This window comes from Gobio gobio (assembly GCF_949357685.1).
Source record: "Gobio gobio genome assembly, chromosome: 16".
Classification (NCBI taxonomy): Eukaryota; Metazoa; Chordata; class Actinopteri; order Cypriniformes; family Gobionidae; genus Gobio; species Gobio gobio.
In genome coordinates, this window is record NC_137109.1 from 20,948,401 (window position 1) to 21,092,579 (window position 144,179).

The window sequence follows — 144,179 nt, forward strand, 5'->3', positions numbered from 1 at the left end:
TCATTTTTGTTACACAAAAACAAAACCCAAAGGAAAAATGATTATTTTCTGACCCTCAGTCTGAAATGATTCGTTTTTAAGTGGTGGCTCCTTAAAGGCTTGTCAGCAAACGCCCACTGTTATGATTGGCTAACGTCATTGCATAAGAGACAATATCAACTCCCACTTGCTATTGCACGTGAGTAAGTGTTACATGTAAACATTATCCATGTAAAACGAACATACAAAGCGAACATTCTTTCTATATATCGTATCCAGTGTAGACAGCATCAGTGATTATAATGGCTTCTATATGATTTTAACGTGATACTCACATCCAGTGTAGGCAAATGTCAGCCATTAAGAGACTGAGTCTTATTGGGCAGGGCCTATGTTGCGATGATTCGTTAGTGTCTTGCTTTGGAGGCAGTCATATGCAAATGTTTTGCCCATGTGATGTCACAGATCTCGCTATATCAAAACGAGCTGTTTTTTGGTGCTTGATTAAATAAATGATTTGTTTATAACGAGGAAGACATGAAACTTGTAGGATATTTTAATGATACAAAGACCTCTTATATGTCAAAAGATCAAGGCAAATTTGATTTCTCATGACCCCTTTTTAAAAATAACAGAATAGAACATTTGGAATAGAGTGCAACAGTCGGGTTCCGGAACGAGAATTCCATAAGGAAATAGATTTTGAACAATAACTTCTGAACCTTTAAAGCATGCATTTTTAAACTTATTTTTAAAATAATTGTGTTTAACAGACGAATTGGTGCTGTAAAACTACATTACCCATGATGCTGTACAGAAAATGACACCAATCAGTCGAAACAAGCGAAACACTTCAGAAGATCGTGTTAGCTCCGCCCACTCCCATGAAGCCCTGTGAATGGCGTAATCGAGTCGATCTCTCTCTACGCTATATATGCATATTTTGCAATAAACTTAAAATATATTGTTTATATATATTTTTTTGCCTCAAAAGTTGTAGTGTTGGGATTTACCTCATAGCTGGTTGTCTTGGTTCATGGCTTATAACTCTTTAATGAAGGCTCCCAGTGGGAAATATGAGTGGAAAAAATACTTTTCACTATAAGCCTACATAGCATCTAAAAAATGTGTCCGTTCGGGATATGGTTACAGACTAACATAATTAATAAATACACTTTAGTGCAGATGGATGAAACAGCACCTAAATTTGTACAGAATCCTTTTTGCATCCCTTGTTAGGTGCATTGCACTGGAAAATTTGTTAAGGTTTTGATAAACATAAAAATAAATACAATTAAGTTGCTGGTGACTATACAGTGACTACGTCAAATGTCTCTCTTGCTCTCTGCACTCTTTCTTGCCTCTCTACATCCCTCTCTCTCTCTCTCTCTCTCTCTCCCCCCATCTTTCAGTGAGCTGTGTCGTGGTGCAGGCTCGCTTGAATTTGTGTTTCACTTCATCTGTGTTTCGAAACCCCATGGGAATTTTTGACCTAGAAATAAAATTTGTGTGGGAGATTTTTTTTCCTTCTTTTGAAGAGCTGCACAATGTCTTGCATCCAACGCATTGTGTGCGTTTTGACGAGATCCTCATCATTGTGTTGCATCAGAGGAGTAGACGGAGAGGCATCGTTTAGATCTATTTTAAAACCACTGAATAGCTGGTGGGAAAAAATGAGTAATTCACCACACTTGAGAGGTGGAAGGACTGAGAGACTAGGGGTTAGAGGGAGGGAGGGAGAGAGAGATTTCGCAGCAGTCACAGGTACACCCTGAGATATATTTTTACTTCCAAAAGAGATTCCAAATCCATCACTTATTGCCATGGTTACTTAGTCTCTTTCATTTTATTTTGAGCTAAGCCGCTGCTCCATTTTGTGATTCCCGGAGTGTTTCCATACGGGGGAGCCCAGGTGGCCCATGCAGTAGCAGCACAGGGGCAGGAACTAGCTCGGGTCAGTCGAAACTCAAACTGTCCTGACGTGCCTGCCATGCCCAGAGGGGATGTTAGAAAAAGACCCCTTTTGCCATTTCTATTATTCACAATATGTGCTTTGCTGTTATGTCTGAGTTCCGGACAGCTGGGTTATATTATATTTAGATGTAACAGGCCACATGAAATCTAAATGTATTTATTTATTGACTTCAGTGCATGTTATTCCAAAGAAGGTCTTCGAATGTGTTGTCATGTCAGTAAAACGGAGTGGCATACAGTGGATGTAGCCTACTTTGTGGCTTAAATATAAGTTGCAATTTAAACAGATGCAGGTACATAATATATCCAGATTCGTACACTGAAAAATGGTAACCTAACTGGTTTTATTCAAGTCAAAATATAATTTAACATCACTGACTCAACCTAAATGCATTATTTATACTAAACAAACTAGTTTTTGATGGTTCAAATCTTGTATAAGTGGCTCTTTAAGGTAACAACTGTAATCCCTCCTCGTTTACAGTGTAAGTGGAGGAATTCGGAATTTGGACAGTCTTACAGTAAGTGATGTTGTGGAAGGTATTATTGTGTGTGGAATGCTGAATGTTCAGGCCTTACTTTGAGATCGTAGTTAATACTTTTTGAGGCAGGGAGCACAATACCGTATTCCAACTTCCCCTGCTGATCTGTGGAGTTTCCATACCACTGTGTGATTGAAAAAGTTAATGCGCTTTCTATCGCTGCTCTATAGAACTGAAGTCTTTCAGTCTTTGATACCTCAAAACTTTTTGAGTTGCCGTGGGAAGAAGAGCCTTTGGTGAGCTTTTTTGATGATGTAAGTTCATTTTAGCACAAGGTTGTTAGCAGAGCACCATTCAGTAGAGATGAGACCTCATTCCTGCAACCCTATCTGTGATCAGATCAACAAATGTAGCATTTTAGAATGGTATTAAATGCTATATGAGGTACAGATAATGCCTGGAGAGCAGTTTCTTCCAGCTGTTGAAAATTCTGTTTTAGAATGTGAAATTTTTCAAGTTATTTTTCCATGTGAATGTAGGCCATTCCCTTCGGATGCATTACCCGCTATAGGTAGTGATGGGCGCTTTTGAAGCATTGCTTTGTGAAGCTTCGTAGTTCCAGTACTTCAGAGCTAATGTCACATGATGTCAGTAAATGAAGCTTCATTACGTCCAGTGTTGGGGAGTAACTAGTTACATGTAATGGAGCTACGTAATCTAATTACAAAATAAATGTAACTGTAATCCATTACAGTTACTGAGAAAAAATGTGAAATTAAATTACAGTTACTTATGAAAATATTAACAATTACAAAGGGGGGTTACATCGGAATATTTTCTGTAAAAACTAGGATATGTTGAACAATATTAATTTGTTGCTTTACCTTTTTTTGATGTGCACGATGCCTCCTGCCATTTAAAGGCTGTTTAGAAAAACGATGCTATTCTGATGCTCTTGATTGGCTCTCTTTTTTGAATTTGTAGCATCCGCCAACTACATCCATCCACATTGCCGCTGAAAGCTTTAGGCTACAACCATAGACTGTAAAACATATGGACATAGTGTCCTTGACGTCACCCAAAGGTTTCTGAAGAGAGTTTTTGAAGCCTCAAACCCGGCCGTTGCCATCTTGGCAGCTCATCAGCGCGTGTGTGTCACACCGGGAAAATGGGCAAAGAGGCGGAACGTGGCTGGAGCTGAGGTGACGTGATGACTAACAGACAGCAGACAAACGGCAATCCACCTGTTACTCAAAGTGGCCACGCCCTTAATTATGCAGAACTTTAAGGCTTTATAAAATGTAAACAAATGAGTTATAAATAAATTCACCCCCCTCACAGTTGTCATGAGGGGCAAAATTAGCCGTATAGACCAAAACCACAATTTGTACCAGGCTGTAAACATGTTCTTTTCTGCTGTAAAGTTGGGCATTTTAACATTGAGCTCAATGAGATTCTGCTCCCTTTTGGAGCCTGTCCCTAGTGGCCAGTCGATGAATTGTAGTTTAATTCACTTCCGTATCGGCTTCAAAAGAAACTGGGGGAGTTTGCCGTTTGGTTACAACCTGTCTGAGAGTTACCACCATGGCGAGTGATAAAAATGTGTTCCAGTGCTGGAAAATTAAAAATCGTTTCATCCAGAAATTTGAAAAGGGTGCAAATATAACAGTTCAGTGCAAAATATGTTTGCCAACTATTAAAATGCTATCGGCATCGAAGGTTTCAATGTCGAACCTGAGGAAGCATCTCCTATGATGAATGTTAACCTGAAGCGCCACCTAGTGGACACAAATCTTTTTATTAGTTTGTCCCGTTTTGAACGGCAAAATAGAGCTATTAAAGGGATAGTTCACCCAAAAATGAAAATTAGCCCATTATTTACTCACCCTCAAGTCATGCTACACTGTAAAAAAAATTCAGGTCTCCAATTGAAAATTTTCTAGTGACCGATCACATCTAAATTTTTCAGTTGACCAAATTGAATTTCTGTTAATTGATGCAATTTAATTCACAGAAATTCAATTTTGCCAACTAAAAAATGTAGGTGTGATCAGTCACTTAAAAATGTTCAATTGGAGACCTGATTTTTTTTTACAGTGTGTGTATATGACTTTCTTCTTTCAGACGAATACAATCAGAGTTACATTAAAAAATATCCATATTTAAAACTTTAGAAACTGTTATCTCTAACTTCTGTTAATTATCAAACACGTGTTCACGAGAGAAGGCCTTTTCGCTTCAGAAGGCCTTTATTAACCCCCGGAGCCATGTGGAGCAGTTTTATGATGGATAGATTAACTTTTATGGACTTCAAAACAGAAACAGCCATTCACTGCCATTATAAATTATATTTTTTAATATAACTCCGATTGTATTCGTCTGAAAGAAGAATGTCATATACACAGATATAGGACGATTTGAGTAAATCATGGGCTAATTTTCATTTTTGGGTGAACTATCCCTTAAACTACACAACGATTGGTCATTAAGTCTAATTAAAGAATATTTTAGGTGAAATATAACTTTATTTAAAATAAAACTAAAAATAAAAAAATGTACATAAAAAAAACAGTAGCATGCATGTTATGACAGCTACTGTTGGGTCTGTTTGGGTTGCCAGTGAGTGTGAAACTAGAATCTATTCTTGCTTCTGTTAGTGAGAAATCAATATAAGGCATTATATGGTATAATGCTTTCCCTTCACAGACCCATGGCCCTATTATACACCCGGCGCAATGCGATGCAATGCAAGTGTTTTTTGCTAGTTTCAGCCCGGTACAAACCAGTGTGTTTATGATTAAGGTAATACATTAAAATAATAACACCAGTTTGCAATATCTTGATTTTCAGTCACTTTTAATGTTATGCCAGTAGGTGATGTCAAGTCTTGATGAGTGAATCATTATTTACTTAACTGATTCGTTAAAAAATTCTGATTCATATGAGTGAGTCATTGAATAATTTACTCAACTCGTTCATTCACCGATTTGTTCAGGAACAGAATACCAGTACTATGTGTTGCTTACAGCTTCAGTTGATTCTGCTGTGGCTTTGCTCTGAAGTGTTTTCATTGGCAGGGTAAAAACAGACAAAGTATGTGTAAAACAGTGATAGCTCAATATTAAGTTCTTGTTTATTGAATTGTTTATTGAATTGTTATGCTATAAAAGCAATATTAACTGCACAATAATGTGATATTGCTTAAGTACGCCACTTTTCGTAAGGAAAATGCATTGTTTAGTCTTGCATGTGATTTTTTTGAAGAGAATAAATGTACAGGCAATATCTATTGTGCTCATGCACCATGATGCACGACCACCAGTAGCGATGCTTTCATTCAGTTTCTTTGCAAGGGCTGCTTTCTCTTTATGACATTGTTTTATCATGCTGGAGTTTCATACCCTTAAATAAACAATTCAATTTCAAACGGTTCCCAGCAGTCAGACAATCCCTCGTTCCACCGGCTCCACAAGGGAACCGTCCGTCTGAAAGCAGCAAAATCATTACGCTAATCTAATACTTCAGACGGTTTTACACTGTACAGTGTTGCTAATGCTTGTAATGTGCACGTTTCCCTCCCATATTCGAACTGAATGAACCGTGGTGCTTTCCTCCAGCGGTTATGATTGATTGGTTCCTATTCTAACCCAAAGGGAGAGAGTTTTATGATATTGTTCACACACATAGTCAAACCCCCTTTCATTAAAACAGCTCAGGGCAGAAAAAGTGATGCTTATTCCGTCTTGGCTGTTTAATTCTCTCCTGCTGAGAATTTTAACTGCTGTGGAATATTTAAAAAAAATACGCAGCTAGTCCTCACATTCATTTAGTAAACAGGATTTTTACAGAGTCATGCTTATACATGCAAAACTAACCACCATGATGTATTGTGTTGTGGATGGTTGCCAGGGTGTTTCTATGCAGTTACTAAGATGTTCTGGGTGGTCGCTTGGGCGTTGCTAGAGTGTGCTGGATGGTTGTTGTCTAGATATGGTTTGGGTTACTCAATGAAGTGTAATAGGCCTATTTAGAGTGTTTTTTCTTCAACCACTAATACTTAGTAGCAATAATCAGCGGCATCATGCACCTTGTTTTTTTTTTTGGGACAGTCCTGGCACATCTTCCTAAGAGTGTGAGTCATGATAGTCTAGTGTTGTAATGTTTGTAGTATGCATAGAGGCTGCTGGAGTCAAATCCTGAAATATTATCAATTTCTATAATGCATCAAGCAAATTTGAACTTGGCTGACTGAACTGATCTCTACTTGATCGCCCCGCCCGCTGTTTGCATGTATGGAATTTACTTTCGGTTACACTTTATTTGAAGGTGACGTAGTTACTTACTCAAATAAGTACTAAGTAATATTAATTAACAATATTTCACATTTAGCTTGGTTTGGTTTGAGTTTGGTTTAGGGTTAGTTACTTGTAATTATGTATAATTTATAGTAAGTACATTAGAGCAACGTACATGTTTTATGTTGTGCTGATATATATATATATATATATATTTATATATATTATATTTATTTTTTTTGTATAGTGATTTTATTTGATAAAACTTAATTTTACAGTGTCCTTGTTACATTACTATGTAACAACTTTAAATTATGCATAGTTACAAGCAAACAACCCTAAAGGCCTGTACACGCCGGGACGAATATCGCACTCGCTTATCGCCAGCGTTTTTCGTGACGTTTTTCGGCGCGTCTTGAGTGTTCACACCCAAACGATTTTCACTGCCGATGCGCTGAGTGAACGTGCACATTCAGTAGATGGCGCTCCCGGTACACAAGGTGGTGCTGCGGCACTTTACGCTTCTGACACTCGCTTGTCACACAGAAGAAGAGGAGAGACAGTATTTACGTGCTTGCCAAAACCACAGATATATTATGTCTATGGCAAAACCATTCACACTTTTTGCTAACTGGCAAGCAGCATTAGCAGCCCATCTTCTTCTTTGTCTACTTACTTCTTCTTTGTCGTATCAGTGTGTGCTCGGCAAGACCGATTTTGTGCTTGAGCGCCACCAAGTCGTGTTTTACTGTCACTTCAGCAGCTCCAGGCACGTGAACAAAAGCGGCGATCTCATTGGTCGGCCAGTTTTTAACGCGCCGCGTCAAAATAAAAAAATGAACCCGAGGCATTTTTTTTTAAATGACGCTTTTACGCCTGGCGTTTTACGCGTCGGTGTGCACACTCACATTGGTGCCCTTTGTTTAGTCACGAGGCGTTAAACGTCGGCGATAAACGCGCGTGAAAATCGTCCCAGTGTGAACAGGCCTTAATCATAATTAAATACAATATGTACGATTTTTGAAATATAAAAAAAAACACTAGAACAATATTATATATTTTGTTGACTTGTGTACTTACATTATCCCAAATGTTTCCAAGAATGTTTAAATCCAGAGAAATAAGCAATTTTAACCAGTCCGTGCGTCGCCTATCAATGACATCATACCCGCGTTACCCTCGATTTCTATTTTATTTTGTAGAAACCATGGAAACACCAAGGACGCTTTAATATGTTGTGTTTTATTAGACAGGTGAGCAACTGTTTGGATACATTCATCGCCAGAAAACGAATCATTGTTATACAGTTCAACACAGTTAATGATGTTTTATTAACAAAGTTCGGGAGGAACACATTCAAATGATCTATCCAATCATCATGTCATTCTAACTAGCAGTCAGCAATTAGCATGTCTACCCAATCAACACAAGTGAAGGACTATATAAATACCCAGTCAACTCACCTATGTGCATTGACAGTTTTTCAGCATCCCTCCACCACCCCGTCTTCCTCACACTAACCTGGTTACTTTCCTAACCAGAGATAAGGGCGGAGTAGGCCTACTCTGGGTTCGGGCCAAATACCTCAGAGCTCGGAGCCCTCTCCTCAGACAGCACGCCAAATACGCATACTACTACACATAATATTTATTATATGATTATTTGTAAATGTGAACTTGTGAAGTCTTATTGTTTAAATCTGGTTTTCTTGATTTACCGTGAGTACCATGTTTTACCATGCCTATCGATCAAGCTCACTGCAGTGAGCATCTAGTGTCTCATACTAGCGCTGAGCGAACGCACAGAGTAGCATTATAACACATAACATTCAACACACTCAAATGTATGTAATATGATAAAACAGCACTGCGTTACACCACATACGCATGAGTGGAAGAATCGGAAGCGCTCGTCTGTGGCATAATAAAAGCTCTATTGCTCTCGAGCCGTGTGTCGTGCTCGTCTCTCATTAGCAATCGCTCCAGCGGCCTCGTTCCGCTCCAACCCTGCTTCATACTACAGTAACATGCATAAATCTTTAATACATTAGCTCATCCATGAGTATGATTTCTGCCCGAGTCCCGGCGGGTTCTTTTCCACCGGCTGTAGAGGTGAAGACAACAACTCATGATTCCACGAAATCAAGGCGTCATCGAGCTACGCCTTTGTTTTGAATAAATGACCTCTAGCAGCGAAAATTACATATTGTGCCTTTAAAATAAAGTGTAACCTTTTATTTTTGTAAAATCACTCCTTGATTTTGCACAAATCACTAAATTAATTATTTTGTACTTACAATGATCTGGAATGCAATTGTGAAACTTAAAAAAGTTGAAATCTTGAGGGGGCACTTGCTCCCAACAATAACAGTGATGCATGCTTTACCAAACACCCCTAATACCTAAAAAAGGCAGGTTTGGGCTTGCAATCTTAATCAGGCTCCTGGACATATGTGTGGAGAGGAGAGGGGCAGTTGGTGTGGAGGAGGGATGCTGGAAGAATTGTCAGGAGTGTTGCAGGTAGTTATTTATAGATCCCTTTCCTTGTGATAGTCAGAAAATACTCCCCCCAAACTTTCATTAAGAAATACATCTGCCGCAAACAATGGCAAACTTTAACAAATAGTCGCCAGGTTGGCCGACTTTAAGTAGGATGCATGAGGTTTGACATTTGACATGGCATGCTTTTGTATCAGAAAAATGTGAGTAGGATGCAGTGTAAGTAATGCCTCCCTTCCTGTTGAGTCATGCCGACCTTGTGCAAATGGTTAAGCTTCAGCATAGTACATGCATGCACCTTTCCCACATACTGTATAGGTCGTCACGCTTCTGCTAGAGCAAACATGGCCTAATGAGTTGTATGCATTTCTTTGCTCTGATGCCCGTCATGTGAACCAGAAGAAATGATGGTCTCTCCCCTGCCATTTAACTGAGAGGAATGCAGATATATTGGTGGATTAGATTGAAAAAGGATGCTTTGAAATGCTCACAAAAGCTTGTCAATTCACCTACTCGTTCATAGAGAACATGTGCCGTGAATATCAAACCAGAGACACTTGAATTCAAAATATATATCTCATAATATGATGAGGACTTTCTCTGTTAGAGAGTAGAACCGGTGATTATGATTGATTATGATGAAATGATAATGATTATGATGAAATTGCCTGCCATGCACGATCATATTTTATCTTCAGCCACTGTAGTTTTTCACTTTAAAGACGCTGTGTGAACGTCACGAAATGAGTTTAAATTCAGCGTGCAGTGGAATGCTGTGAAATGTTATAAGGTGTTGTCTCTCGTTCAAAGATAGAGTATTCAAAAGCAGGTGTTTGTCTCACACATCATCATTTTTTCACACTCACACATTTTGACTGACAGTTAAATCCCAGAAATAGACATCTCGCTAATCACACATTGCAAACAGTGAGTCCTTCTGGAGGAGCGCTTTATCTCACGCCACTATCTGAAACAGACATCAGCCACTTCATTCAGAGAAATGCTTGCTTGGCACAAAACAGCAGTAGTCTTGCCTGATTCGAGGAACTAATATTCTTTTGTCAGCCATTTTATTAGTAAAAACATCATAATTCATTCATTTTCTTCACTTGGTGGTGTAATTGAAATGGATTTAAGTTTGTATGAAGTGAAAGAAGTTGTTTTGTGGGCAATATTTGCCTAGCAGTGGGGATTGTAGTGGCAGATTGTACATTAAGTTTGACAGCAGCAAGTTCTGTCATATTGTACCTCAAAATCAAAAGAAAAAATCTGAAAATAAATGTTTCATATTTTCCCCACCAATGCTCATTATTGTAATGAAAAAATCTCTTGTTTCTGTAATTTGAAAAATGATCCTAAACATTATTTTATTTAATAGAGTAAAAATACTATATTGCATTAATGTGAATGTTATATCCTTAACTGTGTTTAACTGTTATAAAAAATGTCATAATGCAAACAAAATCTCTTATTACTGTAATGTGAAAAATATATATTTATATTATTATTTTTGTAATACAGTAAAAATTATATAGTGCATTCATTTTAATATACAGTGGGGAGAACAAGTATTTGATACACTGCCGATTTTGCAGGTTTGCCCACTTACAAAGCATGTAGAATGTAATTTGTAATTTTGTAGTTTGTAATTTTTATCATAGGTACTCTTGAACTGCGAGTGACGGAATCTAAAACAAAAATCTTGAAAAATCTCATTGTATGATTTTTAAGTAATTCATTTACATTTTATTGCATGACATAAGTATTTGATACATCAGAAAAGCAGAACTTAATATTTGGTACAGAAACCTTTGTTTGCAAAGATTACAGAGATCATACGTTTCCTGTAGTTCTTGGCCAGGTTTGCACACACTGCAGCAGGGATTTTGGCCCACTCCTCCATACAGACCTTCTCCAGATCCGTCAGGTTTCGGGCCTGCGTGGGCAATACGGACTTTCAGCTCCCTCCAACGATTTTCTATTGGGTTCAGGTCTGGAGACTGGCTAGGCCACTCCAGGACCTTGAGATGCTTCTTACAGAGCCACTCAGTTGCCCTGTCTGTGTGTTTCGGGTCGTTGTCATGCTGGAAGACCCAGCCACGACCCATCTTCAATGCTCTTACTGAGGGAAGGAGGTTGTTCCATCCATCCTCCCCTCAATACAGTGCAATTGTCCTGTCCCCTTTGCAGAAAAGCATCCCCAAAGATTGATGTTTTCACCTCCATAATTCACGGTTGGGATGGTGTTCTTGGGGTTGTACTCATCCTTCTTCTTCCTCCTCCAAACACGGCGAGTGGAGTTTAGACCAAAAAGCTCTATTTTTGTCTCATCAGACCACATGACCTTCTCCCATTCCTCCTCTGGATCATCCAGATGGTCTTGGCAAACTTCAGTCGGGCCTGGACATGCGCTGGCTTGAGCAGGGGGACCTTGCGTGCGCTGCAGTATTTTAATCCATGACGGCGTAGTGTGTTACAAATGGTTTTTGTTTGAGACTGTGGTCCCAGCTCTCTTCAGGTCATTGACCAGGTCCTGCCGTGTAGTTCTGGGCTGATCCCTCACCTTCCTAATGATCATTGATGCCCCACGAGGTGAGATCTTGCATGGTGCCCCAGACCAAAGGAGATTGACCGTCATCTTGAACTTCTTCCATTTTCTAATAATTGCGCCAACAGTTGTTGCCTTCTCACCAAGCTGCTTGCCTATTGTCCTGTAGCCCATCCCAGCCTTGTGCAGGTCTACAATTTTATCCCTGATGTCCTTACACAGCTCTCTGATCTTGGCCATTGTGGAGAGGTTGGAGTCTGTTTGATTGAGTGTGTGGACAGGTGTCTTTTATACAGGTAACAAGTTCAAACAGGTGCAGTTAATACAGGTAATGACTAATGAGTGGAGAACAGGAGGGCTTCTTAAAGAAAAACAGGTCTGTGAGACCCAGGATTGTTACTGGTTGGTAGGTGATCAAATACTTATGTCATGCAATAAAATGCAAAAAATTATTTAAAAATCATACAATATTTTTAGATTCCGTCTCTCAAAGTTGAAGTGTACCTATGATAAAAATTACAGACCTCTACATGCTTTGTAAGTAGGAAAACCTGCAAAATCAGCAGTGTATCAAATTATTGTTCTACCCCACTTTAATCTCATATTACTGTAATGTGAAAAATATATTATTTTATGTAATACAGTAAAAAAAAATATATTAATATGAATCTAATGTCCTTAATTGAGCTTAATGTTTATAAAAAATCTCACAATGCAAAAAAATTATACTAATATTACTGTAATGTATAATTTTTTATAATACAGTAAACATACGATATTCCATTAATTAATGGTAATAATGTGCTTAATTGTTATAAAAATAATGTCATAATTCAAAATAATCTCATATATATATACAGTATATATATATATATATATATATATATATATATATATATATATATATATATATATATATATATATATATATATATATATATATATATATATATATATATATATATATATATTATATAAACTTGACAGCTATGTTAAGAGAGCATGGGAGCTGCACACTTAAGTACTGTTTAAGTACATCAGGCTTTGTGTGTGAGGTGTGACCATGACGTTTCTCAAGAGGGCTGTCAGTCAGTGAAGAACTCAACCAACCCAGTTGAGCGTGTAGAGCAGCATACCTGACGTTCACATCGTGACTGCTGTATTATTTTAATGTGTGCTCTTTGTTGACAGCTGGCATTGAGACATATTAGAAGATGCAAACTCATCCAGTTTTATTGTTTTAGGTTGTGCATAGTTTTAAAAAAAACCCTGCGGATTGAGATGCTTGGCAGAGTATAGCATGCTCAATTAGCTATAAATGTGTCCTGGATTGCTTTCCATCAAATAATTAAATTTTCATACATATTACGCTGTCTACATGTATATTCTTACCCATATTAATAGTGTCCAAGTGTCTGTGCATTTATATGCACTGCCTAGACACTGAAACCACACAAAGCATTGGAAAAGGTCCGTGTGATAAGATGACCAGACGTCCCTGTTTTCCAGGGAAATCCCCGGTTTTTGGTGGAGCTATCTCCGGAAATGTCCCTGCTTTACAGCTTGTTCAAAACAACCCACAAATACATTGCAAAAAGCAAGATCAACAAACAGTAGCCTGCTGGGAAATGTAATAGGTTACAGATTACAAGTTACCCTATTTGTAATGTATTAAGTAGTGTATTTCAATGACTTTATTAAAGTAATGTAACTGATTACATTTGATTACTTTTCTAATTTCCAGCACTGGAACACATTTTTATCACTCGCCATGGTGGCAACGCTCAGGCAGGTTGTAGCTCAAAGCTTTCAGTGGCAATGTGGATTGATGTAATAGAGCTCCGGAGGTCACGTGACCCATTCTGTTTATGACGCCATTTTGGCAGGCAGGAACAGCCGGCACCAGCATGAGTTTCAAGGCAGTTCGCTGCGCACTTTAATTCAAAAGACATTAACTTGTACATAGCTAAACTTAATAGACTAAACATAACAGATCCCTATAATGCCCCTGGGGTGCTTTTCACGTGTATCGATAAAGATTTCCTGTCAGGACACCTGTTAAACCAGCTGTGCGCAAATTACAACTAGCCTAGTTTTGATGTAAATGGACACTAAATTACAATTTATGCACTACTAAATATTTTTGCGTTGCACCATTAAACTTAGTTGAAGCCTAAATCTACGTATAACTAAATATTTACGGAAGCCTCCGATCAGGAGTAACAACATAGAATAGCAGGCATCAATACACTCTTGTTTTACATGACAGACTTTGATTCTTTACACGTATATGATAATGCTGACATATAGGCCTACATGCACTTACATTTTAAGAGAGAAAACATGTGAATAGATTAACGTTATATGTTAGCGGTTAACACGAACGCGCCACTGTGTGCATCCGTCCCATAGGTCCGTGTTGTGCATGTCAAATAAAATCAGTAATAATCAATAAATATAATTTCTTATTTTTTGTTTTAGTATTTATTTATTGATCCTTAATTTCGTTTGAAATAGCCTACAGTTTCTGAATGTTATTTAAATATATAAGATGTTATTCAAGCCCAATTAAGGAATGGTATAGTTGTTTTCAAATACAAACATAATAAAACATTTGAAGTTTAAAATGTATGTAAACAATTAGCTTGTGAAAATGAAAATATTAAATAATTATAATTATAAAATGTTAAAATATTTATTAAATGGTTTCATTTATCATATTTATTTAAGTCTTTTTGTTATAATATTGCAATATAATATAATACAGACCAAAAATCCTAATAATCATTATTAATGTTAATAATATAGGGAACCCACAACAATTAAAATAACCAAAATATATAAAAAAATGACAATAACAAATGAGATTTCAGTGATATTTTGACCAAATGGTTTTTTGAAATACCAAATACCTGAAATTTAGGAAAAAGTCCCTGGTTTCCATTTCAGAAATCTGGTCACCTTACCTTGTGAGGCATTAATTCTCGTCTTCTCACAGGAAGCAGATGCGTTTCGTGAAGAGGAGATGGAAGGATGTACGGGTGGGGGATTTCGTGAGAGTGCTCTCTAACGAGATCATCCCAGCTGACATCCTGCTCCTGCACACGTCCGACCCTAATGGAGTGTGCCACATGGAAACAGCCAATCTGGATGGAGAGACCAACCTCAAACAGAGGAGAGTGGTGCCAGGCTTTTCTACTCAGGTAAGTGTGCTGCCTATCTCAAAATACCTGTCTAAATCTTACAGCTACAGTCAGCCCATTAGGACACTTACTGTGTGCCACATTTAAATATTCAGAAATGTCAGTACCTAGTTTCCATCCAAAATTGGAATATTGCATAAAACGTGAATAAAGCACAAAAGTCGAAGAGAACAAAAACGTCACTTCTTGCGTCTGAGAGCGTGCAGACGAAACACAATAAACCTGTTATCTTGCTTTTACAGTTCTGAGAGGTAATTATAACGAATCACTTTGACGACAGACTTTGTACAAGCATTTCAGAACAACCAAAACAGAGGCTGCATCCTTCGAAGGCCGCAAAGGTCAGACTGAGCGTTGTTAAATGGGACGTTCTAGCCTACAGAGGATTGTTCTTGTCGCCTAGCAAACTGTGACAGCTGCCGTTGATGAGTGACATGTTTGTACTGGACTTTTTGGAAAGTTATTTTAAACTCTCTCAAAACAAACAGGGTTCACAAACTGTCTAAATATGTTCACCATCGTTCATTTCTGTTATAATACATAGTTTATCTATATTAATGAAACAGTTAGTTCCAGTCCTTGATTCTGATAGCTATAGCTGTGGTCAATAGCTGTGTTTAATTCACGATAAGAACACGGCTATGACGGCTAAAATGAGAGAGAGAGAGATCGAGTGAGCGAGTGTATTACCTGCATTTAGATATAGCATTTTCCTTCAGGTCAGTCCTATCAAAAATCTGTTTGTCCTGCGATATCTTTAAGGGGTTTTCTATGTCCAGCAAGTTTCAGTCCTTTCAATATAAAAGTCTTCGCTACTGACTGACTCACTCACTCATTAAGACAGTCTTTGCCGCCATCTAATGGTGTAATAATGTTACTTCTGTTGCTGTTCACGGTCAGGGACTATTTTTTCTGGCGGAACGAAGGCTTTTAGTGATTTTACTTCATGAAAGTTGCATTGATACATATTTTTTTGGCTTTAATATTTGTATAGTGTTAACCGTTTTATAAAAGCAATAGGTACTTGAGGCTAGTGCTGTATTGTGAATAAGTCACGGCTGCAGGCACTTTGTGTCGTGCCTAACAACGCCCTTCAGCCATGATTTATTCAGCCGTAATCCATCTGTTGTATCCTTCATTTCACTGGAAACAAAGGACGCATTTGAAGGAGCCTTCGAAATGGGACAGCCTTTGTCACGCAGCGGTGCAGGGATGCAGCCTCTGAATTGGGACGCAGCTAGCATTTCAGATGCTGTGCAACTAGATTGGTCCGCTGGTTAGTCCGTCCCAGAGCCATAGAGAGAGAGAGTTGCGACAACGGAAGTTCAAAACGCTTGATAGTCACGTGATTCATGTAGACCTCGAATAGTTCCAGGAAGTGCTTTGACGGGCAATTCAAATTGATAGTCACAGTGACAGAACTGCGCTTTTTGGTAATTAATAGTCAATAAATGCATTGATTTTCAATAATTTTATTACACATCGACATGTGTATGTAGCATGAGTATGTAGTTACAGCGATGTTGTTTTTAAAATATATATTTTTTTAATGATGAATAATCTACACAAGCAGGCTTTAATGTACAAGTTATTTTGATTAAAATGTGCTGATCATTTAAAATCTTACTGATTAAACATCTTACCTTTTAAAAGTGCATCACAAACGGTCTGTTCTGCTGTAACTCTATGGCGCGGCTGCTACTTCCGGGAACTATTGAGAGTCTCCGCGAGCCGCCATTGCTGTAAAAAAAAACGTTCCATTGGAGTCTATGGAGTTGTCGCAACTCTCTCTCTCTATGGCTCTGGTCCGTCCCATCACGCAAAGTCACATGTCTTTTTTGATGTGCATCAAGGAATTTATTCAGTAAATGTGTTTCCATCGTAATTTATGAACGTGTTTTCTTATCGGATAAAAAAATGTCTCTTTTTATGCACATTTGTAGAATTTATGCACATCTTGGTGTCTCCATCCAGCCGTTTTTGATGCGATATCCCAAAATGCGCATAAAAAATAGGTGGAGGATGGAAACTTAGCTATTGATAAAGTATTAAATCAAGTGGAATATATATCATTTTATAATATAACTACAGAATTATAACTATAATTATTAACAAAAACTGGGACTGTTGGTATAGCCAACGGAAGTATATTCCAGAAGTTTCCAGAATAAAATTATGTTAATAAAACAGTTGTGCTGCTTAATAATATTTTAGTAGAAAGAAACCATGCAGGCCCGTCGCGACAAGGCAGGCAAACCAAGCAATTGCTTGGGGCCCCAAGACAACGACAGGTTAAGAATAAAATGAAACGACAAACTGTGTGAGCGCCCCTTTGATAGTCAATGCAGCAATGACACTGTTATCGGGATCCCCCTTAAAGGGTTAGTTCACCCAAAAATGAAAATTCTGTCATTAATGTCGTTCGAGACCCGTAAGACCTCCGTTCATATTCAGAACACAAATGAAGATATTTTTGTTGAAAGCTGATGGCTGAGAAAGGCTTCAGATAGGCCTCCATTGGCTTTCAGTACACTTATACTCCCAAGACCGATAAAAGGCACTTAAAACATCGTTACAAAGTCCATCTCACCACAGTGACTCTACAATAATCTTACGATGCGACAACAATAGTTTTTGTGCGCAAAAAAAATCAAAATAACACCTTTTTCCAACTTGTTACTGCCTTCCGTGTGTGCCTCCACGACGCATGTGCGAGAATATGACGCAGATCCGGCGTTCGGACAGATGACCCAGAAGTGATTTGTTTACAAGCAGAGGAAGACGCGCGTGTCTAAGCTGTTGGATTCTACATTGATCGTGCTTTAGGTCTCGGCGTAGTGCTCAAAATGGGGCTTAAGTGTGCATTTCACGGATTCCCGAACCCCGGCACTACGTCATATTCTCGCGCATGCGTCGTGGAGGCACACGCGGAAGGCAATAACAAGCTGGATTAAGGTGTTATTTTGATTTTTTTTTGCGCACAAAAACTATTGTCGTCGCATCGTAAGATTATTGTAGAGCCACTGTGGTGAGATGGACTTTGTAATGACATTTTAAGTGCCTTTTATCGGTCTTGGGAGTATAAGTGTACTGAATGCCAATGGAGGCCTATCTGAGGCCTTTCTCAGCCATCAGCTTTCAACAAAAATATCTTCATTTGTGTTCCGAATATGAACGGAGGTCTTACGGGTGTCGAACGACATAAGGGTGAGTAATTAATGACAGAATTGTCATTTTTGGGTGAACTAACCCTTTAAGGGGGCCCCTCTCAGTAGTCGCTGACAGCAGCCAGCCAACTACGCGATCTCTGCTGCCGGCAAAATACAAAACCTCCTCGGCAGTTATCATGAAGCGGAATTTTATGCTTCAGGAAGCCAGAAAAGAAAAAAGAGAAAGGAAGAGGAGGATAAGAAAAAACAAGATAGTGGTAAGTGATAAATTACACTGGATAAAAAAGCTCTACTTGTCTTGTACAAAAATGGTGTAAGTTTGCAGCAGGTAACATTAGGCTAGCAAAAATATGTTTATGTTAGCTATCGTTACCTGCCTGACGGCAAATGCTGCTTGTAACGAACAGTTAGTGCAACTTTTTTTCCCGAACAGACGGAATATGGTTACATACTGTAAAAAAATTTTTAACGGGATAAGGAAGACGCAGATCTGTTCCAGAATCACTGTTTATCGTATTTAATGACATGACATTGCTATAGCTTTGTAATAGGTTTTGATGAAAGTGGCTTAGCATGCTATACTAACTATTATTTATGCTATGCATAAATAACCTGGAATAGTTAATAATATAGCATGCTATATTAACTATTATTATAAACATTATTTAACCAGAAAGAGGCAGAGGAACATGCTTTTTTCTTAGCTTATCTTAATGTGCTAGTGTCTAGTGCAAATAATGTCATATTTGCAAACTAATATGACATTATTTTTATAAGTTACCAATGGATCTTGAACAATTACTTTATTCTGTGGCAATTTTTACACTGTTACATTTTGAAGTACAGTATCAGGACAACCCACATGTTTTACTGGTACTGTTTATTAAAGGGTTAGTTCACCCAAAAATGAAAATTCTGTCATTAATTACTTACCCTCATGTCGTTCGACACCTGTAAGACCTCCGTTCATCTTCGGAACAGAAATGAAGATATTTTAGTTGAAATCTGATGGCTCTGAAAGGCCTCCATTGGCACAATGCACGGTTCACTCTCAAGACCCTTAAAAGGTACTAAAGACGTCGTTACAAAGTCCATCTCACTATAGTAGTTCTAAAATAACTTTATGAATCTGCGAGAATAGTTTTTGTGCGCAAAAAAACCCTAAATAACGACTTACATAGTATGAATCAATGAGCCGAATCATGATTCGGATCGCGTGTCAAACCGCCAAACTGCTGAAATTTGGCGATTCAAACTGCTCATTCGACTCACTGATTCATAACGCTTCGAAGCTTCATGATGCCGTGTTTTGAAATCGTCATCACTATGTAAGTCGTTATTTAGGGTTTTTTTGCGCACAAAAACTATTCTCGCCGATTCATAAAGTTATTTTAGAACCACTGTAGTGAGATGGACTTTGTAACGACGTCTTTAGTACCTTTTAAGGGTCTTGAGAGTGTAAAGTGCCATTGAGCCAATGGAGGCCTTTCAGAGCCATCAGATTTCAACTAAAATATCTTCATTTCTGTTCCGAAGATGAACGGAGGTCTTACGGGTGTCGAACGACATGAGGGTAAGTAATTAATGAAATAATTTTCATTTTTGGGTGAACTAACCCTTTAACTATTTAACAAAGTAACTATTTTACAAACATTTTTTAATGATACAGTGGTGTTTTTTGCAAATGTTTTCAAATTTTATGCACAGTATATGCAACAACAGTATTTGCACTGTAAACCTTTTTATTTATATAAAGTGTGGGTGAACTTAAACTGTATGGCTTTGCTGTGGTTCCTGTAGGCTTTGCATGCGTGCCGGTGGGGTGGGTTTGGGTATTGGGGGGGCCTCCATGTCCATTTTTCTTGGGGCCGCCAAATTTCTTCAAACGGCCCTGAGTGTCTATTTGAAATAGAAATATTTTGTAACATTATAAATGTCTTTATTGTCACTTTCTATCAATTTAATGCATCCTTTCTGAATAAAAGTATTCATTTATATAATTATTCATTTGTATAATTTGTGTTTTTAAATATATGTCTTTAGTCTTTGACAGACAGCTTCTGAAGTTTCATTATACACATCAGATTACAAAGTTTATAAAGCATAACTCTTCATTATGAGTCAGTCAGATGTCTGAGAACAGTAAATAGTGTGATGTTGTAATAGATAGCAAACAACTCCCAAACACTCCCACATACCTGTCATACAAGTCTGAGTGACACAAAACACTGCTCTCTGTCTTTGAACATGTACAGGTATGACATGTTGATGTTTATTTTGGCCATGTGTTCATGACTGCTCAGTTTGCCACGTGTAGTTTCACTGCCAGTAGGACTTGTTGGACAGCCCTTGTTAGTCAGTTCCAATGTAATTTAAAAAATGAGGATACAGAAGGAGGAAATCATGCATGGCATCTCTCTCATGTGTTTTAGGGGGAACCATTCCAACCTCAAATATTTGACAGTACTGTAGTGTGTGAAAACCCCAACAACAACCTCAACCTGTTCAAAGGTTACGTGTGAGTATCTGAAATCAATTTCACTCAATTTCATGCACGATTAACTACATCACGACTCCATCGTGACTGCCTCTTTTGTCAGATTCACACCAATGAGCAGCATTTGTCTGGCCTTCACATTTGTCATTTCCTAATCAGGGAAACTGCTTAAACCCTTTGATGCATCACAAAGGAAAACATGTTGTCTCCTTTTTAACAAAAATTACATAACCATAAGCAGTTTTCTTGTGAGAAATACACATCTGTCCACTATTGAACCCATTTCTGCCACATATGAAAATAGTGCTGGGCAATTGATTAATCGCATCCAAAATAATATATATAATATATGTGTGTGTACTGTGAATAATTATCATGTATATATAAATACACACGCCAAATATTTGAATATATATATTGTATATATATTTATATAACTTATCTTATATATAAATATAAAGTCCCTGTAAAGGCAATTCTGAGAGTATAAATGCTAGACATGTATTGCATGTATTAACATGACTGTGGTATGAAGCAGGGCGCGATTACTAATAATAGACAGATATAAGCGCCACTCGCGAGTCCCGGGGGATATAAAGAAATGACGATTTAATTCTACCGAATACCAGCAAGTGCTGAATTACTACGCATACAGGTCAGTTTATTTGACCAGTTAAAATTGTGAGGAAACGCAATGCTGTTTGATTTGATCTACACTATCTAAACTGCATTTGAGTGTGTCGAAAGTTATAATGTTATTCTGTGTGTTGGTTTGTTGGCTATGAGTTTGTATGAGACTTGCAGTATAAGTTACATCAACATTACAACATCATACTGATGATATTCTATTTCATCGTGTTGAGCTACATAACATTGATTCATTTTATGTACATTTGCTCACCTGTCTAATAAAGCACATGCAAGAACGGCTTCTCTGTTGCGAAACAGTAAAAGCGAAAACCGAGGGAAACGCGGATATGACGCCATTGACAGGTGACTCCCTCACACGTCCCAGGTCCTGAGTTAAAATCAAGGGGGTAATCCAGCACCCGGAAAGCGTACCTTCCATCGGGGCAGCCATTGCTAACCAAGCCATCACCTGCGCTGTTAGCATCTCATTGACTCCCATTCATTTTGGCGTCACTTTGACAGCGAATAACTTTTCATCTGAGGCGTTTAAAGACTCCATTTGACCATTGTTTATTTCTAAAGAAACACGACAATGTATAAAAGGCTCCATTACCTTGTATCTTACACTATCGCCCCGTAGAAGCCGTTTTTGTAAAAAATAGGCTAACGTTTGCGTCATAACCACGCGACTCTGTCGCACAGTAGAGACATTACCGCATAGACAGGAGGAGAAGCTCGCAGGCAATCTTTTGCTGTCTATGAGGCAATCGGGGGGACGTGGAGGCATAAAGTCCGATAAAGTCAAGGGAGAAGCATGTGGAGAAGCCCATAGAGAGCCAAAAGCAACGGGACAAAATATTTCAACAACGTGATTCAGATTTCACTTTGCACAACTACTAGAAGACATACAACTGTCAGACTGGTTGCTCACGTCACATCTACGTCCTCAAGCTCAGTCTGAGGCTGCGCAGTACGCTCAGCCATCAGGAAGTGAGTGCTTCTAATTGACTTATCTTTTCCCTGTAGAACAATTTTTCACCATCATGTTCAGGATTTTTTGGGCGGGGCAAAAAACGCGGCTCGATGACACACTGGAGCCAGCCGAACCACTGAGCCTGGCTCCTCCCCTAACTCTATCAACTAGAACACATTCGCATTAGTTCGCCCGCTCGATGTCGAATTAATGTCAGTACCGTCAGTTACTACAGCCTACAAAACAATGATTATATCAAGAAGAGGTGGATTCATTTCGTGAACAGTTACCTTGATGGAGAGCTGAGGATCACCACCAACACCTGCCTCTGCAGTGACTTTACACCGGATCATTTTACAAACTTTCTTCGGAGACAACTGGGATTCACTGATAATCCGCTGCAGAATGGGGCCGACTATCTCCCGCCCCGTCCTTCACCCTCCCGTCCCGACAGCGGACACGCCCCCCAGCATTTGAGAGCATTTTGCTTATTTTTACAAGATTTTAATTAGCTATTTTATTTACTTTTTAGCATTCAAATTTGGCTGGGTGGTTTATAACACATTTTTCTGTGGTGCCACAAACTCACAACACATATTTAATTTCGACTTAACAGGGACTTATATAAGTATATACAAGTATTTTTTTTTACAGTCTATGGTAGGCTATCCATACATGTGTGTGTATTTATATACACATAATTTTACACAGTATACACATATATTATGTAAACACAAACTTTTATTTTGGATGAGATTAATCGCGATTAATCAATTTTAATCGCAAATTAAGAAAAAAATACTTTTGTAAATCATAATTATGACATAAAAAGTCAAATCATGTCATGCTGTCATAATTATGAGATGAAAAGTTGTCATAATTTTAAATCATCATTTTGGCTTTTTATCATAATCTTGACTTTATAATGACATAAATATGATTGGTCTTAGCCATAATTTCATTTTTTTTAAATCTTATAATTATTACTTAGTATGTCATAATTTCAACTTTATTTTATAATTTAGACTTTTTATGTGAGAATTATGACATAAAAAGTGAGAATTATGTCATTATTATATGGCCTAATTATGAGATTATTTTTTTTTTTAATTATGAGATAACGTCAAAATTATGACATACTAAGTATTATTAATTATGAGATTTAATCAAAAATTGAAATTATGACACATACTTAAGTATGTAAACATTTTGATTTTATCTCATAATTTAAATTTAGTCATAATTCAGATTTTTTTCTCTCATAATTATGACTTAGTATGCCATTATTGTGATTTACCAAAGCATGAAATGGGCTTCCAAAGACCACTGCAATATATTTCAGAAGTTGTTGCATCAGCAATTGCCATGTCATCTGCCATGTTGAATTCATATTGTTATAAATTATAAATACGACATATAAAGAGAACATTCATGTACAATAAAGGGTAAGGTTGAAAGGTCATGGATGTAACATCTACCTACACCACCATCAGACGGTTAAATTACTGCTGCAAAGTTTTCCCACACAGCATGATATAAGGTAGGCTGACAAACAGATTTTGGCCCTTTTTTTGGTCCCGTTGCAGCCATATTAACTGGGTTATCATGCTGAGAGATGATTCTGATGTTCCCAAGCATTATAAAGCTCTTATCCTCCTCTTCCATTCAAAGTCGGGCCCGTTACTCACGTGGCACGCGCTGAGGTAATTAGTCTGGGTGACTAAGGAAGATGCTGTGTTTGATGTCACAGGGAAAGGCCTGATAAGAGGAGAACAGGCTTCGGCATCGATAGTCTTCTGCTGCGCGGGTGCACAGTGAAAAATACTGATGACGCAGCTGGAATAGTGGTGTACGCAGGTACATTTCATCATCACACTACCCTCCATAGTACTGTGTGTTCACATGGGATACATTAAAATACACTAATACAGCCTACTTCCATACACAATTATTAAGTGGAGATGCACATTAGAACATATTTATTGTTTTTAATAAAGTAATGAATCATAGTAACAGTAAAATCCCTTTAAAAAAAGGGCTGCGGATGTACCATACCAAGATACTTTGATATTAGTCATGGTGCTTAATGATTACCATGGCATTAATAATCCCAAAAACCTTGGCATTACTATTGTACATTTGTTTGTAAAACTTCAATGTAGAATGCATACTACAGTTCAAAGATTTTATAGTAAGGATGCATTAAATTGATCAAAAGTGACATTAAAGATATTTATACCATGGTCTGTCTGAATAATTGATTCTGATTGGCTGGAATGTGTGCAATAAGTAAGGAATAACTGATGACTGGCCGTTAAATTTTCATAAAAATAATGCCACGACATGAAGCTGATAGCATTATTTTTCAGTAATTCAGTCAATTATTCTGCTTATACTACGGTTACCAAACCTCAAAACATTGTTCAGATGATTTATTTCAAGACATTTGTCAGGTTTTGTCCTTAAAACGCTTTTGTGTGCAGGACTAATTTCTTACGCATCTAAACCCAAGCCTCCGTTGCTAATTCCAAAAAGCTAGTATAGTAAGGTGACCAGATTTCTGAAATGGAAACCGGGGACATTTCCTATTTGAGTGGTCAAAATATCACTCATTTGTTATTATCTTTTAATTAAAAAAACAGGGACAATAGTTTTTGTGTTGTTGTTGTAGTTGTGGGCTCCCTATATTATTATTAACATTAGTGATTATTATGATTTAGTTTGATAATAAGGATTTTTGGTCTGGATTTAATACAATTCAACGCACCCGCAAAAACAACACAAAAACAATGAAAACTATGACTATAAACACATTACAAAAATAAAACAACATAAATATGATAAATAATACTATTTAACACATTTTAACATTTTATAATTGTATTTAATATTTATATTTTCACAAGTATACTAGGTTATATAAATTACTTATTTTTACTTCAAATGTTTCGTTACGTTTGTGCTTGAAAATAACTCTTACTATCCTTAATTGGTCTTGTTGTTTTGCATTTTAGGCTTATTTTAAGCAGAACGTATGTGTATTCTGCACATGTATTTGTTGCAAGTGTAATTGTTTAGGTTATTTATAGTTAAGATGGTAATCACTGCTTTGTGACTGCGGAACTTTTGGGGACAAAACAATCTCGCACACCGTTGAGGCTCTGTTATAAAGCACATACAAAATGTATTACTTAAATTTAACATGAATAGTTAGTATGTTACTACCTTTAAAGCGATAACGATGTTTCTTTTGATATTTGACGATAATGGCGCTCTGCTCTCGTTTACGTTCTTCACGAAGTAGTAGCGGCGTGTACGCGACCAAGTAGAGTCAGCGTATCTCACAGCGCCATCTGCTGGTGGAAATAATCACTACACGATTGCTCCTATAACAAGCAGCTGCTGTATGTTGGTTGGGTGTTTTTCTTGCAATATATCTGCGGGTTGTTTTGAACAAGCTGTAAAACGGGGACATTTCCGGGAACAGAACACCAAAAACCGGGACTGTGCCCAGAACCTTTGAAATAACTGAAATAATTTGGCAAAGTGATATGGAACTGTAATGCGGTCAAGACCTGCCTGGAACTACTTTAGCCGTGCGTTTCCCTGACAATAATTGCACACCTTAGGAACGTTCATCAGCCAATCAGATTCAAGCATTCAACAGCCCAGCCGCACAGGAAGTTCCAAGTCAGTTTAATCACTGTTCTATATTAATGCGCTGTTTCCATTGAAGCACACACAGACACATTCAGGAGGAGCACAGAAACTAGTGCTGCCCTGTGACTTTTAGTCATAAAATAGCTTCACTACTAAATCGCTACATTATATTTCTCAGCAACGAGGGGGTTACATTGCTATTTTTAAGTAATTAAACATTGTTAATAGAGAGACGCTGAACATACTCAGGTACGAATCTCTCTCTCTTTCGATAATTAATTCAAATAAATGCTATTATTCATTCATTCAAATAAATGTAATCTTGCACACTACTTTATCTCAGCGTTGAGCCGTAACTCAATTTTCCCCTTCCGGTCAAACATCAATAACAGCTTTAAGTTGTCAATGCTGGCAAATGACCATGGGATAAGCGGGATCGTCCACAGCTAGCTGTGCATTAATATATTGTATCATTAAAATCGTTAAATACACAGCTAGTCGTGGGTTATCCCTACTTATAATGTTACAAAAAACTTTTATTTCTAATAAATGCTTTTTTTCCCTTTCTATTCAACAAATAATCCTGAAAAATGTATCATGGTTTCCCACAAAAATATTAAGCAGCACTGCTGTTTTCAACAATAATAATTATTATAAATTATAAAATAAAAATAAATATATAAATGTTTCTTGAACATCAGATCAGCATATTAGAATGATTTCTGAAGGATCATGTGACAATGAAGACTGGAGTAATGATGCTTTGAACACAGGAATAAATGACATTTTAAAATATATTAGCATAGAAAACAGTTCTTTTAAATTATAATAATAATATTACTGTTTTTACTGCATTTTTGTTGAAATAAATGCAGCTTTGGTGAGAATAAGAGACTTCTTTCAAAAACTTTTTTCAAAAAATATTACCAAGCCCAAACTTTTCTTTAGTTTTCCCATATCTCATGTGTAAGCTGTTTTGTTTTTATAAATCACATTTCCATTCATCATCATCCATCCTCATTTGTAGCGATAAAGCCTAATATACTGTGACTCTAACATCTAATAGTGCAATAAGCCCATGCTATACAGCCAGACTCTTTTTTTAAGTCTTTAACATCCCATTTACGCTGGCAGTGACGCAGCAAACTAGAACACTCTCCCATTATAATCAATGAAGCCGTCTATAATGCAAACGCGTGCAACAGCTTAGTTTATTATAATGAGGCATTATAGTTCGCTGTACTTGTGACTTAAAAATGGCATTTTCTGTAGCCCACTATTTGTGTCTTGATAAATTATACACATGGCATGGCTTGTAAATGGGTGTTGCTATTTTACAAATGTCCTTGTTTTTCAAATGTGATTTATTCATTACAGGACAAGAGACCAAATCCATGTTAAACAACAGCGGGCCCAGGTACAAACGCAGCAAGATTGAGAGGAAGATGAATACGGATGTTCTCTTCTGTGTGGTTCTTCTATTTTTCATGTGTCTCATCGGAGCCCTGGGTACAGTACGGGGAACATCCCCCTCGATAATTCACAACGCACTACACCCTGCAGAGAACACATTACTTCAACATACAAGCTCCAAAATGACACTTTGATTCTGAACTCGAAAAATGAGGCCGTGTCTGTTCTTCTGAGCCGCTTCAGCATGCGGCTGATCTCACAACAGTCCACAGAGATAAAGAATAAAGTGCTGTTACGACCTCAAACACAACCCTCACTCTCTCTTTTCCTTCTGTAAGGCATGAGCCAAAGAAGGACACTACGGATACCCAGAATAGCTCACTCATACACCGGCCTCTTTTGAAAGCAATGATTATTCTCGCTCATTTCTCTGTGGTTCAAGTTCAATGACGCTTTATTGGAATATCTGTGAAATACAGTACTGTCAGAAGCAATGACATTAATGAATGTGTATGTCTCTGTCTCTCAGGCCATTCTATCTGGTTGGAAACTTTTACCACCATGCCCTCATACGTCGTCCCTGACCGTGATGGCAACCATACCCCTTCAGTGCTAGCGGGATTTTACATGTTCTTCACAATGATAATCTTACTACAGGTACACAATCTGTCACTTACACTGCGTTTTGTAAAAAAAGTAATGGCCACTTTCCACTAATAGGGTACACTGACATAAATTTACCATAAAAGGTTCTTTATTGGCATTGATGGTTCCATAAAGAAAGATGATTTTGACTTTGATGTTCAATTCGTTGCAGTAAAGCATAATTTTTAATGATCAACTCATTTTAATTCCCAAAACACTGTCCCATATTTTGTGCAAATCCATCTTACCGCATGTTTTTCTCCATCACAAACATTTAACGTTTCTTAACATTTTGACACCCAAGAAACATAATATGGACAATTTCTGTAGCATGGTGGAAACACAAGTAAATAAATAATTTCATTTTTTCCATTGTGAATTTGTTTAATTTGTTGTAGTGGTGCTCACGTTACTATAATAAAAAAATATATAAAAAAATTCTAATTTTAAAGGTGGTGTAAGTGCTTTCTGGTAACCGATGTTTATTTCAAATCTCCAAAACAAACACACCCCTATTTTGATAGCTCCGTCCCACACATACGTAACCCAGGCAACGACTGTTCAGTGAAAAAAGTCATCCCTTACATCCCAAAAACACAAACAGTTCTCCTGAACAACTCGACAACACGAGCACGACAGTCCAACTAACGAACATATTACAATTATGACGAGATTAGAGGGTCATATCGATCACGAAAAGAGGAACCAAAGGAAACAAAATATATTAGGAGCATATTATCTTACTTTTCGTACACACTCTGGGAGCTGACGCTTGAAACAGACAGTGAGGAGGTTCAGACACTCCAGGATTATACAGTGTGGAAATGAATGGGTCTTTATCATCACTAAAGTGAACGACAATACGATCGCAAATGGACAAGCAAGCAAACATGACACATGAGCATATTCAAGCGAAAGCCAGCATATATTAGTTCTGTGAAACAAAACAAAATCAATGTTACTCGCCTATCGAGAAGAAATAAAGCAACCTCGGCCTTTGCTCCTTGAGTTCTCTCCAGCAGTGGAAAGCTGATCCGATATTTACACGGGTGGTACTTCTTGCCTGATCATAAGTAAGTGTGACTCAGTTAATGTCCGTCCTGTGTCGTGTCTTTTGAATAATGACGTGCACTGAGCGCTCTCTTTTCCCAGTCATTTGTAGACACGCCCCTTACTGCTGATTGGCTATAAGTTTGTTTTGGTCCTCGGCTGAGACACTTTTCTAAAGCAGTTTTGAAATACCACTTACCCCACCTTTAATTTATGAAAATATAGGTTGATCAGTCCCAAACTAGCTGCTCCCTACTAAGTGACAGCTTAATTTAGGCCAGGTTGCAACCCTCTTAATAATGAATTTTTCATTGTATTTATCTATTTAAATAAATTTTGATATTTATTTGCTGTTTATTGCAGCCATGTTTTAAATACAATTTATATTTACATTTATGATCAGTGTTGGGTGTAATTAATTACTAAGAAATCTAATTACTCTAATTTAATTTAATTTTTTTCTTGAAAAAGTAAAGTATGGGATTACTCTTAATTTTTATGTAATGTAGTTACTTAAAATTAAGTTATTAAGTATAAAAGTTAAATTATTAGTTACTTCTGGTGTAATTGCATTAAATACTGTATAAAGTATAGACTATAGAACAACTCTATAAAAAACAATAATGGATTTAACATAAAACTGTAACATCTAATGTTAAAATGTATGTTTGTTTTTAAGGTAACCGTCTCCTTTTAAATACTTTGTTCAGTTCAAGAATAATTTCTGCAATTTTATATTGTTTATTTGAAAGGATTAATAGTGTCTATGCTTTATTATGATTGTTCAACTGGTCGAGGTTGATATGCTATTTAGAAAGTAATTAGTAATAAGCAATGCATTACTTTTTAGTGAGAGTAATTAGTACAGCAATCTAATTACACTGTTGAAGATGTACTGTAATTAGTAGCTCTAGTTTTAGAGTAACTTACCCAACACGGTTTATGATTTTAAACTGTATTTAGACGTCCTTGAGTTTGACATTAAGGCCAGTGTTTGCTGAAGGTTAAGCATTTTCTTTCAGCTAATAATTTGTTTTTATTAAGCTTTATATTGTACCTTATTCATGAAAATTGGCAAAGATTGAGATTGTGGGTCTTAACACTAATTTTTCCAGGACTTTCTCTCTAGGTGATGATTCCTGTGTCATTGTACGTGTCCATTGAGCTGGTGAAGATGGGGCAGATCTACTTCATCACTCAGGACGTGGAGCTTTACGATGAGGAGCTGGACAGTCGGGTCCAGTGCCGTGCTCTGAACATCACAGAAGACTTGGGACAGATCCAATATGTCTTCTCAGATAAGACAGGGACGCTTACAGAAAACAAGATGGTATTCAGGCGCTGCACAATCATGGGGATTGAATACTGTCACGAAGAGAATGGTGCGTTTGGAGAGTTTATCTCTGTGCTTCTGCTAGCTTCCTTCTTTTTTATATATTTTATACGTTTTTATATATTTTAAAGGGGTCGTGAACTGCATTGTTTTATAATGTTCCCTGTGGTGCACTTATAATGTTAGTATGATTTTTACATCAAAAATTATTATTTAGAAATAAAAGCCATTTTTCTACCCTGAATCTGAATGCTCTGATTTAAGAGGCATGTCTGCCGTGAGACTTCAGTGTAAACGCCCACTGCTGTGATTGGCTGCTGTGAGACTTCAGTGTAAACGCCCACTGCTGTGATTGGCTGCTGTGAGACTTCACTGTAAACACCCACTGCTGTGATTGGCTGCTGTGAGACTTCAGTGTAAACGGCCACTGCTTTGATTGGCTGCTGTGAGACTTCAGTGTAAACGCCCACTGCTGTGATTGGCTGACATCTTTGGATTTTAAATAGCTAGTATTACATATGAAACTCCCAAAAACTTTTTTTTTTTACTATTACAGCTCTCAAGGTTAATCGTGAAAAGTGTTGATTATATCATTATATTTAGATCGTGAAAGGTTGCAGTGATGACATTGTAGCCGATCACAGACATGTTGAGCGCATGAATGCTGTGATCTCGTCATTGTAACTCAATTTCTGCACTCTAACAAATGCTTTCATCATAACCAACAGTGTAAACACAATGTAAAGAAGAGATTCGTATAACAGGAGTTTTGGCGAGAGTCCAGAACTCAGTGACCGATAAACTTGCGCTGTTTGACTGACAACTCAAGCGATTGTAAAGGGAGCGTTCTTTTATCACTTTCTATATATCATTTAATCACAGTTTAAATAACAGATTATTTTCATCAGATTTCATTTCATCAAGACGAACAATGTGAAGTTGACCGTTTAGTCACTGGTTTGATTTACTGACACAGACAAAGAACATCTGACTGTACATGAATCATATCAGAAATCACTGGTCACAGATCAGGCATTAAAATAAACACAGTTACTTACATGTTGTGTCATTACTGTCGAGTTTATATCGTAAAAGTCTGTTTGCGCCAAAATTGTGACTGATTTACCAAAGAATCCACAGTGAAATGTACCGAATAAAAAATAAATAATGCTCAACTGAGACATTCACATTGATGAAAATAAATAAACACCTTCCTAGCATTAGGATTCTTTGGAAGGTAATGTTATTTAGTCCAGTAATCCTGTATCGTTCTTCTCTCCTCGTCATCTCACTAACACACCACTGGGCGGGGCCAAAGTTGCAATGATGAAGTAGGGGTTGATCATCTTCTGCAGAGGCGGTCTTTCACCTGTCATAGACAGGCACATTCTCTGGACTTGTTTCAATAAAAGCTGTTTTTGGACTAACAAGGAAGTTTTCAGTTCTGAAACCTACAGGATATTCTTATAGTATGATGACCTCTGATATGTCAAAAGCTCAAGGAAATTTTGATTTCTCAGTTCATGACCTCTTTAAACTGCTCCACAATATTTATCTTTTCTATTTAGATTTTTTTATGACCATTTTGCTATATTTTGTATTATTATTTTTGTGTTTTAGTTAAATGTGTTGTTCTGTTTGCTGTTAATTATAAATTGGAATAATAAAGACAGGTTTTATTGTTGGCATTCCTCAGCTGCTCGCTTGGCGGTTGTTGGTGGTGCAAATGAAGAGGAGGAGGTCACCCTCTACCAACAGACAAAGCTTCCTCCTCTCTTCCCTCTGGAAGAATTACAGGATGGCCACACGGGAGACAAAAATCAAGCCAACACTCAAGTCACAGCTGCCAATCGACGCAGATCAAAAGTGGCAGCGGGAGCCCAAAGTGACATGGCCTTCAGCAGTCCTCTGGTGAGATCATAGATCAGAAGATGCTGATATCTGTGTTTCACGGTGAAGATTGGGAATTCAGGATGACTTGTTTTGAAAGAAACGTCTCTTTCATGTTTTGACAATTTAGGGTACGTTTACACGACAAAGATGTGCTAAAAATAGCTAAAAAAGCTTTTCCTTTGCATTTTTCACATACAGTCCTGTTTACACAGATCAGTGAAAACGATGTCATGCCAGTAGGTGGTGATGTCACTTTGTAAAGAAACACTATGCGCCTATAGACTGAATGCGCATGGCGTCATTGTTTTTTTTACAAATTTGTGTTTTTGTAGTTTATATGGAGATGATAACTGACAAGCCAGACCTACATCAAGATGTTGGGTCTGGGAACACACCGTTGGCAGGGCTCAATCCGAGGTGCGGGATAAACGGTTGTCTTTCAAATTCCCTCTGCACGCAATAGGATAGCGCTACAACCAACCAGAGCAACGAAGAAAGTGAAGCGGAGCTAGTTGATAGATTAAACTTTAGATTAAACTGCAAAGCTCCTAAAACATCTTTCTTTTTTTAAGAATGACTTCAGTACCGTTCTTTGTTCTTTTCTCAAAGAAAAGCTTAACTCCGAGTCGCGGCTAAAGCCGATTCGAAAGACTGCTGTTCGCCAGCTTCTTTGTTTTCAAGTAGCACGTGGAACCGCCACAACTCTGCCGTCATTATGTTAAAGGGATAGTTCACCCAAAGATGAAAATTGTGTCATCATTTACTCACCCTCAAGTTGTTCCAAACCTGTATGAGTTTATTTGTTCAGCTGAACACAAAAGAAGATATTTAGAAGAATGTTTGTAACAAAGCAGAGGGAGCAACCATTGACTACCATAGTATTTTTTTCCACTAGGCTTGTTTTGTTTATGCTTGGGAAGGCTGCTTCACAGAGTTTGCTCTTGAAGTTTTGCCTTGTCTTATTATAAATGTGACAAAAAGCGACCCATTTTATGGAGATATTGAAGGAGAGACTGCTCAATGCAGCCCCAGTGGTTGGAACCTGACATCCAGCTCCCCCTCTCTGGACAGAAGCTTAAGGTCCAGGCACACCTCCAAAAACCCTATCCATAAACATAATTAGGTCAAGCTCCACCCATTACGTCCCGAGAGGGGGGACTGGACGTCACTTGACATTGCAGTGAGCACCTGTTCAATGTTTTTATATTTTTCAATGTGCATTTGGATTTATTTAGGCTTATTATGGGCTTGTTCTTTTTTGCAGTTTTTTCTTGCAAGATCTGGAAAAAACAAACGAGTCTAGGCTCGTTTTTCTTGTGCATACAAAAAAGACACATCCCTGATGGGCATTAACAACTAGTTCTTCAGTTTGGTTCTGTACACACAGATACCCATTAAATGATCAATTAATGGAAATGACAGATGGTAATCGTGGTTTAAATCATTTTAATAGAGCTGAAGTGTGTAATTTCTGACGTCTCGTCCCTGACCCATCTTCCTTCCATTCTCCTGCATGCTCACGGTCTGCCCTGCAGATGGCCGAGCAGTTTGGTGTCAGTTATGAGCACAGCAATGCTGGCTCTGATCCGCTATGTTTCGATCTGTTGACATATGGGGCTGCTGGGGTGCATTAAACATGGGCTACTGATACTGTACAGATTGTCTCGCGTCCCGCTGCCTCTTCGTATGACGTTGCGTCTTTTGTCGTTGTATGATCGTGTCATTTTCCGTCTATGGAAACATACCACATGGTCTGGCTGTGCATGATGTAATCGGGTATGCGCCTAACCGTCCGTATATCCTCAAACAGGAAACAGTGGTGGTTCCAGACAGGAAGCTGATGCTGGAGGTGGACCGTCAGATGGCGAGCATCCAGAGTGGGCCCTACCTGGACTTTTTTCTGGCTTTGGCTATATGTAACACCGTGGTGGTTTCCACAGTGACGGCCCAGAGACAGAGGGTGAGAGCGTGCGACGGCACTGACCTTGCTGGAGCAGAGAGGGTTGGGGACATGCGTAGCGCTCTGACTCACGACACAAAAACTGCCCTCATGTCAAAACAATAACAATAATAGCCCACCATGTAAATTATGTAAATTAGTACCTGTGGCCGCAGACTCGTTGCCCAGAGATATTTTATTACTGCCCCTGCATGACTAATTCTTCTTTGGCTAGTGCTTCGCAGCCCAGTGGTATGTTTTATAATTACTACATTTTAATTCTCAAGCAAGCGCCAATGGCTCACTTGGTGGAGGCAATTAGATTTTTCATCAGTCGAGCGGATGGTGTCCCCCAAGTCCACCCCACAAGTCTGTAATGAGTTGAGTCTGAGAGAGAAGTTTAGCGTAGCTGAGTATCCTTCACTGCTGGTCAGTGCTAATTTCCCAAATTGCACTTGAGGACCCCGAGCAAAGCACTTTGTCTAGGGTAGAAATTATATTTGGCCTCAGACCTGTAGCACTGAGACGTTCAAAGACATTGGGTCAACGTTAATTAAGTTGATTACCAATGGAGCATGATTGTATCACCCTGGGTCCATCACAACTTAAGAGGCAGTCACAATGTATGCAGATCCACAGTACCTGAAGAACTAGATTATTAGAGCGTTGTGTGGGAACATGGGCTCAGTTTCAATATTTGCAATATTTCAGTTTTATCATAATTAACAGAACACACAGTCAGAAATTTAAAATAAAGGTGCAAGTAAAAACTACTACTTCTACCATTATAATTACAGAAAATCAATTTGTAATTTTACAGATAATCAATATGTACACTCCCATTCATAGATCTGGGGTTAGTACAATTTTTGGCTGCATTTATTTGATCGAAAGTACTGTAAAAACAGTGATATTGTGAAATATTACCATTTAAAATACCTTTTCTGTTAATATATTTTAAAACATAATTTACTCCTGTGATCAAATCTGAATTTTTAGCACCAATGCTCCAGTCTTCAGTGTCACACGATCCTTCAAAAATCATTCTAATATGCTGATATTATCAATGTTGAAAATTGCTTAATATTTTTGTGGAAATTATACATTTTTTTCAGAATTCAAAAGAACAGCGTTTATTTGAAATATTGGTAACACGTTACTGAAAGCCTTTATACATAATGCATTATAAAAGTATTTTTAATGCAGCAATAATGCCTTGTAATGCACTGTATAATGCATTGTATGGTCTCATGAATAATTGTTAAGCACAGTTATAATACATTATAACTTATCTATTCATTGAACACAGATAGTATTTAGATGTAATGTGTGTAATGCATTAAAACACAAGAAAAACAATCAATTTCAGAATCTGCAAATATTATAAGGCATTTTAACTTTGGTTACAATTACTTATATAAAAATATATATATTATGAATACCTTTATAATGTATTATACATAAGGGCTTTCAGTAAAGGGTTATATGAACAGTAGTCTAAAACACAGCTTCCTTTCACTGCACATGCAATTTGCACATGCATTGAAAGAACAAGGCTGTGTTCAAAAAGCATGCTATTTCTGTATGTATACTGAGCACAGAATAAAAATAGCCTCTGCATTTGTCAAAAAGTGTTGTGCACAACAGATCCCAATGCACTGCATGGATACTGTATACCACAATGCAGTGCACATGTGAAATAATATTAGCCATAGTTTTTTAATTTCTTCCTTGATTCATAATCTGAACAGACTGCCAAAAATGACTTCATAAAAAGACTTAATTAAGCACTCTCGAAATTAAAAAAAAAATTGTGTCAGTGTTACAGTGTAATTATACATCTAAAGCTGCAGTCCGTAAATTTATTTGATCCAAAATGATCCAAAATCAATTTTTGAGCGAATAAATAACCAGCCAGTGACTATCTCCTTACCTTAGCCCGATTCACAACGGTAAGCTTGTAATAATGTGTTATAATTTAAGTGGTACTGGTAGCTTTCCGTGGGAAATTCGAGCATGGCACAGTTCGTCTTTGCGTCATTACGTCATGTCTGTATACAAGGAGTCTGGCTAGTATCGCATGTGAGGATGCTGCAGGTGGTGGATCATTTATAGCCTTTTCTCTCAGCAGCTGGAATAATTAAACTTAAGCAAATGTCAGTGACAACTGGAGATTCACCTGTAGTCAAAATCAAAAGATTAGACTGTACAGAAATTGAAATCTACAGGTAACGCTAATACACACTGAATACACGTAGTCACGCAATGCTAATGCTGTTAAAATTAACAATTTGAGAACAAATGCTGCGTCCCAATTTGCATACTATCCGTACTAAATAGTATTCGAAAATAGAATTAGTATGTCCCAAATCGTAGTATGTTGACAAGAGTATTCCAAAGATACCCGGATAGTCTACTATTTCCAGTCAGAATTCGAGGTGCAGATCGACGCACACTCTAGCGGCTGATATTGCCCCCAACCCATTGCGAGTTGGACCGAGGATTTGATTAGAACTACAAACGCGGATAAAAAGTGTTGAAAAACTACAAACATGACGGATGTGCGAGTCCGACGGTTAAGTAGAGAAGTTTAGATAAAAGGGTTTGAGTGATCAATTATGAGTATTTAACCTGACGAAAAGATATTTATTCAATATTATCCACATTCTATTTCACCTGCAGCAGCATTGAACTTTTGTAATGATACGTTTGGCCATTAACACATGAGGAGAGTCTCTGCATTAAAGACCCACGAATGGCAGATCAAAGTGCGTCTACACTTCTCTCCGATACGGTAGGGAATTAAATTGAATGTGGAGGATTTGAACTGTGACGATGATTGACAGGGCAGTTTAAACGGTGACGGGACGCACGTAACTAAGCGACAGAGTCCGTTGAAGATGACGAAGTAGTATGTCCAGTAGTATTGCATACTCTTCTGCTACACACTCAAAAGTATGTACTTTTTCTTCACAAAAAGAGTACATACTTTTAGGTCGTAGAATAAGTAGGCGAATTGGGACGCAGCAAAAGTATAACAATAATAATAATTTGCACAGTTTTTATGTGATATGAGCACTCTGTAGATTTAATCACCGCTGCTAGCACAATTTATTGTAATGCTTTTTTTCTCAGTTGGTCAGAACAAAAGTGGCAGGTATGTTACTTAAAATTCTTATTTTGGTCATAATTCCAAGATGTAGAATCTGTAATTCCAAAGTACAGTATTCACCGAATGAATGACAGCCATACACACTCCTCAAAACATTAGATTTATCCGCGCTGAGGAGCCGTGCACAACCCACGTAAAGATGATAATTCCACAAAAAACTGCAATTGCAGGTTTCAAACAAAGATGGCGACAAAGAGGCAAAACTTACAGACTGCAGCTTTAAGTACTGAGTAATAATAATTAACATGTACTTACTATAGGGTTAGGTTTAGGATTAGGGTTTGGTTTAGGGTTAATTCTATGTAATAATGCATAATTTGTAGTTATTAATACAATATTAATAAAGTGTTACTAAAATAGCCGTATTTATTTCAGATGTGATAACTCTACTCGCTAAATTTGCATGCAACTTGGCAAGGTCTCACATGCTCTTTTTAAAAGACAAAACTTAATAATGCAGTATGCTAGTATTCCACAGAGCATCTGTCAAGCTAATAAACTTGTACTTTTCCAGGTCAAAGGGCGTCATAACACTGCATACTCAGGTGGTTCATTTCATAATATGGGACAGTGGTTCAGAAAGGGTTCTCTACGGAAAGTTTTAAGCTCCATGAAGTTCTTCAAGAGAGGCGGCGAGACACTCGCAGATCCTTTCGCCAAAGACGTAGACGAGCCTGACATGTTTCACAGCTCTGATGTCTCAGACTCGACCACAGGGCAGAAGGTCATTTCAGGTGAAAGCGAGGTTAAACGCGGTCTGTCTGGGTCAGAGGAGGTGTGTTATGAGGCCCACAGCCCAGATGAGGCTGCTCTGATACATGCAGCAAAAGCTTATGGGTTCACCATGGTGGAACGCACTCCTCATTACGTGACTGTCAAGCTGCCTGATGATACGCTGCTGAAGTTTGAGGTGTTGGACGTCCTGACCTTCGACTCAACACGGAGGAGGATGTCCATAATAGTACGACACCCACACACCAATGAAATCATCATGTATACTAAAGGAGCTGATTCGGGCATCATGGAGAGACTGGGCAATGTTTTTTCAGGTGAGCATTCAGATTGGACTATTTCTGATCAAAAACATGAGCCAACATACATTATTTAAAAGTTTGGGGTCGGTAAGGCTGTATATATTTGACCACAAATCAAGCGGCAACCTGCCGCATTTTCTCTTGAAGCCAATACAGAAGTGACTTAAGCTGCAATTCATCGACTGGCCGCTAGGGACAGGCTCCAGAAGGGAGCAGAATCTCATTGAGCCCCTTGTCAAAATGCCCAACTTTACAGCAGAATAAAACATGTTTACAGCCTGGTACAAATTGTGGCTTTGGTCTATACGGCTAATTTCGCCCTTCATGACAACTGTGAGGGGGGTGAATTTTTTTTATAACTCATTTGTTTACATTATATATAGCTTTAAAGTCCTGCATCATTAAGGGCGTGGCCACTTTGAGTGACAGGTGGATAGCCATTTATCTGCTGTCTGTTAGTCATCGCATCACCTCAGCTCCAGTCACGTCCCGCCTCTTTGCCCATTCTCTATTATCCGGGAATGATGCCTGCTGCTGAAATGCTGACAAGATGGCAACGACCAGCTCGTCCCTACTTTGCGCTTCAAAACGGCTCTTCAGAATCCTATGGGTGACGTCACGGACACTACGTCCATATTTTTTTTTACAGTCTATGTCACAAATACAGTAAATAACGTAATATTGTGAAATCAGTAATACTTTAGTATGGGGAACACATTCACTATTAACTACAACTTTTGCCTCAATAAACTTCTAATTACAGCTTATTAATAGTTATTAGCAGTGTTGGGGAAAGTTACTTTGAAAAGTAATGCATTACAATATTGCGTTACTCCCTTAAAAAATAACTAATTGAGTTACTTAGTTACTTTTTAAGAAAAGTAATGCGTTACATTACTTTTGCGTTACTTTTTCTAACCTGGGCTGGGCTTGTTTTTGTTTTTGTTTTTTTTACAACAAAAAAAGTTATATTTTTGTGCAAGGGTAAAGACCTCTTCATACCAAAATTGAAATAAGCCCCAGGCTGAGGTAAAAATGCAAATTCACGCATGAACAGTAGAGGGCGCAGCTCTGCTGTGCTGCCATTCTGGATAATGGTAGAATAGGATGCAGGAGAAAAAAGTTTTACCAGTAAAAACAAAAAATCTAGTAATTTTCATCATCAAAGGTCAGCAGCAAGACATTGGTAAATTATATATAAAGGTAGATTAAATGCATAAAAATAGTTGTTTTGTTTAACATTTAATTATTGGAGGTTTGCATAGCTACTCTGATTTTGCATTTGACTGATTTTTTTTCATTTTGAGGAGTACAGAATCTTTATTGTGCAAGTGAGATAAATAAATGCTCACATTTAGTCTAGAACTACAATAACCCTCATGTTTACACAACGCCTCTGCACTTATTTTTCTTAACATGGGGCAGTAGAGCTGTAAGTCAAATTAATGTGAAAAAGTAACTCAGATATATTGTTCTAAATTTGAAAAGTAATGCGTTACTTTACTAGTTACTTGGAAAAAGTAATATTATTACGTAACTCAAGTTACTTGTAATGCGTTACCCCCAACACTGGTTATTAGGGTAGTTGTTAATTTTAGGTATTGGGTAGGATTAAGGGATATAGAATAAAGCATTAATATGTGCTTTATAAGTACTAATAAACAGTCAATATCCTAGTAATATGCATGCTATAATAGGCAACTAGTTAATAGTGAGAATTGAACCCTATAATAAAGTGTGAAATATTATTACAATAAATATACAATAACTGGTTTCCATTTTTTCAGCATCATTACTCCAGTCTTCAGTGTCACATGATCCTTCAGAAATCATTCTAATATGAGGATTTGTTACTCAAAAAACATTTCTCAATATCATCAATGTTCAAAAGAACAGCATTTATTTTAAATTGATGTTTATGTAACATTATAAATTGTAATGTTGAATTTGTCCTTGTTGGATAAAGGACAAATATAAAAAATGACCCCAAACTTTCAAATGGTAGTGTATATTGTGCTAAATTATATTTTATCATGTCCTCATTTTTTTTGGTCTTCTTTCAACTTTAGTCTTTTCCTGTTGAATAAGGGAAATAGCTTAATTATAGAAAATGTTTTTAAAAAAAAAAATTATCATTATTTGCTTGAACTCGTTTTATTTGGAAATATTGGGCCTTATTAGGAGTGTCTATTCACACCAAGTGCAAATAGCGTGCCTTGTTGGCAAGTGCTATTCGCACTAGCTCCGCTTAACAATGCCTGGTTGGGCCAAACTAAATTTTAAACAGTGCCTGGATTCCAATGTCTTCAGTGGTGCAATCAATAAAGTGTATGGCTGAAGGATCTTGATTTTTAGCGCGATTGACAAGGGTTCGAATCCGCCTTTTGCACTTTTCTCATCACAAATCACACCAGAAATGCATTTAATAAAAATTAAGAAAATGTTCTAAATTTGGAAATAAAGTACCTAACGAAATGTTTAAGAATAATAAAAGCATTTATTGGGTAGGGTTAGGGGTAGGTGTAGGGAGGGCTTTTATTGTCCCATTAAGGCGGCATCCATTTAATCATTTTTAATAAATACTCTAAGTTATTATTGTATCCCGTTAATGTACAACAATACTGAGGTGCAAATAGTATGTATCTGTCAACATAAAGTATAAATTACATGTAATTACTATTTACACATATTGCAAAGAACTGCTACTTTTATATGGTGTAAATAGAATATATCAACTTTGTATGCTATTTCACTTAAATAGCATCTACAGTGTAAATAGCAATTATCACTAAGAAAATATGCAATTTTCACTGAGTGTAAATAGAATCTAGTTGCGATTAACACTTGGTGTAAATGGCCGCTGCCTTTTTTTTATTAATGGAACACAAATAGAAATACTTAAAAGATACTAATAGAGCATGACAATCTCCAAAAACCACACAAAAGTATAATAACAATGGCCCATATGACTTATGTGCACTATATTCCAAGTCTTCTGTTCATAATATGATAGTATGATAGTGAACTACATGCTACATTTTTTTCATGAAAATCCTCCAGCATCGAAATATGCTGTAACTGAAATGTTGTCAATGTGGCAGATTTGAATGTGAGCAAGCGTGTCGTTTGTTTTCCACAGATATGTCACAAGTGGATAGTGTGGCGAAGCAAATTGCTGTAAGAACTCAAAAAGACCTTGACATGTACGCCAGGGATGGATTACGAACGCTGTGCTTGGCCAAAAAGGTAGAAGTTTTGCAGAATCGATGTAGTAAGGCTAAATCTATCAGAAAACAGCTTGACAGTCTTGCTCATGAAGATCTCTGTTTTTCTCTGAAGGTTATCAGTGAAAAGGAGTTCAAGGCCTGGTTTGCTAGCAGACAGGAGGCTTTGTCAGCCATTGATGACAAAGAAGAGCGTCTTATGGACACTGCAACCTGCATAGAGAACAACTTCACTCTGCTGGGTACAGTCATTTACCACTAATGATTGCCATCCTAAACTTCCAAATAACATTCAAAGTCATAGTGTTATTGAAAACATTAAAGTATTGACAGTTTAGTGACATGAAATTAATTTTAATTCATCTAACTAACTCGTATGCCCACAGGGGCCACTGGCATTGAGGACCGTCTCCAAGAAAATGTCCCGGAAACCATCCAGGCTCTGAGACGGGCTGGCATGCAGGTGTGGGTGCTGACAGGGGACAAACCGGAGACGGCTATCAACATCGCATACTCCTGCAAGCTGCTAGACCAAGAAGACCTGGTGTTCACCTTCAGCACAAACAGGAAGGTAGTTGATCTGGCACTGTGTCAGTCGGTGCCAACTAACTAATGCTTTTATAACTGAGCAGAGAGACAATCCTTACAATGATTTGACCTCCCTTAGTCAACCAGCTTAATCAGAAAGATTATACTTAACATCGCATTAAAGTCCCCCTGTGGTGAAAATCAGGTTTTTAATGTTGTTTAAATGTCTATGTGGAGTTTTTAATATGCTTTTAGACAAACCATGTGCAAATTCATAAGTCAACACCATTGCTGAGTATTTTCTCCTTAAAACTGCAGTGAACTAGACTGGGTAAACCCAGCCTGATCTGCCGGCGATTTGATTTCGCCCTGCAGCTCAGTCTGGAAACCTGTACATTCATTTCTACTGCTTCTGTCACACTTTTGCGGGAACCAATCACAGACTGGCTTATCCACCTGGCGCGCTATTGTGTTTAACACGATGACGGATAGAGAAGCGATGGGTCGTTGCCCATTGATCACGCCTCTTGTGGTCTGATTGGTTGAAGGACTATCCAATTGCGTTCAGAGTCATTTGAATTATGCTAATTTATCACGCCTCTTGTGCAGTAGAAAATACATAGAAAACTCCCCAGACCAATATTCAATCATAAATTGAGCTTGGTCTGGTGATAGACAAGCAGTGAACCAAAAACGCGGTTTGAAATCGCTGGTGATTCTGACGCCACAAATTACCTTGTAACCAATCACATCAAAGTGTGGGCGGGCTTTAGCATATCATTCTGAAGCAAGGGAGTCTCAAGAGAAGCGAATTATGTATATGATGTATATTACAATGTTATGATGAACTATATGCCTTTCTCCGCTGATGTTCAAAGCGTTTCTAAGACTGATATTGAGATGGCAAACAAAAACATGGTTTGTGTAACATTAGCAACACATTATTAGCTGTTTGATAGCGTAGTTAAGCAAAAGGCTAATCATATGAATTATCGTTATGTGTCCGACGATGTAAAGAGCGATGCATTTGTGCAGTGTTTACTACAGTAACTTGAGTAAAAGCTGAGCCAGTGGATCTCTGGGCTGGTGTGAGTGAGCAGAGGCGGGGCTCATTTGTATATTCATAGATCAGCGTATACTAAATGAAGCAAGGGTGTAGAGTTACATTCAAGCTATTTTAAAGGGTACATAACACACACAGTTTCTGCCAGTCTCATGTTAATCATGAGTACCTATAGAGCATAGGCATAATTTGCATGTCCCTACCACTTTTTGCCAGGGTCTATATTGTCCCCACCACTTTTTGAAATATCTTGCAGCACCGATGTACCAAATAGAAATAAACATCTCCATTTGATTAGCAATTTGTTTGTTTGTGTTAAATAAGAGGTGAAGTGTTGCTTTTGCGAGAGTTCGTTGATGCTGTTATCAGTTCTCTCTCTGCGTTCATGCACTTTAATCTATAACTTAACGCCGTTGCGGAGACTATTCATTCTGGTGAAATCACAAAACAAAATCACATCACTTATATTAGGCTATAGGAGATGTAAGGATGAAACTCGCGTTAAACATGACTTCTGTGTCGATAAATTAAACTTGTGTACTATTGAAATGGATTTCTGTACATTGTAATGTTATTTTTTCTGCAATTGTTATTGTACATATCATTGTATTAAAACCCCTACCCCCATTCCGGTCCCACCCACTTTCCCAAAGTTACGCCACTACTATAGAGTAGTATTGCATCCTTTATATCTCAGAAGAGTCTTTAGTTTTATAATATTTATAAAAGACAGATATGCTGTACCGATTCTTTCCGAAAACAGTTGAGCTCGTGCAAGCGTGCAGTGGGCGGGGCTAAAGAGTCACGAGCACACACACATACAAAATACGTCATGGCATTATCCCTGGATAACTTTCGATTCACTTACAAAACACAGACATTTGATGCAGTTTCACTCACCGTCTGTGGCTTCGACTCATGACCGGGAACAAACAAACACACTCTCAGAACTCTGTTGCTGCTCCGGAAAAACAAAAACTGCATCCACTGTTTCCTTAACACTGGGTTAATTTGTGAAGCTGAACTAGGTTATCTTTCCCTCACAACCAGAAACACTTTTTTAGTGACATTGCTGATGTTGTGGTCTAAAAAAACAAAATGACAGCACTGTTCTTGTGCTCCCGCTCTGGTTGATGTGCACACGCGCTCATCCGGGAGAAGTGCCCATACAAGGAATTCCGCCCGTCATACAGGGCCATACTCAAAAAAAACTTTCCGAAACTTGTTCAAATCCCTAAGTAGAGTATTTGGCACAGAAATATTCTGTCATACGTCCAACTCGTTTTTTTTATATACTTTGGCCATGTTTAGCATGAGAATCCAACTCTTTAACAGTGTGAATAAGTCAGAATGCATGAAACAGCATTAGACTGTTTAAGCCAACTTTTAAGCCCCCCTTTAAGCCAACTTTTTTTCACAGGAAAAAACTTTTAAATATATAATTTAGGTGATCAAATATTAGTTTTAAAGGATAAAATTATTGATTACATGCAGGGGACATTAATATTCTTAAATTGAGTTTTTTCAACAGGATCAACCATATCTCAATATGAGTTGAGTGTTTTTCATGTGTTTGGGATTTAAAACACTGAACCCGCACAAAAGGAAAAGGGTTAATTGGTTTATCTGGGACAACGGAGGCTTCAGTGCTACACGGTTTCATCCCCTCAAGAGTGAAGTTCTACATAGCGTGTTCAAACACATAAATGCGCTTGCAATAATTTGTCAGATATGCTGTTTTTCATTTTATGTCTGCCTGAGAAAAAGTGCATTCACCATTCTGAATGGCTCATATTGCTGCTCTGTAATCCCATTTTCACACTTCTAAGGAGGGCAGGAAACCGTTCTAGTTTCATTTCAACATTAAATCCCTTACTGAAGACTTCCACATATTGTTTTACACACATTTTTATAAAATGCCTCATCTTATGCATCTAAAACCTCCTCTTTCTGTTGTCCAAGGAGTATTTTTTTAAGGTACAAGATTATATGTCATCTTAGTTTATTCCCTAAATAGAAATATGTGTGGAAAATCTGAGACTCATAAGCCATTTATGTAACATAGTGAAATGGGCAGCACTGAAATTCAATTTAGACATAACCTTAACCTAGATATATTCTCAAACCAGTCACGTTGAAACATACAGCAGTGAAGTATGGGGCGCTTCATGACATTGTGATGTCACAACTCATGAATATTAAATAGGTCATGCTGTCATTGCAAGATAACCTGTCCATTCACATAATCTCATTTAAGATAAGATTTGAAATGCAGCCCAACTTGATGTGACGTCATGCTAACGTGTTCCACAATAATCTTGCGATAACAAGACAGCTGCAGTTTTCAGAGTCAGATGCTGCAGTTGATCTTCACTGCAAATTGAAGGCATGATGGGATATGACTTACTAACATCACAGCTTATGGCTTGTCTAAAATGTTAGTGTTTTTTTTTTTTTTTTACTCTTATTTCATTTAGACTAAAAATGTATGTAAAACGAATACAATACAATAGTAGGTAAAGTACCTTACCATTCAAAAGTTTGGGGTCTTTTAAAGAAATGTATATTTTTATTCAGTAAGGATGCATTGAATTGATTAAATGGGGCAGTAAAGATTTAATTTTTATTTTTTATCTAATGTTACAAAAGAAGGTAAAAAGCTCTCCTGGGCGAAAGACAATAATACACATGATAATAAACAGCAGCTGACTTTTCCATTTGTTGACATGATATGGTTAGTTCAGATGATAAATATCATATTTTAAGTTGGGTGTCCATCTTAGAGATAATACCCATATTTATAATGAAACCATCATATTTAAAAAAAATATGATAATAATCATTTCATATAATAAAATATAATTTATTGTTATTACTGTAAATCTTAACTTTTTAAAATATTTTTTTTCTGTATTTTTTAAATATATATTTTATATTAATATATTTTAATGACTATATTTATTGAACAAAAAGGAATTATTTTATTTATCAAAATAAACAGAAAATAGTTCAAACGTTGCCATGTCAGTGATTGTTTTGAATGAGTATAAACTTAGACATTATTAAAGACATGTTATTTTAGCTAACGTATTTGTATACTGTGTCTTTTGTCCCATGCTGGTTTTACCTGGTTTTACCCCTACACCCCCCCACTCCAAACATTTATACGATTTTTAAACAAAATAAACCACTTTTCTGATTTATTTTCACACAAAATCTGTTGCCCCATCAATGTTCAATACAAACATATATATTTTTTTCTGAAATCATACACTATGGTAGTAGTGAAAAGCACATTTATTTGTGCCTTTTGCCCCATTGTACCCTACACTTGATTGCCTGTTTATCATATACATCATCAGGTATATGTTTTGCAACCGCATCCATTTTCCACTGCAATAAATAATATGAATGTAGTTGTTTTTGTGAGTAAAATACTAACACAATCCTTATATTGCAGTCTGTGTGTAAAATGAGGTTAGAAGACACACTGGGAGAGCTGCGTCGGAGTTCATCTGGAGCGGAAGCCCAGTTTAGGGGTTGTAACTCAGCGTTTACGCTGATGGAGCACAGTATCGGGCTGGTGATAGATGGGCCGACTCTGAGCATGGCCATGTCAGACGACCTGGTGGAGCAGTTTGTGGAGCTTTGCAAACACTGTCGTGCGGTGCTTTGCTGCAGAGTGACGCCGCTGCAGAAGAGCAGTGTGGTCAAACTCATACGGCAGAAACTGAGGGTCATGACCCTCGCTGTAGGTAATGAAACCTTTGATTAGAGGTGGAAGGGTGTATAAAATCCTTTATAAGATTACTTTTGTGCAGGTTTGTGAAGTACATTGGTTTTCTGTTGTGATACATTATGGTTTGTGTCGATTTAGGTGACGGCGCCAATGATGTGAACATGATTCAAGCTGCAGATGTTGGCATTGGGGTTTCTGGACAAGAGGGAATGCAGGTTTGTATTTTTTTATTTTGTAACCCACTCCCAAGTTAAGGCACTTAAATCTATCAGTCAAGAAGACCTTTATTTTAAAGAGGGCTTTTCTGGATCAGGTGTGTTTTAAGTCGCCATTGTGAGCGTTGTTTCTTCCCTATTGTGACGAATGACTGAGTGAAACGGCTTCTGAAAAGAAAAGAAAAATAGGCTAGACTTGATTTTGTCCATCGGGAATTAATGAAGGGACATGATAATGTTTTTAATTAAACATTACCTACATTTTTGACGGAAATGTCTGGCTTTCTGTGTTTTCACTGTTATGTGAAAACTGTTAAATATTCTGAAAGATTACTGAATCTTCAGATCAAAACATGCAAAAAAGAAGCAGAAACAAGTGATAAAAACATTTGGCCCCACTTTATATTAGGTGGCCTTAAGTACTATGTACTTACATAAAAAAATAAGTACAATGTACTTACTGTGTTCAAATTGTATTGCAAAACACCTTTGCTGATATTGAGGTGGGATACGGGTAGGGTTAGGGACAGGTGTGGTGGTATGGGTAAGTTTAAGGGTAGGGTTAGGTGTAAGGGAAGTGTCAACTGTGTAATTACAAATGTAACTGCAGAAATTAATTACAGACGTAATTACATGCAGATATTTTTTTTTTATGTAAGTGCAATGTAAAAACATGTATGTACACAATAAGTGCATTGTATCAAATGATTAATTAAAATGTTAGTACATAGTAGTTAAGGCCACTTAATATAAAGTGGGTCCAAATTTCTTATGCACGTTGTAGTCTTAGGGGGAAAAACTTAGGGGATTTTCTCAGCTTTTTGTTCAAAATGTTGCTTTTTTAATGAACCATACCCACATTCAGCTGTTGATAAAAAAAAGAATGCATGAAGCTTGAATAACATTATTTTCTTTATTTTGATATACTGCATGTTCAGATATTCATACAACAAAATACTCTGGGGGTCATGAAAACATTTGCACAAAAATAATGCTGACCGTGGCTGGCAACTTTTTCAAAAAATGCTGCTGAGGAAAGAGTTAAAAAAAATACTAATAATGATGTGCACAAATAAACCATTTTCGGTAAAAAGGAATTGTCGGTTTAGATTTCATGGTGGCAAAGTGCTGTGGTAAGTGCTGTGTTTGTGTCTTACAGGCTGTCATGGCCAGTGATTTTGCCATCACACGTTTTAAACACCTGCAAAGACTGTTGCTGGTTCACGGACACTGGTGCTACTCAAGACTGGCCAACATGGTCATCTATTTCTTCTACAAGAATGTGGTAATTATCACCATGGCAACAAATTTTGCTACATTTAATATAAACTGTTTAAGAAATGAGTGGTGCTTGACTTGAGCGATTATGAAACAATTTAGCAACAACCTAGTAACCACCCAAAATAGCAACATGCTAAAAACTCTCAGAACACCATAGCAAACTTAATGTCCTGGCAACATCCTAACATTGTTTGAGATTTTAACAAACAAGCACCACTCATGTATGTATCTTTAGAACATCCGTTGTTGAGCATAAAAAATAACCTACACTACTATTGAAAAGTTTGGAGTCAGTACGTTTTTTTATTATTTATTAATTGTATGATGTTAATATCTGTATATTGTTTGTGTAGACAACATCAGTGATTATAATGGGTTATTTTTGCTTCTGACGCGACGCTCACATCCAGTGCAGGCAAATGTCAGCCGTTAAGCGACTGAATACCAGTGGGCGGACCCTATGTTGCGATGATGTATAACTATTCGTCGATGTCTCTGTGTAATGTGTATATATTGTTATGTTCTGTTTGGGTTTAGTTTTCACTCTGCTTGTTCTGTTCGTGTTTGCCTGTGTAACCAGTTCTACTCAACCCGCTCTGAGCGGGATTCGAACTGGGGTCTCCGGCATGGGAGGCGGGCGCTCTAACAAGGAGGCTAAAGACCGCAGCCTATAATGTCAGTAACTAGAGTGCCTCCTGAGGTTTACACGCACAGCTCTTACTGGCCTACGACAGTTACACTCACCCCCGTAAACCTCACTCCCATTCGGGTCACGGCACCAAATGTAAGCGGTCCCACTCAACCCGCTCCAAGTGGGATTTAAACCTGGGTCTCCGGCATGGGAGGCGGGCGCTCTAACAAGGAGGCTAAAGACCGCTGCCTCTAGCGTCAGTCACTACAGCACCTCCTGAGATCAGGGGAGTGAGGTTTACATGCACAGCTCTTACTGGCCTACGTCAGTTACAGTCACCCCCCTTAACCTCACTCCCATCCGGGTCACGGCACCAAATGTAAGCGGTCCTACTCAACCCGCTCCGTTCGGGATTTAAACCTGGGTCTCCGGCATGGGAGGTGGGCACTCTAACAAGGAGGCTAAAGACCACAGCCTCTAGCGTCAGTCACTACACCGCCTCTTGAGATCAGGGGAGTGAGATTTACACGCACAGCTCTTACTGGCCTACGACAGTTACACTCAATCCCATAAACCTCACTCCCATCAGGGTCATGGCACCAAATGTAACCGGTCCCACTCAACCTGCGCACACAGCTCTTGCTGGCCTACGACAGCTACACAAGTTCCTAGTTAGTTTCCCTGGTGTACCGTCAATATTAGCGTCGTTGTGTTTACAATTAGCTCCTGCGATCTCCGAAGTGTTCCATTGTTGGTTTAATAAAGACAGTTTTTTTTTTCTCTCTACTCCTTCGTATCATTACAGGCACCGTGACACTCTGGAGGCAGTCATATACAAATATATTTGCCCGTGTGACGTCACAGATCCCCGCAATATCAAAACTAGCCATTTTTGGAATTTGATTAAATAAATGATTTGTTTATGATGAGAAAGATGTTTTAAGCTATGAAACTTGCAGGATGTTTTTAATGTTACAAATACCTCTTATATGTAAAATAAAATCAAGGGAAAATTGATTGGGAAGGGGAAAAATGACCCCTTTAATATATTCAAACAGAAAAGTTATTTTAGCTTGTCACAATATTTCACAATATCCCTGTTTTTACTATATATTTGATCAAATAAATGTAGCCATGGTGAGCAAAAGAGACTTCTTTCAAAAACGTAAAAAAAAATCTTACAGACCCCAAACTTTTGAATGGTAGTGTACATCACATTCAATAATTTTCTGTTACATCAGTTATAACTTTCTTAAAAACACTTAGCATGAGTGATTAGCACCAACACTCACTAACTAACCTGTGTCATCTCACTCAGGCGTATGTGAATCTGCTGTTCTGGTATCAGTTCTACTGTGGCTTCTCTGCCACAGCCATGATCGACTACTGGCTCATGATATTTTTTAACCTGTTCTTCACCTCGGCTCCTCCCATCATGTTTGGGATAATGGACAAGGAGGTGTCAGACTCCACTTTACTGAGCCTGCCCGAGCTCTATAAGAGAGGACAGCACTCAGAGGTGTGGAATCACTTATGACAATATATAATTACTCTATACCACTATATTAACTCAGTAAGGTATTTTTTGTTCGAAAATTCAGTGACGCTTTTTTAGATTTAGACATTCTGTTAACTATAAGTAACTTTGCAACTACATTTCAACTTATTCTACTAACCCTAACCCTAACCTAACAGTCTACTAATACTCTAATGAGAGTTAGCTGACATGTAGTTGCAAAGTTACTTATAGTTAGTAGTGTCTAAAGTGGACCATTGAAATAAAGTGTTACTGAAAATTCATATTAAAAATGAATAAAGAGTGTTGGACATGGCAGTTATAGTTTTATTTTCTAAATGCATTCAGCTATTATTTTCATAACAAATTCCATAGTTTGTTTTATAAGTACCTAACCATGGTAATGCATTGCATTTAAATGTTTGATTACAGGGCTACAGGCGTTCAACGTTTTGGATCGCAATTCTAGATGCTTTCTATCAGAGTCTAGTGTGCTTCTTTATTCCTTACTGGGTAAGAACATCTGTTCAGTCTCTGTATCGTGCGTTTGGGAGTAACATGTTATCTGATCGCTGCTTGTACTTTCTTAAGACATACAACGGTTCAGACATCGGCATATTCTCGTTCGGCACTCCCATGAACACGGTCTCTCTGTTCACCATCATCCTGCATCTGGCCATTGAGATCAAGTGCTGGGTGAGTTTACGCTCCACTTCATCACTGCAGAACACCATCACACGGCATCTATCATCTCACATTCACTTTGTATAGACCGTGCTCAGGGTACCGCCATATTTAATCCTTGACAGGAATGAAAACGAGGCTGAGGGATAGAATACAGTGCGTTCAGTGGATTGTAATGTTTAACAACAATACGATTGTTCAGTCATTCAGAAAAAGAAACTTTCAGTATACAAAAATGTGATCTTTAAATTCTGTAGATGAAAATAAATAAAATGTGTTAAATTAAATAAGGTCTATTAGTGCAAACTTTTCTTTACTGATTAACGTTTAAAATATATATTCTTATAACAAGAATGATTGTGAATGATCAATGTTTCTAAAAGGCTCAGTTATTTTATCACTTTTTTTTGTTCCCTGGTGCCAACTTATATTGTTAGTCAAGGTCTCAGTGATTGTTTTTGCTACTGTACCTTTAAGACTATGTAAACAGTCTTGGTTATGAATGGCTAGCCTTTTTTGTATGTAGTATGAGTAAGAGCATTTACTTACAGGTCGTGGGTTTGTTGTCGGGTTCAATAAAGTTGTCCTTCAGCCACAACACAATGTTTGCTTTGCCTGCATCTTACTCTTATTGTTTGTTACATACACTACCATTCAAAAGATTGGAGTCGATAAGATTTATTAAGAAATTATAACTTTTATTCTGCAAGGACACGTTAAACTGATCAAAAGTGAGAGTAAAGACATTTATACATTTAAATGCTGTTCTTTTGAACTTTCCATTCATCAAAGAATCCAGAATTTTTTTTAATCGGTTTCCATGATAATAATAAGCAGAAAATCATCATATTAGAATGATTTCTGAAGGATCATGTGACATTGAAGTAATGATGAATTGAATAAATAATGTAAAAATATATTAATGTAGAAAATTCATGTTTTTTGAATTGCATTAATATTTCACAATATTACTGTTGTTACTGTATTTTTTTTTGGTTAAATAAATGCAGCCTTGGTGAGCAAAAGAGGCTTCTTTCAAAAACATAAAACATCTTACAGACCCCAAGCATATGAATGATTGTGTATACAACCAGAATATAAGTATGTTCTTCTTGTGTTTAACAATAACCTACTTCTTACTTTCTGTAATCTAAATGATTCTCCATGTAAAAGTATTTTTAATGAAATTACCCCTTTTTGTTTGACTTGCAGACGGTGGTGCATTGGGTGATCATGATCGGCAGTGTGCTGGTGTACTTCATCGTGACTCTGGCCTACAGTGCCATCTGTATCAGCTGCAACCCTCCCTCCGACCCCTACTGGATCATGCACAAACAAATGGCCGATCCCATGTTTTACCTCGTCTGCATTTTAACAACTGTTGTTGCTTTACTACCAAGGTAACCAAAGATTAGCATTACCATTTATATGTGTATAATAGCATCATATCAGTGACGTTGTTTAGATGCCGTACATGAACACTAGGGGCCCTATTTTAACGATGGTCTGGAGCAGTGGTTCCCAACCACGTTCCTGGAGGACCCCCAACAGTGCACATTTTGGATGTGTCCTTTGTCTGACACACCCACATCAGGTCTTGGAGTAGCTACTAATGAGCTGATGACCTGAATCAGGTGTGTTTGATTGAGGAGACATGCAAAATGTGCACTGTTGGGGGTCCTCCAGGAACGTGGTTGGGAACCACTGGTCTGGAGCACAGGTGCACTGCACAGGGCGTGTCTGAATCCACTTTTGCTAGTTAATGATGGAAAAACAGTCATCACGCCCTGGCGCATGGTCCAAAAGGGTTGTACCTAGTCTCTTTGGCGTAACGTGCAATAAACCAATCAGAGTCTCATCTCCCATTCCCTTTAAAAGCCAGTTACGGAATGGCGGAATTTGCAAGCATAAAGACTGAATGCCTTTCCAGAGAGGAATTCTTTTATTTTTAAAGTGCCCCTATTATTATTTATTATGGATGTTTGAAAATTACCTTTCATGTAGGATGTAACATATCATTAGCGTCATAGCATTATTGCCCAGATCATATTTGGCCAAAAAATGACTTTTAGCCTCATAGCAATTATGCTATGAGGCTAACGATATCTCTAGGTGAATGAAAACATCCAGCAAAGTTTTAAATCTGAAAGGGCACCATACATAAGGATTGTCTCTCAAAAGTAAGAGTCGTCTCTGAGTCAATTAAACGAATCGTTTTAAAACGAATCCCAAGCCGAAACATTAGCATATTGACCGCATTTTCAGCTTCTCTTGGCATTTTGATACAGTTCCCACACGTGCACCTAAATGTAAAAATAAATGCATATTGTAAGACAATGAAAGTGTTTTTTTGACCTTGCATGCATGTAAACCTGTTGTTGGGGGCTCCCAAAACAAAAATAGGAACCTTTCAAATGCCATAATATGGGCACTTTAATATTTAAACAGGTTTGTGTGCTGCTGTGCCTCCCTGTGTGTGTTATGAGCAGAGTTTACGCACGTTGTGCATTCACCTAAAGGTGCATATTACTAACATGCCCTTTAATTAACACAAAAAAAATACTCTCCCGGTTTCAGTTGCCTCAAAATAGCAACGCGCCAACAATGCGCCTGAACACACCTCGTTTTCAGACCAGCACCCCCATGGGCGAACAGATGGGCGCGAGTGCATTTGCTATTTAAACAACGTGAAAATGATAACTGCGTTGGGCTGAAACTTGCAAAAAACACTTGTGTCGTGCCTGACGACGCATTGCGCCGGGTGTATGATAGGGCCCTAGGAGTGTAAATCAGATGTTACAACATCATGCAATCTAACATCGATTCTCTTAGCCAGCAATACATATTTGCAATACCTCAAAACCTGCCTTATGATTATGATTTGATTGATTCGGGGGCCTGCACCTGTCGATATTAAAGTCACCATGAAATCAAAATTGACATAGGTCTTATTTTTTTATGGAATATTGCAGTATTTATTATGATTGATTTATCCTTGCACATATTTTAAATTCATTAATGTCAAAATGAATGCATGCAATTATTTTTTTCTGCTAAACGTGTTAAAAATATTTAACACAGTTAATGCAGCATCCGTTTTTTTCTAGCGTTACATTATATGATCACACTCTTATTCATGCTAATGCTTTTAAACCATTCACACGCTATAAGACGCAAACAAGAAGGCAGTACAGTACTGGCACACATCTGTGAATCTCCTGTGTGTGTGACACACACAACACTGTGTGACACACACACACACACACACAGAAAGCCTCTTCAGACAGCACTTGAATGGACAAAAACACAAAATTATGTCAAAATGCCTGTTTTGTCAAGTATCCTTGCAGGCACAGTCTTAAATGAGTTGAATGAAGTCTTCTATCCGCATCATGTGCGTCAGCTCTTAAAGCTACACTGTGTGATATTTTCCCCCATCTAGCGGTTGAAAGGTATGACCATCCAGTGAATATTAGTTTCTCTTCCTCTCAATTCCGATTTCGTTTTAACTCCTACGGTGGCCGATTTAGTCCAAGATTAACATGGCTTCCAGTTCGACCTCGTCCACATTCGACACGGTGCCATCGAGTGTTAAAATGCGAAAGGCGAAGCTTGAATTTACGGGTATGTCCCTCTTTGGCTAATGTACTTTCAAGATGGAGGGGCAACATGGCGACCCGCATTCGAACCCCTTACCCGTATGTATTTTCAATGGCATATTATAAACTTACGAGAATACTTTATTACTTGAAAGAAGTAAATATACATTAATGAGCACATATATTTTTGAAAGAACTAAGTGTTTTTAGCTAATAATAACTTTAAAGTGACAGCCTAATAAACCTGTCATTAAGGATAGTCAAAGAACTGTTTAAATTGTTACATGGGTCAAAAACAACGAAAACAATAACTTTTTGTGCATTTTGAAAGGGCAAGTAAAAATCTGAACCAGTCTGACTGGGCCAAGAGAAAAAAGCCCTGATATATTGAAGGGCAGGTAAATGTGACATTTATTATAATGGGCTTATGTGAAGACTGATTTAAGTTCACTTAAATTAAAAGTTGTTATATTTTTAAAGCCTAATAAATGTTCAAATTGATAGCTTTCAATTATACTGTAATGTTGAATGCCTATAATTAATGGCTAATGGCTTCTGTCATCATTTACTCACCCTCAAGTTGTTCCAAACCTGTATGAGTTTCTTTCTTCTGCTGAACACAAAAGAATATATTTTGAAGAATATTGGTTATCAAACCGTTGACGGCCATTGACTTCCTAGTAGGAAAACACATACTATGGAAGTCAATGGCTACCATCAACTGTCTGGTTACCAACATGCTTTAAAATATCTTCTTTTGTGTTCAGCAGAAGAAAGAAATTCATAGAGGTTTGGAACAACATGAGTGTGAGTAAATCATGACAGAATTGACATTTTGGGTGAACTATCCCTTTAAACAAATATTAAAATGTTAGCCTACTGTCTTTATGTTGTTTCTACATTAATTTAGATATTAAATGCGGAAAAACTTTAATATTAGGTGTGATAAACTACAGAAAAATGTCTGATTAGTTCATTTTTTTAATCGATTGACAGCACTAAAATTTGTGTGTCCTCGTAATCTTTAATCAAAATAACTTCTCCCTCTTGAAGCAACATCTTTTCTCTGATGAGGGCGGGACAACCTGTCACTCACATGAGATCCACCAATAGCAAACCACAACCATCCAATCAATTCCCCATGAACAAACTCAAGCTCTGCCCTAAATTTGTTCTTGTTCGAGAGGCCGTTTCACTTGGAAATACGTCAAAATAGGGAAGAAATACTGTCGCAACTTCCGTTTCATGCCGACTTTAAGGGACGGTCTAGCCTACAGAGGACTGTTCTTGTCGCCTAGCAACTGTGACAGCTGCCGTTGACGAGTGGCACGTTGACGAGTGACAAACTGTCTCAATATGTTCACCATGGTTCATTTCTGTATATAATAGAGTATAAACTATATATAATCGCACCGTAGTAAGATGTAAGTAAACGTTTGAACCGATTTAAAGTTTTTTGTATCTTTAGATATTTAAGTTGAAACCCAGTACTTACATTTAAAAGTGTAATTTGGCAATTTCTCTAAGAAAATCCTGTCGTCACTGGTGGGCAATGAATTCTGGGGTAGGCAAGGCCGTGAAGGATCCATCTGTTGTATCCTTCATGTCACGGGAAACAAAGGAGCCTTCAAATTGGGACAGCCTTCGTTGTGCAGTGGTGACAAAATCTGCCTTCAAAAGATGCAGCCTCTAAATTAGGACGCAGCTATAGTGCGGTTGAACTTTGGGCGACTTCTGAATCCTGACCCCGGCCAGCTGTAAAAAGCCTTCAATTACACCTTATAAACTCTAAATTTTCTGAGAGCCACGACCGCTGTACCACCTGACCACTGCAGATTTAAGAGGTGTGTTTGACTTGAAGCGGTGCTGCGCAGACCAAGCTCCGCCCTACATTTGTTCTTGTTCGAGAAGCAATTTCACAAAGATATACGTCACAATAGAGAAGAAAAGACTAGTGCAACTTCCGTTTCATGCCGACTTTAAGATTTTATTTTACACAACCAGTTACATTTTTACAAACTCACAAATGCAACCAAAATATAACACAAAAATGTAATTGAACTCTCTGAAAATTACAAATCCTGTATCGATGCAAAAATCAATTTTTAACAATGAATCATTACACCCCTAATGAACACAGGATTTCAAACGCAATATCCTCCTTTTTCTGTCTTTCCTCTCAACATGCCCCTTATTTACCACTGTTTTTTTCTAGGTACACCTGGCATGTCCTGAGGGGAACTCTGGCACCCTCCCCTCACCTCCGCGCACGGCAGCTAGAGCGGCTCCCCCCCTCCCATCAGGAGCAGAGGATCAGAGAGTGGCGTGGTCTCCGAGACACGTGTATTTCTCCTTCTCTCAGATCCCGGGAACACAGCTCCTCTCCCTGCCCCATTGCATAAAGTACACACCTCAGTCCGGTGCGCCACACAGAGAATGACAATGCCGCAAAGCTTGAATTTTTCAATACAGAAAATAGCCAACGGGCAAAACCGAAACCGATATTTATGTTTTGCACACATGGATGCGCTGCAGAGGGAGCATCCAGCTGCATTTGATGCCAAGTTTACAGTGCTCAAGCACTCCAAGGAATGAAGCTCTGCTTTTCAATATCGAATGTGATCTTTGGTCTCGCAAACCATTTGCATGAATTTCACATGTTTCTGGGCGGCTGTTATGAACTCAGTCCACACTTGATCAATACTTGCACATCATTTCTCGAAGGCGTGAATGTAATCTGTTCTGTGGATGCAGCTGAGCCTTTTCCCTTCTGCGGAACCAACTTCCTGTTGTCGTGTGGACCACATTGGTATGCATTTGCGCTTTGAGCTGCTCATGTAATAATTGAGGTTTGCAGATGTTACATAATATCATATATTCAGAGCATTCTGTGCATGCTGACAGAAATACAAGCACCACAGTGAGATTAAGGAGGCTGGATCTTCTTCTTCTTGATTCCTAATGGTTCATAAGGCGTGTTGATGATATCTGTGTATGTATGCGTGTAATACACTAGATCACACAGTCCTGCGCCGACATTTGAATATTTAATTGCACTGCTGACGTCTGGCTGACGTTCTTCACTCATGACGGGGTCAGTGATGACCTCACGCTCAGACAGATCATAGCGGAGTGAGCGTGTCTCTTTTGCCCATCCTTCCAGCATGTGTGTAACATACACCACAGTCAAGGCTCAGTACAAAAAAAAAGTGTCCATGGCTGCTTCTATTTGCAGAAACCCAGGGTGGTTTTATGTAATGATGTCAGACGATGTTTCTGATGGACCGCTTCTGCTCTCTGGTGGCAGTCTGATGAACCGCAAACACAATCATTCATTTGTTAAAGCCATGTGACCGTTTCATGTCACTTACTGAAGGATTTCTTTAAGGGCAGGAATGTGAATAGGCTTTAATCAAAATTAAACTGATAAATTAAACATTAAAAAAATTATATTGTGATTTTTAAACTTTTAATATATACAAATTTAGGTAGTTTTATATCAAACAATTGTTTTGTGAAAAAGGGTCATTTAAAATAATATTTAATAAAACACCTGTATGTAATATTTATGTATGTAATGACAATTGTGTGATGACATTTGTAATGAAATGTTTGAAAAATGAATCATTTTGATACAGTTCAAGAAGTAATATTTAAAAGTATGGGTTTCTATATCTGTTTTGAAATATGAGATTTACATTATGATTCATGTTTATAATATGTTCTTTTTAGGGGTCATGAATTGAGAAATGAGAAATCAAATTTCCCTTGAGCTTTTGACATATAAGAGGTCGCCATACTAGAAGAATATCCTGTAACTTCCTTGTTGGTTCAAAACAGCTTTTATTGAAACCAAGTCCATTTATGATGTCATAGGTGAAAGACCGCCTCTGCAGAAGAAAATCAATTGTTACCACTGTAGCCCCGCCCACTGATTCACACATGCCAAGTAGTAGGTAAATAACACACATGAGGCTAACACAACTTCACATTGTTTCCCTTAGTAGGATGAAAATAATCTGTTATGTAAATTGTGATTAAATTATATATAGAAAGCGATCAAAGAACACTCCCTTTACATTTGCTGGAGCTGTCAATCAAACATCGCAAGTTTATCAGGCACTGAGTTCTGGACTCCCATTTATTAGTTATATTCAACAAATCTCTTATTTACATTGTGTTTGCACTGCTAGTTATGATGAAAGCATTCGTTAGTTTGCAGAAATCCAGTTACAATGACAAGATCACAGCATTCATGTGCTCAACATGTCTGTGATCGGCTATAAAGCTCATTACCGCAACCTTTCATGCCATTATCTAAATGTAATACTAGCTATTTCAGATGCAAAGATGTCAGCCAATCACAGCAGTGGGCATTTACACTGAACACAAGCCCCTTCAAACAGCGTTCAAATCAGAGACTAAAATCAGGGTAGGAAAATGCTTTTTATTTCTAAATAAATCATACTAACATAAGTGCACCACAGGAAACATTATAAAATAATGCAGTTCATGACCCCTTTAAGGGATGCTATTTGATTCTGTAATAGGTGAATGAAATATAAAACTATAAAAATTACATTTTATTCATTTCAATTGTGTATGTTTTAAAATAGTTTGATCTATTGTGGAAAGTCATTATTGTTAAGTCCAACCATCGACCCTATCTGTAAAACCTCCCCTACATAAACTCAAGAGAAATCAAGCATTGCGTCAGTTCAGGCAGGCCACATCAGTCCAGCTCGCATCAACTGATAGCCAGCTGTTCCTGACGTGTGCCAATCCAGTTTCAACACCTATCACCGCGGCCATTTAAATTCCCATTCTTCAACATCTCTTATATCGCATCGCTGCTCGCAAATCAAAACTCCCTCCTCCAACCCCAACTCCACCGTAACCTGTATTTAATCTGCCTTTGTTTCTTTCCGTACACGTCTCTACATGGCAAGCATTTTTTTTCCTCATGTATTTTGTTTGTCTACACTCATGTAATTGTGAATTGTAATTACGGATGCATATACTGGTTCCGCTCTGTACCCCAAGGGGGTTGACTTGCTGCTCTCCCCGCTCTGTCCAGGCATGGCTGCATGGACAGGCGTGGGGAGTTTTTGCCCAGAACAGAACCATACCGCCAACACTTAACTGTATGCTATCATTGTAATAAACAATATATTTGACGAAGTGGTCCTGACTGAAATACAAACAAAACAACAAATAACAAACAGTTTGTCATGAGTTGACTCCTAATATTGACCTTCCTTTGAAATTTACATATTATTTAATATTGAGTATTCTACATACCAAACATATCACTCTAAAACTGTTCGGTTAAAGGTTGGGTTTGTCCATATTTGACCCAAATTTGACAACAACCCAAACATTTTTAGAGTGAAAAAAAAAAACACTTTCCAGTAAAGCTAAAGTTTATATTGTGACTTACAGTGAATGACATATCAGTTGCACTGGTTTGTTATTTATGAGTCGAGATACAACTACACCAAATCCTAGATAAGAGACACAGTATGATTTCAATGATCAGAGTAACACACGAGGACAGTGTAAATGCATATTATACTTTGAATGTTTATAAATCTAAAAATAAACAATGACACGGGTTTTATAGGTGCCAGAATGTTCTGTACACAATTGTCATGGAAACATTGGCATTGACAAGTACAAAAAGGAAATGAGAATTTCATTAATTAATTTATAATATATATATAGTGTACAAATAAAATAAGTTATGTGCAAAGTTATTCTATTGCCAGAGAATGATTGTTTTTAATGTAGTGAAATATACTTAATAAATTAGCCTGTTTATACTATTTCTGTAAATATTACTGGTATCACTTTACAATAAGGTCAGCATCCACTTACAGCATCCACTCGGTAGAAATATTGTTTATTGTTGGTTTATGTAATGTAGTTAACTAATGTTAACCATTGAAACCTTAGTGTTACCAAATTGCTTGTTAGGATTTTTCATTATTTTAATAGACTGAGGTCTTCCTTTCTTCCTACAACTAGTAGCTTAAAATATTCTGGTTAGGCAATAGAAGAAAGGTTAGGCCATAAAATATGATCTATTTAACAAGTCCCAGAGGGCCAATGAATTTTACATAAAGAACTGATTTTATGTGTGTGTGCACTTGTGTGGAACTGTAAACACTTTGCATTCAAATCCCATCTCTGAGCTCCAATCACAAATCATGTTTCCACTACAGCAGCTCTTCCACACTAATGATCCAGATGTGTAGTCAGATGTTCCGTTTCCCATACTAAATTTTAATTACCCAGTTCTGTCTAATGGCTTCCGTGTATGCCAAATGCAGACTGCTTGTTCACATTGGTAGACTAGAGTGGATCTCTAAATGCTTTGATGCATCTACCATGTGGGTATCATATAAGGATACCAAATCCGGCCCACATGTTTGGAGACCTCGCTGTGGATTTGGTCGATGTTGTATGTGTTGTCAGGGATGAGCACCTCCTCCATGATGGACAGCTGGCTCAAGTGGCCGCCACTCGTATTCACAAACCCCATGAAGCCGCTACAGATGACCCCGCTCTCGCCCAGGCCGATGGCTGTCAGGCTTTGCAATGCTCTGCGATACGGATCAGCTCTTTTTCCAGTGGCTCAAGCACATTGGTGCACACTACCAGCTCCACGAGAGGTTCAGCTCAATGCGGCCCAGCATGTCTTTACTGACCACCTGACCGAAGTACAGATGCGTGACGGGCGTCTCCTCGCAAAAGAAGGGCTCGAACTCCTCCTCGTACAGGAAAAAGTACATGACGATGTTGACCTGGGGCCAGTGGCAGATGAGGGCGTCCCAGCTGCTCTTCTTGATGCTGTGAAACTGGGTTCGGCCCGGGTTCTCGCTCACCACATCAATGTACTTCTTGGAGGAGAGGGCCAGCAGAAGCTTGTCGCTCAGCAGGTGGTAGTTAAGAGCCAGTTTGCGCAGGCCGTATTGCGCAACATAACTGGGTGAGCAAGAAGCAATGAGGTGAACAAGGGTACATACAGTAATTTTCATTATGGCCCTGTCCCAAACAACGCACTTGACCATGGCTCTTTCATATGCACGTCAGTAAAACCCACAAGTATGCAGGGTTTCCTGTTTGCCGAATATGAATGGAAACGTTCTGCAAAGTTGTAAAGTCAAAAGTCCACGTTAAATAAAGTTATTGTCTCAAAAGAAAGAATCGACTCTGAACCGCCTAAACGAGTCGTTTGTATTTTGAATCTCACGAGAAGGCATTTGCATAATGAACAACCATGTTATATGTTGTCCGCCAGCGAACAACTTGTCCTGCCCTCAAACACGTAATTTTACTGTTTCTCAAATTTCAACACAGGATTCGCAAAACGCTTTCTCTTGATAGATGGGTCAGTACTGGGTCAGTTTATTTGGACCAGCTTGCTCCCCAGAATCACAACCTGTAAGTATGAATAATTATTGATGTATATATTTTCTCCTGGGTGTTCAGATTATGTAGTTTTGTGTTTTATATTGTGTAAGTTTCCGGCTAACTCACGTCATTACTGTCTTGAAATACTTTTGCTATCAGCTGTGGGCCACTAAAAACTGTCTATTAATGCAGATTGTCTATCGTTCTTTCTTTCAGTAAAGATAAAGGATGGAGCAAGATTTGTTTTACAAACGTTTATGTTACAACAGCCATTCACGTTAGTGCTGGGCTGTTATTGATACAGTACCCGCATGTGCACCGCACTAAATTAGAAATATCCACTTGGGTTTGTGGATGGACATACACTTGTTAATGCGGATGGTGAGGAATTACAGCTGTAACATCTCATAATGTACCTCAAAATGAGAACGTCCTGCTCAAGTCGTCCTTGCAATGGAGCTTCAGGTTGAACAACTAGTTCTCCCAATGTTTCATCATCTGACTCGCGTTTGGATTGATTTGGTAAAGACAATGTCATTGTTACTGTCTTTACAGTGTGTACAGCCGTTGAGCTTTAGGAAGCCTTAGTTCAGACGGAGCTTAAGTTCAGTTATGGTAATGGGCGTTTAGCTTCCGAAACGCGCTGTATGCGGTAGACCAATCACAACAGACTGGGCCATTTGGCCAATCAGAGCAGAAAAGACAAATAACAACAGAATGGGCCGTCTGACCAATCAGAGCAGAGTAGCTCGCAGAAAGGAGGGATTTAGAGAAACTGATTCGTCAGACGAGTCATTTGAGAATCATGGAAAAATGTGATGTGCAATGTATAGCTATTATGAGAAAATGAAAGATGCTTTGATGCATGTAAACCTGTTGCAGGAGACCTCAAAACTAAATTAGGAAACTTTAAAATAGCATATTAGGGGCACTTTAAGCAATAATAAAGGTTTTGCCCAGTGAAAAAGCTGTTTAAAATAACAATGGTGCGTACAGTCCACATCAGGACATGCTTGGCAAATGAGTGCATTGATGGTCCATAGCAACTGCAAAGTTGGCATTCATGACCAGTCTTCATAAAATTACAAATTCATGGTTTCAAACAGCGGCAACCATTGTAAAGGCACATCAAAGCAACAGGTGGCCTTCAGCCAATGTCGGGCCATTGTTGAACGCCTGTCGGCCTAGATTTTGCAGTGTGTTCTGCATCATTGATGTCTGTGTGTTTTTTGGCCAGCTAAACATGTTGAATCAGTGTTGGAGCCCATCGTTAAAAGAGCGATCTGATTGGCTGTTCAGCTTAGTGAACCAATGCACAAGAAAACCGAAATGACAAAAACAAGCAAACAGCGTAGTCAAGCCTTCTTGCCCTACAGAAGGCTCTTCTCATTTGCAACTTATCAGACAAATTCGGAAGAGCTATATTATGAATCCGTCTGCAGGGAACAAGATTGGTGTGAAAATATTAAAGGATTAGTTCACCCAAAAATGAAAATTCTGTCATTAATTTCTTACCCTCATGTCGTTCGACACCCGTAAGACCGTTCATCTTCGGAGCAAAAATTACGATATTTTAGTTGAAATCCGATTGCTCAGAAAGGCCTCCATTGGCACGATGTACTCAATGGCCCTCATTTATCAAAAGTGCGTACACCAAATTTCCAGCGTACACCTAGCGTACACCCAAAACCACGGTGACTTTGAGATTTATCAATTTGGACGTTGGCGTACGGCACGCTCAAATCCTACGCCAGCTCAGGAGGTGGTGTACGCACGTTTTGAGTTAGTGCGAAAATGCGCAGAAAAACAATTCCTAACACCACAAAACGCACTGACAAAGATATGCTATATTATGACCCACTGTAAAACAACAACAACAACAACTAAAGCCCTATTCGCAAGGGATAAGTAGGCTATTATCTGGGGACCTCGTGTGATTTAGAAATTACTCCCCCACATCTGAATTTTGCGTGGCGCATTCGCACGGGATAAGCTGTGATTTTACTCGAATTTACAGACTTATCTCCCGGATATGATGTAAAGACTTGAAAATGTTTTTTCGTTATAGATATAGCTGTATGAAATTATAAACAGTCGTATCGATATCATTTTGATTGTTTTATAGTAATAAAAATAATTTCGTTCAGTTAGAGAACAGATGCAATTAAAAACGTAACTGAGCAATAGGCTATAATAACAATATACGACGGAAGATTCAGTTTCAAAGCTAAATGTAAAAGTGCCCATTTAAGCGAGTTGTCATTGTACTGTTCTGTTTTTGTGTTTTTCATTAAGAATAATATTAAACACACCATTCAAGCAATTTACTCCCAAATTGGTGCTCATTCTAAAGTGAAAGTAATCCGCCCGGCCGCACGGGAATTCAACTAGTTGGTATGGAGAGTTGGCCATTGGCTGTCATCAACCTTTTGCACCAGATGCAGGCGACACCACAATCGGCTTTGGTTGGCACTAGTTTTTTGATGTCAGTTTGGTGTGTCTGGTCCTTAAGTACACATCAAGTGTGCCACATTAGGGCTAGTGCGTTATTGCAGGCTCACAGTGGTTTACTAGCCAACAATCTATGCAACATATTCTCTTGACCAATCACAGCAGACAAACATCAAGTGTGGATGTAATATTGAAAAAAAAAAAAGTTTTGGCTAAACTTTCATTCAAAAAGGTTTCAAAGAGAGAAGGGAGTGTTTTCTGGCACATTGCCGTAACTAACAAAATTCCTTTTTTTTCATTCAAACAACGTTCAGTTTTACAATTATATCATATATGCCTAAAGAAGAACTGTTGCAACAATAAAATTAATAGGCTTATTTGGGATTTTGCAAGCTATGGTGTAATAATTTATAGAATCATTTGGATGATATATATATATATATATATATATATAGGCCTATATATATTCAAAGTATGCATCTTGTAAATGGCTTATATTAGTTTGCATGTAAGGGAATTAGATTAATAAACTCACACACAATAAGATCAGCAACGGGTCAATTTGGATTTCTTGTTGTCTTGGAACGAAGTTCATATTCAGTCTATATCCAACCCATTAGATTTGCCATGACTCAGATGGTGATGCACTGACCTGCAGGAGATACATGAGGACAGCTACTCATCTTCAGCAGCTTGAGCGTGTCACTGTTGTTGGCGACCAGTACCTTCAGGGAAGGGTCATCAACCGGTGTGTCATCAATTTTTATAGAGGATATAGAGACTTGGAATTCACAAATACCACCGTCAGAGCTGAGACAAAGTGTGACTGAGAACAGACCAGACAAGACAGGCAAAGTCAGTGCCGCTGGCTTCTCATGCCCTTTACATGAAGCATTATTTCATTATTTCATGAGGTCACCCCACTATGGTGCTATTTATATTGCAGGCTGGTTCATTTTATATTTATAACCTTTATTTAACAAGGGAAAAAAACTCTTGAGGGTCCTTGGCAAGACAGGCAGCACACATGAAAAAACATTTAAACATGAAAACAAATACATTAATTGCATATACGAAAAATTTATACAATATCAGTGAAAACAATTACAATTGGGTAAATCCGTAACCAAATCATTTAAAATACTCTTAAATTCACAATCTTTTAAGCATAATTTATCTTGTAACTGATTCCAATTAGATGGAGCAGCACGTTCAGGATGTTTAAAAGATAATACTCTTGTGAAGGAAGACCATAAATCTTTACAGCTTTTTAAATGGTATACTGCTGTAAATAAGAGGGAAGCAAACCCAAGACACTTTTAAAGGGGTGGTTGATTATGAATTCACTTTTTAAACTTTAGTTAGTGTGTAATGTTGCTGTTTGAGCATAAACAACATCTGCAAAGTCACGACGCTTAAAGTTCAAAGCAAAGGGATACATTTTCTTTTAAAGAAATCGCTTGACTACAAACGGCTGGTAGGGACTACAACAAGCTTATTTGGTTAGTGACATCACTAACCCTAAAATTTACATAAACCCCACCCCCGGGAACACGCAACAAAGGCCATGAAAACTAAATACTAAAATGGCCCCAACAGTCACCAGATCTCAACCCAATAGAGCATCTTTGGGATGTGGTGGAACGGGAGCTTCATGCCCTGGATGTGCATCCCACAAATCTCCATCAACTGCAAGATGCTATCCTATCAATATGGGCCAACATTTCTAAAGAATGCTTTCAGCACCTTGTTGAATCAATGTCACGTAGAATTAAGGCAGTTCTGAAGGCGAAACACAGTCAAACACAGTATTAGTATGGTGTTCCTAATAATCCTTTAGGTGAGTGTATTCTCTGGCTCTGTGCATCTTACAACAGTTCCCAAATGAGCGATTTATAGATTATCATGACAGAATATGCTAATCAATAACTTGAAGATAGTTAACTACACATCAGCTACATCAATTCATCAGCTAACTATTCAGAAACGTCCTGTTGCATTCTACATGTTGTCACTTCTTCTTGAGTCTCTCCATCATTGTCCGACTCCGGTTTGAACATAAAAGGCTGAACAGTTTCTAACCTTTTCATTGCGTGTCTGCACAGAGCTGCTAACACCAGCTCTTGAAGCTCCGCCTTCTTCTGGAAAGGGGGCCGGGAGCAGCAGCTCATTTGTATTTGAAGGGACACACACAAACGGGGTGTTTTTGCTCACCCTCAAAAGGTGACAATTTTAACATGCTATAAAAAATAAAAAAACAAAAGTTTTAGATGCTCAAAAGCACAATCATCTTCATTAAAATTAATGAGACTAAATGCTCTTACCAGTGTTTAGGTCGCTCGTTCTCATAATGCGGTCTTTGATGTTGAAAAGAGCTGATGAATAAAATACTCATATCGGTTGATTTCGTTGACATGAACTCCGTTAAATGTGCATATAGCACGGGAATTGAAGATCGGATATATATTCATTTCGCGGAGAGGTGTAGCCTAAGGTAAGACAACCAGCATGTTTTTTATTTTTAATTATTTGTTTAGATTGTGTAGCCCGTTTTGTTTGCGCGCGCCGTTGCGATCTGCCTGCCTCATCTTGTCAAAAATGCCTTTTTACTGTGATAGTGGTGATAATAGGCTAAACGTTTAAACGATGCTTTAAGTGTTTTTTATGGATTTAATAAGCAAGAAAAGTCAAGTGTTGATTTCAGAGGCTAAAGTGTTGGGTTAACTCACTGTCGGCCGCTGGCCGCTTGGTCGTCACTTTAAAAAGCAAAAACTTTAGTTTAACAAACATTAAATGCTTTAAACATTTTTCTAAATTAACTTAATAAAGAAACAAAACGAAATATATCTACTTTGACATTAAAAACAAAACTGAACTATTTTAATGGCTGTAACTAATGTGTAATAGGGAGGATAAAAAAAACACGGGCTCCAGTGGGACTCTGATAATGAAGTGGTAAAAAAATAGCAAAAATTAAAAATATTAAAGAATTCGCGGGGCGCTTTCGTCGGCATGAGTAAGATAGGCTATAAGACCCGCAATATGTCTCTCATCTGACATTTTTATTTATTTACATTAGTAAGCTGCAGGACATAGTCTTTCAAAACATGACCTGCGCGAAAGAGAAAAAAAAATTTACCCAGCACTTCTGAAAATGCACTTCTGAATGCGTCTCTGTCCCCAGCACATTTCAAACCAAACTGACGCCCATGACTCTGGGGACATCAGAGACTTATTTTATCTTGTAAAAAGGGGTATTATAGGACCTTTAATATAAAGATGTACCAGTGCTTGAGTCTACAGTTTGAAAGCGCAGGCCTTCCAACCTGAGAGTACAGTAAACAATGAAGGGTAAGGGCTTTTGAATTGGTATACACTGAATCCAATACTTGTAAACAATGTTTAGGTGCCTGCAGACATAATATCACAATAATCTAACACTGACAAGAAAGAAGCAGCTACCAATCTCCTCCTTGCTTCAAACGAAAGACATGACTTAACCCTAAAGAAAAATCCCAATTTCAATTTTAGTTTATTTACAAGATGTTGAACATAGGGCCCAAATGAGAGAGTCATCAATTAAAAATCACATCATTAGTTTAGATTTTTCTGCATATAAAGCAAATATATTGAGTTTCAAAAAGTCAATGTATGCTGAACTATGTTAAAATTGGATTGAAGATCCTTTAGGGCCAGATTTAGAATTGTTGTGGAGGAATAAATCACCATAATGTTGTTCAAAAACTTGAACTTAGAAACCCGTTTTCAAAAGTTTGCATTTTCAGGACCTCAAAACGCCATTGTCGTGTAAATAAACGGCCAAAAAGCATAAAATGCTTTATGTTTTGAGTGGAAAATGGTATTGTGTAAATGGCCCCTAAAAGCAGCCTCGTTCAAACATCTTGGGCCCTATTTTAACGATCTGAGCGCATGTCTGAAGCGCATGGCGCAGATGCACTTAGGACGTGAAAGTGATAACTGTGTCGGGCTGAAACTAGAAAAAACAATTGTGTTGCGCCTGCCGTCACATTGTGCCGGGTGTATAATAGGGCCCTTGTGTTTAAAGTAATTTCAAGCTCATTTTGATTAGTTAAAGTAATTAACTAATTATTCCATCCTTTTCCACCAGTTTGACCCAATCAGGCCAATAGATGCTGCCTACTTCTGGAACTTTATCCACTGGTGTAACTATTGGACAGTGTTACTAATATTTGCTTTGTTTTATAGAGTGCATTAGTCTCTGACTCCACCCACATTTTCAGTGGCATTTGTTCTGGAAGTATTAGTTCCATACATTTTTTCCATAGGAAATTCTTCTTAAAAGTGTTTAAGCCATGAACTAATTCAGCCACGAGGTGAATCACAACATTACAAACTTTTATTTGAAGCAAAAAAGTAAAAAATCCCATGAAATATTGCTAATTGAAAACCGATGGAATAAAATATGCATACACACACACACACACACACACACACACACACACACAAACACAGTATATATATATATATATATATATATATATATATATATATATATATATATATATATATATATATATATATATATATATATATATATATATATATATATATATATATATATATATATATATATATATATATATATATATATATATATACTATTATTATTTTTTGACATTATATTAGTGAGACTCAACAACTCGATTACATCATTCGCAGTGCTTCATGTTTCCTTTAGAGCTATTTTGGCACAATTTGCTCACTGCAACTTTCTGATTGGTGGAGTTTCCTGTACAGCATCATGGGTAATGCAGTTTTCTCACCACACCTCAACTGTTAAACATAACTATTTAATAAATAATTTGACATAATGCAAACAGATGGCCTCAAAAGAAGCATATATTAACAATCGCAGGGCTCACATTAGGTCTGTCTTTAATGGTTTATGAGTTATCGTTAAAAATCCATTTCCCTATGGAGAAAATTAATTGGTTTTTACTTCTGGATCCTCACTTTTGCACTGTTTTTGTACCTCCTCTCTTGCCTCCATGGCCCTGACTTCAACAGAGAGCACTAGACGGAGTGAAATGACGACAGAAGGATAATCCAGCCTCCAGGTGAGGGCACTGACTCATCCAGATCTTTCTGGATGTTGTATTGTGTGACGACAATAAAGACACAAACAACAGAGCCATCTGGAAGCCATCACATTGATGTGTGATAAATCTTGTGAATCCCCTTCATCAAATTGGTACTTTTGAGTGCTGTGCAGTTAAAAAAAAAGAAGTACAGCTTTCTTTTTTTTTTAAATCTTTTGTGACTAAGTAAGCCACGACGAGCCTCAACTTGTCACTTTCAATACTGGTTATGCAGTGTTTCAAACTGTCAGGATTTTGTGGAGGGTGAAATTACATGGTACAGAATTTTGACAGTGGGACATTCTAGTAGCTTTCAACTAGTGACAGGTTTTAAAACAGATGTTTGATGTCATGTTCAGCTGGTAGATGTCGTATGGCAATGGTGAACAAGTTTCTGTTGTACCTGAGACACGTCCATGAAGCTTGGTCATGCTGTGGAAATCAGACCCCGTGTCTTAATGGTGCAGTTCACCAGCTGTGAGAGAATGTCGCAGGCTGCTTCCGCAGATTCTGCACCGCTGTCAACCTGGGAAAATACATATTTCAGATTTTTTGTTTATTTTGTAACCTTAGTTTTATCAATTTCAAAATGACAATTTTGATCTTTTTCTTAACCAGAGTTTTTGCGCGACGGTCAAAAAAAATGTATTTCAATGAAATGATTGTACTGTATTTTAGTTAAATATTATTTTTTTATTCAATATTTTGTACTTTAAGGGGATTTTATGGTACTAAATTATATTTATGCAGTAGTTCCATTTATTCACTTTTTGAGGATGGACTTCATCAACATCATAAATCTTTAATGCACAAGACTTAAGTTTGGTCTCTTATTAAAGACGACACTTGGAAACATGTTTTACTATAAAACTATGAGAAAATCAAAACCATACATCTAAAAAGGCTGTGTTTCAAATTTGAGCTTGATATCTCAAAAAATGAGTTCCGCTGGGACAGTTTATTCAGAGTTTTTCTTCAGTATGCATTCAGGTATCAATTTAGACATAATAAAATAGTTTTTGGTGAAGGTTTAGCATTTTTAGTTGTAATTTTGACCATAAAAAAATAAATTAAAAAAAATAATAATAATATATATACTGAATTGTAATAATTCAAGTTATAGCAGAAAAAAAAATCAAATAAAAGTAAAACCTTGAAGAATATTTATTTGAAAATGCTGATTTTGCCACTGGGCAGTACCCTTCAAATTACATCTTTTTTTACTCCTAAAAGGTACATTACACACACCATAAAACCTATGGTGTGTGTAATGTACAGTGTTGAAAATAGTTTAGATAAATTTCTATCTAAAAGATAAAAGATATCCATTTGATCTGGGTGTTTAAAGAAAATGTTATGCATGTGCGGTATATAGTTATAGTGCTGTTTGTCATTTTTGTAAATACCAAAAAAAAGTAATGGACGTGATTCGAAAAGGTTAAAGAACACTTATTTATAGTATTTAGTAGTATTTTTATCAGTTTGATCAGTTTATCAGTCAAAACTTACATACAGCACCTTTAAATGATCATGAAAAAAAAATGGAAATGAATGGGATGTACATGCAGGAAATGTCTGGTATTATGCCCAAACACTGGAAAAGCTTTTACTGAAACAGCTCATTTGCTCCATATAGACTATAAGGCCATCTAGTGGCAAGAGTCATGAAATATCATGTTATATTAAAAAATCTAAATTAAATAAAAAAAATAAAAAAAAATCTTGTTTTTGATCCACGAGGAAGGATTTGTTACAAAGTGCGAAATGTTGTAGATTTAAGTAGCAAAGGAGAATCGCTAAAATTAATGTTTATATTTTAAGACAAAGGTCTTGTTAATGTCTTGTTTTTCAGTTTTGTTCAAGGTAAATAAAGAAACAGTTTTCAATAACGGAAGAATGTGTAAAAGTATGACATTTGGGGTTAAAAGCTCCTCTGCAGTCGGGGCGAAAGGCACAATAATAAACATGATAATATATATCTGGCTGACATGATATGGTTAGATTCAGATGATAAATATCATAATTAAGTTGGGTAAAAAATGTGATATTAATCATATAATATAATAAAATATAATTTATTGTAATTATTGTAAGTCTATATTCCATTTTGGGATCTCATTCAATGCTTTCATACGGTGACATCATTTTGTTTCTGTATATTTTTTATTGAATGACAGCATATTTATTGAATCAAAAATAATTATTTTATTTATCAAAATAAACAGAAAATAGTACAAACTTTGCTAAAGTGATTGTTTTGAACAATGATTAACTTAGACATTATTAAAAACATATTATTTTGGCTAAAGTATTTGTATCAATGTGAGTCTTTTGCCCCGTGAGCCTTTTTCCTGTGTGTGGGTTAAAAGGCCCATTTTTTCACACAAAATCTATTGTTCCATAAATATTCATGGGACTATAGCCAAGAGGGATGCCCAACGTCGGTCCAGAAGAGCCACAGTCCTGCAGAGTTTAGCTCAAACCCTAATCAAACACATCTGAACAAGCTAATGTCTTACGTGTTTATCAGGGTTGGAGCTAAACTCTGTGGCTCTCCTGGACCAAAGTTGTGCACCCCTGGTCTAGATATTGTTTCGAATTATATTTTTTTAGGGTATTGTGAGTTTTCCTGGGTTACCTGCATGAGTTAATATATCATCTTTAGTGGACGTGCACACACACACACACACACACAGCTCAGCGAAAGTAGGTCAGTGTGTCAAAGAGAAACGTCACACTGCGTTAAGCCTCTCACACAAGCTCAGTGTAATGAGAATCTGGCACAGTTGACAAGATAAATAAGCCCTCTCAACTTTATTTTCTAACTGTGTTGACGAATATCTGTTCTCTAAAATTGTTCTTTTATTTCAAGGTTTGTTGGCTGACAACATTGGGAACTATTTAGTTGGTTCTACATATAATATGGACATAAGCTACGCCAGGGTTCCTCAAACTCGGTCCTGGAGGGCTACTGTCCTGCAGATTTTAGCTCCAAGCCTGATCAAACTCACCCGAGCAAGCTAATCAAGGTATTCAGGATCATTAGAAAATCACAGGAAGGTGTTTGATCAGGGTTGGAGCTAAAATCTGCAGGATTGCGGCCATCCAGGACCGAGTTTGAGGAACCCTGCTATACGTTATGTTTTTTTTTTCTTTTTTCTGAAAACTCTGATATTTTTTTACAGGATTCTTTAATGAATAGAAAGTTCAAACTAATAGCATTTATATTTAAAAATTATATATTTTAAATAGAAATGGTGAAGATGCCTCATAATGAAAAAACATAAGATCTAACAAAAATTAAGATCAGTTAATTGTTCATTAGTTTATCAGTTCATTACTTTAAAAGGGAAGTATGATGGTACTGTTGATACAACCTGGGGAGACAAGGATTTTTGAACAAATTTTTGATAGATTTCATAAAATAAACAACTTTTACTGTTTATGGTACAGGATATCCTGCTAATGAGCCATTATGTTCATTATACAGGTCTACGAAAACACACTGCATGTACTAAAGCACCGTGACTGTATACAACAAATACACAATATGCACAAAGAGTAGAGAAACACATGAAAAACAGAATGTGGCATTAACGTGTCTTCACAGGAAAGAAATGCAGCCTGTCATTATGAAATTGAACCAACAAAAGTCAATCTAGGGCTAGTTATTTTTGAGTTGACAAAACCAAACCAATCCAATCAGGCTTTGTTGATGACGTTGATCATCAACTTTCTCTGTAAACTCAGGCTTTGATCCGGAGTTTAGGTGTGACATCAGTAGTGAACAGCCAATCACATGCAGGAACAGTGAAACTGAGATTCACTTCTCTCTTATGCAGAATTGTATGAGTTGTGCAGTTAGTTTAATTGAACAATAAAGCTACATGGAGTCATTTTTATAGCTTTATCTATTGATTCTAAAGCTTACACTCTAAAAAAAGGTGCTATATACCACTAAAAGTGGTTCTTTGGCTCGTAATCATAGGGGAACCACTTTAAGTGCTCTAGCACCAAATCTGGGTGCATCAGTGGTTCTTTAAATGAATGAGGGCTATATATCACTGCTATACAGAACCTGTTAAGATATGGTGCTAGCACCAAAAGTGGTTCCCCTCTGATTACGACCCAAAAACCACTTTTAGTGCCATATTGCACCATTTTATTTTAGAGTTATAGGCATTAATATAACCTTAGTGCTAAATAATAATTGATCAACTAAAACTGTACATGTGTAAGGGATTAGATAATTACATAAATGTCTAAATCATACAAAATTATTATTATAAATAGGCTTTCCTAAAATCCAGACAATATTGGCTTTTAATCATTTTCTATGTAGCTAGTGACCTTTAATTTGGAGTAAACTCGGGGAGTGACTTTATTTCTTCAGAGGTGTCACTTGTCCAGTGTCCAGTGACTGGTCTAATTTCAGTTTGAGATCTCTTATCCAGAACATAACCTGCCACGGTGCAGGTTAGCCGTGGAGTGTAAGTTACTATATGGCGATGAACACTGCTAAAATCCAAATCACTTTCATGGTCCCTAAAACCCAGGGTTGGTGCAAACTAAACTGAAACATACCTGGCTAGCCAAAACCGTGTTCATGGTATAGGCCCCTGATCATTATAGACCCTTATCACATTTCCAGGTTTCTCAGAGCGGAAGTCGTCACAGTTGGGTTAAATATTATAGCTGTGAATGAGAAAATACGTTAAATATTTTTGTGTGTGCCCATTCGCTCAAATAGCAAAAGAAAATCGGCATAGTGATTTCACATCTTTCAAAAAGAGGGAAAAAATGGAGTGAGATTGATAATGGCAGTCAAAAGAGAGAAATATGTGCTGTGTACTGTGAATTCGGAAACTTTTGTCACAGCCTACCGAATTTCACTTGTATGTGATTTTGGACGCAGTTATATACAATAGTTTCGGTTTAGTTGGACTCGTCTAAGGGCAAGCTCACACGACATGACTGTACCTGAATTGATGTGGTGCTCACACTACGCAACAAGTTTTCTTGTTGTCTTTCAGCGTCTTGTCATAGCATGCATTTGGTCAAGAGGCAGTCCTGGCCAACAGCAGGGAAAAGTTTTTCTCTCATGAATTCATGTGAGAAATTCACACAACTAATTACATGTGTGTTGAATTTATCCCTCTGATAAATTAATTTACCCATTGAAGTGTGGCAATGAATGCCAGAATGAAATAATATAACTTAATTTGTGCTGTCAAAATTTACAGCACTAAATGTAATATGATGTAACAGAAGAATATACACATATTGGCTATGACTAACAGAATACGGCAAGTATTTTGCTTGAAATATTTATATTCTTCACTTATTATGACCACTGACAGGTGAAGTAAATAACACTGCTAATCTCTTCATCACGGCACCTGTTAGTGGGTGGGATATATTAGGCAGCAAGTGAACATTTTGTCCTCAAAGTTGATGTGTTAGAAGCAGGAAAAATGGATTTGAGTGAATTTGACATGGGCCAAATTGTGATGGCTAAACAACTGGGTCAGAGAATCTCCAAAACTGCAGCTCTTGTGGGGTGTTCCTGGTCTGCAGTGATCAGTCTCTATCAAAAGGGGTCCAAGGAAGGAACAGTGGTGAACCGGTGACAGGGTCATGTGCGGCCAAGGCTCATTGATGCACGTGGCTGAGGGCTGGGCCGTGTGGTCCGATCAAACAGACGAGCTACTGTAGCTCAAATTGCTCAAGAAGTTAATGCTGGTTCTGATAGAAAGGTGTCAGAATACACAGTGCATCGCAGTTTGTTGCGTATGGAGCTGCATAGCCACACACCAGTCAGGGTGCCCATGCTGACCCCTGTCCACCGCCGAAAGCACCAACAGTGGCCACATGAGCATCAGAACTGGACCATGGAGCAATGGAAGAAGGTGGACTGGTCTGATGAATTAGCTACGTTTTCTTTTACATCACGTGGATGGCCGGGTGCTTGTGCGTTGCTTACCTGGGGAACACACACCAAGATGCACTATGGGAAGAAGGCAAGCCGGCGGAGGCAGTGTGATGCTTTGGGCAATGTTCTGCTGGGAAACCTTGGGTCCTGCCATCCATGCAGATGTTGCTTTGACGCGTACCAACTACCTAAGCATTGTTGCAGACCATGTACACCCTTTCATGGAAACGGTATTCCCTGGTGGCCGTGGCCTCTTTCAGCAGGATAATGCATCCTGCCAAAAATACAAAAATGATTCAGGAATGGTTTGAGGAGCACGAGTTTGAGGTAAAAATTCCCCAGATCTCAATTCAATCGAGCATCTGTGGGATGTGCTGAACAAACAAGTCCAATCCATGGAAGCCCCACCTTGCAACTTACAGGACTTAAAGGATCTGCTGCTAACATCTTGGTGCCTGATACAGCACACCTTCAGGGGTCACGACGGGTCAGGGCTGTTTTGGCAGTAAAAGGGGGACCAACACAATTTTAGGAAGGTGGGCATGATGTTATGCCTGATCGGTGTATTCTGTATATTCTATGTGATACATATGTTCAGTCCCTGGGGATCGAACATTCCAGCACGCTAAGCGAATTGCTCACGTTACTGGACAGAGTCTGTCGTCCATCAAGTGACTGTGAAGACGCCTCGATGTGGCCAGGGCTTCACTGGGGAATGTGCAGCGACGAGGTACCTCGAAGCTTCAGTTTCATACTTAACAATATAATTAGGTTTTGTCGCAGACCTTGGAAATCTGTCTGCTACAGCAAGATTCAGCCAAAAGTCGTGTAACTAACGTGGACACAAACCAAACACTACAAACTTCTCACGCGTGCTGTAGCTCCATGACTACGCATTACTGAAGCCCTTGAATCTGCCACGACGTCATTAGCTTCTGCGCAGTTCGCAGCGGCTGTTGATGTCCTCGAACACACCGGGAAAGATTCTCGTTGTGGTCCCCTCGCGTCCGTGCGAAAGCCCAACATTTCGCATGGATTTAACAATCTCCAGTGTGACATCTGGAAGGACACACTCCCCTGCTGTGTGTAGTCACCACACACACACGTTTGGTTTGTGTTCTGTTCGATGTGGGCAGGTTATGAGGGCGTGAGGTGTTTAAAGGCTGCTAGAGTCTAGGGAAAGTATATGTTAGCCAGCTAACTAAGTTAACTGCTGTCAGTGTGAAAGTGACAGTAAAACTTCCCTATTAAGTGACTGCAACGGCCTGTGAGGATTAAACCTGTTGTTCCTGTGACTCTGGATCATCACTTCGCATGAAAGGTAAGGAAATTATGCTGTTTTGTGCTCTTCGCGTCTGTTGTTTATGTTAGCTGCGGGACAGAGAGCTCAAACGAGTAACGTTACGTTAATACTTCTCCCTAATTCTGCCTGACATCTCTTACCTCATTTACTAGTGCGAAGATTCATGAAAGTTTGTAAATAACGCGTCGAAGCTTGTTTTTATGAATTACTTGCAGTATTTTACATGTAACTTGGTCAAGTGTTGTTGATAATGTCGCTTGAAACGGAAGTTTAATAATGCATTTGAAAAATAAATGCTTCTTCTTGATAGCTCATGTTGACTAATGTAGTTAACTAAGGTTATTGTAAAATCTTACCGTTAATGATACTTCTTATGTTATCAAGTGAGCTAAAATATCCACTTTGAGTTTGTTTTGGATTTTTTTTTACGATTTAAGTCTTGTTTTAAATTAAAGAAACTCATGCTTGTGAAAGAAGAATTGTGTAAATATTGATTTATTCTACTTTACGTTGCCGTAGTCACGTTCACACATTGTGTCACCTGGAAGTGAGCCTTTAATTTAAATGTTGTCAGTAACATTCAGAGTGGATTTGTTCTTTATTAAGAAATCCAAGTCTGTTTCATAAGACTGTTATTATTAAAATCTTTGTTTATGTTTAGCGTACAAGTACTATTTTTTGGGGTCATACATCTGGGTAACACCATGCATGGTACCTTGAAAATATCATGCTTTATATATTTATTTTTCATAGTTTGCATTCCAAACATCCAGCAAAACTGCCCAGAATCACCTAAGTTTAGTCGTGTATGCTTTCACTGTTTGTTGTCTAAAGTGGTTGCATGAATGGATGTTTGCTCTGTGTCCAGTGCTTGACACTTGCATGCTAGTTTTACATACACATTTGGACATGCCCTGTATTCTTGTTCCAGAGGAGGAATGGCGTTGAGCGCTAAACTGTGTCGTGTGACTCTGGGGGTCGAGGGTATGACCTGCGGCTCCTGTGTTCAGTCCATCGAGGGCCGGATTGGGGGCCTGCCTGGTGTCATTCATATACAGGTGAGAGTGACTTTAATGCCATCACGTCAAATCAGTGCAATAAATGAGTGAGTGTAAATGTGATGATTACCTCTGTTATTATCTTTAAATATTTTTTTTAATAAATATAAGTATTGCAAATATAACCGTGCCTGCTTGGCTGATTAACAAAAGAGTTAACTCACAAAAAGAAGAGTTTCAAAATATACCAACAGCCTATAAATCTTTTCTTTTAGTGAATTAACATTGTGTAAAACCTCGGGCTGCTTGATTATGGTAAAAATCATAATCAAATATGGTCATATGAAATAGTCTTATTTCATGAAATGAGTAATTTTAAATGTCTGTGAAATGTCATTATCAATACTTAAGCAAAAAATAATTCTAGGTTAATTAATGTCCTCAAAACAGTTACAGAAGACAAATAAACAGTGAGCAATACAATAAGAACAATATACTAAATTACAAACAAAACCAACAAAAAATATACAGCAGAACAAAAATACAAATGAATTAAACAGTGCTTTAGTTTTTTCAGCCAGATGTACTAACAGTCGTATTCAGATAAATAATACATTTAATATAGTAATCAAATGTAAAATTGATTTTATTCAAATTTAAAAGTTTATTCATTCAAGAGCAGTGAGTGATTTTATATTTGTCTTTTGTTGTTTGATTAATGTCTGCAGCAGATTTATTAGGCTGCTGTCACTTTAAGTGCAATATACTGTTACACAGTACACACATGCTCTCCCTCAGTGTTTACATTCACTTGAGACATAACTGACTGTGTTTATGAGGATAATTACCATAACGGCATTTAGGCATATTTGTTTGTAGACTATCTGATCGTTTAGGCGCATATCTGAAGCCCATAGTATACTAATGCGTGTTCCTCAATACTCCCCGTCTCTGAGCGGGCGCACAGAAGGCCGTCTAGGGAACAGCATCTCTTTTGTGGGTTAATGTGCTTTCAATAACACTGTTTAATCTGTTCAAACCGTCCCACAGTCTGCATTTTACAACACTCACTTATTCGGCTGATTTGGATGTCAAGTTTGGGCTTTTAGGAAGGAACGAAAGCGCACCGCTGTGAAGGAAAGGAAGGTGCGAGGGACCGAATGCAGCAGCGGCACAATAAACGTTTTACGTCAATTATCTTGTTTTCATAATCGTTGGAAGCCAAAATCAAAATTGAAAAAGGAATTACCATTTATCGCACAGCCCTAGTGTTAGTGTCAAATTGTGTGTGTGTGTGTGTGTGTGTGTGTATTTGATCAAAAATATAGTAAAAACTATATTATTACATAATTGTATAATTTAAAATGAATGTTTACAAATTACAATGATTTCTTTAAATTAAAATTGCGTCACAGCACAGGAATAAATTACATTTTAAATATACTAAAATGATAATCCATTGTAATTATTTCTAATATTTTACTGTTTTGACTTCTATCATTTTATGGTTATTAGCCACCCTGACAACTTTTCATAAACAATTTTGATAGATCACTATTATCATTTCCAACTTCATTGATTGTTTTAATCTCTCTGAGCTAATAACGGGTCTAACGATACAGTATGATCAGTTTCTTTATTTTTATTATGAACACATTTTATATGTACCTTTCCAGCTTAGGCATTTCCACAATGATAATTAGTGTAAATTTCATCCTTTATCCCTAAACAAACACATATAAACCTAGCTAAGCCCCAGATTAAATTTCCAGGTGTCCTTTTTCCATGAATCATTGTCTTTCTGGGTGGCTGACAGAGCAATCTGACAGCAATATATGGTGGTAATAATATTTACCAGAGCCTTCCCTCCAGCGACTTCCACGTAATTGAAGAAAGCCACTCGTATGTTGAACTTAGAGACACAGCCTAATTGTTGTAATTCGTCCTGCCCTTTCCCTTAAAACACAGTTACCCTGCAGACATGGGTCAAACAAGCAGATAATTGAATCATTTGTTTGTCTAAGATGCCATTTTAACCTTTGAAAAGCAAACTGGTGGTATTACTATTGACCAATACTGTCAAATGCCAAATACTATAAATGTCTTTTATTAGATGGCTTTGTCTAAGCGAGCAGTCAATATACTGAGCACCAAAAAGCAACTCGTTCAAAAATTGTGCTTATTGTGCGAAACAAACTTCCTGTTGTCTCCTCGTGAGGATTTCAGGGTTTAAGGGTCATATGATGATATGAGTGAATCACCAGTGTGAGCTGCCTGAGGAATCACATTGGCTTCATCGTCACACACACACTGTATGCGATGATCGAGCCACATCAGCACATGCTTAAAGAAAATTAGCTATTTTTTCCATTTAAAACTACATATAACAGCAGCTCATACTCTGGAATGTTTCATAATAACAAGTTTATCAGGAACATTAACTAGCATTCCTTATGCTTTTTTAAATTGTTTTTGAAAGAAGTCTCATGTTCACCAAGGCTTCATTTATTTGATCAGTAATATTGTGAAATATTATTGCAATTGAAAATAGTTTTCTATTGTAATATATTTCAACCTCCTAAGACCCAGTAAAACAAAGTCTTTTGAATTTGGTAGTTTTTCATGTCATTACATTGTTTAGAGCATAAGAAACAAATGGATTTTTTTGTTGGTTTTTGAAAAAATATTTTTGTATTCAGCTAATTAGCATATTAATGTGTTCTTGGAGCAACATGTAATGGAAAAAAAAGTGTATAGTAATAGTTGGTAACATTTTCATAATAATATAATAATATTTTATAGGAACATTGATATATAATTTCTTTCCCTATTCACTTATTGTGTCTCCCAAAATGCCTGATAAATATGTTTTGTAACAGTCATATTTTGATTAGAAACATTTTCCTGAGCTGTTGATTTATAAAACACAATTTGAAAATTACTAAGATTTAAATGATACTTACAAAATATTATTTTCAGCATCATTACTCACATGATCCTTCAGAAATCATTCTAATATGATGATTTTCTGCTCAAGAAACATTTCTGATTATTATCAATGTTGAAAACAGTTATGCTGCATAATATATATTTTTTGTGGGCTACACTGTGATACATTTTTAGGATTCTTTATAAAATTTCTTTAAAAAAAATCTTATTAAACCCAAGCTTTTTAATAGTGTAATTACAATTAAAATTTCCCAACATGCCAAAGTAACCCAACATGGGCACTACCACCTAGGGTTTGGCAAAATTCAGATATGAAGAATTATAACTGCTGTATTTACGCCCCACATCAATTTGAAATGGAGTGATAGGAAGAAATTTAGGGGGCATGAATCAAGTGACCTTCCCTGTTCCATAAATGTTCTGCTTGTCTGAATGTAAGGCGTATTAAATACGTAATAATTTTTATAACTTTTAAACAAGGCTCTCAAGACAATGGTTTATCATGATAAAATTAAAAAAGTTAACAGCAGTTACTCTAATTGTTGTGTCTTTGAATTTCAATTAATTGTAATTCTACTTCTTTTAATTTGCATGTTAGTTCTGTATACCATTTGCCTCTTGAATTCAAATTCAGGAATTGAATTGGCATTCTCAATTCTGTTATGAATGATGCACAACTTACTTATACCATTGTGATTATTTTGAGCCATATCTTGCAAGTATTTCAATTCACATTTATTTGTATAGCACTTTTCAGCTTTACAGGAAATGCACGTGTTAGCAGCTGTTATCAGAGGTGACTGTGTCCAAGTAATGCATTTCAGAAACATGTATATACATATCACACAGTTAGCTAACAATGTATTAATTTAAGGCAGACACAATGAGCTCATTGAAGTAATTATTACAAGTTGTCAACATAATGCTTACAATATATAGGAAATTTAACATTGGTGCATAAAGATTCAGAGTTTGCATCATCTGAAGTCCTTGCAGGAGTTGGAGTCGTCTCTTAACTTGTGTGGTCATCTAAAGTCCACAAAAGAGGCTGGATCCAGACTGGATCTGACATTAGTTACCCCGGTGTGGTCATCCTGAGATAAAACAGAAAAGCAATTGGAAAATAATTAGCGTAGCTGCTGTTCAAAACATTAAAGCTGCAGTCTGTAACTTTTTTTGGGGTTAATAATTATCCAAAATCAATTTGAGCAAGTTCACAAGCCAGTATTCAAAATGATCTCTTTACCAGCCCCATTCAGCCCCATTGACTTTAATTTAGATTTAAACTGGGAGAGTGAGTCAGGGCCCTGAACAAGGGATAGTTCACGCTCTACATTGACGTTCACATTTCAGCTTCCTAGCTGGCTGGAAAGGTTCTCAAGAAAGTTATTTTTATTAAGAGTGCTGTCCAGTGCTACACATGCATATCATGTAATTCAGTACAGCTGGAATGCAAACAATCAGCATCCAGGAAATATCTGCTGGTTAATGAGGTGTTGTGCAACCACGGGCACGTATGCCATTTCCAGTTACTGGAACAATGCTGTTCTACGAGTAACTGTATGGCTTTTATTGGGCAATTTGACTGTGAAGTGTTCTGTAATAGAGCACAGATTATCACATTATGACCTTTTTTGTACCACAGGTGTCTCTGGAGCTGAGCAACGCAACTGTGACATATGACCACACTCGCCATAGTCCAGAATCCTTAGCAGAGGCCATTGAAGATATGGGGTTTGAGTCCAGCCTAACAAATGCTACGTCAACACCAGTGCAAACAGAAACCAAAGTATTCAGCAAAGCAGGATGTAGCACAGACTCTGTCCTACGGGCACGGAGCGCACTGGCCCAGATGAAAGGGGTGCTTGAGACGCAAGAGAGTGCTGATAACCAAAGCCTTGCTGTCAAGTTTGTCCCGTGTCTGGTCAGTGTGGAGCAGCTCAGGGAAGTGATGCGCTTCCTGGCTCCTGATGCTGCAGGCAGCCCAGCGCTCAGTCCACAGGAAGGGCCGACTTCTCGCAGCTCGAGCGGGGTAGTGGCGGTGAAAATGCGTATTGAAGGAATGGTTTGTCTGTCCTGCACCACAACCATCGAGGGCAAGATTGGGAAGTTAAAAGGGGTTGAGAAGATTAAAGGTACCTGACATTTACCTTTGCTTGAGTAAAACCATCTCCAGTGTTGTCATATTGAACTTTTAACATTTATTGGTGAATCGTGTTGTGAAGTTTACATGGTATAATGAAGTTTATACTCATTGACCTTTTGCTGCCAGTAACTATAGATAAGAAATGAGATCTTACACAATTTATACATTTAGGTTGACGTAATGAAGATGACCTTCACTTTCTCATATCTTGCTCAAAGTTGCACACGTTTCTTTTCCACTGAAAATGTTTTATCCCTACATAAATGATAGCACTTTAAAAAATAATGAGAGATCGTGACAGTGTACAGTGCTCTAGAAGTTTATTCTATATAAAGTGGGTCGCCCCCTGTATTACATTGTCCCGTTTATGGTTAGTCTGCCATGTTGAGATCACGTGACCAGCTGAGTAGACCTCGATTTATAGTCCCTTAACACCACTATCAGACAAAATAAATATGCCATAAGTGACAAGTATGATTGCTATTGGACATTTTTCAATGTCACCAGTAACCATAAAGTTACTTTGTGATGCTACATTAATGTTGTCATGAGACTGGAATTTCTAATGTCCGACAATACCTTGAAAATAATGATGTTCAAAGGCTTTGTTGATGCCACAGGTAAAAATTGCCACAACATTAAAGGCATACAATTTGACCAATTTCTAAATTAATTTACTGTTTTGACTAGACCGTGTTATTAACTAAAACTCGGCTTTTTGAGATTCCTCAGGCCTTATAGCTCTAAGAGGGATTATATAACAATATTGATGATAAAATAGTATTATTATTATTTCTTAAAGAGCACCTATCATGGCATTTAAAATGTTCCAAATATTGTTTTAGAAGTCCCCAACAACAGTTTTGCATGCATGCAATGACAAAAAAGACTTTAGTTTTCTTATAATATGCATTTATTTTTACCTGTTTTGACAGCGATTGTCAAATGATTCCTTTAGTGATTCACTTTTCAAAACCCCCCCTTTACGTGACGCTAATCTGCGGTGATTGGTCCGATGACCCAGTCAGTTGTGATTGGTATAGTCTGTGCAGATATTTTCGGAAACGGAACACCCATCAAAGTCTTATAGTGACAGTAATTTGTTAATATGTGTCAGGAGTTATGAATATGAAAACCGCGTCTGTACCGTTTGATTGTAATATGAGCCTCAGCTGATCTCATTCATAAAAAAAACTCCTCTATTCTCCTCACGAAGACTTGCGACAAATCAACATCCCTCAGGGCTTTTAGTTCAAAAGTGTGCAGATGAGGAGACATATTGATAGATTCTCATATGTCTGTGTCAAATTTCTAAACAGAGGAGTATTTTTTTTATTCAATACTTCCTCAAAATGCGCAGATATAGCCTAATCATGAGCGATTGAGTATGTGTTGTTTTCAATTCATACTGGCAGCCTGAGGGTACTCTGTGCACATGTAGTCCATGTACAGACAGACGAAGAAGATACCATGTGCCATAATAGAAGTCCATAATAAAAGCTTCCTGAGATCGCAAAACATACATTTGACGACTAATAAACACTCAATCGCGACGATGTATTGTTTGTCTTCAAGCCACTTAGTCTTCAAATGCTCATCCTTGGGCAGATGAAAAAAGTTTGCTTTTGAGTCACACTTCAGAACACAGCGTCTCGTCGCCATGATGTTTTCTAGTTTTCACTGGCGTCTTGGAGCGCAATAAGTGGGCGTATCGTATTCAAATAACTTGACAAGTTGACGTCATCTAGTCAGAGAAAAAGCTTCGGTCTTCTAACGATTCTTAAAAATGACTCAGAGTCGACTCTTACTTTTGAAAGAAAATAACTATATATACGGTGCACTGTCATATTTCAAATTATGCAGGATGTTTTTGTTCACTTAGATCTATGTTACACACTACATGAAAGGTACATTTCAAAATTCCATGATAGGTGCTCTTTAATTTAAATTTAAACCATTTCAAATAATCCATTTTTATCAACCCTATGCTGTATCCAAACCAACAGGTGTCAGTATAAAGTTCAAGGCCATTGTTGTCAATCAGCAATAATGACTTAAAGGTGCAGTAAGCGATTTCTGGGAATTATTGTTGAACACTGATATTTCAAATCAACCCAAACAAACACAATCCTCCCTTCATTTTGCCGTCCCCCAAATGAATAAACAAACTATGCAAGCATGCATGTCTCTTTATCATCGCTGAAGTGAAGCAAAATAAAGGTTTGCAAAAAATAAAGAGAAGATGACAAACAGACGACAAGGAAGAACAAAAAATGAACATGCAGTACACAAGACTATATACAAGCAAGAGTTTGGTTTTAGTCGTCAGCAGCACACATTCAAAACCAATGTTCCTCACTTTTGGAGCAGAAACAACGCAACCTCAGCGTCCGTTTTCAGGCCTTCCTGCTCTCGTCTCTCCAGCATTGAAAAGCTTTTCTCATATTAACACGGGTCCTAAAGGCCCCGATATACTCACAACAAAGTTATTTTTCGTTCTTTGCTTAGGAGTAAAACAAAGTTCGAAGTACCTGAGCAGCCATCTACTGTAAGCGAACATGCGACGCCGCCCACACTGCTAAAAATGCTGGTTAGATGAATATGTAAATATGTGCTGCCCGCTTTCCTCTCAATAAAAAATAAACAGCAAAATTGAGAGCAAGCATTTTTTTTAAAATAAAGCATAAGAAAAGCTTCTGATCATAGCATCGTGGATATGTTTGCACAAGTTATGCAATTCGGCACTCTAGTAAAGTCACGTCACGTTTATTTATATAGCTCTTTATACTATAGATTGCTTAAAATCAAGCAGCTTTACGGTATACACACAAGAAAACAGTGTCAGTTTCTCATTTCATCAGAATTACAACTTAATTTTCAACTATAAAGAAGCTCTCCAATGTGTTTGTTTTCACTCGCGTCGTCTGATCTTGACGGACTCAGCGGAAGAAAAGAAATGAAGCGTAAAAAAGATTTCGACGTGAAAGAAGGCAGAGCCTCATCGCACACCTACCTATTACGTAATCGCCAAGGACCAATGGTAGCACCAAGGTGTTTACCAGCCGTTTCGAACTCCCGAAAGGTTCGAAATGACATCACGGCAGTTTGTTCTACGATTTCGCTATCAGTCTTAAACCTCTTGCATGATCATAACCCTTGTTTTAAAACTCTATTCCTCTGACATTTTCTCTTTTGTAATGTCTCTCAGCCATCTCTCTTTCTGCAGTCTTTCTTCAAATGTCCCTATTGCGCACTTTCTCTCTCCACCCCCATCATGAGTGGACACGCCCCCTACTGCTGATTTGCTACAAGTGTGTTGTGCTTTTTAAGAAATTGCTTACTGCACCTTTACGATGAATGTTCTTATTATAAATTCTTGAAATAATATTTACTTAGTATTGATTTTGGTTTTGTCCATGCTTTTTCAGTCTCTCTAGATTCCCAGGAAGCCGCTGTTGTTTACCTGCCTTATGTCATCACAGTGGATGAGATTGTGAAACAGATCGAGTTGGCTGGTTTCAAGGCCATTGTTAAGTCCAAACCTCGTCAATTAAAGCTTTCGGCTAGTGAAGTAGAGCGTTTGCTAGGCTCTCCCAAACAGACTGCCTCCTCTCCAGAGGAGAAGGTTTCTGAACCGTCCACAGACTACACCATCACTACACTGATTCAGGTTACAGGAATGCACTGCAAGTCTTGTGTGGTTAATATTCAGGACAATATATCCAAGCTGCCTGGTGTGAGTTCAGTTGTTGTGTCTTTGGAGAACAGACAAGCTTCAATTCAGCACAACCCAAAACAAGTCTCAGCAGTGGAGCTACAGAAAGCCATTGAGGCCCTTCCTCCAGGGAATTTTAAAGCTATTGTCCCAACTTCCCCAGAGCCAAGCTTCCTCCAGCCTCTGGTATCAGTAACGGAGATCCACATCGAGGGCATGACCTGCGGCTCATGTGTTCAGTCCATCGAGGGCATGATCTCTCAGAAGAAAGGAGTGAGATCGGCCCAAGTGTCACTGGCCAATCATCAGGGAACCTTTGAGTATGACCCTTTATTGACTTCCCCTGAAGAGCTGAGGGCCTCCATAGAGGACATGGGCTTTGATGCTTTTCTGCCTGGTAAATGTTTCTTCTATTCCATGGGGCATATGTTCCCTTCTATATACCTTCACTACTGACAAATATAGGCTGGTTAACAGTTTTACATTGTCCCATTTATGGTGCTTTTTGTTTTTGAATACCTCTGATGCAACTCTTCATATAACAAACCTGAGTTGTATGACTGAGAATAACTGAGGCATCAAACCCATTCGGTTTTAAATGCAACTTCCAAATAAGTGTCTGTCTGGTAATTAAGTAAGAACCTGCTAAAAGCAGGTTAACGGGTTAGTTCAACCAAAAAATGTAAATTCTGTCAATCCCATACGATTTTTCATCTTTGAGACACAAACGAAGATACTTTCAATTTAATCTGACTGATTCCTTTCCCTCCATTGAAATGTATTCCACTTTGATGCTTCAAAGTGTTCAAAAAGACATCATAAAATAAATCCATAATCACTTTATATGATGAACAGATTGAATTTTATTCACATGTATACATTGATCAACGCACATACACTCACCCAAAGGATTATTAGGAACACCATACTAATACTGTGTTTGACCCCCTTTCGCCTTCAGAACTGCCTTAATTCTACGTGGCATTGATTCAACAAGTTGCTGAAAGCATTCTTTAGAAATGTTGGCCCATATTGATAGGATAGCATCTTGCAGTTGATGGAGATTTGTGGGTTGCACATCCAGGGCACGAAGCTCCCGTTCCACCACATCCCAAAGATGCTCTATTGGGTTGAGATCTGGTGACTGTGGGGGCCATTTTAGTACAGTGAACTCATTGTCATGTTCAAGAAACCAATTTGAAATGATTCAAGCTTTGTGACATTATCCTGCATTATCCTGCTGGAAGTAGCCATCAGAGGATGGGTACATTGTGGTTATAAAGGGATGGGCATGGTCAGAAACAATGCTCAGGTAGGCTGTGGCATTTAAACGATGCCCAATTGGCACTAAGGGGCCTAAAGTGTGCCAAGAAAACATCCCCCACACCATTACACCACCATCACCAGCCTGCACAGTGGTAACAAGGCATGATGGATCCATCTTCTCATTCTGTTTACGCCAAATTCTGACTCTACCATCTGAATGTCTCAACAGAAATCGAGACTCCTCAGACCAGGCAACATTTTTCCAGTCTTTAACTGTCCAATTTTGGTGAGCTTGTGCAAATTGTAGCCTCTTTTTCCTATTTGTAGTGGAGATGAGTGGTACCTGGTGGGGTCTTCTGCTGTTGTAGCCCATCCGCCTCAAGGTTGTGCGTGTTGTGGCTTCACAAATGCTTTGCTGCATACCTCGGTTGTAACGAGTGGTTATTTCAGTTAAAGTTGCTCTTCTATCAGCTTGAATCAGTCGGCCCATTCTCCTCTGACCTCTAGCATCAACAAGGCATTTTCGCCTACAGGACTGCCGCATACTGGATGTTTTTCCCTTTTCACACCATTCTTTGTAAACTCTAAAAATGGTTGTGCGTGAAAATCCCAGTAACTGAGCAGATTGTGAAATGCTCAGTCAGGCCCATCTGGCACCAACAACCATGCCACGCTCAAAATTGCTTAAATCACCTTTCTTTCCCATTCTGACATTCAGTTTGGAGTTCAGGAGATTGTCTTGACCAGGACCACACCCCTAAATGCATTGAAGCAACTGCCATTTGATTGGTTGATTAGATAATTGCATTAATGAGAAATTGAACAGGTGTTCCTAATAATCCTTTATGTGAGTGTATATAGAGCTCATCAAACATGGTGAATTCTGCAGCTCAAACGTGAACCGTGAAACGAGAACCAATGATGTTTGTTCTTGTGTCACAGATGTTCGTGGCAGGTTTTTTGAGATTCACCCAACAACCATATTTGAACGTTTGTCTTTTTACTGTTAGCATTTTGCTGTATAGTTTGACTTTTCCCTAACTGTATATGATCACTGAGGGAATTCTTTAAATTTAAGAAGGCACAACATACACGCACAACATCTGTATAACCAACTAAACATTTGTCTTTTCCGTTATTGGTATTTTGTAGTTCTAGATGTATTGCCATTTCCACTGAAAGCTGGTCACTTTAAACTTTTTCCTGCCATTTTTACAGAGACCAATTCATTGGTGCCTTCAATGGTTAAAAGCCCATTGCTGCCAGCACCGTCTGTCCGCAGCTTATCGTTATCTCCAGTCTTGTCAACTGTGAAAGAGATTGAAGCAGAGAGTGATGCTGAGCCTTCAGCAAACACTATTTCCAAATGTTATATCCAGATTGGAGGAATGACCTGTGCCTCCTGTGTGGCCAATATTGAGAGGAACCTCAAGAATGAGCATGGTAACCCCTGATCTTTCCAAAACAAAATAATGCTAGATTATATTTACACACAGCGGTTGTTTAAAATTGATTAAACAGAATCAGTATCTCTGTTACAAAACAAGAGAAAATTTGAATGTATATATTTATATAAGCATGATTGTAATTAATTAGTCATTATGTCTGTCTTCCACAGGTGTACACTCCGTTTTGGTTGCACTGATGGCCAGTAAAGCGGAGGTTCGATACAGCCCGTCAATCATTGATCCTCAGAGAATAGCGGAGTTTATCCGAGAGCTCGGTTTCACTGCCACAGTCATGGAGAATTACGACGGCTCAGATGGAACCCTGGAACTTGTGGTTAGTATTTCATCAGGATCCTGTTGTTGATTTGTGACCCATTTTTCTATCAACAAAAGTTTGTCTTTTGTTGCGTTTCTCTTTACAATAGGTCAGAGGGATGACATGTGCCTCCTGTGTTCACAAAATTGAGTCTAATTTGATGAAGCAGAAGGGCATCCTTTATGCTTCAGTTGCCCTGGCAACTAATAAAGCCCACATCCAATATGACCCAGAAGTGACCGGCCCTCGAGATGTAATCAGATGGATCGAGGTGAATTCACATTCATTTTTATGTATATAAATATGTTCAAATATATATTAAGATCTGTTCCAAAACCTAGTGAGCTGCCCACATAGACAGCATTTAACTTAGCAGTTTGCTAACATAAACTCTACTGGAATCTGTGATAATTGTGAATCAACTGTTTGTTTTGCGTAAGGAGCACTGTTTTGAGTTGCTGTGCTCAATCAGTCACTTATTCATTTTAGTGTCTGCTTATTATGTTTAGGAACAGAGCTATAAATAATATTATAGGGAACTATGCAATCTGCTTTGTAGCATGTTCTTATGTGAACTTCCTTATTTTTGATGAATAGAACATGGGATTTACAGCCTCTCTAGTGAAAAAAGATCGTCCTGGAAGTCACTTGGATCACAGCCTTGAGATCCAACAGTGAGTAAATAAGCGAATAAGAGGGATACTGCAAGTTTCTGAAATTAAAGGATTAGTTCACTTTTAAATAAACTTTTGCTGATAATTTACTCACCCCCATGTCATCCAAGATGTCCATGTCTTTCTTTCTGCAGTCGAAAAGAAATTAAGGTTTTTGGCGAAAACATTCCAGGATTTTTCTCCATATAATGGACTTCAATGGGCTCCAAATGGATCAAGGTCCAAATGACAGTTTCAGTACAGCTTCAAAGGGCTTTAAACGATACCAGACGATGAATAAGGGTCTTATCTAGCGAAAAGATGAGTTTCTGCGAGAAACCGAGCAGTATTTATGCTATTATTTTACCTCTTATCAGATGAACGTAAACATCGTTGAGCTCCGCCATAACTTCTGCAGAGTGAGGTCAAAATACAAGCGTGGTCATAGATATATCGATCGTAGATGCCTCATTCTTTTGATCCGTGCAGGCGCTAATGAGGCATCTACGAATACATCTATGACCACGCTCGTATTTTGACCTCACTTAGCGGAAGTTATGGCGGAGCTCAGCGATGTTCAACTTCGTCTGATAAGAGGTAAAATAATAGCATAAATGCTGCTCAGTTTCTCGCAGAAACTCATCGTTTCGCTAGATAAGACCCTTATTCATTGTCTGGTATCGTTTAAAGCCCTTTGAAGCTGTACTGAAACTGTCATTTGGACCTTGAACCGTTTTGAGCCCATTGAAGTCCATAATATGGAGAAAAATCCTGGAATGTTTTCATCAAACACCTTAATTTATTTTTGACTGCAGAAAGAAAGACACGGACATCTTGGATGACATGGGGGTGAGTAAATTATCCGCAAAAGTTTATTTAAAAGTGAACTAATCCTTTTATCTTTTTTTAAAGTGCCCCAGTTATGCTTTTTTTTTAAAGTTCCTAATTTTGTTTCAGAGGTCTCCTACAATAGGTTTACATGCATCCAAGGTCAAAAACACTTTAATCTTCTCATAATATACATTGCAGCATCACCTCTTTCTCACAGTGTCTGAAACGGTTTGATAAATGATTTAAACCCCTCCTTACCGAGAGACTACTCTGCTCTCATTGGTCAGATGGCCCAGTCTGTCAAAAATTAAACAGGCAGCCAATAGGCTAGCATTTCTTAGTTTCGAGTAGGAACACTGGAATTACTGACAGCTTGTTTCAGGCATTTCAGAATTCTTTATTTTGGGAAACAATAACTTTTATCTGCACTTTGATCTTTGAAACTTTGCAGACCTTTTAGATTCACAAACAGCTGTATTGCAAACTATGCCTACATGAAAGATAATATCTGGAAAAAGCATAAAAGAGGCACTTTAAAACAGAATTACCTAAAATAAGAATCATGGAATTTCAACTTAACCTTCTTCGCTGCTTTGGTCCAAAACCTAGTGAGCTGCCTTGATGTTCACTACTTGCTTTCGGCTTTTTGATCAAGCACAGCTAATGTCTTTCTTTTGACTTGTGTGCATAAGTTCACTTTGCTGTTTTTCTCCTAGGTGGAAAAGATCGTTCCTCATCAGTTTGTTTTTCTGTGTGCCGGTTATGGGCATGATGATTTATATGATGATCGTGGATCACATGATGGAAATGTCCCACCACCATAACGCCACAGCCGAGGACAGAGAGAAGTACCACTCCACCATGTTCCTGGAGAAACAGCTTCTGCCAGGCCTCTCCATCATGAACCTGATCTCATTTCTCTTTTGTGTCCCTGTGCAGGTTGGTTACCTGCCAGTTTCACTATTATCAATGTCTTACTTTATATATTGAAGTTATTTGTCTACCGAAAAAATGCAGATACTTTATGTACTGAATGATAGATCTCTTTGTATTTAGTGACTGATACTGGTTTTGTCTTTCTGCAGTTTATCGGTGGGCGGTATTTCTACTGTCAAGCCTACAAAGCTGTCAAGCACCGGACGGCCAATATGGATGTGCTGATTGTACTGGCAACAACGATCGCATTCACATACTCTTTGGTGATTCTTGTGGTTGCTATGGTAGAGAGGGCAAAAGTGAACCCCATCACCTTCTTCGATACTCCGCCCATGCTGTTCGTTTTCATCTCGCTGGGCAGGTGGCTGGAGCAAATAGCTAAGGTGAACAAGCATTTCCAGTTACACAAGCTATTAATTTACCTCCTTGTAATATTATCTCTTAAAGTGCCCCTATTATGCTTTTTGGATATTACATTTGATGCAGTGTGTTATATACTGTTGCTGTTTGTGAATGTAAAGGGTCTACAATTTTTAAAAAGTTAATGACAAATTAAGTTATTGTATCCCAAAAGAAAGAACCGATTCTAAACTTCCTGAAGCATGTCATGAGTAATTCCAGTCTTACTTCCTGCTCAAACCTACGTGGGTTCATTGGCTCCCCGTGAATAACGTCTACTTTTGACCCAAGCACTGTTGTTGTAGCCGAGGTCTGGAAGAGTTTGGTTTGTGTTGTCGACATCTCGAAAAGACACTGTTTCATGCAATTCCAAAGGATGAGGACTCAGGCTGGAACTGATATAGTATAACCGACGCCATTGTTATTGTTCGTATCACTGTGTATCAAGAAGAACCAGAGCTGAAATTTAGATATGGTAATGGACGTTTTCGACCTCCAAAACAAAAATTAGGAACCTTTTAAATAGCATAATAGGGGCACTTTAATTTCCTGCATTGTTCTGCACTAATGTTGATGTGGTTTTGTCGTTTATCGCAGAGTAAGACTTCTGAGGCTCTCTCCAAGCTGATGTCTTTACAGGCGACAGAGGCCACTGTTGTTACACTGAATGATGATATGTCTGTGTTAAGGTTTGTGCGACTCCTGTGATGTGTAGTTTGTATTTCCTTTCAACAGAAATTACAGCAGACTTCCTTCCACATATGACCTTGTGTTGTCTATCTCAGTGAGGAGCAGGTGGATGTTGAGCTGGTGCAGAGAGGGGATGTTTTGAAGGTTGTGCCTGGAGGGAAGTTTCCAGTGGATGGCCGAGTAATTGAAGGGCACTCCATGGCAGACGAGTCTCTCATTACGGGTTCGACAGAGCAATTTTCTCCTTACTAACATAAGTACAAACAAAGGAGGCAGGGTAATTGTTGTGTATTCCATATATAGTGATGTCCAAAAGTCTGAGACCACTAGTAAAATACTTCTCTTTTGCATTTTGTGAAGTTTTTCACTCTGAATGGTATTAGTTGCATAAGATCATTATTTGTTGAATGTGAAAATGTTTTAGTATTTGGTTGCCGTTCTACTTTAATGGCATCATCTCTAGAGCACGGGAATTAGAATATCTGATGTTAACTTTATCCAGTATGATTTGAAAATAAAGTACAAGATTTTTGTAACAATGGAGGCAAGAACATCTGCCTTTTTCCACAAAATAGCGTAATGTCACAAATTAGCTTTTTTGTAGAAATAGTGTAGAAATAAAGGGATAGTTCAGCCAAAAATGAAAAGTCTGTCATCAATTTCTCATCCTTATGTCGTTCAAAATTCATAAGACTTAAATGGAGATATTTTTAATGAATTCTGAGAGGTTTCTGTCCCTCCATTGAAAGTCTATTCACCCAAAAATCTGACGCTTCAAAATGTTCATACAGAGTTTGAAGACTTTGTTTAATCCAAGTCTTCTGAAGAAACAATCACTTTATAGGATGAACAGATTTCATTAATTTGGTAAACGGAAGCTCAATCATGCTTGTTTGACTTGCGAGAACCAATGAGGTTCATTCTCGTGTTACCCAGCACGTTTGAGCTTCAGCAAGAACCAATGAGATTAATTCTCTTGTTACTCAGCACGTTTGAGCTTCCGCAAGAACCAATGAGGTTCATTCTCTTGTTACGCAGCACATTTGAGCTTCAGCGAGAACCAATGTGGTTCAATCTTATGTTACGCAGCACGTTTGAGCTTATGCAAGAACCAATGAGATTCATTCTCTTGTGTCAAGCAGATACACTACATATATCTTCATATATTCAAGATGAACAAAAGACTTATGGGTTTGGAACGACATGAGGGTCAGTAAATTATGTCATAATTTTCATTTTTGGGTCAACTAACCCAAAATATTTCGTACTCAATTTACGTCAACATTATTTTGAATGTGTTTTTCCGGGATTCAATTCATTTTAAATCCCTGATTTTCAGTATGGTCTCAGATATCTCTGTGGGTAATAAAGTTCCCATAGGATTTTGAGGGAACCAAGCCTTGTCTAATGATCAGAAATACATATGAATGATTGTGTGCTCTTTTGTCTTTGGCCAGTGAGTAGCCACATAGCAATAGCCAAGCAATCAAACCACCCACAGCCCCCTAGCATGAGCAAACATGAGCATGTTCTTCAGGGAAAAAAAATAGAAATATTTCAGTGTAATGTTTCTTCCCTTCATTTTCCAATTTGTGCAGTCACTGAACTGTGGTGGTCTAATGATGTGTGTCTTGTGGTGTAGGTGAAGCCATGCCTGTCACTAAGAAGCCAGGGAGCACCGTTATCGCAGGCTCTATCAATCAGAACGGCTCTCTGCTGATCAAAGCCACTCATGTGGGCTCAGACACCACCCTCTCTCAGATCGTCAAACTGGTGGAGGAAGCACAGACTTCAAAGGTGCATCTGTCAGCTCAGCTTTGCTATCAAATCATGTCTTTAGAAAATAACAGCTTCTGATTCTTCAGATTATATCATTGCAGTTTGTCTGTTAGTGTGTATCCTTTTTTATCCAGTATAATGCATCAGCTCATCTAACCTCACCTTTGGCCTATATAACCTTTTTTATTTTAACTTTCCAATCTCAGGCTCCCATCCAGCAGTTTGCAGATAAGATCAGTGGCTACTTTGTCCCATTCATCGTTGGGGTCTCTGCCCTGACTCTCGTCGCCTGGATTCTGATTGGCTTTGTAAACTTCCCACTCGTGGAAAAGTATTTCCCTGTGAGTGAAGCCTGTCTCTGTACATTTGTGTTCTTCTAGGGTTCTTCAAATCCTTCCAAAATGTTGTTTCCTACACTTTTGTAGCATTTTATTAAGTCCACTTCAATGTTAGTCCAGGTTTCTTTAGGTTTCAATAAGCTTTGCTTTGAGAATTTTGTGTGTTTACATTGTACATTGAACTTTTTTATTTCAGAAGAGCAAGAAAAGTCCTGTTTTCCATGATGTCCCTTTTAAAATATTATACTGCAGGGTCCATCATGTCCTTTTAAACTAGGCCAGGTTTATACTCTCTCTTTGAACACATTGAAATGGTGAATGTCTCTCTCTGCAGGGTTATGATAAGAGCATCTCTGAGGCAGAGGCCGTCATCCGCTTCGCCTTCCAGGCCTCCATCACTGTCCTCTGCATCGCCTGCCCCTGCTCGCTGGGTCTCGCCACCCCCACAGCGGTAATGGTGGGAACAGGGGTGGGAGCCCAGAATGGGATCCTCATCAAGGGAGGAGAGCCATTAGAGATGGCACACAAGGTCAGAGATGCTCCAGTCTAGAGATTTTATTGTTGTTGTGGAAGAAGACCATTTTTAAAAATCTGTCTGTGCTTTTAGATTCAATCAGTGGTGTTTGATAAAACCGGGACCATTACATACGGAGCTCCCAAAGTGGTCCAGGTGAAGATGCTGGCAGAAGGGAATCGAATACCACGCTCTAAACTGCTGGCGATCGTTGGCACCGCTGAGAATAACAGTGAACATCCACTGGGTGCTGCCATCACCAAATTTTGCAAACAGGTCTGTTTGACTTAGTGGTGTGTACAGACAATTTAATTTATATTAATTTATAGGTAGTTAATAAAATCGTATTGCTGTGTTTGTAAAACTATGACCAAGATCACTTTAATTTCCAAACTGTTGTCAAATGACATGAACTTTACTGTAAATATTAAAATATTTTATATTGTGCAGCTTTAAATAAGCACATTTATTGGCTTTTTATTTAAACATTTCAGTGATTATTTATATTTATATATATATATATATATATATATATATATATATATATATATATATATATATATATATATATATATATATATATATATATATATATATATATATATATATATATATATATATATATATATATATATATATATATATATATATATATATATATATATATATATATATATATATATATATTAGGGCTGTTAAAAGATTAATCACGATTAATCGCGATTAATCGCATCCAAAATAAAAGTTTGTGTTTACATAATATGTGTGTGTACTCTGTTAATTATTATTTATATATAAATACACACACATTCATGTATATATTTAAGAAATATTTGCATGTATATACATTTATATAATCTATAATATATATATAAATATAAATGTTTTATATATAAAAATAATATTTTTTTCTTAAATATATACATGCTTGTGTGTGTATTTATATATAAATAATAATTAACAGAGTACACACACATATATTATGTAAACACAAACTTTTATTTTGGATGCGATTAATCGATTAATATATATATATTTAAGCCATAATTTGAATTACCAAATTATTTTTCAATATTTTTTTTCTGCAAGAATGCATTAAAGGCACAATATGTAAGATTCTTGGATTAAAATATCCAAAAACCACTAGAACAATATTATATATTTTGTTGACTACTTACACTTACATGTACATTATCCTAAATGTTTCCAAGAATGTTTAAATCTAGAGAATCAGCAATTTTAACCAAGACACGGACCATGTCCGAGCCTCGCCTATCAATGACATCATACCCGCGTTACCCTTGATTTGCAGAAAACGAATCATTGTTATACAGCTCAACACAGTTAGTCTTATTGTTTAAATCTGGTTTTCTTGATTTACCGTGAGTACCATGTTTTACCATTCCTAATATCGATCTAGCTCACTACAGTGTGCAACAAGTGTCTCATAGTAGACGCAGAGCGAACGCGAAGAATAACATTATAACAACTTTCAACACACAAATGTACCTATTATAATAAAACAACAGTGCAACGTTAGATAGACAGACAGATAGATACATACATGCATGCATGCATACATACATACATACATACATACATACATACTTTATTAATCCCGAAGGAAATTTAAGGCATCCAGTATCTTATACACAAGACAACACAACACACACACACACACACACTGAACTATAGAATAATATAAAACTTAACAATAATAATAACAATTGTGCACAAGGTCACTCAGCCAATAGGTGACTGTAAAGACATATGTTTTCTATTTCAAATAAATGCTGTTCTTTTAAACTTTCTATTCAAAGAAACTGGAAAAAAAGTATTACCGTTTTCAATCAAAATATTAAGCAGCACAACTGTTTTCAATATTTATAATAAGAAATGTTTCTTGAGTATCAAATCATCACATTAGAATGATTTCTGAAGGATCATGTGTCACTGAAGACTGGAGTAATGATGCTGAAAAATCAGCTTTGATCACAGGAATAAATGACATTTGACAATATATTAAAATAAAAACAGCTCTTTTAAATTGTAATAATAGTTCACAATGATATTTTGGTGTGCATAAGAGTATTTTAAATTCTTACCAATCCAAAACTCCTGTTCTCTGTTATTTTTCAGTAGCCTACAGCTTGTTTTTGGGTATTTACATTGAGTATAAACAGTGTTTATTGGGTATTAACATCAGTTCTCGTATTGATGGTCAAATGCTCCTCTGAAGTGCATGGTAGTCTTTATTTGGCATTTGAATTCACAATGGCATTTCTGTGTTCAGGAGTTGGGTACAGAGTCTCTTGGCACCTGTACGGATTTTCAAGCTGTGCCAGGTTGTGGGATCAGGTGTCTGGTCAGCAACACAGAGAACTTGTTGAGGAGGGAGGACAGCGACAGTGAGGAGAACCAGCGTAATGCTGTCTTGATTCAGATCACCGATACCAGAGTCCACAGCAATGAACACCCGCTCATCATGGATCCGCAGCCACTCAGTGAGTGTCACATGACAGTAGGGATGCTCATAATTAACTGGTTAACCGTCAACCGACAGTAAGAAATTTGACTGATTAATGAGTTGAATGGTTTAAAAAGTAATGCAAGTCATTTTTCAATAATTTTTAAAACATTTTCTGCATTAAAAAATACGCTACACATATAAAATTGCACTTTTGAGAAAACAAAAGCAGATGAGATAAATTGCATTTTATTATTACATTCAGAAATAATATTAAATACTGGTAAAGTGAAATGTTTACAAACACTATAAACAGCTATAAGATATTTTAGTTCCCCTCACTCTACAACAAATCCTCCAAAATGAATAGCATTCTGAACAGAAAAATTTAAGTAGATCTAAATGGCAAGCGAAAACAAATTAATTTAAAGTGCAGCTGAAACAGAAACCGCCGTTGGGCTCCCATAGACAACCTCGCTCATTCAGCACAAATCCAAATGTTTCCATATTTGCAGTGTATTTGAATGCTAAACTATTATTTACATAACACATTATGGCCCAGTTTCACAGACAGGGCTTACACTAAACTAGGATTAGGCCTTAGTCCAATTAGGACATTTTTATAAACGTGCCTTATAAAAATCATTACTGGTGTGCATCTTGAGACAAAACAATGACACTGAGATGTTTTAAGATATGTCAGTGCAAGTTGCTTTCAGTTAAAACAGCTCAAACATGCATTTTTGTCTGGGTCCAGCTTAACCCCCCTCGAGTCGGCCGTCGCGCCGGTGTGATCAACTCACTTTTTTTCTTTATCATCATTATCATTATAATCTGTTAAGATTTTACTTTTATTTGTGTACAGTCAAAATAAAAACAAAATGTTTTGCTTTTTGCAAAATAAAGAAAACAAACATGATGCGCGATCTGCAGCCTCTCTCTAAATGACGTTCATTCAGATAGTCTTCAGATAATGAATTGTAACTTAGTGAAATACTTATCACACAAACATGAGACAAATGTCTAAAGAAATGTTGAAATATCAGGTTTTAAATAATGTACATCAAAACAAAAAGAAATATTCTCTGTTTATGTAATCTTTTTGAAAAGAGAGACATGTCAGTCTTTTGCGAGCGTCTTCATTATCCGCTAATGCACTACCCTCACGGAGCGCACGTTCTTTTGAGATTCAAATACTGACGCGATCCATGAGAGCAGAGTCAATGCCCACATCAACTCAAATAAAACACATCATCGGTCCTGCATGTAGGGTACTTATCTTAATTTTAATCAATGTTTTTAATATATTTGCTTCTTAGCACTGGGGCGATCACGCATCTCTCATAAATGAACCAAAACTCAAAATGATATTTGAGTATTCTGTGCATCAGATAGTTTACAAAATCAAATGATTCAGAACATTTTTGCCATTGAAATTACTGAAAAAAAGTGTCCCAATCAACCTGAATTCACCCTATACTCTTTGAGATCATAATTGCATTGCTTTATTTTGTTTTAAATCCCAAATACTTTACTTATAATATTCATAATTACCAATTATTCAGTTATTTGCATTTACTGAATACTGAATTGGGTTCTTTCAAAAACTTTTTTTAGTCAAATCTTTTGATAATTTAAAATATAATAGGCCTTTGTAATGTGCCTTTGTTGACTACATTCTAAATAAATTACAACAAAATAAATTTTTTGTCCTATTGCTTAGCTGTCTGTCACATACCTGAGGCTTATGCATTCCTTTGTTCTCCTAGGTGTGAAGCACAGCATTATTCATGATCATTCACACCCCTTCACATACGGCCTTTGTAAAGAAAAAGTGTCTTATGTGAATGAGTAGGCTCAATGATTCTCACATCAGTTTGAAGCAAAAACTCTAGGCAACAACACCCATTTCACGAGTTCACACTTACATATAATTTATGGAGAGTAATTTAAATGCGTATTTGGCGTGCTGTCCGGGGGGAGGGCTTCGAGCTCGGAATTTGGCCCGAACCCAGAGTACCCCCCGTGTATGTAAGTGGTTGATAAAATAAAAGTGTGGAGAAGGGGTGGTGGAGGGATGCTGGAAAACTGTCAATGAATGGAGGTAGGACTGCTGCGTGTATATATACCTCTATTGTTGATTAGCTGAGTGCTCTCCACCTGTGTCAATTATCTGAACGTGCTCCTCCCGAACTTTGTTCATAAAACATCATTAAAAAAGTCAAAAGTCTTGTGGACACATATCTATTGTGTGTTCTTAATTCAGTGTATTAAATTTTTTGTTTTTTCAAAAAACATGCATAAACGTTAGTCTCTCAAAAATACAAGCATGTACAGACATGTTGCTCTCATATTATGGTAGCCCAGTTTGTGCTGAATACAGTGTAATGCCACTTTTGCCATTAATATGTTTATAAGCAACTGGAAAAAAAGCACAAATGTCAGAGCATGTCAACTTCTAAAGGGCCCCAAAACAGCTCAGACTCCAGAGGGTTAAGCCCTGTCTGTGAAACTGGGGGAAAGAGTTTAATGCTTGGTGTAATGTCTAATGCTTGGCTTTGAATGGTCTGGTAACGGTAGTGTCTGTTGTGCTGTTTCAGCTGTAGTACAGACGGCCTTGTACACAGTGCTGATAGGGAACAGAGAGTGGATGAGGAGGAACGCTCTGCAGGTGCGAGCAGATGTTGATGAAGCCATGACGGAGCATGAGAAGAGAGGACGCACTGCAGTGCTAGTGGCTGTGGACAGTGAGTGAGACCGGGTTATTTCAGCCAGACTTTGTTCACTAAGAGTTAACGGTCTAATCAGTGATATTGCTTTGCTAAAGCTTATTCATGGATTCATGTACAAAAACTTGCTTAAGTTCAGTCAAAACCCAAAACAATTATGCTTGTTGTAATCTACTCCGTGAGTCTGTATGATGTTTTTAAAGGGTTAGTTCACCCAAAAATGAAAATTCTGTCATTAATTACTCACCCTCACGTCGTTCGAGACCCGTAAGACCTCCGTTCATATTCGGAACACAAATGAAGATATTTTTGTTGAAAGCTGATGGCTGAGAAAGGCCTCCATTGGCATTCAGTACACTTATACTCCCAAGACGGATAAAAGGCACTCAAAACATGTTACAAAGTCCATCTCACCACAGTGACTCTACAATAATCTTACGATGCGACGACAATAGTTTTTGTGCGCAAAAAAAATCGAAATAACACCTTTTTCCAACTTGTTACTGCCTTCCGCGTGTGCCTCCACGACGCATGCGCGAGAATATGACGCAGATCCGGCGTTCGGACAGATGACCCAGAAGTGATTTGTTTACAATCAGAGGAAGACGCGCGTATCTCAGCTGTTGGATTCTACATTGATCGTGCTTTAGGTCTCGGCGTAGTGCTCAAAATGGGGTTAGAGTGTGCTTTTCATGGAATCCCGAGCCCCGGCGCTACGTCATATTCTCGCGCATGCGTCGTGGAGGCACACACGGAAGGCAATAACAAGCTGGATAAAGGTGTTATTTTGATTTTTTTTTTGCGCACAAAAACTATTGTCGTCGCATCGTAAGATTATTGTAGAGTCACTGTGGTGAGATGGACTTTGTAATGACATTTTAAGTGCCTTTTATCGGTCTTGGGAGTATAAGTGTACTGAATGCCAATGGAGGCCTAACTGAAGCCTTTCTCAGCCATCAGCTTTCAACAAAAATATCTTCATTTGTGTTCCGAATATGAACGGAGGTCTTACGGGTGTCGAACGACATAAGGGTGAGTAATTAATGACATCATTTTCATTTTTGGGTGAACTAACCCTTTAACATATTACAGTACATAGTACAACCTTTTTTTTTCATAAATTATGAAAACGCTTCTTTTTTCATCAGCAAATAACTCGATTTAGGAGAAAATCAAATTGGCTACATGAATTGGATTCATTGATTATGGGGTTAATGTGTTTTTTTAATTGAAATGGAGGTTAATGAATTGCAAATTGATCAGAAAAAAACTGAATATAACTTCATAATAAACAAATAAATATAACTTTGTCAAATAGTGCACAATATTTATTTTAAGGATGTGATTCGCAGATGAGCTGTGTGCCATGGTGGCCATTGCGGACACCGTGAAGCCTGAGGCTGAGCTGGCCGTCCACATACTCACAGCGATGGGGCTGGAGGTCGTGCTGATGACTGGGGACAACAGCAGAACGGCTCGCGCTATCGCTGCTCAGGTAAAGGACCCTTTAATCTTCCCTTGAATAATCATTGTCCACATGCAGCAGTGAATTTTAACAGCTGAGGTTGTGCTTTCTTTGGTCCAGGTGGGCATCATGAAGGTGTTTGCAGAGGTCTTGCCATCTCACAAGGTGGCGAAAGTGGAGCAGCTCCAGCAGGCGGGAAAACGCGTAGCCATGGTGGGCGACGGCGTGAATGACTCCCCCGCACTGGCCATGGCAGACGTTGGCATTGCAATAGGCACAGGCACAGATGTAGCTATCGAGGCGGCCGACGTGGTGCTTATCAGGGTATGAACACTGTAATGGCTTGGTTAGATACAGTATGTTGAGTCGTGTTGTGGAAAATAAAACTATGATAAGCTGTCAAAGCTGACACATATGCGCTACAGCTCAAAAGTTTGAACACACTTGATTGTATTAATAATTATTATGGTCTTAAACTGCTGATCTGAAAGCATGCACTCAAATGTCAAATTAAAGTATAAAATGGGCCTAGCAAAACAAACTTTTTAAACTATTTTATCTTTGTTGGCCTTGGACTTTTGCATTCACCTGAAGATGTCTCTCATTTAGCCTTTTCTTTGTTTTAAACAGAATGATCTTCTTGATGTCGTTGCGAGTATCGACCTTTCTAAGAAGACCGTAAGAAGAATCAGAATCAACTTTGTATTTGCACTAATCTACAATCTCGTGGGAATTCCCATTGCTGCAGGTAACGGCAACTAAACTAAGCAAGACGGCTAGAAAAAACAAGTGTTTTTGTATTATTGGCACTTTCCTCAAATAGGGTACATGAAGCGCTCATAAATTAAGTCAGCAAATGGTGTGAGGGGGGGGGGGAGGTGTATATTTGGTTAATCTTCAGAAAATGTTGATGGTGTTGAACTAAATGTTAGCCATTTTATTTTCTATTCATTTTACACTACTGTTCAAAGTTTGGGGTTGGTGAGATTTTAAAAGAATGATCTTTTGCTCACCAAAGCTCCATTTATTTAATCAAAAATACAGTTAATCAGTAATATTGTGAAATATTATTATAATTTAAAATAACTATTGTAATATATTTTAAAATGTAATTTATTCCTTTGATATCAAAGCTGAATTTTCAGCATCATCACTCAGTGTCACATGATCCTTCTAATATGATGATTTGATGCTCAAGAAATATTTCTTATTATTATCAGTGTGGAAAACAGTTGTGCTGCTTAATATTTTTGTGGAAACCATTCTTTGATCAATAGAAAGTTCAAAAGAGCAGCATTTATTTGAAATTGAAATCTTTTGTAACATTGTCTTTACTGTCACCTCTTTGATCAAATATCCTTATGAATATGCATATTCATTTCTTACTGAAAATTATCTGACTGACCACAAACTTTTGAATAGTAGCATACATGAGATTTACATTATTTTCATATGTACAAGTGTTAGTTTGTAGGCATTTGGGGCCAGATTTACTAAACACGGCAAGTTGGCATGAGTGCGTAATCCCATAAAAGCGCCAGTGGGAGTGGAAAGTTCTGCACGTGATTACTGACAATGCGAACATTAAAGAACACAGACGCAGCTGAATCATTTCCATAATGACCAATAAAATCTACCAAGAGCTGGGCAAATTAGTGTCTGGTTTAAGGCGGTAAATAATGGCGCAAACAGCAATAAATTGATGAGCACAAATCCTAGTAGTTCTTTAACGCCAAAAGAGAGTTTGCACCGACGCAAGCCGTAAATCTGGCCCTTGATGTGTTTAAAACTAGCTACTTTTCATTGTAGGTCAATATTATATTAGATAATAGTTCAACATACCAAGTAGGTCTTACAAAAAAGGAGAAAAATAAGATTGGGACACCAGTCTGTTCCTTTCTCATACAAGTGTGTGTTGTTGATTGAGTTGCTGTTGTTTGCAGGTGTGTTTATGCCTGTGGGGTTGGTGCTGCAACCCTGGATGGGCTCTGCTGCTATGGCTGCCTCATCAGTGTCTGTAGTGCTGTCTTCCCTTCTGCTAAAATGGTAAACCTTTCCGATATTAACACAAGACTGTAAACTAGTTGGATTTAATTAAACATTTTTGTAAAAAAAAAAAAAATGTAACGTGTAACAGAGTTAAGGCAAGACACTACAAGCAAAACCATTTTTTTCCATGCACACAATTTTGAGATTTTGTGCTATTTGGCTTTTTTCATAACTTCATGTTTTAGACTATTTGAAAGAAAACATCCACCATACACTTGTTTATTTCATTTTACTTTTTTCTCTGTGCGCATATAGAGTTCAATTACAATGCATATTTTCATATGCAGTTTTTTCAAAATGAGTTTTTTCAACTTCAGTAGTGCTTGCACCAAACTTTACAGTTGTATTCCTATCTATATTCTGAAGGCTTTTAAAGAGTGTTTTGTTCATGTATCATTTGCCTTATTGCCTGGCTTTTGACTAGCCTAGAAAGTCATTTGCAGCAAATGTAATTTGCAGCCAGGGCGTCTAGCAACTCTCCGTTGGCTTGCGAGCTTGAAAAATCAAACTCTAGTCAAGCCAATCACATCGTGTATAGAGACGGTGGGCGGGCTTAACATAATGACGGCAGAGTTGCGATGGTTCCGCGTGAATTCCCTGCTACTTCCCTGCTAACAGAGAAACGCCACTGAAGTCATTCTTAAAAAAGGAAGATGTGTTCAGAGTTTTGCCGACTGGATACGGCGCTAGCCTGGCACCGCCCTATTACGTACTTGCGCTCAATTTTCATTTTGGGCATTTCTGGGCAGATCCAATAGTTTTAAACTTCAACAGAGTTCCCGCCTTCAAGGAAGTTAACGCTTGTCAGTGTAGAGTGGCCAGACTGTCTGTACAAATGAAATGTATGAGAGTCTGGTAGGACCAGACATTTATATGAGAGCGCCCTCTGGCTTTCAGATTAGGGCTGCAACTAGGGCTGAAACGATTCGATTAACTCGATTACAAAAGTTCCTCGAGGCAAAAATTCTGCCTCGAAGCCTCGTTAAATTCCTATGACGCGCACTATACGCGCAGGATCTGATTCACACCGACCGCTGTTCAATGTTCAGGAAGCACACCATAGCGCGGGATACATTTTGAATTTAGTTTAGATTCTAGATGCCCAGAATCACTATAGTAACTGCATGTTTTACACAGTTTATGTAAGTTGATTACCGTTCTTATAGCTGCCACACACACACACACACACACGCACGGCGCGCGCAAGCCCCGAAGCCAGATAGCTTTCACTTTCGTCCTCATAAAGTTTGTCAAGTAAATGCTTTTAAAGCCTTGCCAGTTTGAACATTGATGCGCTTGTGCACTATTCAAAAACAACAATACGGAAAACTTATCCGTTCAGTGCTCAGCTTTTTTCTTTGACACAGAGCCGAGCCGTGTCGCGTCTTTGACAACGAGCGCGCGCCCTGAAGGCAGACCTCTTTTCGCGTGAAGATCGCGCGCGGAGAGCAGCGCAGAACTGATAGTAGAAAATCAGTAACACACACACACACACACACACAAGGCAGACCTCTTTTCGCGTGAAGATCACGCGCGGAGAGCAACGCAGTGTCAACGCCGTCCTGTGTCTAAAGTAAAGTCACTAAAGTAGTTTAGAAACTCAATCGTTAAAGGCATATATTTGAATACCTTTGAAGTAATTACAAATCACAGCTTCATAATGAATAGAGACGGAATGAGTAATTCACACACACAATCACTCTCTCATTAATGCATCCAAATAAATGTAATGTAGGTCTACTACTGTGTTAATATATCTGTATCTGATGTACAACAAACATAAATCTGCCCCACAGACATCAATAACTGCTGAAAGTGAACCGTTTCCTTCAAGTATTTTAAAATCACAAAGAAATGCACTTTTTGCATTTGTTGGAAAAATTCCAACTTTAATAGTAGAAAATCAGTAACACACACACACGCACCCTCCTCTCTCTCGCGCCAGTCAGACCAATCGTGGCAGTGCATCACATATGCTTAAACTTTTATGTAGCCACGCAACAATAATTTCAGCCCTAGCTGCAACAACGCGTCGGCACATTATTTACGTTCTAGAATAGAACAGAAGATCTAGAATAATGGCAGCTTCTGCTCCCGGGCATAATGAAAATGATAAATTATCATATAAAGCCAGACCGCGACATTCAAAAGTGTGGGAGTACTTTAAACAGAAGCTGAAAAAACTGTGCTTTGTTCGCTCTGGAACGCCGGTTTCACACTGCACGCGGTGGCAGAGCAGGAGCTGTGCGCGTGGAGAGCGGGAGCTTTCACACTGCCAGTCAGTGTTGCCAAGTCCGCGTTTTTTCTGCGGAATTGGGCTACTTCTACACTGTTGCCGCGGGCTGTGTCTCATGTCTGCGGGTTGAAGCGATCCCAATTGTGATATTTATCCCCGGGAATGAGAATTTTAGCAGGCAGCCCTGCAAAAAAACCCCACATATTTAACCCCCCGAACGCGATGTTTACCGGAGAACCTCCCCGAAACGCGATTGGGCTTGTTTTGGGCTAGTTTTGAGTAACGAATGGGTGGGTTTTGTTGTGAAAACCTGGCAACCCTGCTGCCAGTGTTCGTCTCGCTGAACCGTGGCGCGTGTATTGCAACAGACGGTCACATTTTCCGGTGTTCTTCTCCGACCCCAGTATGTCTCGTGCCTTTATTTATTATGGGCTGCATATATCTGCTGTAAATGCGACCTGGTTCCCCTCTGTCCCAAACACATATGCATAATAACATGCTGTATATAGGTAGTTTACATGATTAAAGTAACATTAAAGTTAAGATATGCCTCTAGCTTTAATCATTTAAATATGTCTTTGAAATTTGGGCAAAAACTTCTGGCAGCTTTAGTCGTTGTTTATGCACATGTATATCTTCAAAATAGACGACTAGTTATACATTAACAGCTCCTGTATGTGAACCTTTTGCAGATAAATACAAGTGCATTTTCGTTTACTATTGACACAAATCAATAAGTAAATCATACTCAACTACTACAGGGAGTGCAGAATTATTAGGCACGTTGATTTTCTGATCATATTTTTTTTCCAGGCACATTTGACCAATTCCAAACCACAGTAATCCTAATAACTACTATTGATTTAGTATTTAATAATGTATAAGTGATATATAATTGTTCATGAAGGCTGGAAATGAAAAACACCTTATATTCAGGTGTGCAGAATTATTAGGCATGTTTTCTTTTACAGATAAATTGAGCCAAAAAAGAGATTGAACTCAGACTGAAAAGTCAAAAAGTATTAAATGCCCATGAGAAGGATGCAATACTAATGCAATACTAGACATTGCAGTTAAGGTGTGACCATTGGACAGTGAAATGCTCGTTGGGTCAGCAGGGTCAGACAAAAACATGTGGTGAAGAAAAGACACCTGTTAACCGCAAAAGAATTAAGAATTAAGGTGAAGAATTAAGGGTGAAACCATCAGGAACCCTTTAATCTCCAGCGCCACCATTTTCCAAAGCTGCAACCTACCTGGAGTCTCCAGAAGTGCAAGGTGTCAGGATCTCAGAGACTTCAGTTAGGTAAAGAATCCTAAAAAATGACCCCCACTAGATAAGAATCATAAGCTGAAGTGTTGTAAAATACATGAAGAAGGTTTTTTTATAGGCTTTATGGACAGATAGGTTGAGAGTGACTCTTGAAGGACCAGCACCACATCCTCTAGTACCACTGTTTGAAGAATTCATCTTCCAGAATCTGGCAGTACGTTTTGGGAGTTCATTTTTAGTCCATCTCTGCAAAACGGACTTCAGGATGGACTAAAATGAACTCCCAAAACGTACTGCCAGATTCTGGAAGATGAATTCTAATAATCTGCACACCTGAATATAAGGTGATTTTCATTTCCAGCCTTCATGAACAATTATATATCACTTATACATTATTAAATACTAAATCAGTAGTAGTTATTAGGATTACTGTGGTTTGGAATTGGTCAAATGTGCCTGGAAAAAAAATATGATCAGAAAATCAACGTGCCTAATAATTCTGCACTCCCTGTATAGTAAACAACTTTTCCTAATTAGGCCTACTCTGTATACATTTTATGATGAATAGTATCATTATACATGATGTTTAAAATGCTTCTTGTGTCCATATATTTCATTATAAAATGGCATACTATGTACACTACCCTTCCTGAAATACAATTAATATTGTCATCATTCATTTATTTCATGTTAAAATAATATACAAATTCACTACCCTCTTTGAAATACAATAATCAGGAAAAAAGAATCATAAAATTAATCCGGAAAAATAATCGTTAGATTAGTCGACTAATCGAAAAAATAATCGTTAGATTAGTCGACTAATCGAAAAAATAATCGTTAGATTAGTCGACAGAAAAAATAATCGTTAGTTCCAGCTCTATTTCAGATGGAGCAGCATTTACTACTGATCACAGAGCCGTGCTGCACTGACAAGTTGCGCATAAAAAAAGTTGCAGCCTTTGCCAAATCACGTGCAATATTCCTCATTTAAATAATTCCCACCCAAGGCATAGCAAAATAAAGGAGCGTGTGTTGAAACTGGCAGTTATGGTAAGGGGCAGGACATTTTTCCAAACACACTCGAAATGGTTGACCAATCACAACACCCTGATCCCAACCAATCAAAGCACATTGTGGCTTCATAGAGACAGAAACTAAACAGTGTTACTGACCGACTGGGTAGAGAGGTGCTGCAACAATAGCCGCGTTTCCATTACCATTCAAACTGCACAAATTGAAAATACGCCCAATGGAAACGCGTAAATTTCGCAAAAACTCCCATATCGCGGGAAATTGTTTTTTACGCTCGCATGAGGTGGTTTTTCTGGCAATTCGAAAAAGGAACAATTGGCAAAGCTGTAATGGAAACCGTTTTTTTGCATTAACAGGTTATCTGGCATACGTAAAAGTCACATGACCAATCTTTAAAGATGACGCAGTTGACGAGAAGACGAGATGGAGTTCTTTATTAAACTCATAAAAGACAAAAAAGAATTATGGGAATACTGGATTCCAAACAACATTACATTTTAGTTGCATAACATCGGTTAATGAAAATGGCGTCGGTTCGCAATAGTTTTTATCAACATTTAGAAAATATCATGAAAGTTTTGCACATCTGTAATGGAAACGCAGGCTAATGTAACATGTGTGAACAATAATGTGAGTTGAGTAGATATGACACTCATTTCCTGTTTCTGCAGTTACACTAAACCCACTGCTGAGGAACTGAAAAGACGGCTGGGAGAGGTGAGAAAGCACGGCAGCCTATCGGATGTCAGCGTTCACATTGGCATGGGAGAGCTGCGGCGGTCCTCCCCCAAACTCAGCCTGCTCGACCGCATCGTCAACTACAGCCGGGCCTCCATCAACTCGCTCCGCTCCGACAAACACTCTATGAACAGCATGGCCCTCAGCGAGCCGGACAAGCACTCTCTGCTGGTGGGGGACGCTCACTGCGAGGAGATCGTTTGAGTGTCTCTGGGGCCTTGCTTTACCTCCGTGCCTGCAGACCGATTCAATCGCCTCATGAGGGTCCTCGCGAATATGACCACTGCTCTCACTGTGATGCTGCACGAATCCGCGCACGCAGCTTTGATTGTCCGTCCATTAGCATCGCTATAGTAGAGGCTTTCTGACGGTCTCTGTTTACAAGTCTGGCAGATTTATCATGACAATCCAAAGCAAAATCAACTACACCCGCAGATTGTCTTCAAAAGATTTGAATTCAATTTTATTTTTGTGAAAATGACAATTTTAGAGTGATTTATTGTGTTTTATGGTAATGATTAAGTGAATATTTATTACATCATTTATTTATAGTATTTTATGTACTTTGTCGGACATGAAGGAATGTGAAGATTTCTTTTAAAAGTGAACAAATGAACTTTTCTAAGGCCATTTTAGCTGCACATATCCTTGACCGGGCGTTTAGATGCAGTACATTCCAAAGAAAGCAGCATTCCTGTTGGCTCAGAGGGATCCACAAGTTAGTAACCAAGAAAACACTAAACCATTACAAGTGTCTGTAAGACGTTCAGCATATTCATTTTTATTGTTCAGCAAACAGTTTGTAACACTTATGCTGCCTTTGCCCTATTTAAATGTGCACTTGCTCTTGTCAGTTTACCTTTTAAATGTATTGTTTTTTTGCTAGCTTCACTTTGTTTTAAAACCCAGTGCTCTGTGTGAACTGAGACTGACATTTTATGAGCGGAGCTTGTGTACAGCCGTTTGTGCATTAATGCCCTTAATAGATACATAAACATTAAATATCATTGCACAACCTGGATCAGGTTACTGACATAAGATTACCGCCTTCAACATTCTGACCTTTTGAAATATTTTTTAAAATGTATCCACAATATAAAAAAGTTATCCAGAGAAAGTTTTGTTACTATGTTACTCAAGGTCAATTAAGTGATGCCGTCTTCAAATGAAACAAGTGCACTCATTAGTAAGTAATGATTAGGTGTTGCTTGTTTTTGCCAAATGTGTTCAAGTTGGAGTGACAATGTAAACATCCTCGATTGTTTCACTAAATGTGGTCTGATATTGTAGTTTTGCATCATATTCTTTAAATAAAAAGCCAGTTTTCAATTAGCCAGTCTTTTTTCTATTAGCATTGGACTTTATATCTCACAATTCTGACTTTATATCTCACAATTCTGACTTTATATCTCACAATTCTGACTATATCTCACAATTCTGACTTTATATCTCACAATTCTGACTTTATATCTCACAATTCTGACTTTATATCTGACTTTATATCTCACAATTCTGACTATATCTCACAATTCTGACTTTATATCTCACAATTCTGACTTTATATCTCACAATTCTGACTTTATATCTGACTTTATATCTCACAATTCTGACTATATCTCACAATTCTGACTTTATATCACACAATTCTAACTTTATATCTCACAATTCTGACTTTATATCTCACAATTCTGACTTTATATCTCACAATTCTGACTTTATATCTGACTTTATATCTCACAATTCTGACTATATCTCACAATTCTGACTTTATATCACACAATTCTGACTTTATATCACACAATTCTGACTTTATATCACACAATTTTGACTTTTTATCTCACAATTCAAAGCCAAAGCAAAACAAAACACCGGTCATGAATTAGAAGTTTAAAACGAAATTTTTCAAGAGAAATGTCTGAGGATTTCGATATAAGAGAAGAGGAGCTTGAGTTTGTTGTCCAGCCTTATTTGTTTGAACCGTGAGAGGCGACTACATCCTACTTCATACATTGCGTCAGGTGTTACTTTTTTGGCACAAGTCGCCTCGCGTAAGTCTGTCTAAAGCTAGTTATTTTAGTCTATAAAGTTTTAAATATGGATATTTTTCCTACATAAGCGCTTCGCATCAGAAGGCCTTTATTAGCCCCTGGAGTCATATAGATTTTATAATGGATGGATGCACTTTTTTGGACTTCAGAATAATATTGTGTTCGTCTGAAAAAAGAAAGTCATAGGATGGCTTGATGGTGACTAAATCATGGGCTAATTAAAATTTTTGGGTGAACTATCCCTTTAAATAATTTCAACTTAAATTACATTAAACTGACTTTACAAATGAGTTTAATATTGTATAACTTATAAAAAAGGTCATATAATTTTTTTTACAGTGTGGAGACAAAATTATACCACCCACCATTATAGCCTAAGCCTACTACTTTGGAGCGACAAAAATTAACTAACCGACATGCAAACCACAATATTCTCGACCTTGCATAATTATTTCGATTTATTAACAATTTAATGTTTATTTATTTATTTAATGAGTTAACGATAGTTCGTTTTAATGTTTATTTATTTATTTAATGAGTTAACAATACTTTGTTTAGACAGAGGTTTACAAATTATGAAGAGGGGTGAACGAAAACTTGATACACACATATGATACAACTACATGTCTACTTTTTTTGTCTTTAAAGGATGCAGCTGCGCGTGAACTCCGCTACCCTCCGCCGTGCACGCGCAGCGCCGCATCCTTCATTTATCGCGCGTTCACGTGCTGGTCTGGTCTTGGATAAGAGGAAGGCACGCGGATTTCGGAGGATAACCGGAAACAGCAGGTTGTTATTGAAACATCTTCCATAACTACAAAAAAATCACAGCGGCAGGGAATGGCTCTGACTCAAGATATGATCTTAACCTTTTTATTGGAGCACGGGGGAAAAGTGAAAAACTCGGAGCTTGTGAACAAGTTCAAAGGACTCATAAACTCCAGCGACCCCGCGGAAAAGAAACAAAACAGAGACCTGTTCAAACGACTGGTCAACAACGTCGCCGTGGTTCAACAAGTGGAGGATGTAAAGTACGTGGCTGTGAAGAAAAAGTACCAGGGACTCGCAGGTGAAAAAATGACACCGAATAACAGTTTGTTCGACTTAAAATCGCCATGTAGGATTGATTCCAGTGAAATAGAGAATGTGGATATTGTTAATAACAATTATTGCCATTGCTCCATCCAAAGTGTGAGTAATAGCAGCACAAGTGGAAATGATGCTGACTATAATGTAATGGAGGCTTTGACAGCAAGAGTGCTCAGTGTGACAAGTGATGCTAGAAGTGGGAAAACAGGGTCTGTTTTTGCTCTCGTTGCCTTAAAATCTCCACCAAATCCACAATGTGAGTTGCAACATGATGAAAGGGGGAAAACACTGACAGCAGATGCCGAACCGCCACCTACAGTGCCATCTGAGAGAACTATGAAAGTCGAGGCAACTGCATATCGGAGCTGTGTTGCTGGAGAAGGTTTTCCATACACGTCCCTGAGAGCCAAACGAAAGGAGCTGGAGGCCCTGGGTTCTCCACAACTGCGAAGGTGTAGCAAAATCACCAAACCTGGTGGTAATGAGGCTAAAGACTTGGATGTAATTCCTCTGGGATCAATGGAGCATGAGTGGCTTGTGAAATCTGCAACAGGGAGCTGGCGTCAGATCCTCAGCCTCCTGCTGCAAGACCCTCAGCTGGCAGAGAAGAGAAATTTCATGTCTGGATTCACAATCCTGCATTGGGCTGCTAAAAGCGGAAGCGGTGAAATGGTGTGTAAAGTCATTGATGTTTCCAGACAGAGTGGTGCAGGGATCGATGTTAATGCCAAGTCTTATGAAGGATATACACCTCTCCACATTTCCGCCATTCACAGCCGTGAATGTGTGTGTTCACTGCTGGTGTGTGAATATGGTGCCAGCACTAACATACGGGATAACGGTGGGAAAAAACCCTACCATTATCTAAGTCAAGATGTGTCAACTGAAATCAGAAAGATGCTCGGAGACCCTCGCTGTCTGCAGCAGGAGGCTCCAAATAATTTGAAGGATCATCAGAATCTCCATAATAAAGGGCTCAACACTCTGAGTAAACTATTTCAACCCCACATTGCTGGACAGAAAAAGAAAAGCAGACGTCGGCCAAGCTTCCATTTCATTAGAGAGAAAGAACACTGCACTTAACCGTAAACTGTTACAATGAAATAGACCAACTTGAAACAAAAAATAGACTTTATTGTATGTTTAATATTTGTTATTAATTTAATTGTTAATTGTACAGTGTGCACTCTACTGATTATTACATTTGTTAATGTGGTTAGTAACAAGAAAATGAATTTACTAGTACTAACACAGAACATGGCCAGGTCATATTTTGTCCCAAAATTGAAAGAAAGGAAAACAATACCACTTTTATTGTGATGGTTCCCTTTAGACATTCTGTCGACTATAAGTAACGTTGCACCTACATGTCAACTAACTCTCATTATTAGAGTATTATTACTGTCTGCTTAATATCTGCTGACTCTTTATTGTGATGGTCCTACAACAGACATTCTACTGACTATAAGTAACTTTGCAACTGTCAACTTACTCCTACTAATACTCTACCAACACTCCAGTGAGAGTTAGTTGACATGTAGGTGCAACATTACTTATAGTCAGTAGAATGTCTGTTGTAGGACCATCACAAAGTGTAACCAAAAAAAATAACTAAATTTCTTTATATAAAAATGTAGGTAACATGAACTAATAATGAACTGCACTTATATATTTATCTTTGTTAATGTTAATTCCAACATTTACTAATACATTATGGAAATCAAAAGTTGTTAACATTAGTGTTAACATTTATTAACAATGCACTGTGATATGAATATTGAACAGCTGTATTATCTACTTATGTTAACAAAGATTAACAAATACGGCAACACATGTATTGCTTCACGTCAGTTAATACATTAACTAATGTTAACTAATGAAACCTTATTGTAAAGTGTTACCAAAATATAATTCCTCAAAAATTGTCATTACTGTTAATGCAAACAAATAAACAAACAAACAATAACCCTTTAGAGTTAATGCAAAATTTACTTTAAAATTAAATTAATGATTTATTAATTGTAAAGTATATCATGATACTAAATGTACCAATGCTGAAACGAAGGGAACAACTTTTATTACAATATTATTGTGAATCATTATTGACAATATTAGGAATTACAAACAACTCATAAAATATATGGAATGGTATATGGAAGCTTGTTTCCGCCACAAAATAAAAAAGGTAATTGTTTTTATCTTTTCATTTCACAATTCAGACTTTTTTCAGACGAAAAAGTTGTGATAAAAAGTTGCAATTTCAAATGATAAAGTCAGAATTGTGAGATATAAATCAATTCTGACTTTATATCACACAATTCTGACTTTATATCACACAATTCTGACTTTATATCACACAATTCTGACTTTATATCACACAATTCTGACTTTATATCTCACAATTCTGACTTTATATCTCACAATTCTGACTTTATATCTCACAATTCTGACTTTATATCACACAATTCTGACTTTATATCTCACAATTCTGACTTTATACTGACTTTATATCACACAATTCTGACTTTATATCACACAATTCTGACTTTATATCTCACAATTCTGACTTTATATCTCACAATTCTGACTTTATATCTCACAATTCTGACTTTATATCTCACAATTCTGACTTTATACTGACTTTATATCACACAATTCTGACTTTATATCACACAATTCTGACTTTATATCTCACAATTCTGACATTATATCTCACAATTCTGACTTTATATCTCACAATTCTGACTTTATATCACACAATTCTGACTTTATATCTCACAATTCTGACTTTATATCTCACAATTCTGACTTTATATCTCACAATTCTGACTTTATATCTCACAATTCTGACTTTATATCTCACAATTCTGACTTTATATCACACAATTCTGACTTTATATCTCACAATTGTGACTTTATATCACACAATTGTGACTTTATATCTCACAATTCTGACTTTATATCACACAATTCTGACTTTATATCACACAATTCTGACTTTATATCTCACAATTCTGACTTTATATCACACAATTCTAACTTTATATCTCGCAATTCTGACTTTATATCACACAATTCTAACTGTATATCTCACAATTCTGACTTTATATCTCACAATTCTGACTATCTCACAATTCTGACTATCTCACAATTCTGACTTTATATCACACAATTCTGACTTTATATCTCACAATTCTGACTTTATATCTCACAATTCTGACTATCTCACAATTCTGACTTTATATCTCACAATTCTGACTTTATATCACACAATTCTGACTTTATATCACACAATTCTGACTATCTCACAATTCTGACTTTATATCACACAATTCTGACTTTATATCTCACAATTCTGACTTTATATCACACAATTCTGACTATCTCACAATTCTGACTTTATATCTCCCAATTCTGACTTTATATCACACAATTCTGACTTTATATCTCGCAATTCTGACTTTATATCACACAATTCTAACTTTATATCTCACAATTCTGACTTTATACTGACTTTATATCTCACAATTCTGACTATCTCACAATTCTGACTTTATATCTCACAATTCTGACTTTATATCTCACAATTCTGACTTTATATCTCACAATTCTGACTTTATACTGACTTTATATCTCACAATTCTGACTTTATATCTCACATTTCTGACTTTATATCTCACATTTCTGACTTTATATCACACAATTCTGACTATCTCACAATTCTGACTTTATATCTCACAATTCTGACTTTATATCACACAATTCTGACTTTATATCTCACAATTCTGACTTTATATCTCACAATTCTGACTTTATATCTCACATTTCTGACTTTATATCACACAATTCTGACTATCTCACAATTCTGACTTTATATCTCACAATTCTGACTTTATATCACACAATTCTGACTTTATATCTCACAATTCTGACTTTATATCACACAATTCTGACTTTATATCTCACAATTCTGACTTTATACTGACTTTATATCTCACAATTCTGACTTTATATCACACAATTCTGACTTTATATCTCGCAATTCTGACTTTATATCACACAATTCTAACTTTATATCTCACAATTCTGACTTTATACTGACTTTATATCTCACAATTCTGACTTTATATCTCCCAATTCTGACTTTATATCTCCCAATTCTGACTTTATATCTCACAATTCTGACTTTATATCTCACAATTCTGACTTTATACTGACTTTATATCTCACAATTCTGACTTTATATCTCACATTTCTGACTTTATATCACACAATTCTGACTATCTCACAATTCTGACTTTATATCTCACAATTCTGACTTTATATCACACAATTCTGACTTTATATCTCACAATTCTGACTTTATATCTCACAATTCTGACTTTATATCTCACATTTCTGACTTTATATCACACAATTCTGACTATCTCACAATTCTGACTTTATATCTCACAATTCTGACTTTATATCACACAATTCTGACTTTATATCTCACATTTCTGACTTTATATCACACAATTCTGACTATCTCACAATTCTGACTTTATATCTCACAATTCTGACTTTATACTGACTTTATATCTCACAATTCTGACTTTATACTGACTTTATATCTCACAATTCTGACTTTATATCTCACATTTCTGACTTTATATCACACAATTCTGACTATCTCACAATTCTGACTTTATATCACACAATTCTGACTTTATATCACACAATTCTGACTATCTCACAATTCTGACTTTATATCTCACAATTCTGACTTTATATCTCACATTTCTGACTTTATATCACACAATTCTGACTATCTCACAATTCTGACTTTATATCTCACAATTCTGACTTTATATCACACAATTCTGACTTTATATCTCACATTTCTGACTTTATATCACACAATTCTGACTATCTCACAATTCTGACTTTATATCACACAATTCTGACTTTATATCTCACAATTCTGACTTTATATCTCACAATTCTGACTTTATATCTCACAATTCTGACTTTATATCTCACAATTCTGACTTTATATCACACAATTCTGACTTTATACTGACTTTATATCTCACAATTCTGACTTTATATCTCACATTTCTGACTTTATATCACACAATTCTGACTTTATATCTCACAATTCTGACTTTATACTGACTTTATATCTCACAATTCTGACTTTATATCTCACATTTCTGACTTTATATCATACAATTCTGACTTTATATCTCACAATTCTGACTTTATATCTCACAATTCTGACTTTATATCACACAATTCTGACTTTATATCACACAATTCTGACTTTATATCTCACAATTCTGACTTTATATCTCAAAATTCTGAGTTTATATCTCACATTTCTGACTTTATATCACACAATTCTGACTATCTCACAATTCTGACTTTATATCTCACAATTCTGACTTTATATCACACAATTCTGACTTTATATCTCACAATTCTGACTTTATATCTCACAATTCTGACTATCTCACAATTCTGACTTTATATCACACAATTCTGACTTTATATCTCACATTTCTGACTTTATATCACACAATTCTGACTATCTCACAATTCTGACTTTATATCTCACAATTCTGACTTTATATCACACAATTCTGACTTTATATCTCACATTTCTGACTTTATATCACACAATTCTGACTATCTCACAATTCTGACTTTATATCACACAATTCTGACTTTATATCTCACAATTCTGACTTCATATCTCACAATTCTGACTTTATACTGACTTTATATCTCACAATTCTGACTTTATATCTCACATTTCTGACTTTATATCACACAATTCTGACTTTATATCTCACAATTCTGACTTTATATCTCACAATTCTGACTTTATATCTCACAATTCTGACTTCATATCTCACAATTCTGACTTTATACTGACTTTATATCTCACAATTCTGACTTTATATCTCACATTTCTGACTTTATATCACACAATTCTGACTTTATATCTCACAATTCTGACTTTATATCACACAATTCTGACTTTATATCTCACAATTCTGACTTTATATCTCAAAATTCTGAGTTTATATCTCACATTTCTGACTATCTCACAATTCTGACTTTATATCTCACAATTCTGACTTTATATCACACAATTCTGACTTTATATCTCACAATTCTGACTTTATATCTCACAATTCTGACTTTATATCTCACATTTCTGACTTTATATCACACAATTCTGACTTTATATCTCACAATTCTGACTTTATATCACACAATTCTGACTTTATATCTCACAATTCTGACTTTATATCTCACAATTCTGACTTTATATCTCACAATTCTGACTTTATACTGACTTTATATCTCACAATTCTGACTTTATATCTCACATTTCTGACTTTATATCACACAATTCTGACTTTATATCTCACAATTCTGACTTTATATCTCACATTTCTGACTTTATATCACACAATTCTGACTTTATATCTCACAATTCTGACTTTATATCACACAATTCTGACTTTATATCTCACAATTCTGACTTTATATCTCAAAATTCTGAGTTTATATCTCACATTTCTGACTATCTCACAATTCTGACTTTATATCTCACAATTCTGACTTTATATCTCACAATTCTGACTTTATATCTCACAATTCTGACTTTATATCTCACATTTCTGACTTTATATCACACAATTCTGACTTTATATCTCACAATTCTGACTTTATATCACACAATTCTGACTTTATATCACACAATTCTGACTTTATATCTCACAATTCTGACTTTATATCTCAAAATTCTGAGTTTATATCTCACATTTCTGACTATCTCACAATTCTGACTTTATATCTCACAATTCTGACTTTATATCTCACAATTCTGACTTTATATCTCACAATTCTGACTTTATATCTCACATTTCTGACTTTATATCACACAATTCTGACTTTATATCTCACAATTCTGACTTTATATCACACAATTCTGACTTTATATCACACAATTCTGACTTTATATCTCACAATTCTGAGTTTATATCTCACATTTCTGACTTTATATCACACAATTCTGACTATCTCACAATTCTGACTTTATATCTCACAATTCTGACTTTATATCACACAATTCTGACTTTATATCTCACAATTCTGACTTTATATCTCACAATTCTGACTTTATATCACACAATTCTGACTTTATATCTCACAATTCTGACTTTATATCTCACAATTCTGACTTTATACTGACTTTATATCTCACATTTCTGACTTTATATCTCACAATTCTGACTTTATATCTCACAATTCTGACTTTATATCTCACAATTCTGACTTTATATCTCACAATTCTGACTTTATATCTCACAATTCTGACTTTATATCTCAAAATTCTGAGTTTATATCACACAATTCTGACTATCTCACAATTCTGACTTTATATCTCACAATTCTGACTTTATATCTCACAATTCTGACTTTATATCTCACAATTCTGACTTTATATCACACAATTCTGACTTTATATCTCACAATTCTGAGTTTATATCACACAATTCTGACTATCTCACAATTCTGACTTTATATCTCACAATTCTGACTTTATATCTCACAATTCTGACTTTATATCTCACAATTCTGACTTTATATCACACAATTCTGACTTTATATCTCACAATTCTGACTTTATTTCTCACAATTCTGACTTTATATCTCACATTTCTGACTTTACATCACACAATTCTGACTTTATATCACACAATTCTGACTTTATATCTCACAATTCTGACTTTATATCTCACAATTCTGACTTTATATCTCACAATTCTGACTTTATACTGACTTTATATCTCACAATTCTGACTTTATATCTCACATTTCTGACTTTATATCTCACATTTCTGACTTTATATCACACAATTCTGACTATCTCACAATTCTGACTTTATATCTCACAATTCTGACTTTATATCACACAATTCTGACTTTATATCACACAATTCTGACTATCTCACAATTCTGACTTTATATCTCACAATTCTGACTTTATATCACACAATTCTGACTTTATATCTCACATTTCTGACTTTATATCACACAATTCTGACTATCTCACAATTCTGACTTTATATCACACAATTCTGACTTTATATCTCACAATTCTGACTTTATATCTCACAATTCTGACTTTATATCTCACAATTCTGACTTTATATCTCACAATTCTGACTTTATATCTCACATTTCTGACTTTATATCACACAATTCTGACTATCTCACAATTCTGACTTTATATCTCACAATTCTGACTTTATATCACACAATTCTGACTTTATATCTCACAATTCTGACTTTATATCACACAATTCTGACTTTATATCTCACAATTCTGACTTTATACTGACTTTATATCTCACAATTCTGACTTTATATCACACAATTCTGACTTTATATCTCGCAATTCTGACTTTATATCACACAATTCTAACTTTATATCTCACAATTCTGACTTTATACTGACTTTATATCTCACAATTCTGACTATCTCCCAATTCTGACTTTATATCTCACAATTCTGACTTTATATCTCACAATTCTGACTTTATACTGACTTTATATCTCACAATTCTGACTTTATATCTCACATTTCTGACTTTATATCACACAATTCTGACTATCTCACAATTCTGACTTTATATCTCACAATTCTGACTTTATATCACACAATTCTGACTTTATATCTCACATTTCTGACTTTATATCACACAATTCTGACTATCTCACAATTCTGACTTTATATCTCACAATTCTGACTTTATATCACACAATTCTGACTTTATATCTCACATTTCTGACTTTATATCACACAATTCTGACTATCTCACAATTCTGACTTTATATCTCACAATTCTGACTTTATACTGACTTTATATCTCACAATTCTGACTTTATACTGACTTTATATCTCACAATTCTGACTTTATATCTCACATTTCTGACTTTATATCACACAATTCTGACTATCTCACAATTCTGACTTTATATCACACAATTCTGACTTTATATCACACAATTCTGACTATCTCACAATTCTGACTTTATATCTCACATTTCTGACTTTATATCACACAATTCTGACTATCTCACAATTCTGACTTTATATCTCACAATTCTGACTTTATATCACACAATTCTGACTTTATATCTCACATTTCTGACTTTATATCACACAATTCTGACTATCTCACAATTCTGACTTTATATCACACAATTCTGACTTTATATCTCACAATTCTGACTTTATATCTCACAATTCTGACTTTATATCTCACAATTCTGACTTTATATCTCACAATTCTGACTTTATATCACACAATTCTGACTTTATACTGACTTTATATCTCACATTTCTGACTTTATATCACACAATTCTGACTTTATATCTCACAATTCTGACTTTATACTGACTTTATATCTCACAATTCTGACTTTATATCTCACATTTCTGACTTTATATCATACAATTCTGACTTTATATCTCACAATTCTGACTTTATATCTCACAATTCTGACTTTATATCACACAATTCTGACTTTATACTGACTTTATATCTCACATTTCTGACTTTATATCACACAATTCTGACTTTATATCTCACAATTCTGACTTTATACTGACTTTATATCTCACAATTCTGACTTTATATCTCACATTTCTGACTTTATATCATACAATTCTGACTTTATATCTCACAATTCTGACTATCTCACAATTCTGACTTTATATCACACAATTCTGACTTTATATCTCACATTTTTGACTTTATATCACACAATTCTGACTATCTCACAATTCTGACTTTATATCACACAATTCTGACTTTATATCTCACAATTCTGACTTTATATCTCAAAATTCTGAGTTTATATCTCACATTTCTGACTTTATATCACACAATTCTGACTATCTCACAATTCTGACTTTATATCTCACAATTCTGACTTTATATCACACAATTCTGACTTTATATCTCACAATTCTGACTTTATATCTCACAATTCTGACTATCTCACAATTCTGACTTTATATCACACAATTCTGACTTTATATCTCACATTTCTGACTTTATATCACACAATTCTGACTATCTCACAATTCTGACTTTATATCTCACAATTCTGACTTTATATCACACAATTCTGACTTTATATCTCACATTTCTGACTTTATATCACACAATTCTGACTATCTCACAATTCTGACTTTATATCACACAATTCTGACTTTATATCTCACAATTCTGACTTCATATCTCACAATTCTGACTTTATACTGACTTTATATCTCACAATTCTGACTTTATATCTCACATTTCTGACTTTATATCACACAATTCTGACTTTATATCTCACAATTCTGACTTTATATCTCACAATTCTGACTTTATATCACACAATTCTGACTTTATATCTCACATTTCTGACTTTATATCACACAATTCTGACTATCTCACAATTCTGACTTTATATCACACAATTCTGACTTTATATCTCACAATTCTGACTTTATATCTCAAAATTCTGAGTTTATATCTCACATTTCTGACTATCTCACAATTCTGACTTTATATCTCACAATTCTGACTTTATATCACACAATTCTGACTTTATATCTCACAATTCTGACTTTATATCTCACAATTCTGACTTTATATCTCACATTTCTGACTTTATATCACACAATTCTGACTTTATATCTCACAATTCTGACTTTATATCACACAATTCTGACTTTATATCTCACAATTCTGACTTTATATCTCACAATTCTGACTTTATATCTCACAATTCTGACTTTATACTGACTTTATATCTCACAATTCTGACTTTATATCTCACATTTCTGACTTTATATCACACAATTCTGACTTTATATCTCACAATTCTGACTTTATATCTCACATTTCTGACTTTATATCACACAATTCTGACTTTATATCTCACAATTCTGACTTTATATCACACAATTCTGACTTTATATCTCACAATTCTGACTTTATATCTCAAAATTCTGAGTTTATATCTCACATTTCTGACTATCTCACAATTCTGACTTTATATCTCACAATTCTGACTTTATATCTCACAATTCTGACTTTATATCTCACAATTCTGACTTTATATCTCACATTTCTGACTTTATATCACACAATTCTGACTTTATATCTCACAATTCTGACTTTATATCACACAATTCTGACTTTATATCACACAATTCTGACTTTATATCTCACAATTCTGACTTTATATCTCAAAATTCTGAGTTTATATCTCACATTTCTGACTATCTCACAATTCTGACTTTATATCTCACAATTCTGACTTTATATCTCACAATTCTGACTTTATATCTCACAATTCTGACTTTATATCTCACATTTCTGACTTTATATCACACAATTCTGACTTTATATCTCACAATTCTGACTTTATATCACACAATTCTGACTTTATATCACACAATTCTGACTTTATATCTCACAATTCTGAGTTTATATCTCACATTTCTGACTTTATATCACACAATTCTGACTATCTCACAATTCTGACTTTATATCTCACAATTCTGACTTTATATCACACAATTCTGACTTTATATCTCACAATTCTGACTTTATATCTCACAATTCTGACTTTATATCACACAATTCTGACTTTATATCTCACAATTCTGACTTTATATCTCACAATTCTGACTTTATACTGACTTTATATCTCACATTTCTGACTTTATATCACACAATTCTGACTTTATATCTCACAATTCTGACTTTATATCTCACAATTCTGACTTTATATCTCACAATTCTGACTTTATATCTCACAATTCTGACTTTATATCTCAAAATTCTGAGTTTATATCACACAATTCTGACTATCTCACAATTCTGACTTTATATCTCACAATTCTGACTTTATATCTCACAATTCTGACTTTATATCTCACAATTCTGACTTTATATCACACAATTCTGACTTTATATCTCACAATTCTGAGTTTATATCACACAATTCTGACTATCTCACAATTCTGACTTTATATCTCACAATTCTGACTTTATATCTCACAATTCTGACTTTATATCTCACAATTCTGACTTTATATCACACAATTCTGACTTTATATCTCACAATTCTGACTTTATTTCTCACAATTCTGACTTTATATCTCACATTTCTGACTTTACATCACACAATTCTGACTTTATATCACACAATTCTGACTTTATATCTCACAATTCTGACTTTATATCTCAAAATTCTGAGTTTATATCACACAATTCTGACTATCTCACAATTCTGACTTTATATCTCACAATTCTGACTTTATATCTCACAATTCTGACTTTATATCACACAATTCTGACTTTATATCTCACAATTCTGACTTTATTTCTCACAATTCTGACTTTATATCTCACATTTCTGACTTTATATCACACAATTCTGACTTTATATCACACAATTCTGACTTTATATCTCACAATTCTGACTTTATATCACACAATTCTGACTATCTCACAATTCTGACTTTATATCTCACAATTCTGACTTTATATCTCACAATTCTGACTTTATATCACACAATTCTGACTTTATATCACACAATTCTGACTATCTCACAATTCTGACTTTATATCTCACAATTCTGACTTTATATCACACAATTCTGACTTTATATCTCACAATTCTGACTTTATATCTCACAATTCTGACTTTATATCTCACAATTCTGACTTTATAATTCTGACTTTATATCTCACAAATCTGACTTTATATCTCACAAATCTGACTTTATATCTCACAATTCTGACTTTATACTGACTTTATATCTCACAATTCTGACTTTATATCACACAATTGTGACTTTATATCTCACAATTCTGAACTTTTTCTTAGAGAATTGCGAGTTATATGGTCAGAATTGTTTGTTATAAAGTCAGAATTGCAAGATATAAACTCGCAATTGTTAGATAAAAAATCGCAATTATCTTTTAAAATGTTTTATTCTGTGGCGGTAACAGGCCTCCATAGAAATATGCTTAATTGTCATACAAATAATATCACAGTGTGACTTGTGAGAGCATTTTCTGGTTTGCCTCAAACAGTAACTCGGTCATCATCTTTCCTATCTGATTGTTGTGCTGTGCATAATGCCTAGAGAAACACTTGTGCCATTGAATGAAGGGCGAGGGGCCTCTGTGTGGGATATAGGCATGTTGTCCTTGAACTCATTTTATGCTTGATGTGATGCCTGTCATACTGAAGAGATAAACTCTAGCTCAGTTCTTTCATAGGCCTTGGCAAAAACTCTATGCAAATAACCACGTTACTTATATAATGTGTGAGAATAAAACCACAGTTTTAACCAGGAATTGCTAAATATTAGAAACAGTCTGGAAAATATAATGAGGCCTTTGTCACAGCCAGGCAGTGATTCAGGCATGATTTCATGGGCGCTGGAGCTTAGCATAACTTCATTCAGAGGCTTTTGACTGGTGTGCAGTGATCTGTAATGATGCAAGTGCCCTTGCCTCTCAGTTAGAGCTGCTCTTGTTCAACTGTGAGGTGAAGGTCATTTCAGAAAGTATAGCCTTTGGGTTCAGAGGAGTTTAACATGAAGCTATTCTGAGCCAAATTTGAGCACTTTAACCGCACACTCTGACTAAAACTAGTATATCTTGAAAATACGTTTCTTTGATTAGTATTCAAAAGAAATTGAAGAGTCAAGAGTTGTTTTAGAAGCGTTTTCATTTTATGTTTTCTCAGCATTGTCAATATGTCACAATTATAAGCACTTGGTATCTCGGTGTTAGAGAAAGCATAATAATAGTTCTTTGTGTTTCGCTGCTTAATTTATAGGGTCATTGTTCGACCTCCAGGATTGTTTTCTTTTTCGTTTCTCAGCCATTAAGCAGGATCCCACAGTCACCCTTAACATTAAACTGCCTCAGTTCACTGGGAAAACTGCAGTTGCTAAAAATACAAATGTCTCAACTTATATGGCCGGGGAAGTATACAGTTCCACAGTATCCCTTTCAAACATAAAATGAGACACAATTGCATTTGAAAGCCATTGTTTCCTGGTGTTTTTGTTTTTAACCCCTTAACTGTGACCTTTTTGAGAATAGACATGCAATATCCAAATCTTAAAAATGCAATATCCAAACTTAAATGGTTGTAATTCAAGAATGCGATGGAATACACACCTAAGTTTGGCCTTGTTTTAAAGAAGACACTCAACAGATTTTTGCACTTCAAAAAATGAAAGTATGAAAAAGTTATGGAAGTTTAAATATACTGTAAATCAAATGTACTGTACTAAATATGTTTTTATTTTATATAAAATTACTATAAAACCAAAGCCATATATCTAACCAAGTTGTGTTCCAAATTTCAAGTTGATATCACAAAAATTGAAGTTCCTATGAGATTTTGTTTAGGTGCTGTGTTCTTCTGTAACAAATTTCAACATATATCCATATTTCACTTCTATCAAAAAAAAAGACACCAAATATGGAACCGTAAAACTCTGACCTTTCTGACTGTGTTTTTCAAGATTAGAAAAGGTTTGATTATAAAATAGTTAAAATAAATTTTGTAATTTGAAACCTGACACCGCCCACTAGGGGAGGATCCCGCTTCCATGGTAAGGCAACATCCAATTTCAAAACGGTTTCCACAGGATGAAGTGTGAGTTCATAAGCTTTTGAATGATACCTAATGTGATGATTACTAAAATATGTGATATGAAAAAAGGTGATACAAATAAAGAGCGCCAAGCTTCCAGCTATCAGGATGGTGACAGTTAAGGGGCTAAAAACCAACAGAGGTAAAATTAGGTCATAATGGATGTTTTATGAGGAATAATGTAATGTTTGTGATGCCTCAACTCTGACATTCTAACATTTCAGTTGAATCAAAGTCCCTTTACGACACGTCATTTCACTCGGCAGCCATCTTTGAAACGCCTCTTGTGCATGCCAGTGCAGCTCCTATCTCTTTGAATGCGGAAACCATAGACTTGATGCTTTTATTAAGAGGTGAATTAATTCAGGTAGGATACCACTGAAGGCCTAGGTGTGAAATGCACAACCCGCCACTGAATCATTGTTATACAGCGCTACACGGTTAGTCTTATTGTTTGAATCGCTTGTTTTCACTGCGAGTAACATTTTTGCCATGTTTCAGACAACACTATTTTTTCTCCATCATACAATATATTTTAAAATGAATTGCATGTCATTTAGCAACAGTCATAGTCAAACATAGTTTTATTAATATGATGTTCTAATCGATCTATATTACTGCAAAGTGCAACAAGTCTCTCATACCAGCCACCGAGCGATCGTATGAGTAACATTATAACATAACTTTCAGCACATTCAAATGTATTTAGTGTGATTGGTTTAATCATGTTAAACAGCACTACGTTACCCCACATACGCAACAAAAAGAGTGGAAGTGGACAACAGCAGCATAAGCATAATAAAGCGCATAATAAGCGCAGGTCTCTCTCATTAGCATACGACCGCAATGTTAATAAAACTTTAATACATTAACTCATTCATGAACATGATTTCTGCCCAAATCCTTCGGATTCCTATCCATCAGCTGTGGAGGTGAAGAGTCAAGACTACAATTCCCATGATTCCACGCTCATTTACGGTGTCATCAAGCTACGCTTTTGTTTTGGATAAGCAACCTCTAGCAGTGAAACTTACATACTGTGCCTTTAAAATGGCAGCTGCCATAACTGTGGCACCCTTATAATAAACAACGTTATCAAGTGTTGGTGTGGATGCTGTATTGTTCTCATTATAGTTATCATTTTGCTCATATCAGCTTGAGGCGGTCTACACTGGATGCATACATTTTTCACACATAACACACATTGTCAACATCTTGCAAGTTAAAATTCACATATTTATATATATGTAAAACAACAACAGCAACCATAAAACTACAACAGCAACCATGTTTGTTAATTCGGAGTAAACAAGCCTATAATTCAATGAAAGAATGACTGCAGGTCATCAATTTGCAATAAGGTTGGCCATTTGAGTTGATGAATGTCTGCTACTGGAACAAAGTAGCAAAACATATTAAATTGCATATACACCAATCAGGCATAACATTATGATAGGTGAAGTGAATAACACTGATTATCTCTTCATCACGTCACCTGTTAGTGGGTGGGATATATTAGGCAGCAAGTGAACATTTTTGTCCTCAAAGCTGATGCGTTAGAAGCAGGAAAAGCGGGCAAGCGTAAGGATTTGAGCGAGTTTGACAAGGGCCAAAATGTGACGGCTAGACGACTGGGTCAGATCATCTCCAAAATTGCAGGTCTTGTGGGGTGTTCCCGGTCTGCAGTGGTCAGTCTCTATCAAAAGTGATCCAAGGAAGGAACAGTGGTGAACCGGTGACAGGGTCATGGGTGGCCAAGGCTCATTGATGCACGTGGGGAGCAAAGGCTGGCCTGTGTGGTCCGATCAAACAGACGAGCTACTGTAGCTCAAATTGCTCAAGAAGTTAATGCTGGTTCTGATAGAAAGGTTTCAGAATACACAATGAATCGCAGTTTGTTGTGTATGGGGCTGCATAGCCACAGACCAGTCAGGGTGCCCATGCTGACCCCTACATCGCCGAAAGCACCAACAGTGGCACGTGAGCATCAGAACTGGACCACGGAGCAATGGAAGAAGGTGGACTGGTTTGATGAATCACGTTTTCTTTTACATCACGTGGATTGCCGGGTGCGTGGCTTACCTGGGTAACACATGGCACCAAGATGCACTATGGGAAGAAGGCAAGCCGGTGGAGGCAGTGTGATGCTTTGGGCAATGTTCTGCTGGGAAACCATCCATGTGCATGGCAAAGTTTGAGATATTGACTTGATCTCAATCCAATCGAGCATCTGTTGGATGTGCTGAACAAACAAGTCCGATCCATGGAGGTCCCACCTCGCAATTTACAGGATTTAGAGGATCTTCTACTAATATCTTGGTGCCAGATACCACAGCACACCTTCAGGGGTCTAGTGGAGACCATGCCTCGACGGGTCAGGGCTGTTTTGGCAGCAAAAGGGGGACCAACACAATATTAGGAATGGTCATAATGTTGTGCCTAATCAGCACTGGTGTAGTGTGCAGGCTATACGCAGGTATACGGCGTATACCCACTTCTTTATCAGTAGGCATTGCGTATACACACTTTTAAATCCCCTCTGATGCGCATCATTAGCCATGACAGTCCAGCACATCATTTATAATTATATGTATATAACGTCGTATCACAAAATTACAATTCAATTACTATTCTTTATCGAATAATTTGCAGTTAGTGAAGGCGGGATAGGCAGAATCGCGCTGAATGACACACAACCGAAGCGCTCTCTAGCGTGCGCTCTCTCTCTCTCTCTCTCTCTCTCTGTCGCACGCGCGATCCGCTCTCCTTGCGCCTGAATATTCAAATAAACGCACACACAGATATCACAATATATCTATCGTGTGGAGTATCTCACAAGAACACAGTCGGTTATGGCTTAAGTGTACGTAAACAGGTGGGTAATAACTGGATATGTGTCAGAATATTACGTCGATTTATTCAGCAGTCCAATAGCATGTTTAGATTTTATAAAATTAGTCTAAAGATTTTTTTTTTCAAGAACTACTTTTTGTAATTGCAATATTTTAACTATCCACTCACCTAATGTAATATATATTTTTGTCATAGCTGATTATATATTTTTATTCATTTATTGTTTTTTCAATAATGAGTGTGTAATTCTGGATTGTGTTTAACAAATAAAAGAGTGACTATTAGTTCCACAAAAACAGACGTACAGATATTCTATAGTGATGTAGAAATATATGAATGATACATTTATAACCCTTTTATTTTGCCAGTTTGTTGTGCTTGTTTCAGTTATTTACTGAATTGAATGTATATTTAAATATTTAAAGGTGTTAGCTGTAATATTACACACTGCAAAGTGATAATTTCAAAAGGGATTAAATTCACAATTATTTAATGATCGAAGCACACAAAAAATGTATAACAAAGCCCTAAAACTGACAATTAATTGGCAAAATCGCGAGCCACGGGTCGGCTGGGCCAAGCAGGATTTGACCACCTCCGCCTCATTTTGAGCCAGGTAAAAAACCCTGCTCAGGGAGAGTATTTATGTTAAAGGGGCTATATGCTTTTTTCTGAAATTTAAACTCGCGACTGACACCTGTGGCCAAAAAACAGAACTGCTCTTATTTTCTGCTCGCTCTCGCAGCGGTGGTGACGTCATATCCGCAGACAGCGCGGGGAAAAAACGACCCGCCAGAAAATAGGAAAAATAGGATACAGGCTTATAGGTGCACCCACTGTGAGCGGACAAGGTGTCAATATGCTCATCAGAAGATGTTTGAGTCATAAATGGTAAAATAAAAAGGCTATTGTTACGTTTATTTTGGGGAAAAAGTTGCATATAGCCCCTTTAAGTGAAGTCAAGAAAGACCGTTTTTATTAAATTTTTCATTAAAACATGTTTTTTTTTTTTCAGGAAGTATTTTTTAATTTCAACTTAAAATGTCAGGAGATACATTGTTGACGTTACTGTTAAAAATGCACTTCCAATAAAGTGAGTGTTGGCAAAAACGGTGGTCATTCTCATTTTTATGTTGAGGCTGCAGAGGTGTTGTCGGCAACTGCTGAATGTAACTAATAAAGTAACTTGTAATCGAACTTAGTTACTTTTAAAATTAAGTAATCTGTAAAGTTACTAAGTTACTTTTTAAAGGAGTAATCAGTAATCAGATTACTTTTTCAAAGTAACTGTGGCAACACTGTTTAGGAGTTATGAAAATCTGTGTTTTCGCCACTCACATTGACATCAATTCAAGATGGCCGCCAAACGAACCCCGTGGGACATTAGTTGACCTAATGGCAACGTCAAAAATTCTTAACAAGAAACCATTAGGGTCGCAAAAAACAGGTTACAAAAAACTGCCAAGCGGATACATGGGAACCATTTCTCCTGCTAGACTACTTGAGTATCAAAGTTTAACAAAGTGAAACATTTTACTAGAAATCACACGTTTTATGTGTAATTTGACATGCAACGTTACCAAAAATGTCAGATTTAATCTAATTCTTTTTGATTTCAGTTAATACAGGTGGAGCTGGCAAAAGTGGAGGGTTTCTAAAATCGCGCTGCAACTACAGCAAATGTTAACAAAGCATTTGAAGGTTGAGCATGACAGCTCATTGGCTACTGATACAGCAGGAACCAATCAGATGTGCTCTAAAGAGAATGATGTGATTGCAAGCAGATTGAGTTAAAGGTGCAATAAGCGAATTTTGAGAAACACTGTTGATATTTGAAATCACCAAAACAAACACACCCCCAAAAGGATCACACCCCAATCTTGATAGAGCCACCCCCAACTTCACAAACATGCTATGCCGTACAGGCACCTCCCCTCTCATGAGTGGACACGCCCCTCACTGCTGATTGGCTACACGTGTGTTTTAGTGCTCGGTCTGATCGTTTTTCAACAGCGTTTCTCAGAAAATATACGCACTGCACCTTTAAGGACCTGTCAGCCTGCACCATCTAGAGTTTCAGGACAGAACTTTTTATTTGTTTTTGGGAAACTGTTCCTGAAAGCTTCAAGATTGACCGAAATCATTCCAAAGGCCAAAGTATGCAGGAGAGTCAGCGTACAGAGCGCATGACGCAAATTTGATTAGTAATTCGTTTATCCACAATGTGGCAACCGTGCCCTTGGTGCGTCGATTCACAAGATAGTTGAAGGTTAGAAAGTACCCTCATTTTAACAACTCTAGCATTAAAGAAGAATACAAAGATATTTACATGGGTTGTAACTCGTGGCGAGAGATTGCTCAAAATTGCGCATGTATCAACTCCTGTGTAAGTGTACGAGTCAAAAGAAGTGTACTTTGCAAGCCTGTGCGTTCAACAAACAAATTATACTTTTATTCAAAGGGGTCATCGCGTCATATATAAGACACTATTGTCAGGATGTACCAGCGGACAGAGGTGTAAAATACGTGACAGGGACAAAAATACACAGTCCAGAGTGGTTTTAACTCCCAAGGTGGAAAGAAATAAAAATATTCAGTAGCAAAAATAATCAAAATATAATACAGAGGAAAATAAACTTGCAATACACAAATGTAAATTGGCTATGCCGATGTACAGGACCAAAAACCACAAACGAGATTGAATCTCTCCACACTCCCTCCCCTGCCCTAAAATGGCTGCCTCTTTAATAGGCTTTGGCTCATCCTATTTTTGGAACATATCATTTAAGGGGAAAACCTATAAGTTACAAACAGGTGACAAGGCATAAACAAACAAACCTTCATGACATTTCAACTCTACAACATATATTGTTTACATCTATTAACATGTACAGAGCTCAAAACAATAAAGACAAAACATAGAAGAAAACACTTCCATCCCAGGCTCTCTCCCTCCCCTATGAGGTCAGAACCCGATGGAGTAATCTTTGATGAGCAAATGCTAGTTTAAATATGGCTACTTTCCATGTGTACTGGTGTGGCATGTGAGAGGTGTGATGGAAATATTTTATATAACGGCCTCAGAAATGGTCAAAGGGTTATTTAGCATGACACTACAGAAAAAAAGCAGACTAAGGATGTTCAGGTCAAAGACCATGTAGACTTAGCCAAAAAGGTGTAGTCATTTGATTACCTTAAACCAATCACCAGAACCAACCACAGTTAAGAAGGCTTGAGTAACATTGATTTTCAATCAACTGTAAGAAACATAAATGTACATGCATCTTTCTGTTCAGGAGACTCATTTGGTTGTTGTGACCAGTGATCTCCCTGCCGTGAATAAAACTTCATTTCAGCAAAGAGCAACTTGGGAGTGGTGTCAGGTATATATGCTGCGCAGCTGAGGAATAGAAGTACTAAAGATTCTGCGCTCAATAGATCACAGCAGAGACAGTGATAGTGTTGGAAGTAGGGCTGTGCGATATTGAAGAAAAATGCGATATCCTTGTTAAATAATGCGATATGCGATACGATATTGTTTTAAGTCTGTCAAATCTATTTATTTCCCCAACTGATATCTTTCACTTAAAGCATAACCGACTGTGTTTACATGAATACTCATCAAGACAGCCATTTTGACACAACTGTGTGTGTATTTGACAGTTCGTTCGCTTGTGCGCACGTTTCGGTGAGTGTCAGACAGCACGAGACTGCAAGGAGTTGTTTTTCGCAAGTTATTGCGTTTAATAACTCTTTTTAACGTCAAGCAAGTCACATAAGTCGTGTGCTCAGTCTATTCTCTGCTATATGCATCGACCTAAAACGTACACTTTTCACAATGTTGAAGTAGCCTATTAAAATCATTCAGATATTGCGTGCCCTTGCGACATGCATATTGCCATATGTACATTTGCGATATTTCGATATATATTGCGCAGCCCTAGTTTGAAGACTATAGAGCCGTTCTCGGGGTGAGGCTGTAATAATAAGAGTCTGCAGAGACCAGCGTACACCAGAGAAGGACGGTGAGAGTGTATAGATGCTAAAGACCTGTGTGCTCGTGTGTTTGAGTAAACGCTAGTGATAGTAGCTTCTCGACGGGACGCCGTCACCTTACTTCGGGAGAGGAGTTACCTCGAAGTATTGAAATTGTGTTAGATGTATTCGAGAAGGGAATTACCTCGAGATACTGTAGTTTTATGTTAACAACTGGGAGTTGTTTTGAATTGTCCGTGGTGAAGTCAGACAAACGGATTGAGAATTTCCGCGACAGAGGTGAACCAGAAGGGATGTTTAGCTGTTTGAAATGCATTGAAGTTAAACTGATAACTGAATGAAATTAAATAAACTCTTATGGTGAAAAGTATTTTTGGTGTTCTTCTCTGTGTAATGATATTAGAACGGCATGCGTCACTGAACATTTAAACAAATTCCAGCATTAAACAAACAAAACAATGAAACTAACAACTTGGGACGACGAACGGGATGTTACAACACCGGCATCAGGGCTACAAACACACAACTACATCAGGATGGCACATCTGCTGCGTTCCAGGCAGGTTTCTGAGCCCGTAAGTTACGACTTCAAACCACAACTCACGACTTTGTAGCGTTCCAGGCAAAGGCACGCCGAACTGCCTGAGCGGTAGCTTGATGTAAACAAAGCGTGGCGGACCGTACGGGGCTTATGCTCATTTACAATCACTTCTATCGCCAAAGGTGCTCACTCCTTGCTTATTTGAGGGAAGCAGAGGAGAAAAGTGGCGCATAAGGCAAGAGAAGCGGTTATACCTTTTATTTTATGTTATTTGTATATTTGGAAATGTATTTGGTATTATTTTATTCTTGCACTCAATGGCCTGAATAACGCTCGTAACTGGGAGTACATCGATCTAGTACGAGTTCACGGGTGGGAAGTCACGGGTTTGACTGGTGCACTTTTAGGGAAGAAGGTTGGAAAAACACGGGTCGCCTGGAACACGGCATTAGTTTGTGTGTATGTGTAATGGTGGAAACAGTTTGTTTTGTGCACATGCCCATGTTCAGTCCCTTCAAAATAAAAGTCCGGGGTCACAGTCAGTATGTGACAACTATATAAATAAAGATGAGTTGTTCTGACTAAACAAAGCAAATGTGGCTGTGATGACTTGATGACTCTTTCCAGTCTTCGGTCTCTCATGTTCTTGCTCAGACGTGGGCCGGCTCTGATCTCTGGTGCGGCGGCTTGGGTTCCTGTCAGGTCGGGGTTGGACTTCAGGCTTCGGGTCAAGTCTCGAGCTCAAGCCCGAAAACGTTAAACGAAAGCGTTTAGATGGAGTGGAAAGGACGTCCTGGGCTCTGCCAGCTGCCGCTCTGCCACTCCCTCAAACCTGTGGACACAGAAACAGAAAACTCAGAAGAACCTCTTCGCACAATCTCTCGTCTGTACAGGCCTCCAATTGCATCACTATGTGTTATTTTCCTGTTTATTACTGTGAAGCCGCTCTGAAACAATCTGTATTGTATAAAGCGCTGTATAAATGAAGCTGACTTGACTATAACAATGAACACAAATTTGAAAACCTCACTACAAATAATCCAGAATTGAAGAAAAATGATAATAATCCTGCTCTGTCTGTTACACTTCCTCACACCTGAAATCACTGATCGAGTGAATCTCCTGAACATCTCCGGATCATTTGTGATCCATTCATTTTGTAACATCTGCTCTAACGTTGGCCGTTTCATTGGATCCCGGGCTAGGCACTGGCTAATCAGATCACTGCATTCTGTACAAATTTTATTAAGGAGAGAGCTGGTTAGTCATGTGACACAAATGTTGGCATCTATTAAAACAGCATCTGATGGAGAATAATCTGAATGTATTTAAACTTGAAAAATCGTACATACTTCACCTTTACCTGTTTCTAAACAGAGCCTTTGCTTTATGTGTGTGTGTGTGTGTTTATCAATGTTATCAATATTTTTCACTCACCTTTGGATAGGTTGGAGTTCCGAAATGTAACTTTGGCTTGTGTGATTTCCGTTCTATTGCCAAAGGGACAACGTGCGTTCACCATCTCGTACAACAACACGCCTAGAGCCCAGACATTTGTTGGGATGGCGTGGAATAGAGGTTCAGTGAAGACTTCAGGCGGGGTGTAACCCAGTAATCCTGTAAGCAAGACGTTTGCACATTGTTGAGCAATTTCTTCAAAGCATCAAATAATCAGAAAGTCACTACATCCAGGTTTCCACACTCCAAAAATACTCACCACGGTATATTTTGCTCTCGTAGCCATCACCACTAAGTAGATGACCGCAGCCAAAGTCTATCAACTTGAGCTCTAGCGTGTTTGTCTTCACCAGGAAATTCTGTGGATGAACGTCATTATGAAATACGCCATGCTCGATGCAGTGTTGCACTGCCTGCAAAGCCTGTTGCATGAAGACCCGTGCGATTGTTTCATCCAGTGGAGGATCACGATGGATGAAGTCCAGCAAGTTCTCGCAGGGTTCAGGGAACTCCATTACGAGGTCGAATGTCCGAGGATGTTCGAACCAGTCGTACAGTCGTATGACGTAGGGGCTCATGGGTTCTTGCCTCATCATGAGCAGCAGCGCCACTTCTGTAACGAGAGGTGTGGGATGCCCAGGCTAGAGAAAAGTAGTAGACAGAAGGTTAGCTGGGTAAAAATCTGAAGAAAACATATCATGTTTATAGATACGATCATCAGAGCCTTTCCAGGTTTACTGATCTATTACATTTACACCTAATGCTTCCTACAGGTGTATTGACTACAGTAATCAGCACTTAAACAACAAATACACATTCAACTTTTGACCAACTTACAATAACAAGATAGCGATCGTTGTTAATCTTGCGCATCTGCTTGATGGCAATCTGCAAAAAAAACACACAAAAAAAGCAGTGTTCAATAACAGTAACAGTGTTCAAGCGCCTGCTTGTACAATTCAGCAAGATTGCTTTACCCTTTTGCCATCAAGTTTCCGTGTTCCCTTGAACACTCTTCCGAATCCTCCGGATCCAATCATCTCTCCCACGGTATAGAGAGTCTCAAAGGAGTCTGAAAAACAAAATATGAGAAATATATGAGCTTGCTAGATCCTTTGTTTTATATTAAAAATATCAGTGCAAACAAGACAATAATAATATACTGTTTAAAACAATGTTGGAGAAATAATGTCTGTGGATTGACCATTATTTGGCTTGACGCCGGAGTGATCTGGATCAGGTGATGATGGACCAGGATCGGGTTCTGGCTCCAGATCCGCTGGAGGAACAAACGGCTCCACAACATCCTCAGCACTGAGACAACAGCAGAGGAACGAGCGCCTCATAGCCTGACACACGTTCCTGAGGAAAGAACGATCTCCTTTCCTCTTCTTACATTCTGCAGGTTTTTCTGAAATGAAGAAAACAAAGCTGAATTATTAGAAACATCTCTGACGTCAAAATAGGCAATGATATAATGGCATACCTTACATTTTACTGTTAAATCCAGAATTTTTTTTTTAATGTGCCTGTACTGTGACTGTCTTACGCATGAAATAGCAAAATCTCCATCTGTACGCTTTACACTGCCCAGCTTTATTTCAGTCTCACCTGTTGAGCTCTCGTTCAATGATGAAACCTTTTTAAGGCCATATGAAGTCTCCGTTGGCTCGACGGGAACTTGACCTGGCAGCAGAGGCCACATCCACTCTTCGGGGCTGTCGGACCAGGACAAACTACAGTGGCTGCAACTGCCCTGTTCGCTTAGGCTATCCGGTCTTTCGCCACTCCACCTCCACTCGACGATGTACGAGCCTCTGCTGCTAAGGCTCAACGACTCTCTACAGAACCGCCTCACTATATTGTCAGAGAGGGACAAAGATGATTTGGACATGATGCCAAGTGAAGATATTTTTGATCATATTAATAATCAAGTTGTTACTTTATTTTTTCCCCCCAACTTTCTATTTTCAAAGACACATTATTTCTTAACTGAGCCATAACTTCTTCAATAAAAGCCTATTCTGACCTCTGCGAAAGAGTTTAGATGGAGTGGACGGACGTCCATCGTCCTGGCTCAGCCGGCTGCCGCTCTGCCACTCCCTCTTCCTGTCAGTCTGACCTGTGGACACAGAAACACAAAACTCAGAAGACAGAAGTGCTAAATGTGTAGAAGCTCCTGGATCTGTGTCTGGGTCGGTCCTCAGAACCGTGTCTCCAAACCTCCTGACCAGCCGTCTGAGAGAAAGCGGCTCTCCTCAGGGCCGTGCACAGGGGGGTGGACCGGTGGCTAGAGCCACTGCCCCTCTGCCCTCATCGGCTGAGCTGCCCCGCTTGCCCGCTTCCCTCCCTTACCCCCAGGGGATTCCCATAAAAGCGTTCGGTTCCGCTAAAAATCCAATAATTACGCTAATCCGCTCCGTGTTTTCCCGCTCGCTCCGCGGCATCGATCCCTGTGGCAGTGCCCGCTCTCTGTAGAGACGACATCCCATTAACAGGTAGATTACAAACTACAATCCACGTTACAGAAGGTGCTTGATCCGCGGAATTGTTTTTGTATTTTTGTCGGTAATATTTTGCTCCTGGTCTTCTAATAGTGCTAGCAACTTGTGCAAAATATCCACGTTCTTGGAAGATAATTAATTGTATAAATCAAATTATTGTAGCCTACCTGATCTGATCTAATATAAACAACACCAACTTTGCTGTTGTCGGCACACTTTGTAGACAAAAAAACCCCAATGACTTCACACAAAAAAAAAGACAGAGTGAGAAAGAGCAAAGGGAGGCTAAAGCCCGTTCAACATTGTAAACATGGATTCAAAGCTCCAGTGGGTAAATCATCATAGAATATTATTACAGTTTGTCACACTTTAACTCCTGTAAAGTATATTTCCCGTCATAATCAATTGTCTGAGAATATTAGTATATATAACATTATGATATTTTACTAAGACCATATTAATAGTAGCCTATGCACAATTTAAAAAAGGGTACAATGGGGCTAAAGGCACACCCTAATAAAAAATTAGCTTTTTAGTCATGTCTAAATTGATACTTGTTCAAAAAAATCTCTTTAGCAAAGTTTGCCGTATTTTCTGTTTATTTTGATGAATAAAATAAGTCATTATTGTCCAATAAATATTCAAATATGTTATTATAAAAGTATATTTTAAAAATACATAAACTTTTTTAAGTAAAGATTCTGAAAGCATTGAATGAGATCACATAATAATTTAATAATGCTTTACAGTAATAAAAACCAATACATATATTTTTATTTTATGATATGATTATTATCATATTTTTTAAATCTGATGGTTTCATTGTAAATATGATGGTGGACTAAGGTGGACACCCAATCTAATATGACATTTATTATCATGTTAATTATTGTGCCTTTTACCCCAAATACCATACTTTTACATATTCTTCTGTTATTGAAAAACTGTTGCTTTATTTACTTTGAACAAAACTGAAAATCATAAACAAGACATTTGTCTCAAAATACATTGTAACATTACATCCCATAAACAAATTAAAAACCTAAAGCACTCACCACCTCCTGTTTCACCCATCATATTCGCCATCGACATCCTCCTCCAATCTGGAATAAAAGCAATACAAAACACAAAACACAACACAACACAACACAACACAACACAACACAACACAATACAATACAATACAATACAATACAATACAATACAATACAATACAATACAATACAATACAATAAACTCTCCTCAAAAATACTCCTCCCAGAAAAGAAAAGAAAAGAAAAACAAAAAAGAAATCAAACTCGAAAAAAAGAAAAGAAAAATAAGATAGCGCTATCCTTAGAAATAATAAGAACTAAAACTCAAAAATATAACTCTGTGTAAATGATATCTCCTGCGATGTTCTTCCAGAATAAAAGTCTTGTCTCAGGAATCGTCCAAACAGCTTCAAAATCTCCAAAGTCAGCACAGAAAATACTCTGCAAAAGTTTGTGAATTCGCCTCGTCTCTCTCAACAACAGATCGAGATCGGTGTGCGTGCACAAGAGTCTGAATTCATAACACGCGTCGCCATAGCAACTAAAATGCGAATCATTCATATGAACAGAGCACGTGACCGCGCATCGATCTGAACACATTTATTGAATAGTTACAAACTTAATCTTTAATAAAAAGTCTGAACATGTTTCATTGACTCAGTTCAAAACTTTGTTTCAGTGATTCCTCTGCATCCTCATCACTCAGAAATGCTAGATATCTCTGCAATTACCAGACGTCCCCGTTTTCCGGAAATGTCCCCGTTTTACAGCTCATTCAAAACAACCCGCATTTACATTGCAAAAAAGCCCAACAAACAGCAACTGCTGGAGCAATCGTGTAGTGATTATTTCTCCAGCAGATGGCGCTGTGAGCTAGGCTGACTCTACTTGGTCATATATATATATATATATATATATATAAACTAAACAATTACACCTAACCCTAGCTCACAACAAATACATAAATGCAGAATACACATACTTAAACACATGCTTAAAATAAGCCTAAAATTCAAAATAACAAGACCAATTAAAGAGTTATTTTCAAAAACAAACGTAACAAAACATTTGAAGTTAAAAAAGTCATTCATACAGTATAAACTTCTGAAAATGAAAGTATTAAATACAATTACATTTGTTAAATAGTTTTATTCATCATATCATATTTATGTTGTTTTATTTGTGTAATGTGTTTTTGTTAAGTCATGTTCTAATATTGTTTTGAACGGCTTGGGATTTACAGTGGTGGTTTTACTATTAACTGTTTTCATTGTTTGATTGTTTTGTTTATGCGGGTGCAGTGAATTGTATTAAAACCAGACCAAAAATCGTAATAATCAAACTAAATCATAATAATTATTAATGTTAATAATAATAATATAGAGACCCCACAACGACAACAAAAAAACATTCAAAAATATATTGTCCCTGTTTTTAATGAATAGACAGGCCCAATAACAAATGAGATTTCTTAGTGATATTTTGACCAATCAAATAGGAAATGTCCCCGGTTTCCATTTCAGAAATCTGGCCACCTTACTCTGCATGCATCAAAATGGATTTTTTATTTATTTTTACTATATTTTGCTATATTATTGCATATGAATAAAAAAAAAGGATTAAATAATGTTTCCTTGTATTTTTGTAGTTCTTATTATTTTAACTTTTTTCAGGGTATTAAAATGTAAGTTTATATATGTGTGTGTTTAGTTGAGTTTCATACTTCAGGCTTTTATGGCACATATACTATGGCATTATTGGTGAATAATGCCAATATTTTCAAAAAGGGAAAAAAAACACCTCAATTTTATTCCGAAGCCCAAACTGAGCAAAAACGTATTATATATTTTTGTCATAGCTGATTATATATTTTTATTCATTTATTGTTTTTTCTATAATGAGTGTGTAATTCTGGATTGTGTTTAACAAATAAAAGAGTGACTATTAGTTCCACAAACACAGACGTACAGATATTCTATAGTGATGTAGAAATATATGAATGATACATTTATAACCCTTTTATTTTGCCAGTTTGTTGTGCTTGTTTCAGTTATTTACTGAATTGAATGTATATTTAAATATTTAAAGGTGTTAGCTGTAATCTTACACACTGCAAAGTGATAATTTCAAAAGGGATTAAATTCCTAATTATTTACACACAAAAAATGTATAACAAAGCCCTAAAACTGACAATTAATTGGCAAAAGCCACGCAAGCGGGGTCAAGCAGGATTTGACCACCTCCGCCTCATTTTGAGCCAGGAAAAAACCCCTGCTCAGGGAGAGTATTTCTGTTAAGTGAAGTCAAGAAAGACCGTTTTTATTACATTTTTTATTAAAACATGTTTTTTTTTCAGGAAGTATTTTTTAATTTCAACTTAAAATGTCAGGAGATACATTGTTGACGTTACTGTTAAAAATGCACTTCCAATAAAGTGAGTGTTGGCAAAAACGGTGGTCATTCTCATTTTTATGTTGAGGCTGCAGAGGTGTTGTCGGCAACTGCTGAATGTAACTAATAAAGTAACTTGTAATCGAACTTAGTTACTTTTAAAATCAAGTAATCTGTAAAGTGACTAAGTTACTTTTTAAAGGAGTAATCAGTAATCAGATTAATTTTTCAAAGTAACTGTGGCAACACTGTTTAGGAGTTATGAAAATCTGTGTACTCGCCACTCATAAGTCGTGTGCTCAGTCTATTCTCTGCTATATGCATCGACCTAAAACGTACACTTTTCACAATGTTGAAGTAGCCTATTAAAATCATTCAGATATTGCGTGCCCTTGCGATATGCATATTGCGATATGTACATGTGCGATATTTCGATATATATTGCGCAGCCCTAGTTTGAAGACTATAGAGCCGTTCTCGGGGTGAGGCTGTAATAATAAGAGTCTGCAGAGACCAGCGTACACCTGAGAAGGACGGTGAGAGTGTATAGATGCTAAAGACCTGTGTGCTCGTGTGTTTGAGTAAACGCTAGTGATAGTAGCTTCTCGACGGGACGCCGTCACCTTACTTCGGGAGAGGAGTTACCTCGAAGTATTGAAATTGTGTTAGATGTATTCGAGAAGGGAATTACCTCGAGATACTGTAGTTTTATATTAACAACTGGGAGTTGTTTTGAATTGTCCGTGGTGAAGTCAGACAAACGGATTGAGAATTTCCGCGACAGAGGTGAACCAGAAGGGATGTTTAGCTGTTTGAAATGCATTGAAGTTAAACTGATAACTGAATGAAATTAAATAAACTCTTATGGTGTAAAGTATTTTTGGTGTTCTTCTCTGTGTAATGATATTAGAACGGCATGCGTCACAAATTCCAGCATTAAACAAACAAAACAATGAAACTAACAACTTGGGACGACGAACGGGATGTTACAACACCGGCATCAGGGCTACAAACACACAACTACATCAGGATGGCACATCTGCTGCGTTCCAGGCAGGTTTCTGAGCCCGTAAGTTACGACTTCAAACCACAACTCACGACTTTGTAGCGTTCCAGGCAAAGGCACGCCGAACTGCCTCAGCGGTAGCTTGATGTAAACAAAGCGTGGCGGACCGTACGGGGCTTATGCTCATTTACAATCACTTCTATCGCCAAAGGTGCTCACTCCTTGCTTATTTGAGGGAAGCAGAGGAGAAAAGTGGCGCATAAGGCAAGAGAAGCTGTTATACCTTTTATTTTATGTTATTTGTATATTTGGAAATGTATTTGGTATTATTTTATTCTTGCACTCAATGGCCTGAAAACGAGCTACGGCTAGAAAAGCTGCTGATAATGCATAGCATTTGCGGATGAATAACGTTAGAGCAATACCTTATTTTAAAAAACGATTTGGCTTT

The 144,179-nt window shown here is 37.3% G+C and overlaps 4 protein-coding genes across 4 annotated transcripts; 3 read left to right on the forward strand and 1 right to left on the reverse strand.

The window, feature by feature from the left end:
- Positions 1-37,916: 37,916 nt before the first annotated feature.
- atp10b (ATPase phospholipid transporting 10B) lies at positions 37,917-60,044 on the forward strand (the record flags this gene model as incomplete). The annotated part of the gene is made up of 12 exons (XM_079839245.1): positions 37,917-38,403; positions 41,528-41,634; positions 41,728-41,854; positions 41,999-42,183; positions 46,664-46,958; positions 47,081-47,157; positions 48,317-48,442; positions 50,388-50,588; positions 51,018-51,098; positions 51,177-51,281; positions 52,482-52,669; positions 57,084-60,044. The coding sequence occupies 12 exons, from the start codon at positions 37,917-37,919 to the stop codon at positions 57,268-57,270; spliced, it is 2,166 nt and encodes a 721-aa protein (XP_079695371.1). The 3' UTR covers positions 57,271-60,044.
- A 1,209-nt stretch (positions 60,045-61,253) lies between these two features.
- Positions 61,254-74,463, reverse strand: fbxl3l (F-box and leucine-rich repeat protein 3, like; the record flags this gene model as incomplete). The annotated part of the gene is given in 8 exon segments (XM_079839246.1): positions 61,254-61,462; positions 61,465-61,540; positions 61,543-61,855; positions 65,384-65,508; positions 65,511-65,561; positions 70,259-70,282; positions 70,286-70,381; positions 74,440-74,463. Coding segments are annotated over 8 exon segments (918 nt in total).
- Positions 74,464-76,460: 1,997 nt separating this feature from the next.
- Positions 76,461-111,393, forward strand: atp7a (ATPase copper transporting alpha). The gene is made up of 23 exons (XM_079839517.1): positions 76,461-77,108; positions 78,022-78,148; positions 82,683-83,172; positions 86,612-87,295; positions 89,383-89,607; positions 89,783-89,946; positions 90,038-90,199; positions 90,526-90,602; positions 92,129-92,351; positions 92,498-92,731; positions 93,345-93,436; positions 93,533-93,660; positions 95,080-95,234; positions 95,423-95,557; positions 95,889-96,083; positions 96,162-96,344; positions 98,362-98,572; positions 101,136-101,282; positions 102,617-102,759; positions 102,850-103,053; positions 103,360-103,477; positions 104,673-104,775; positions 109,994-111,393. The coding sequence occupies exons 2-23, from the start codon at positions 78,029-78,031 to the stop codon at positions 110,262-110,264; spliced, it is 4,464 nt and encodes a 1,487-aa protein (XP_079695643.1). The 5' UTR covers positions 76,461-77,108; positions 78,022-78,028; the 3' UTR covers positions 110,265-111,393.
- A 1,555-nt stretch (positions 111,394-112,948) lies between these two features.
- On the forward strand, positions 112,949-114,280 carry sowahab (sosondowah ankyrin repeat domain family member Ab; the record flags this gene model as incomplete). Its single annotated transcript, XM_079839247.1, has 1 exon — positions 112,949-114,280. One exon carries the CDS (start codon positions 112,949-112,951, stop codon positions 114,278-114,280), a length of 1,332 nt encoding a protein of 443 aa, XP_079695373.1.
- Between the last annotated feature and the right edge of the window lie 29,899 nt (positions 114,281-144,179).

Bases quoted from the DNA above. Each gene is read 5' to 3' on its own strand.
- atp7a (XM_079839517.1), top strand. From the start codon at position 78,029: ATGGCGTTGAGCGCTAAACTGTGTCGTGTGACTCTGGGGGTCGAGGGT. The intron at 89,608-89,782 runs GTAACCCCTGAT...TGTCTTCCACAG, and splicing joins GAACCTCAAGAATGAGCATG to GTGTACACTCCGTTTTGGTT. The intron at 96,084-96,161 runs GTCAGAGATGCT...CTGTGCTTTTAG, and splicing joins CATTAGAGATGGCACACAAG to ATTCAATCAGTGGTGTTTGA.